The sequence below is a fragment of the Thalassophryne amazonica genome, chromosome 20, assembly GCF_902500255.1.
Source record: "Thalassophryne amazonica chromosome 20, fThaAma1.1, whole genome shotgun sequence".
NCBI classification, from domain to species: Eukaryota; Metazoa; Chordata; class Actinopteri; order Batrachoidiformes; family Batrachoididae; genus Thalassophryne; species Thalassophryne amazonica.
This window is the reverse complement of record NC_047122.1, coordinates 63,521,260-63,638,099: the sequence shown is the minus strand read 5'-3', so window position 1 is coordinate 63,638,099 and position 116,840 is coordinate 63,521,260. Positions and strand designations below refer to the sequence as shown.

General features: G+C 41.9%; 4 protein-coding genes and 2 long non-coding RNA genes across 10 annotated transcripts; 2 read left to right on the top strand and 4 right to left on the bottom strand.

Moving 5' to 3' along the window:
• Positions 1-528: 528 nt before the first annotated feature.
• LOC117501718 lies at positions 529-19,985 on the bottom strand. The gene is made up of 3 exons (XR_004558072.1): positions 19,816-19,985; positions 10,199-10,208; positions 529-609 (listed from the first exon to the last, which is right to left on the bottom strand). It is a non-coding gene; the product is annotated as an uncharacterized LOC117501718 (long non-coding RNA).
• Positions 15,865-16,588, top strand: LOC117501717. The gene is made up of 2 exons (XR_004558071.1): positions 15,865-15,933; positions 16,447-16,588. It is a non-coding gene; the product is annotated as an uncharacterized LOC117501717 (long non-coding RNA).
• A 12,629-nt stretch (positions 19,986-32,614) lies between the features above and the next one.
• Positions 32,615-55,174, bottom strand: LOC117501714 (transmembrane protein 54-like). Of its 2 annotated transcripts, XM_034160683.1 has the most exons (7): positions 55,041-55,174; positions 44,934-45,130; positions 43,997-44,056; positions 36,931-37,122; positions 34,406-34,552; positions 34,027-34,095; positions 32,615-33,361 (listed from the first exon to the last, which is right to left on the bottom strand). In XM_034160683.1, the coding sequence occupies exons 1-7, from the start codon at positions 55,051-55,053 to the stop codon at positions 33,059-33,061; spliced, it is 981 nt and encodes a 326-aa protein (XP_034016574.1). In that variant the 5' UTR covers positions 55,054-55,174; the 3' UTR covers positions 32,615-33,058. The 2 variants fall into 2 exon arrangements, with proteins under 2 accessions (XP_034016574.1, XP_034016575.1); XM_034160684.1 differs by lacking the exon at positions 43,997-44,056.
• Positions 55,175-60,743: 5,569 nt separating this feature from the next.
• LOC117501834 (gap junction beta-3 protein-like) lies at positions 60,744-62,386 on the bottom strand. Its single transcript, XM_034160796.1, has 2 exons — positions 62,288-62,386; positions 60,744-61,821 (listed from the first exon to the last, which is right to left on the bottom strand). Exon 2 carries the CDS (start codon positions 61,753-61,755, stop codon positions 61,024-61,026), a length of 732 nt encoding a protein of 243 aa, XP_034016687.1. The 5' UTR covers positions 61,756-61,821; positions 62,288-62,386; the 3' UTR covers positions 60,744-61,023.
• An 8,325-nt stretch (positions 62,387-70,711) lies between these two features.
• Positions 70,712-71,681, bottom strand: LOC117501775 (gap junction beta-3 protein-like). The gene is made up of 2 exons (XM_034160731.1): positions 71,113-71,681; positions 70,712-71,038 (listed from the first exon to the last, which is right to left on the bottom strand). Exons 1-2 carry the CDS (start codon positions 71,646-71,648, stop codon positions 70,753-70,755), a joined length of 822 nt encoding a protein of 273 aa, XP_034016622.1. The 5' UTR covers positions 71,649-71,681; the 3' UTR covers positions 70,712-70,752.
• Positions 71,682-76,820: 5,139 nt separating this feature from the next.
• On the top strand, positions 76,821-112,518 carry zgc:91944 (uncharacterized protein LOC436941 homolog). 4 transcript variants are annotated; one of them, XM_034160728.1, is made up of 11 exons: positions 76,821-77,009; positions 87,180-87,294; positions 93,709-94,138; positions 94,432-94,517; positions 98,532-98,642; positions 99,721-99,945; positions 100,879-101,035; positions 106,653-106,735; positions 107,500-107,595; positions 108,049-108,164; positions 110,358-112,518. In XM_034160728.1, the coding sequence occupies exons 2-11, from the start codon at positions 87,210-87,212 to the stop codon at positions 110,502-110,504; spliced, it is 1,536 nt and encodes a 511-aa protein (XP_034016619.1). In that variant the 5' UTR covers positions 76,821-77,009; positions 87,180-87,209; the 3' UTR covers positions 110,505-112,518. The 4 variants fall into 4 exon arrangements, with proteins under 4 accessions (XP_034016619.1, XP_034016618.1, XP_034016621.1 ...); XM_034160727.1 differs by having other exon boundaries at positions 76,822-77,009; positions 108,046-108,164; XM_034160730.1 differs by lacking the exon at positions 99,721-99,945 and having other exon boundaries at positions 76,822-77,009.
• Positions 112,519-116,840: the final 4,322 nt, after the last annotated feature.

Sequence of the window (116,840 nt, the reverse complement as noted above, 5' to 3'; positions counted from 1 at the left end):
TTGTACTCACCTTTGACAAGCATCATATGAAAGAAATCCCGTTTTCGGTATGCAGATTAAAAAGTCTTCAGAAATGGTCAAGGACTTTGGACTCAAAATTTTCATTTTTCATTCCCATTTGAGCCAAACACGGAACACATGCAGTAAATGTGTGTGTTCTGGAATTGCCCAGGCAAGGTAAAATTTGCAAAATGTCAATCTCTGGGGTCAAGGTCTTTGAAGGTCTTTTGGCTACTTTGACCAAGCTTGGTATGTGGCTGAAGGTCAACCCCAGTATTATCCTTAAATTGTTTGTTTGGGGTAAAGGACAAGGTCATTAGGATCAAAATTTTAATGTACACTCTTGATTTGTACCAAACTTGGCACACATATCTAAGTGCGTTCTGGTCACGGGGCTCAAGGTCATGTTTGTTAGTTGGGTTAATCTTCCCAGGTCTTTTGGCTGATTTCCACCAAACTAGGTATGTGGCTGAAGGTCAACCCCAGAATTATCCTTAAATGGTTTGTTTTGGTAAACAACATTGAGATCAAGTCATTGGGATCAAAGCTCAAAATTTAAATGTTCACTCCTGATTTGGACCAAACTTGAAGCACATATCTATGTGGGTTCTGGTCATGGGGCTCATGGTCATGTTTATTTGTTGGGTTAATCTTCCCAGGTCTTTTGGCTGATTTCCACCAAACTTGATATGTGGATGAAGGTCAACCCATAAAAATGGCCTCTTAATGGTTCATTTTGACAAAGATCAACCCGGTTTGTACCAAACTTTTGTGAATGGATTCTGGATTCACCCTCACAAGGTGATATTTGGGTGAATGTCCAGGTCACTGGGGTCAAATGTCAGGTTTCCAAAGTGGAAATGTAGCTGAAACAAGGGGACCACATCCTGACTGATGCCATATTTATCCTATCTTCTACAGCCCTTAGCGTCTATGACCCTGTTACCCAAAAATATCACATTTTTTTTTAACTTTAAAAGCACATGGTGCTGCTACTATTTATGTGCTCATGTATTTTGAGATTACAGACACCATAACCAACATTACATTTCTGCAGGGACCATTTACTCATCATTACATCTGCCACAAACAACCCGACGCACTCGGTAAAAATCTGTCTACTTGACAATATTACTTGAGGTGTTTGGTGCACTAACATGTTTAAAAGCTGAAGTGTTGGTGTTACAGTGGATTTTTTTTTATCTACTACTAATTAATTTCCAAATTTTTTTATTTCAGGATTTTTATTTTCAAACTCATTTATCGTCAAAGGTGAGTAGAGCCCCAGAGGCCTGATTGCCAAAGTTTTAGTATGACTTGGGTTGTTAAAAATAAATAATTAAATAAAAATGAATTTATTCTTTCAGAATTAGGGCAACAAACTAGATGCAGTGAAATTAAATGTCAGACTTTTAACAATTTAGCTGTTATTACAGATTAAAACCACAGCCTTGATGACTGAGTAAACATGTCGGGATAAAACTGTAATACTGTGTTTGTTTTAACATTAGTTGCAGGAATGTCACCGCCGATGTTGTCAGACCACTATCGCCACCTTGTGTTTGGGAGTGTGAGTTCAACACTTAATTCGGTTTGTGATGTTGCGTCTCACTGAGCATGCTAAATAAAGTTAAATTTTGTGAAGTGGAAAAGATGATACATGCATGACGTAACTTTGCCTGTGTTTAAAAACTTTCTGGCAGAGACGCTCGTCTTTCAGTGTGTAACATTGACGACAACCTGTTTTGCAATTTGATGGCAAAATTGAGCCCTGCCTCCAAACTGAGGACTATTTTAAAAACGTTGATGACTATTCATTCAGTCACACTTCATCGCTATTTTGCTCACCGTTTCTCCATTATTGTGTATGTAGAGTGTATTTGCATCCGGTAGAGTCTCGCCACAGCAAATTGGCACTAGAAGAGGAGAGAGATGATTCAAAAATGACCCTTTCATGAATGACATAAGGAAAAGAGTTCCCTTGCTCAGCATTAGGAGGGGGAAGCACGCAGGCAAGTGTGGGGGTGGCGAGCCGGGTAGCAACGGGGCTCGGTTGCGAGTATGGGGTACCGATCCTGTGTCTATACAACCAAAGTAGGAGCTGTTGGGTGTTGGGGTCTGCAAGGGTTGGCTCTTGTCACCAATCTTGTTTGTGATTTTCATCAGACTTCAAGGCTCAGTCAGGTACTGGAAGGTGTCCTGTTTGGTGATTCAGAACTGCATCTCTGCTTTTTGCGGATGATGAGGCCTCTGATGACCAGGTTTGACCTCTGATGACTCATGAGCAGGTCTGAAGCCAAATGTGAAGCAACTGGGATGAAGATCAGCACCTCCAAACCCGAGGACATGGTCATCATTCAGAAAGGGGTCAGCGGAAGCTACTGCCCCAAGTGGAGGAGTTCAAGTATCTTGAGGTCTTGTTCTCAAGTGAGGGCAAGCTGGCACATCAGATTGATAGACTGATTGGGGCTGTGTCTCAGGTCCTATAGACGCTGCCCTGGACAGTCATAGTGAAGAGGTGAGTTGGAAGGTGAGGCCCTAGTTTTCTCCATCACCCAATCATTGGGCTACACTCAAGGACAGGGTGAGAAATTGAAATATCTGGGTGGCACCGTGACTGAAGCCGCTGTTCCAGTCCATCAGAAGGACCTAGGTGGTTTAGGCTTCTGGTGAGAATGTCACCTTGCTGTCTCCCTCCGGGGGGGGGGGGGGGGGGTCTTTTAGGCATGTCCAACTGGGAGGAGACCCCAGGGAAGACACAGGATATGCTGGAGGGGATTACATCTCCCATTGGTTGAGGAAACAAGTAGGGATTCCCCGGGAGGAGTAGGAGGGCCTGACTGAGGATAGGTAAGTGTGGGTTGAGCTGCGAGCAGCAAGAGAATGAATAAATGAATGAATATTAAACATGCAAACGTGCTAAGTTTTATACATGCGGGATAATGTTAATAGCCCTGCAACAGACTGGTGTCCTGTCCAGGTTGGACCCCGCATCACGCCGCCTAGGACTGCTGGGATAGGCCCCAACCACCACCCCTCCATGACCCTTAATAAGCGGGTAAAGAAAATGGATGGATGGATAATGTTAATAACTTAATCATTTGCAGACTCAGTAACAAGTAGTTTAGTGGAGACTGAAGTTACAAACAAGCTCAACTTTTAAAATGTAAGTGCAGCTAATGTAGCAAAGCTCATGGCAGTGCTAAAGCTAACCATATTTAGTATTTGAAGCAAAGTAGAAAAGAAGTGTGTGCACCACTATGGGGCGATAAAGAGCTGGCGGGGATATTGTTGTGTAAGACTGCAAACAACAATGTCACACATCTTTAGAAATTAATGTATTTAAACAGATTACTATTTGAAGAAGCAACGTAAACATGAAAGCATTGTGTTTTGAATTCTGATGGAACTGTTTTTTCTCACTGTCTAGAGGTTTGAACAAAGTTGGGTGGTATTAAGGGTAGACATTGTGAATTTTATTCACTCCTGTATCTTGAAACTGGGTAATAACTTATTTGTTGTCAGTGTCGAGCTAACAATCATAAATATGAAAATATTACAAAGGTAACATAACCTGGTAATGAAATAGCTAAGTGGGTAGGAGCCTCCAAGGTCTCTACAGAGTTCTCCCAGCAGGCCACACACCTTGGCAAAAGTTGGGAAAGTTTTTTTGTGTGTGTGTGTGTGTGTGGTGTGTGGATTCTCAGCCACCACATCGTAGGCAAGCCAAGACAACTCAATGCCCCAATTTGGTGTCCAGCGTGATACCCTCCCTGTGATCTGCAGGAAAAACTGCATGCCAAAATGTGTGGAGCCTGAACCAGGCCATCCAGACCCAACTGCAAGGAGGTGCAACAAAGCCCGCAGTCCGTGTGAGCTCTGAAATTTGAATATGGCTAATGTTTGCCAAGCAGGATGTACACCCTGATCAGGAAAACCGTTAGTCAGAAGACCTAGTATAATAAATAAAATGGTAGGGTTTCAGTTGAAAAACCTTTGAATGTACAGGGGAAAAGTAGCCCAAATCCTAACTGAGCATCTGGCATTAGGAAGCACTCGTTTACCAATAGAAAAGTACAAACATGGAACAACTTGCCTGATCAGGTAGTGGACGCGAAGCTAAACTTATACAAAAATAGGTTGGGCAAACGTGAAGAATTAGAGGTGGGGGGATAATGGACTATGCAAATATATGACATTATAGTAACTACCCGTAAGAAGACATACAATGAACACAAACAAGGGAAATCCATTGGGTTGGCAAATGTGGTCCAAGGAATGCTACGAGCTAATGTACATCTGGTTACAAATTATAGAGCATTTGACAGGTTGATCTGGATATTGAGGTCAAAAGACCTGCGTCCGAAATCAACTTGGTATTAATACAACAACCAGATCTTTTGGATTTCTGAATTCAGAGATGGGCCATAAAATACCCTTCACCAAAGGCAGTTTATTTGTACTATCCACTACCAATATTCTAGCTACATCTTATACGGATCCATTTTAGTACAGTTTATACGTGTGGAGGGCCAAAGTTTTTGTGGCATGGTTTACGAGGGAACTTCCTATTAATACTAGGGTCTCTGAGTCCTAGTATTAAGGAGAGCATGTTGAAGTTGTTTTTCCATTTATGCCATGCTAATTGTTGCACTAAAGTAGGTTAAGTAATGCTACAAAAGTGAGACAATTAAAAAAAAGTGAATTATGGTGAATTACCATTATTTGTTGATTTTAAATTTAATAGATTTATAGACAACAGTACAATTCAAGGTGATTAATGTTGTATGTCAACAGAATCATGTTTTATTTGTGTAAACTGAACAAAACTGGATTTGGTTTGTTAGCTATTTGAAAGTATTACATTAATTTATGAACATTAAAATCAGTTTGGGGTCGTAATATACACCATCAAATATTAAAAAGAAGTTAGGACTAGTGGACTCCAGGACCAGCAGACCAGTGGACACTAGAACCATTGGATCCTAGGACCAGTGGACCAGTGGATCCTAGGACCAACACACCAGTGGACCCTAGGAACAGTGGACTTTAGGACCGGTGGACCCTAGAACCAGTGGACACTAGAACATGCAGATCCTAGGACCAGTGGACGCTCCCTGGTTTGCTAATGTTAGCTAAAGTAAAATGGTAGCAACTACCAACTCCGAGCTGTTTCCCTTCTTGCTTGTCAACATGTTGCTCTTATAGAAAAGGAATGAAACAGCGAATAGTGTTGTTTGACAAATGGCTCCAGGTTGGCACACGGATTAAGTGCCAGTTGTGCGATGGCGAGGGTGTTATTATCCTTCCTACTTGCGGGGAATGACTGTCATGCTGGTACACTTATTTTTAGCCGTCAGACACAAAATGCATCTCTTTAGGTTTATTATGGCAGACAATCATCTGAGGTGGAGAAAAAAACAAAAAGGACTGTTGTGTGCTGGGGTGTTTGGCTGGCTTGGTTTCTGTTTTTCCCACCAGGTGGTATGCATTCAGGACTGAGTGGCTGAACATTAGGACCTCACCCTGAACACCTGAGGCTTGTTTTCACATGCAGGTCATCAGGACTCACAGCTGTGGTGTATTCTGTCTTGATCAGAGATTGCTGCATTTAAACCTTGAATGCACAGTGTGTGATTGCCAGAGACTCGACCTTGTGAGCAGACGTGTGAGATCGACGTCAGGAGAACAATCTCACCATCACGGACGCAGAGACTGCTCCAGCTTTGACGCCACAGTCTGTGAAGGAGGATTGGGTGAGGTCTCACGCTCTTCAGCACACTTCCTGAGGTAATTTGGTTTTGGTGACTTTTATGAAAAAATGACAGTGGATTTGGTGTCCCTCACACCTTGTGTTAGTGAGCTGTCACGTTATGCTAATTGTCTAATCAGCTTCTGCTGCAGTGGAGATTTGAACTGAGTTGTTCCGTGCCTGCAGGGTGAGAGAGAAGTGATATATATTTAAGCCAGGAAGTGTTTGCTGATTATGTGCACCTTTGAGCTGTGTCTCTCTGGGTGGAGAGTGTTGGACTCACCTCATGTTTTCTTTTTTCACAGACTCGGTTTGTCGCGGCCACCTGGGGGGTGTTGGCGGGGTCCCTGGGTCCGAACTGCTGTGGCTCCGGACCGTTAGCGCTGCTGAGAGCGCGCCGTGTTTTCACCTCACCAGGCCGCGGACATTTTTGGTTGTTTATCACTGCACTTATTATGATTATTAAATTCTGTTATCTTTTGAACCGTGCTCTGCTTATTCGTGCTGGGTCCTGTCAAACGCTGAGTCGGTGCTCCGACCGCGTCCGACACATAACAGTAGTCTCTGGCCATTTAACAATGGACCAGCGGAAGCAGAGACGGTATTTTTGCCGGGAAGGCTGCAGCAGATGTTGGAGTTGATCCGGGATCAGTTGCGGGTGCTCTCCGCCCAGGTTGTGCGCGTTGGTGCGCGCATGGCGGAGTTTACAGCTTGGGTCGCGTCGCACCCCGCTGTTACGCCTGTAGCCCTGTCTCCTCCCGTGCAGCTGGCTCCGACGCCTGTTGTAGCAGCTCCGGTGGTATTTAGTTTGCACTTTAAGCTCTTTGGTATAACCTGCTGTCGTTTACAGCAGTGTGAATTGGTTTTTACTCTGTTACCACGGGGATTTTCTTATTTGGCACTTTGGCTCCCTCTGTTGGTGACAGAGTCACATTACCGTTCAGGTTCAAAGGATGGAAAACACAATGTTTTTCCATTCTTTGCACTTGACGATGTAGGCCAATGTTAGTTTTTTTATTGGTCTACTATCTGTTTCTTGTTTTAGTATAGGGTGTTTTTATCAGGGGTTAATTTGTTGTTTTTGTGGGTTTAAAGCACTGTCTGTGGTCTGGAGTTGAAAATGCAGGCTGTCTGGAGCATAGGTTGACCCAGGTGACTTTATGTTTGTCTGTTGGTCTTTCTTTTTTTTCTTTTGGTTTCACCTCCCAGGGTTTGATGGGACGGTCCTCTGGGGGGTGATGGGGGGGGTTTAGGGGTGTTTTTCGTTACTTCCCTGTTCCACCTCCGGCTTCAGCACGCCTTTGAGCCGTACGCCATCGGCGTAGCTGAGGTTTGGGACAGTGGAATATACCCGCAGCTGGTGGCTGGTTTAAAAGTCGGAGGGGTGGCGCCGTCTTGTGCCGTACGCCATTACCGCTGTTCCACTCCTCCCGGTTGACTTTTGGGTATAGTCATGGTTGGTGACACTGGACGTACTTCCAGTTTCCCCTGCGCTGAGGGGGGGGGTTGGGGTTGTTGTTTTGTTTTGTATGTTTTTTTTTTCTCCCAGTTTCCACCCTCAGGGTGTGACTGTGGTGTCCTCTGGGGGGGGGGGGGAGGACTGTGGGACCATCTAGCCATAGACGGCCAGGGCTGGGTCTATTGTTAGTCATGGGGGGGGTGTCTCCTGGGGTTTGATGGAACGGTCCTCTGGGAGGCGCTGGGAGCCCCCGTGGGTGACTTTGGATCCCAGAGGGACCTCTGCTGTGGTTATTACTCCTGGAGCTGGCGGGATGTCCTCTGGGGGGGGTTGGTCCTACATGTCGTCCAGGGGAGGGGGGGGGGTAGATTTTTTTTGCAAGCTTAAGTTTGGGTCGTGTTTGTTTTTCTTTTCTCCTCTTCCTGGGGTTTTCAGCCTATGGACAAACTGAAGACAGGAATCTGTTTGCAGCAAGAGTCGGATGACCTCATGGTGGACCAGGACCACCTTCGGCAGATCATCTCCAATCTGAAGAGGAAGCAAAGGAAGTCTGACCAGATGTGGGCCAAAGAGAAACGTATTGCTACTCTATGTGCAGAGGAGTATGATCGTGCCGAAGCGGAGGCCAGGGAGAAGGAGACAAAAGTGTTGACCCTGGCAAGAGTTAAAGACTCTTACAGACCTGAAAGATGAACTTGACGGATTTAATAAAGTGCTCAAGACCGAGACGGATGACTTCGGAAAGAGTTCATAGTGTGGAGAGGTCCGAGCGTGCCAGGAGCAGCGACTGGAGGGATGAAGATTCAGCTGGAGGATGTATAGGTAATGTTTCCTCCATGAAAAAAACTCCTGTAAAGTGGAATGTGCCGAAAAAGTCCTGATGTCCACATCTCCTGCCTTTTTGTGAAAGTCAGACGAGGTCCTGGATCGACAAAGCTTTAACGTTGGAAATGATCTGGTTGTTTGAGCGGGGTGTCAGCCTGTCGATCGGCTCTGGGAGCGCGCTGCACTCTCAGCAGTTGTGGGCCATCCTTAAAGCGGCAGTAGCACTCCTTAATTTGTATAATCCCCATAAAATCGTCCCTGAAAGCCATATTAATTTTCCGAACAGTGTCCACCTGGGTCTCTCACAGTTTCTGGAAAAAAGTGATGCAGCAAAGCTCCAAATCGTTCATACATTATTCGCAATAAAAATCTGATGAGAGGGGTGGACCAGAGCTCACACAAAGCCTGCTCACAGGTGAATGACGCAACCGACAGGCGTGCAAAAACTCACGCATGCGCACGAAGGTTCAAGCTTGTCTGATGCAATCACACATGATACAAATCCATATGGTTTTGAAAAAAATAAAAAGGTCCGATACTTTTCTCACAGACCTCGTATATATACTAGCTGAGTTACCCATTCTACGCACAGGTAATAGAGATTAATTTTAGCCATGTCATTGAATATTTGAAGTTTCATTGCATCGTGTGTATGTTGTCATCATTAATTTTCATAAAGCAATTTGTGACATTCATGAGACTCAAGTGAATGACGATGAAAAGGTGATAACGTGTCATATATCACTGCAGTGCTGTGGGATATATAATGATAATGTTCTTAGTGTCTCTGCAGATGTTTCACAGCTCTATTACATTTTATCCATTTAGCACTTGGGGTTTTACGACCTAGCGCCCCCTGCTTCTTGGGAGTCATATTGACAGTCTGCATGCTGTACACAGCAGGTACATTTTAAGTCAAAAATCGCACACCTTAACTCGCATGCAGTGCGCACTGACCGTTTGGATTCGAATTAATGTCCACCCTCACCAGGCGCTACTATATAAGTAAGTAAAGTGTGATGCTTGCTACATGACCTGAGTACCACGTGAACTGTGAAAATAACTGTGTGTGTGTGTGTGTGTGTGTGTGTGTGTGTGTGTGTGTGTGTGTGTGTGTTGTGTGGTGTGTGTGTGTGTGTGTATGTGTGTTCACTCACATACTCTTTCAACCTAAGGGCCTCAATGACGTCCAAACTTGCTATGATGACTGGGGGCACCAAGGGGTGTCGATTGCTTAATTACTGTGGCTGTGCCTAGTGAACACAAACCGTGCCACATACCTACATACATACATACAAACATAGATTGTCTTTTATATATATAGATATATATTACAGTACTGTGAAAACGTTTAGACATCCCAAAGTTATAATAAAAGTAATGTTTGATACCCCCTTCCCCCTTTTATATTGGCATGTCATCATTTCCAACAAAACTAAATATGTGAACTAATTTATTCCATAATAATAATAATATGTTTTCTTTGTAAGTGTACTGGTCAGTAGAATACCACACAGTTTTGAAATGATCATGCAATATTACAATGATTGTACAACACAATTACTCATACTTTAAGTCACGTTTTTCTTAAAATAGTTTTTGACATTCTGCAACTTATGCTCTGGTGCAACTTATATCGAAAAATCATACATAAATAGAATCCAGTTTTCATATTGATTGTCATTAAAGTTGAAATTCATCACACATTGCATTTATTTATGAATATTTATCAGTTGTTTTTTTTTTATCATTTTTAATGGGCATTTAATGGGCATCATTTGGGCAGCATGGTGGATTAGTGGTTAGAACTGTTGCCTCACAGTGAGAAGGTCATGGGTTTGATTCCCGCCTGTGGCCTTTCTGTGTGGAGTTTGCATGTTTCCCCGTGTTTCTGTCAGGGGGTGTGTTGATCTGCTTTTATTTCTTGGTTGTAGTCTGTTTTTATGTGTAGGCTGTCTTCTTTTTTGTTTATCTCCTTGTTGGATGCTTTTCTGTTTGGGTCTCTCTGTCTCTTTTACAGGTGGGCGTGTCTGTCTCTCTCTCTCCTGGTCACGCCCCCCTTTCCAGTGCTTTCCATGCTCACCTGTGTTCAGTTTGCAGCTCGTCGCTGGGGTGCATATATACTGCTCATTCTGCTTTGTTTCTTTGCCAGATTGATGCACCCTGTGCCTTCTTTCCAGCTCTCGTTCATGTTCATGTCCTGCCTGCCTCAAAGTGTTTTCGACCACCTGCCCATTTGTTCCGACCTGATGTTAATAATTCTGCTGCTGTTTTCTGGACTGTCTACCCGTGTACCGACCACTGCTTGTCACTCCACTAAAGTTTGTCAACCAGAGCTTGTTTGTGAGTCTTGCATTTGTGTCCAAACCAAACCTCCTGTCAGTTTCTATATGTGGCCCTGCGACAGACTGGCGTCCTGTCCAGGGTGTACCCCGCCTCACACTCTATGACTGGGATAGGCTCCAGCCCCCGCGATTCTTAATTGGACTAAACGGTTGAAGATGAGTGTGGTGTGTGTGTGTGTGTGTGTGTGTGTGGGTGTGTGGTGTGTGTGTGTGTGTGTGTGTGAGCTGTCATTTGTTCGTGTAATCATCATATCATGCTGTCTGATCTTGACGGGCACAGAAAGTTCACAGTTTGCTTGAGTGTTTTCTCAGCTTGCTGTAGTGATTCACTGGAGTCCAGATCAACGGATGGTCTTTGTCCTACGTAATCCTGCAGGAAACTTTACTTTGTGTGTGTGTGTGTGTGTGTGTGTGTGTGTGTGTGTGTGTGTGTGTGTGTGTGTGTGTGTGTGTGTGTGTGTGTGTGTGTGTGTGTGTGTGTGTGTGTGTGTGTGTCATGAAGATTAGTGCTCATTCATCTGTCAGATCTTGATCTCTGCACCAATGTGGACCACATGCCCGTAACTAGTTTTCAAGTCATTAGTCGGGGGGTCGGTACCACCTAGGCATGTGCGATAGGATACCGATACTGTTGTCCTACTCAAACTGATACTCACACTGTGAAGGACGTGTGCTCGTCCTCTGGAGGAAATCACACAGAACCCATAACATGAATGATACCAGATCGAGACATATCCAGTAACTTGGAAGTGTTCACGTGTCCACGCCAGTTATCATTTATTAATAATTATACCAACTATTTATGTTGGGTTTTCTCTAAAATGAAACATTAAAGAAAATTTACTCAATAAAATAATAAATTACAATAATAAAAAGTACACCACAAGAATGAACAAAATCCCCAAATAAAAAGCTGATAGTACAATAAAATAAATAAAATCTGAACTATACTTCTGTGTGATTTGTATTAATTTATGTCCCCTTTTTAAAAGGTATTTTTTGACAGGTACAACTTATACTCCTGATAATAAGGTATAAGGATGATTCAGTTTGTGGTGCAGCGTGGCAACCAAGCGGTTCGTGCTTACACCCAAACATCACGTAAAAAACACAAACTTTCCTTCATACTGCAGTGCAGTACCTGACACTTTACTGTTTGCATCCTCCGCGGACCTGCTGTCTTTTTTTTTTTCCCACTGCACACTGTGTTGCTTCTTGTGTTCAACAAGTTCTGACAAGAACTCAGCCTACGATTTGAATTTGTCATGGTCCAAAAGTTCCTCCGTGCAGTTGGGTCCTACCTTGTGAATAGCAGATTGAAAATTAGCCACAGGGAGGCTCTGCAAATAGAATCGTCCTCATTTATTTACAGGACTCGCTCGCTGCACCTCCCTGCACATCTCCTGTTCAACATTTATATAACCTCAGCAAAGAATCCATCAGCTTTTTCTTTGGTATAGTCCAGACCCCAGAGCTCTGTACGAGTTCGGATAAAGGTGCAGAATGGAAAGTCACTTCTGACCCGATAGCAGTCATGTGATCGATGAAATGGTTAAAAAAAATTTGATTTTTCCAGAGTGAGTTCTTTCCCAGTCATAGAAAGTCCAGTAAAAGGTGTTAATGATTTAATGTTGCCGTATGATGACAATAGGACTGTTGTTTCTCTGTCGGCTGCATGCTTCATGTGTGCACGGGCTGATCCATAGCTGCGCCACATACAGTATGTTGCTGCTCAGATCGTTTGATGTGGCTACAGCTTGAACTAAAATTAAAGTACAATGCAGATTGTTTTCTTTTCTGAAAATTTTCCATAAGAGTGAGAATAAACAGCAGTCTGTGTGCGGGGCAGCGGAATTTCTGTGCTCAAGTCAATTTGTACATGGCCAAGATCGATAAATTGCTCGATCATTGGCTGGATCATCACATCACTACTGATAATGTATGTCTATGCTTTGTCACAGAGTCGGGACATTTTTCCTGCTGTTTAAATATGTGTGTAGCCATTTTAGCCCTCCATTATGGAATATGGGGAGATACAGCGATCAACACGTCTGACCGAGTGCAGCTAAGATAGAGAGAGACAAGACAGAGAGAGAGAGAGCTTGGTGTGTGTGTGTGTGTGTGTGTGTGTGTGTGTGTTGGGTGTGTGTGTGTGTGTGTGTGTGTGGTGTGTGTGTGTGTGTGTGTGTGTGTGTGTGTGTGTGTGTGTGTGGTGTGTGGGTTTTCACTCCAACACAAACAGTGCATGATGAGAGAATCTGGTTCATTATCCTAAAACAGTCAATCAGAAAAACAGTTCTGCTGATGCAGGAGCATCACTGAAATATGTTGATTTTTCACCTGATTTTGTTCTAAAAGCAGCTGAAAGTGAACTTCATGTCAAGCAAGTGAGGGGCAGGAAGCTCGAGTCCAATAGCACCGTTCACTCACCAGTGTGGAGCGGACAAGCGTTACCTCCAAGCAGGGTGGGACGAAGTCACTGGCAAGTCATGAATCGGCAAGTCTCAAGTCATAATGACCACCAACTGTTTGCAAGCTGACGTGAGACTTGCCGATTCATGACTTGCCAGTCCCACCTCTGCCTCTGAGTCATGTCATATGTGACCTTTTGGCCACGCAGTTGACAGAAATCTGTGATAGTGACAGAAAATTTTAAACCCTGCATTCACACACTGATGACAGTTTGCTACTACGTTAGGCACACAGTTCACACTGGAAGCAATTTGATGATTAAGGGGCTTGATCACGGGCACTTTAGAGAGTTTCGTATCTGATTGAACATCATAATGAAGATCTGCTGATCACAGGCCTTTCTGACTCTTTAACCTCCAGGCCACCACCTACCCTGACTCCACTGACTGTATCATCCCAGTACACTGGAAGACTTTCCCTTTCCTCTCTGTAGAGGGAAAGGTGATGTCCTGGATTAACATGATTACAGGGACATTACGCTGCTCTCTGTGTCAGGAAAGGGACTTGCAAGTATCATTCATTCCTTTGTTTACACCCACTTACTCCAATCAAGGGTCATGGGGGGGGGGGGGGGGGGGGTGACTGGAGCTATCCCAGCAGTCACAGGGTGAGATGTGGACCAGATGTCAGTCTATCACAGGGCCAAATATAGACAGACAAACACATTCACGGTCAATTTAAAGTACGCATTTCATTTAACCCGCATGTTTTTGGATGTGGGAGGAAGCTGGAGCACCTGGATGGAACCCACATGAACATGAGGAGAACATGCAAACCCCACATACAGGAAGTGATCCCACAACATTCTTGCAGTGAGGCAGCAGTGCTAACCACTAATCCACCATGCCATCCTTAGCAAGTGTCATCTTCAACAGAAATCAGTCCCAGTTATGTACCATTCAGCAACTAGCACACTCCACCTTCACACCCAAGAAGTCAACCATCAGCTGCAACATAGCCGTGGGAAACCTCGTGATCGCAAGCGTGAATATCGCAGTACTTCTTAACATCTTACAGTGATTGATCTGTTGATCAAGCTGCTCTGTGCAATCTCCAATACATTGCTGAACATCATAGTTGGCTGTGTGGAGTGGGGATTGAATAGCTCAGTTCCTCCCAGTGAATTCTGGTGTTCATTGGTGATGAGTTCTGGGTGTTTGGTGAGGCCGGGGAGTCTGGTGCCTTTGTTGTGGGGAAACATTGACTGATCATGTGTTTGCAGATGATGCTTTGGTCTTTGTGGGATCAGTAGATGTCCTGAATACAGAATTTGAGAACTTGAGTGTCTGTATTTGCAGTTGTCGTGGACAAAGACGAAGATCCAGACTTTCAGTGGCCTCGTGGACTCAGTCATGAGACGTGTTCTGCATGTGGTGAAAGTGAGCGTCAAAATTGTTGAGCGATTAGCTTGTCTCGGCAGAGACACTCATGTCTCTGCGTCCTCGTATGTGGATCAGGTTTGCATGCCGTGATTTCGAGTTGCAGTTCTCCGTTCTGCCACTAGATGCCGTGCAGTTTACGCATGGTCAGAACTGCATACATGTCAACCCCTTTGAGGGTCCACCTGTATAACCAAGTGATAAAATCCATAAATCACACAAAATCCTTATAACCTCCTAAATCGCACCAAAATCTATTTTATTAAAGTACACACAACCGCATAGCGGTATCACATAACTGGGGTTTTGTCCATATATTAATAACTAACATCAGGGATCTCCATGGCTCTTTTATGGTGGAAGTCCTCCACAGTTAAATCATCTTACTCCACAGTAAAATTGCTTGCTGTCAATAAAATCAATGTCTACAAGTACATTGTAGGTATTTTGGTACAAACCTCAATATATTCCCGTAATATAGTGTCACACTGCTGTTCTATTTTACAGAAACAAGAACTCACAGAGTAACAGATCACTGCTCCTAACAATCTTTGTGCCTACCATGTAAGACTGCTCTGCCCTACGATTGGATATTGGAAAAACCATGTGACGGTGAACCAATTCCGATTGGACGCTCACATTGCGCACGTCATCACACAGCTTCTATGAGAGTACAAAGATGGTGGACGGCTGGCAAAAAGTCTGCGGAGTTAAGAAAAACAACAGTAAAAAAATAAATTTACAACAGAAAACCCTGAATATCCGTAAGACTTTATTTGTACATCCGTATGACTATGAAACTCGGAAAATCTGTATAATTTACGGACAGTCCGTATAGGTTGACATGTATGGAACTGTGCGTATAGTTACGCACATTTATAAATTCAAGCACAAGTTGGTGTGTTCCATACTTTGCATAGAAATGTTTGTAAGCACAAATCTGCATGTCCGGACAGTTGACGAATGAGGCTCCTGGTGCGTCCAGTGTTACTGTGTAGATGTTCAGCCTGATGCTAACCAATGACCTAAAGCAACGATTGGATGTCTTTGGTCGGTAGTCAAAGTGTAACCGCCTTGATAGAGGTGTAAAAATATGCCATAACACAGACAATGGGTTCTGATATCATTTTGTTTGTAAAGGCTACTGCCATGAAACTGATCTGGGGTCTGTTTTACCCCTATACTCCCAGTGGAGGAGACTTAATGGGTGCATATAAGACGACAGTAGACATGCCTGAGGCCAGCTGATACTCCAGGCTTCCCTTTGTTGACTGGCAGAGGTTAATTTAATGCCATCAGAGGACAAAAGGCAGCTGTATCAGTCAACAGATGAAGCTATATCAGATCAATACAGTGAGCTTTTCTCATAAGCGGTTATAAAAACCCTGCGTGGGTATTTGTGGTAGAACTGTGAGGGGTGCATCAGGAATAGCAAATGTCAGTGAGTCATGGGGTCTTTTAAGAGCATATTTATCAGCTTCTTCAAGGTAATGACTTTATTTTCGGTTTTTGTGCTTCGGTTCTTCCTGCTGAGACGCCTAATGAGTCCCTGCTGGTTGAATTCAATGCATCAGTTTCCCTTTCTGTCACTTTCAGGCCATCTACAAGATGGTGTCTTCGGTGATGAAGATGCCAGAGGATGAGTCCACGCGGAGAAGAGGACTGATAAGATTTTCAGACAAATGGACCTGAATAATGATGGTGAGTGGAGGAAACTGGGAAAAGCAGTGATGAATATAATGTGAAGTGAAAACGGAGAAAGAGGAAAAATGTTTTTCCTCTGATCGAAGAGCAGGTGGGCTGTGGCCCCCTGGTGGGCATTGGTGGTACTACAGGTGAGTCTTGAGAGGTCATTAAAAAATACATTTTCAAGTTTGTAAAAATTCGAATGCTCCAAAATAGTAATGATAACTAATAATGGAAGTAAAAAAAAAATGGCATGAGATTTAAATTGTGTTATTCTTCATTTATCCAACATAAACAGTATAATATTATAATCAGTGTTGCCAAAGTAACTTTGAAAAGTTACTTTATAGTCACTTTTTAGTTGCTTTATACAGTTACTCCATTAGCAGCTTTATGCAATGACTTTATTGGAAGCTGCTGACAACTTGCAACTAATTTTGTTGCTTTGATTTAATCAAAGGACTCTAAATATGATGTCATACTTCACCGATAATAATGGGATTTTTTTTTCTTCTCTTCTTCTTGTAGGTAAACTGTCTCTGGAGGAGTTCATCAAAGGTGCCAAAAGTGACCCCTCCATCGTTCGGCTACTGCAGTGTGACCCCAGCTCCGCCTCCCAGTTCTGAATCCTGCTACATGAGCCACGCCCCCTGCCCCGCCCTTACACCCCCCCCGCTTCTGAACCGGTCACTCACATAATGCATGATGGTTCTTGTCTCTCAGATCTTACTTTTCTGTTGTGTACAAGATGGAGGAAGAATTCTAAGAAAAGTTATTTGACTTTTTTTGTAATTATGAAATTGAAGTGAGATGAGATGTGTACAAATGACAGAAGAAAAAATATCTCTCTGTCTCAGATTTACACGGGCACAGTAGGTTTTTTTTGCGGGATTCCACTGTTTTTTGTCTGCTTTCTCCTCCGACTCACATGTATATCATGTATATAATGTATGTATATCATAAGATAAACTACATTTTTTTTCTTCGTTGTAGAGCGCACACTGCAGTGCTGAAAGGCAGTATTATGTAGCGTTGTTTCCTGGTCTGATGCCATTGGGTGGCAGAATGAGTGTGGGATAAGTAGGCGTGGTTTTTCCTTTGCAAAAGACAGAAATGTCTTCGGAGTATTTTTTAATTATATAAACTTTTTTATTTTAAATTTTTCAGTTTTACATGATTCTCATTTTGTATATAACATTTTCAACATCATTGATATTAACTTATTCATTTTTATGCTTTTGAGTTTGATGTGTTGTTTCCTTTAACCGTGTGTTTACAGTTTGATACTGTGACCATGCGAGAGAAAAACCACGGCACCGATTTCACGCTGACCTCTGGGACTGACAGAATTAGAGGAGTCTGAGCAGAATAAAGACACCTTGACACTTGCACAAATTTGATCCTCGCACTGGTACGCAATCTTGCATAAACTCATTGTAAACTGTTGCAAACTGTGCGAGGTCACTTGCGTAAACTAGTCGTGAACATTGCACAACCTTTTCACAAACACTGTGTGTCATTGCGCGCAGGGCCTTGCATAGTTTACACCGAGTTTACTCACTGGCACGCTGTGTGCCAATGAGTAAACGTGTCATAAAGTGTTGTAAACTGTGCGAGGCCATGCGCGCAGTGACACACAGTGTTTGCGAAAAGGTTGCGCAATGTTCATGACTAGTTTACGCAAGTGGCACGAAATATATGCGTGCCAGAAATTTTAACATTTAAAAAATTTTAAGTACCAACAAGTAAAATCATCGTAAACTGCGCGTGGCCCTGCGCACAATGACACACAGTGTTTGGGGAAAAGGCTGCGCAATGTTCATGACTAGTTTACGCAAGTGGCATGAAATTTATGCATGTCAGAAATTTTAAACATTTAAGAATTTTCTTTGTGCACTGGGACACAACCTCGCAAGATTGAGTACCAATGAGTAAAATCATCGTAAACTGCGCATTGCTCTGCGCACAATGACACACAGTGTTTGGGAAAAGGTTGCGCAATGTTCCTGACTAGTTTACGCAAGTGGCATGAAATTTATGCATGCCAGAAATTTTAAACATTTAAAAATTTTCTTTGTGCACTGGGACACAGTCTTGCAAGGTTGGGTACCAATGAGTAAAATCATCGTAGACTGTGCATGGTCCTGTGCGCAATGACACACAGTGTTTGCGAAAAGGTTGCACAATGTTCATGACGAGTTTACGCAAGTGGCATGAAATTTATGCGTGCCAGAAATTTTAAACATTTAAAATTTTTCTTTGTACACTGGGACACAGTCTTGCAATGTTGGGTACCAATGAGTAAAATCATCGTAAACTGTGCATGGCCCTGCGCGCAATGACGCACAGTGTTTGCGAAAGGTTGCGCAATGTTCTAACGAGTTTACGCAAGTGGCATGAAATTTATGGCATGCCAGGAAATTTTAAACATTTAAAAATTTTCTTTGCACACTGGGACACAGCCACGGAAGATTGCGTACCAATGAGTAAAATCATCGTAAACTGTGCATAAACTGCGTGTGGCCCTGTGCGCAATGACACACAGTGTTTGTGAATAGATTACACAATGTTCATGACTAGTTCACACAAGTGGCACGAAATTTATGCGTGCCAGAAATTTTTAATTTTTCAAAATTTTCTATGCACACTGGCAAGCAGCCTCACAAGTTTACATGCCAATGAGCAAAATTGTCGGAAACTGTGCGAGGCCCTGCGCGCAATGACCCACATTCACACGCAGTGTTTGCGAATAGGTTGCACAGTAATCTTCAGTTTACAATGAGTTTACTCATCTGTATGCATTCTTGTGCGCTGCTGCCGGGATTCAAATTCATGCAAGTGTCCAAGGTGGCTCCATAGCGCATTCGATCAACAGCACCAGTAGCACATATCGTTTTAGCCGTCGTGTGGTTTCAAATACGGCTGTGCAGTCTGAATCAGTTATCTGCGTGTGCACGGTGTATATGCACTGTGTGCTTGAGGCTAACCTTTGCAGTATTACTACATTGTGTTGTTACTTAATTTGTATTGTAAAGCTCGCTATCGACGGGCTGCAAGCTAAGAAAAGTTGTATCCCGTCACCGTAACTGCATGATCGTACAAAACCGAACCCACGACGACAGTCAGGCACAGCTTACGCGTTTGTAGCTCCGCAGCTACTCAGCACGGCACCGGCACAAACTGGTACTACATATGCATCGTCGTCAAATGCTTCCCCTGTTTTTCTGCTGTGACTTTCTGAGACTCACTAAGAGGGCTTGTTCATCTCTCTAGCTGTTAGAACCTCCTGGATCGTCTGCTTCCACAGCAGCAGCATGATGGGATACGTTTCACCAAACAGGAGCCAGTGCACAACTTTGTTCAAGTAGCGTGTTTCGTGTTTCTGTCGTTATATTTTGCATGCATATTTAATGAACTTCTCAGTGTGTATCGGAAATAACTTCTAAGGGGCAAGTTCACATTGTCACAGCCTCGGTAATATTAAAACCTTGTTGCAGTTCTGAGTGTTGTACTCACCTTTGACAAGCATCATATGAAAGAAATCCCGTTTTCGGTATGCAGATTAAAAAGTCTTCAGAAATGGTCAAGGACTTTGGACTCAAAATTTTCATTTTTCATTCCCATTTGAGCCAAACACGGACACATGCAGTAAATTGTGTTGTGTCTGGAATTGCCCAGGCAAGGTAAAATTTGCAAAATGTCAATCTCTGGGTCAAGGTCTTTGAAGGTCTTTTGGCTACTTTGACCAAGCTTGGTATGTGGCTGAAGGGTCAACCCCAGTATTATCCTTAAATTGTTTGTTGGGGTAAAGGACAAGGTCATTAGGATCAAAATTTTAATGTACACTCTTGATTTGTACCAAAACTTGGCACACATATCTAAGTGCGTTCTGGTCACGGGGCTCAAGGTCATGTTTGTTAGTTGGGTTAAATCTTCCCAGGTCTTTTGGCTGATTTCCACCAAACTAGGTTATGTGGCTGAAGGTCAACCCCAGAATTATCCTTAAATGGTTTGTTTTGGTAAACACATTGAGATCAAGTCATGGGATCAAAGCTCAAAATTTAAATGTTCACTCACTGATTTGGACCAAACTTGAAGCACATATCTATGTGGGTTCTGGTCATGGGGGCTCATGGTCATGTTTATTTGTTGGGTTAATCTTCCCAGGTCTTTTGGCTGATTTCCACCAAACTTGATATGTGGATGAAGGTCAACCCATAAAAATGGCCCTCTTAATGGTTTCATTTTGACAAAGATCAACCCGGTTTGTACCAAACTTTTGTGAATGGATTCTGGATTCACCCTCACAAGGTGATATTTTGGGTGAATGTCCAGGTCACTGGGGTCAAATGTCAGGTTTCCAAAGTGGAAATATGTAGCTGAAACAGGGGACCACATCCTGACTGATGCCATATTTATCCTATCTTCTACAGCCCTTAGCGTCTATGACCCTGTTACCCAAAAATATCACATTTTTTTTTAACTTTAAAAGCACATGGTGCTGCTACTATTTATGTGCTCATGTATTTTGAGATTACAGACACCATAACCAACATTACATTTCTGCAGGGACCATTTACTCATCATTACATCTGCCACAAACAACCCGACGCACTCGGTAAAAATCTGTCTACTTGACAATATTACTTGAGGTGTTTGGTTGCACTAACATGTTTAAAAGCTGAAGTGTTGGTGTTACAGTGGATTTGTTTTTATCTACTACTAATTAATTTCCAATTTTTTTATTTCAGATTTTTATTTCAACTCATTTATCGTCAAAGGTGAGTAGAGCCCCAGAGGCCTGATTGCCAAAGTTTTAGTATGACTTGGGTTGTTAAAAATAATAATTAAATAAAAAGGAATTTATTCTTTCAGAATTAGGGCAACAAACTAGATGCAGTGAAATTAAATGTCAGACTTTTAACAATTAGCTGTTATTACAGATTAAAACCACAGCCTTGATGACTGAGTAAACATGTCGGATAAAACTGTAATACTGTGTTTGTTTTAACATTAGTTGCAGGAATGTCACCGCCGATGTTGTCAGACCACTATCGCCACCTTGTGTTTGGGAGTGTGAGTTCAACACTTAATTCGGTTTGTGATGTTGCGTCTCACTGAGCATGCTAAATAAAAGTTAAATTTTGTGAAGTGGAAAAGATGATACATGCATGACGTAACTTTGCCTGTGTTTAAAAAACTTTCTGGCAGAGACGCTCGTCTTTCAGTGTGTAACATTGACGACAACCTGTTTTGCAATTTGATGGCAAATTGAGCCCTGCCTCCAAACTGAGGACTATTTTAAAAACGTTGATGACTATTCATTCAGTCACACTTCATCGCTATTTTGCTCACCGTTTCTCCATTATTGTGTATGTAGAGTGTATTTGCATCCGGTAGAGTCTCGCCACAGCAAATTGGCACTAGAAGAGGAGAGAGATGATTCAAAAATGACCCTTTCATGAATGACATAAGGAAAAGAGTTCCCTTGCTCAGCATTAGGAGGGGGAAGCACGCAGGCAAGTGTGGGGGTGGCGAGCCGGTAGCAACGGGGCTCGGTTGCGAGTATGGGGTTACCGATCCTGTGTCTATACAACCAAGTAGGAGCTGTTGGGTGTTGGGGTCTGCAAGGGTTGGCTCTTGTCACCAATCTTGTTTGTGATTTTCATCAGACTTCAAGGCTCAGTCAGGTACTGGAAGGTGTCCTGTTTGGTGATTCAGAACTGCATCTCTGCTTTTTGCGGATGATGAGGCCTCTGATGACCAGGTTTGACCTCTGATGACTCATGAGCAGGTCTGAAGCCAATGTGAAGCAACTGGGATGAGATCAGCACTCCAAACCGAGGACATGGTCATCATTCAGAAAGGGGTCAGCGGAAGCTACTGCCCCAAGTGGAGGCGTTCAAGTATCTTGAGGTCTTGTCTCAAGTGAGGGCAAGCTGGCACATCAGATTGATATAGACTGATTGGGGCTGTGTCTCAGGTCTATAGCCGCTGCCCTGGACAGTCATAGTGCAGAGTTGAGTTGGAAGGTGAGGCCCTAGTTTTCCCATCACCCAATCATTGGGCTACACTCAAGGACAGGGTGAGAAATGAAATATCTGGGTGCACCGTGACTGAAGCCGCTGTTCCAGTCCATCAGAAGGACCTAGGTGGTTTATGGCTTTTGTGAGAATGTCACCTTGCTGTCTCCCTCCGGGGGGGGGGGGGGTCTTTAGGCATGTCCAACTGGGAGGACGACCCCAGGGAAGAAACAGGATATGCTGGAGGGGATTACATCTCCCATTGGTTGAGGAACAAGTAGGGATTCCCCGGGAGGAGTAGGAGGGCCTGACTGAGGATAGGTAAGTGTGGGTTGAGCTGCGAGCAGCAGAGAATGAATAAATGAATGAATATTAAACATGCAAACGTGCTAAGTTTTTATACATGCAGGGATAATGTTAATAGCCCTGCAACAGACTGGTGTCCTGTCCAGGTTTGGACCCCGCATCACGCCATAGGACTGCTGGGATAGGCCCCAACACCACCCCCTCCATGACCCTTAATAAGCGGGTAAAGAAAATGGATGGATGGATAATGTTAATAACTTAATCATTTGCAGACTCAGTAACAAGTAGTTTAGTGGAGACTGAAGTTACAAACAAGCTCAACTTTAAAATGTAAGTGCAGCTAATGTAGCAAAGCTCATGGCAGTGCTAAAGCTAACCATATTTAGTATTTGAAGCAAAGTAGAAAGAAGTGTGTAGCACCACTATGGGGCGATAAAGAGCTGGCGGGGATATTGTTGTGTAAGACTGCAAAACAACAATGTCAACACATCTTTAGAAATTAATGTATTTAAACAGATTACTACTTTGAAGAAGCAACGTAAACATGAAAGCATTGTGTTTGAATTCTGATGAACTGTTTTCTTCAATGTCTAGAGGTTGAACAAAGTTAGGGTGGTATTAAGGGTAGACATTGTGAATTTTTATTTCACTCTGTATCTTGAAAACTGGTAATAACTTATTTTGTTGTCAGGTGTCGAGCTAACAATCCTAAATATGAAATATTACAAAGGTAACATAACTGGTAATGAAATAGCTAAGTGGGTAGGAGCCTCCAAGGTCTCTACAGAGTTCTCCCCAGCAGGCACACACCTTGGCAAAAGTTGGGAAAAGTTTTTTTGTGTGTGTGTGTGTGTGTGTGTGTGTGGATTCTCAGCCACCACATCGTAGGCAAGCCCAAGACAACTCAATGCCCAATTTGGTGTCCAGCGTGATACCTCCCTGTGATCTGCAGGAAAACTGCATGCCAAAATGTGTGGAGCCTGAACCAGGCCATCCAGACCCAACTGCAAGGAGGTGCAACAAAGCCCGCAGTCCGTGTGAGCTCTTGAAAATTTGAATATGGCTAATGTTTGCCAAGCAGGATGTACACCCTGATCAGGAAACCAGTTAGTCAGAAGACCTAGTATAATAAATAAAATTGTAGGGTTTCAGTTGAAAAACCTTTGAATGTAACAGGGGAAAAGTAGCCCAAATCCTAACGAGCATCTGGACATTAGGAAGCACTCGTTTTACCAATAGAAAAGTACAACATGGAACAACTTGCCTGATCAGGTAGTGGAACGCAGAAAGCTTAAACTTATACAAAAATAGGTTGGGCAAACGTGAAGAATTAGAGGGTGGGGGGATAAGGACTATGCAATATATGAACATTATAGTAACTACCCGTAAGAAGACATACAATGAACACAAACAAGGGAAATCCATTGGGTTGGCAAATGTGGTCCAAGGAATGCTACGAGCTATGTACATTGGTTACCAAATTATAGAGCATTTGACAGGTTGATCTGGATATGAGGTCAAAAGACCTGCGTCCAGAAATCAACTTGGTATTAATACAACAACCAGATCTTTTGGATTTCTGAATTCAGAGATGGGCCATAAATACCCATTCACCAAAGGCAGTTTATTTGTACTATCCACTACCAATAATTCTAGCTACATCCTTATACGGATCCATTTTAGTAACAGTTTATACTTGTGGAGGGCAAAGTTTTTGTGGCATGGTTTACGAGGGAAACTTCCTATTAATACTAGGGTCTCTGAGTCCTAGTATTAAGGAGAGCATGTTGAAGTTGTTTTTCCATTTATGCCATGCTAATTGTTGCACTAAAGTAGGTTAAGTAATGCTACAAAAGTGAGACAATTAAAAAAAAGTGAATTATGGTGAATTACCATTATTTGTTGATTTTAAATTTAATAGATTTATAGACAACAGTACAATTCAAGGTGATTAATGTTGTATGTCAACAGAATCATGTTTTATTTGTGTAAACTGAACAAAACTGGATTTGGTTTGTTAGCTATTTGAAGTATTACATTAATTTATGAACATTAAAATCAGTTTGGGGTCGTAATATACACCATCAAATATTAAAAGAAGTTAGGACTAGTGGACTCCAGGACCAGCAGACCAGTGGACCACTAGAACCATTGGATCCTAGGACCAGTGGACCAGTGGATCCTAGACCAACACACCAGTGGACCCTAGGAACAGTGGACTTTAGGACGGTGGACCCTAGAACCAGTGGACACTAGAACATGCAGATCCTAGGACCAGTGGACGCTCCCTGGTTTGCTAATGTTAGCTAAAGTCAAATGGTAGCAACTACCAATCTCCGAGCTGTTTCCCTTCTTGCCTTGTCAACTGTTGCTCTTATAGAAAAGGAATGAACAGCGAATAGTGTTGTTTGACAAATGGCTCCAGGTTGGCACACGGATTAAGTGCCAGTTGTGCGATGGCGAGGGTGTTATTATCCTTCCTACTGCGGGGAATGACTGTCATGCTGGTACACTTATTTTTAGCCGTCAGACACAAAATGCATCTCTTAGGTTATTATGGCAGACAATCATCTGAGGTGGAGAAAAAAACAAAAGGACTGTTGTGTGCTGGGGTGTTTGGCTGGCTTGGTTTCTGTTTTTTCCCACCAGGTGGTATGCATTCAGGACTGAGTGGCTGAACATTAGGACCTCACCCTGAACACCCTGAGGCTTGTTTTCACATGCAGGTCATCAGGACTCACAGCTGTGGTGTATTCTGTCTTGATCAGAGATTGCTGCATTTAAACCTTGAATGCACAGTGTGTGATTGCCAGAGACTCGACCTTGTGAGCAGACGTGTGAGATCGACGTCAGGAGAACATCTCACCATCACGGACGCAGAGACTGCTCCAGCTTTGACGCCACAGTCTGTGAAGGGAGGATTGGGTGAGGTCTCACGCTCTTCAGCACACTTCCTGAGGTAATTTGGTTTTGGTGACTTTATGAAAAAATGACAGTGGATTTGGTGTCCCTCACACCTTGTGTTAGTGAGCTGTCACGTTTATGCTAATTGTCTAATCAGCTTCTGCTGCAGTGGAGATTTGAACTGAGTGTTCCGTGCCTGCAGGGTGAGAAGTGATATATATATTTAAGCCAGGAAGTGTTTTGCCTGATTATGTGCACCTTTGAGCTGTGTCTCTCTGGGTGGAGAGTGTTGGACTCACCTCATGTTTTCTTTTTTTCACAGACTCGGTTTGTCGCGGCCACCTGGGGGGTGTTGGCGGGGTCCCTGGGTCCGAACTGCTGTGGCTCCGGACGTTAGCGCTGCTGAGAGCGCGCGTGTTTTTCACCTCACCAGGCCGCGGACATTTTTGGTTGTTTATCACTGCACTTATTATGATTATTAAATTCTGTTATCTTTTGAACCGTGCTCTGCTTATTTCGTGCTGGGTCCTGTCAAACGCTGAGTCGGTGCTCCGACCGCGTCCGACACATAACAGTAGTCTCTGGCCATTTAACAATGGACCAGCGGAAGCAGAGACGGTATTTTTGCCGGGAAGGCTGCAGCAGATGTTGGAGTTGATCCGGGATCAGTTGCGGGTGCTCTCCGCCCAGGTTGTGCGCGTTGGTGCGCGCATGGCGGAGTTTACAGCTTGGGTCGCGTCGCACCCCGCTGTTACGCCTGTAGCCCTGTCTCCTCCCCTGCAGCTGGCTCCGACGCCTGTTGTAGCAGCTCCGGTGGTATTTAGTTTGCACTTTAAGCTCTTTGGTATAACCTGCTGTCGTTTACAGCAGTGTGAATTGGTTTTTACTCTGTTACCACGGGGATTTTCTTATTTGGCACTTTGGCTCCCTCTGTTGGTGACAGAGTCACATTACCGTTCAGGTTCAAAGGATGGAAAACACAATGTTTTTCCATCTTTGCACTTGACGATGTAGGCCAATGTTAGTTTTTTATTGGTCTACTATCTGTTTTCTTGTTTAGTATAGGTGTTTTTATCAGGGGTTAATTTGTTGTTTTGTGGGTTTTAAAGCACTGTCTGTGGTCTGGAGTTGAAAATGCAGGCTGTCGGAGCATAGGTTGACCCAGGTGACTTTATGTTTGTCTGTTGGTCTTTCTTTTTTTTCTTTGGTTTCACCTCCCAGGGTTTGATGGGACGTTCCTCTGGGGGGTGATGGGGGGGTTTAGGGGTGTTTTTCGTTACTTCCCTGTTCCACCTCCGGCTTCAGCACGCCTTTGAGCCGTACGCCATCGGCGTAGCTGAGGTTTGGGACAGTGGAATATACCCGCAGCTGGTGGCTGGTTTAAAAGTCGGAGGGGTGGCGCCGTCTGTGCCGTAAGCCATTACCGCTGTTCCACTCTCCGGTTGACTTTTGGGTATAGTCATGGTGGTGACACTGGACGTACTTCCAGTTTCCCCTGCGCTGAGGGGTGGGGTTGGGGTTGTTGTTTTGTTTTGTATGTTTTTTTTTTCTCCCAGTTTCCACCCTCAGGGTGTGACTGTGGTGTCCTCTGGGGGGGGGGGGGATGACTGTGGGACCATCTAGCCATAGACGGCCAGGGCTGGGTCTATGTTAGTCATGGGGGGGGTGTCTCCTGGGGTTGATGGAACGGTCCTCTGGAGGCGCTGGAGCCCCCGTGGGTGACTTTGGATCCCAGAGGACCTCTGCTGTGGTTATTACTCCTGGAGCTGGCGGGATGTCCTCTGGGGGGGTGTTGGTCCCTACATGTCGTCCAGGGGAGGGGGGGGGGAGATTTTTTTTTGCAAGCTTAAGTTTGGGTCGTGTTTGTTTTTTCTTTTCTCCTCTTCCTGGGGTTTTCAGCCTATGGACAAACTGGATAAGACAGGAATCTGTTTGCAGCAAGAGTCGGATGACCTCATGGTGGACCAGGACCACCTTCGGCAGATCATCTCCAATCTGAAGAGGAAGCAAAGGAAGTCTGACCAGATGTGGGCCAAAGAGAACGTATTGCTACTCTATGTGCAGAGGAGTATGATCGTGCCGAAGCGGAGGCCAGGGAGAAGGAGACAAAAGGTTGACCCTGGCAAGAGTTAAAGACTCTACAGACCTGAAGATGAACTTGACGGATTTAATAAAGTGCTCAAGACCGAGACGGATGACTTCGGAAGAGTTCATAGTGTGGAGAGGTCCGAGCGTGCCATGGAGCAGCGACTGGAGGGATGAAGATCAGCTGGAGGATGTATAGGTAATGTTTCCAGGCCCACTCTGCCAAGAAGAAACGGAGCTGGATCTGGGGGGCTTGAAGGCCATCTTGAAGACGCTACTGAAAATCACGATAATGTCTTATAGCACTTGAAGAAACTGACAGGCCCGAATGAAAGACCAGATGAGAGGACTGGAAGAGCTGTGAAGGTTCGGGGATGAAGCAGTTAATGATGCTAAAGACAGTGATAAGAAGCTTAAAGCCATGGAGGGAGACATGTTACACATCCAGGAGGAGCCTGTCTACTGCAGACAGGCTCAAGGAGTGAAAGGATGAGATCTATAGTCTCAACACAGAGTTCCCTGTTGGCAGAGAAGAGGCGGCTGGAGGCTCGTATCATCCAGCTGAAGGAGAAACTACAACCCCTGGCAAAAATTATGGAATCACCGGCCTCAGAGGATGTTCATTCAGTTGTTTAATTTTGTAGAAAAAAAGCAGATCACAGACATGACACAAAACTAAAGTCATTTCAAATGGCAACTTTCTGGCTTTAAGAAATCAAGAAAAAAAGATTGTGGCAGTCAGTAACGGTTACTTTCTTAGACCAAGCAGAGGAAAAAAATATGGAATCACTCAATTCTGAGGAAAAATTATGGAATCACCCTGTAAATTTTCATCCCCCAAATTAACACCTGCATCAAATCAGATCTGCTCATTGACATTGACCTTATGCCATGAAATTGACCCTATGTGTCTTTTTGCAAGGAATGTTTTTGCCCTATGGCAAGATGCATTATCATCTTGAAAAATGATTTCATCATCCCCAAACATCCTTTCAATTGTCCAAAATATCAACATAAACTTGTGCATTTATTGATGATGTAATGACAGCCATCTCCCCAGTGCCTTTACCTGACATGCAGCCCCATATCATCAATGACTGTGGAAATTTACATGTTCTCTTCAGGCAGTCATCTTTATAAATCTCATTGGAAAGGCACCAAACAAAAGTTCCAGCATCATCACCTTGCCCAATGCAGATTCGAGATTCATCACTGAATATGACTTTCATCCAGTCATCCACAGTCCACGATTGCTTTTCCTTAGCCCATTGTAACCTTGTTTTTTTCTGTTTAGGTGTTAATGATGCCTTTCGTTTAGCTTTTCTGTATGTAAATCCATTTCCTTTAGGCAGTTTCTTACAGTTCGGTCACAGACGTTGACTCCAGTTTCCTCCCATTCGTTCCTCATTTGTTTTGTTGTACATTTTTTCGATTTTTTGAGACATATTGCTTTAAGTTTTCTGTCTTGACGCTTTGATGTCTTCCTTGGTCTACCAGTATGTTTTCCTTAACAACCTTCCCATGTTGTTTGTATTTGGTCCAGAGTTTAGACACAGCTGACTGTGAACAACCAACATCTTTTGCAACATTGCGTGATGATTTACCCTCTTTTAAGAGTTTGATAATCCTCTCCTTTGTTTCAATTGACATCTCTCGTGTTGGAGCCATGATTCATGTCAGTCCACTTGGTGCAACAGCTCTCCAAGGTGTGTTCACTCCTTTTTAGATGCAGACTAACGAGCAGATCTGATATGATGCAGGTGTTAGTTTTGGGGATGAAAATTTACAGGGTGATTCCATATTTTTTTTCCTCTGCTTGGTCTAAAAAAGTAACCGTTACTGACTGTCACAATCTTTTTTTTTCTGATTTCTTATAGTGTTTCTTAAAGCCAGAAAGTTGCCATTTGAAATGACTTTAGTTTTGTGTCATGTCTGTGATCTGCTTTTTTTCTACAAAATTAAACAACTGAATGAACATCCTCCGAGGCCGGTGATTCCATAATTTTTGCCAGGGGAGGTAGAAGAGGAGAAGCTCAACGTTGAGAGGGTCAATGACCGCATGATGAAATTCATATGAGGTTGAGCAGCTGACGACGGAGCTGTCTTCAGAGCGCAGTAACGCTCGGCTCTTGGAGACAGGCTTTCTCAGCTGGATCGTCAGCACACAGAGCTGAGGCTGAAGCTGCAGGAGGTGTTTTTTTTTGCTCCCAGCCATGGTCCCTGGAGGGGGGTGTTTTTCCTAGCCCAGGTTTGTGTGGTCGCCAGGGGGCTTCCCATGAGGGTGGGGTACTGTTGTGTGCTGGGGTGCTTGGTTTCTGTTTTTCCCACCAGGTGGTATGTATTCAGGACTGAGTGGCTGAGCATTAGGACCTCACCCTGAACACCTGAGGCTTGTTTTCACGTGCAGGTCATCAGGACTCACAGCTGTGTATCTGTCTTGATCAGAGATTGCTGCATGTAAACCTTGAATGCACAGTGTGTGATTGCCAGAGACCCGACCTTGTGAGCAGACGTGTGAGCTTGACGTCAGGAGAACAATCTCACCATTACGGACGCAGAGACCGCTCCAGGTTTGACGCCACAGTCTGTGAAGGAGGATTGGGTGAGGTCTCACGCTCTTCAGCACACTTCCTGAGGTAATTTGGTTTTGGTGACTTTTATGAAGTAATGACAGTGGATTTGGTGTCCCTCACACCTTGTGTTATTGAGCTATCACGTTATGCTAATTGTCTAATCAGCTGCTGCTGCAGTGGAGATTTGAACTGAGTTGTTCCGTGCCTGCAGGGTGAGAAGGTGATATATATTTAAGCCAGGAAGTGTTTGCTGATTGTGTGCACCTTTTGAGCTGTGTCTCTCTGGGTGGAGAGTGTTGGACTCACCTCATGTTTTCTTTTTTCACAGACTCGGTTTGTCGCGGCCACCTGGGGGGTGTCGGCGGGGTCCCTGGGTCCGAACTGCTGTGGCACCGGACCATTTGCGCTGCTGAGAGCGCGCTGTGTTTTCACCTCTCCAGACCGCGGACATTTTTGGTTGTTTATCACTGCACTTATTATGATTATTAAATTCTGTTATCTTTTGAACCGTGCTCTGCTTATTTCGTGCTGGGTCCTGTCAAACGTTGGGTCGGTGCTCCGACCGCGTCCGACACATAACACGGACTTCAGATTGAATTCCTGAACTCATAATGACCATTTGTGTGTGTAGGTCATGTGACCGCAGACAGGTGCTTGTTTCTGACGCGGGTACGAGCTTGTTACTGTTTTAGTTTTCGGTGTCTGGTTGCTGCTCAGTATTTCAGTGCATCACAAACTGAACCACTGTGATGGTGGCAAAACAAACTGCCAGGTGATGAACCTGCACCAGAGGAGCTTCCTGTAACGTCACTGCCCTCTGTTGGTAGGATGAGGAACAACAGCCGCTTCCCTGATCACTTTAATCCTGTTTTCACTGCCTCCAACCAACTGATAAATTTGTGTTGGATGAATAGATCCTTTCTTTCTCTACTCTCTCTCTCTTCCTTTTCTATTGCATGAAAACCTCACCTGAGGATGTCATGGTTGTTCTGTTGTACCTCAAATTGATCAAATATAATTGTTTCAAATCCTAAAGGTGTAGGAGTGTCTGTGCATGTTTTTCCTTCCTCTCTTTGTGATTCTTACTGCAGTCGAAATTATTATTTCTAACTCCTGTTTGTTTGATGGTTGAAGGAAAAACTAACGGAGCCCATCAGTACAAACTTTACTGAAGAGGTGATTAGATTTGGGGGCCGATGTTGAATTTAACACAGAACACGTCATGTAACATTTTTGTAACTGAAGTGGAACTTCATGACAGGACTTGTTCAATTATGCATTTTCGGAAAAAAAAAAAAAGAAAAACCATGAGTGGGAAAGCACAGAGAAAAACTGGCTACAATATTGTTTTGAACAGTGGTCTTGTCCACCCTCCACACACACACACACACACACAAAATGGCACTCATACACATTAGGGGGCAAACTAGGCGCCGATCTAAAGCGGTCAAAAAAATTAACCTAACGTAGGCGTGTCGATACCTGCACTTCTTCCAACGGGCACTTGAGGCTGGCTCCAAAAGTGAGTCAATCCTCAGAATCCCATGTTAAAATGTCTCACAGTAGAAATATTTACAGCCTGGTACAAAAAAAATGTTTGGTTTGTAGCTAGTTTCCTCATTCTGGATGACTGTGTGTGTGTGTTTTTATGTAATTCATCCTTTTAAGATATTTTAAGCCATAAAGCTGTGAATAATTACATCCACCAAGGATGTAATAAAATCATCTGTGTTTATTTATGTCTGTTAGCAGGATTAACATCAAAACTACTGCACGGATTTTGATGAAATTTTCACCACAGATACATATTAGGCCACAGAAGAGTCCGTTAAATTTTGGAGGTGATCCAGATCCAGTTTGATCAAGTTTCACTTTATATAGGATTTGACGGGTTACATCCCCCACCCAAAAAAAAAAAAAAAAAAAAAAAAAAAAAATTACGGATTCTCACCAAATTTTTATCACAGATAGATATTCGGCCATGGAAGACTCCATTAAGTTATGGAGGTGATCTGGATCTAGATTCTGGATTTGGATCACCGGAAATTTGTTTTCTCTTTGTAAGACCCAAATGTACCAAGATTTAAAAAAAAACCTTAGATTTAGATGATCTTGTTTTAAGGTTTAGTTTCTTATTTTAAGTGTACGACATGCTTATTTCTAGATTTAATCTTAACTCCAAGATCATTTTTATGTTTTTAGATGCCGCTTTTTTTTCTTTTTTGCAGTGAGATCAATGAAAGTTTCTTGTTACTGACCTTATTTCACCACTAGTCTACCTCTGGAGTATAAACCTCTTAACACTTTGAGAAACATTTTTTTAGTTAGAATATGATCATTTAAAATGGGATATTTTGCCAGTATACTCACAAACCACAAGGGGTCGCTGACAGACCACTCTGAGAAAGGCTGCTGTCTGTACACCTACAGACAGACCTCAGGACACGGGAGGATGGAACAAAACTCCTACTGGAGTCGATCTGTTTAACACATGATTTTTTTTATATTCCATGGCTGGATTTTGAAAGGGAATGTCCTCATTCTGATTTGTCATCTGTAATACGTTAATGCAGCACGCTGCTAGAACCACGGAGCAGGACATTTACATTTCATCGAGGGGAGGAGATTATGTTTCTCTCTACATGTCAGAGGCCCTCAGACAGCACGAGTGCCTGTTTGTACCGTCACGCCTGTTGACACGTCGAACCCACAACCAGTCATTCCTGTCAGGTCACTCCCGACAGCGCCGCATCGTCAGGGAAATGTCAGAGTACAGCCAAAAAACACACACACACACACACACGGTAAAAAGCAATTATTACTTTATTCCTCTGGACATTAAATTCAAATAAAGCACCGTGCTGCATTTTCTTGACCTACTAGCAGGATAAAGTCAAATCCCATGTCTCAGTCAGGTCCAAAAACCCGACTGTTCATTCTCAAGGAGAGAAAAAAAACAAAAAAAAAACAGATTGAAGGTTGAGGTCACACCCATGTACACTCAGATGTGACTGAAGACCGGCTGCGTGTCGTCTCCTCAGTAAGATCTAGTGTTTTCCTGCGTGTCCTGAAAGCAACCTGAAGAATAATACACGAAGTCAAGTCACGTGCCAAAGACAGCATCTCTCTCTTAGTCGTAACAGTTCTGAGGTCAGAGGTCAGAGTTTTTGAAGTACAGACTCAAACAAAGCAACAGCATTCTTGAAATCCGAGTGTTGCTGCGAGAAATAATGTGAACAGTGCAGTGGGTTAAACCCAGAAGCTGGACCTCTCCAGTGCGCCCCTCTCCAGGAGCTGGTGCTGCTCTCGGGCCCCTCGCTGGTCGCCAGCCCGGGGCTCTGACCTTCCTCTGTCTGACCTTTGCCTGTGCGGCGGGCGGTGAGGCTGCCTCTCAGGAGGAGGGAGACTTCTGTGCTGGCGATGGAGTTGCCGAGGAGGAGGAGGAGCAGCGGGAGGAAGAGAAGATTGAGGAGGAGGGGAGTGAAGCGGCCGTCTCTCGGGCTCAATGTAGCTGGAGGGAGCGGCTCGCTCCGTCGGCCTCGCCGTGTTAATCTGGCAACACACACACACAGACGGCATCGTGATGACTCGCTGTCAACACTACAGAAGCAGCCATCACATTTTAGGCCCCCTAGAAGCTTCATGAAAAAATGACTTAAAGCTACAGTGTGTAGGATTTAGTGCCATCTAGCTGTGAGGTCACATTACGACAAGGAGGATAATCGTGATTCTGACGTAGATCAATTCCACGTTTTCAGTCTACACTCATGAAAATACATCGAATCACCGCTGCAGGAAGTTACAGATCAATGATCAGGCGGTTATGAAGGCTGGATTCAATTTCTGCTAATAAACACTCCTAAAATCTACACACAGCAGCTTTATCATCGAACCTGCAGCAGCACAAACCTTTTATTACAGCATCCTGGGGTTGTCATAAACACGCGGTGTGAAACTTGTGCCAAATACCAATGCAGATCTGGCTGTATCCACTGTGGTGACCCCGAATTAAAAAAAAAAACGGGAGCAGCCGAATGCACAATAATCACAAATAGTGTTGTCATAAACCATTCTAAATTAACTGTCATTAATATGCAATCATACACATCAAAGAACCCTAAAATCTAACCAGTTCATCTGCTACCTTGTGGGTATCTATGGTGTAAGTATCAAGTGCCCACCCCATATTGAGCTGTCATGTTCACAGGGGGATTTACCTTGTTAAAATGTAGAGATGTCTGTTGTCTGTGCTGTGAATACCTACTTATGGTGTCAGCATCAAGTCTCTATCAAAAAAAAAAAAAAAAAAATGCATCATGAAGAGGGCAAAAAAAAACAAACAAAAATATATAAGTCACACTTACTTAATGCTAATGATAAGGCATGTTCAGAAAAGGAGAAAAAAATGCTTCATCGTCATTAATATGCAAATATCGGCATCAAACAACCCCAAATTCTAATCAATTCAATTCATTCCAATAGGTTACCTATGGTGTAAGTATGAAGTGTCTACCATGTATTATTAATAAGTTAGTGGTTGAATAATATGTACACAAACAAACACACAACACAAGTGTGTAAAATTCTGCCTCTCACCGCTTTGATGTAATTTCTGAGTCGTTTCCTGCGTTGACAGCAAAGCAGGCCGAGGAATGACATGCAGACAGAGAAGCAGCGGGCGCAAAACACCAGCTGGACGATGCAGGTCACGATAAGTGGCACCCACAGGATCAGGGTGGTGCTCTGTGGAGGGAGGGAGGCCGTTAGTGTCATCCAATCAGCTGGAGTGCACACAAGATGATTCAGCAGCTCCAAACAAACGGGAACTCAGCAGGTACCGACGTGACAACGAAGACCTTTTCTCCAACTGAAAAAACCTGCTTGTGAACAGCCTGGAGCCCACAGGCTTACATACATCCAGATTCATATCCTGATAGGCAAGAACTGATTCAATTTTCAAGGTCAAAGGTCAAAGTCGGGAAAAATCCCTATCTTTTAAAATTGAATTTAAAAAAAAAAAAAATCATAACTCGGCCAAAAAAAAAAAAAAAAAACAATTTTCTTTCATATTTGAGAGTGGTATGTAGGATAGTATCTGACAAAGTTTGATCCACATCTGATCCAGATTACAGATTTTGTGGCCATTTAAATATAACATTGAAAACCCCTTTTAATGTATATTTTACAATATATCTTAATCAAACCTGCCCCAATCACTCTCATATTTGAACGTGAGGTGCAGACTGGCACTGACTATCACCTGACAAAGTTTGATCCCGATCTGACCTGGATTGTAGATTTTATCGACATTTGAATTTAATATTGAAAAGCCCATTTGATGCCCACTTCACAGTATATCTCAATCAAAAGTGCTGACTTGCATTCTGCAAAGTGGAGAAAAAAAAGGGACATTCCCACATCTTGCAAAACTGACTCAACAGTACCTTCAGATTGTGAGATGACACGAATTAAACGTGTGCGTGTGTCTCACTAATGCATCCACACAAAAACCAGAATAACAAATCATTTGTAATTATGTGCTCTTCAAGAATTTCCTTCTGAAATCAGCCTCGGGGGGTCGTGGAAGTCTGTTTTCAAGAGGTGGTGAAAATATTTCCCCCTTCAATAGCAATAGTTTCTAAAAAAAAAAAAAAAAAGAGATCTGAACAGCGCGCTCACATGACGCCAGTCTTGTGCTCTGCGCCACATTATTTTCAGAGCAGGATGGTTGGTAACATTTCTTCTGATTTGCCTCTGTTACTAAACATTGCACAGTCAGTGGTATTGGACGCGGAATCGCCCCTGTCAACTTTAACTTTTGACCCCTGTACAAACTGAAATTGACCTTTGTCACTGTTCTTAGGTTTTTACCCCATAACTCCAGAACAATCAGTCACAGATAGTCCAAACTATACCTTTTTGGAATCTTTATGATCAGACACATAATGTGGTATCATTTTAAATATGATTGGAGCATCTTTTAATTTTGACCTCTGTCATTCAATTGAAAATTCAAGTAGCCAATCGGTTTTTTCAAAAGAGTAATTTCTAAGGAGTATTTGTGCCAAATGTTCTTAGATGACTCTTAAAGGTGGAGAAGATATGTGCTTCCTGGACATGAAGTGGAAGTTTATTCCTCAGGAGAGAGAGGAGCCTGAAGGCTTTTTCTCCCACTCTACTTTTTGAAAAGTCCAGGAACCGCAAACCAACCTGCACTCTGGGAGCAAAGAGCTCCGGGGAACCTTTGAAGAAGAGGAGCGATGGAGCCTGAACATGAAGGGCTGCTGGACTTTACAGTGATGCAGTGTGATCTCCTGTTCCTCGCTCCCAGCAAACCACAGCAGGCTGCATTGTGCATCAACTGGAGAATATTTTGGGAGTTACTGGGACAAACGGATAATAAAGTATTACAAAAATAAAAGGGAGAGAGTTCAACTCTCATCTTCCATGTTCGACATCGATTCAAGCAAAACCTTTGTGATTCAGTGATTCCTTATTGTGACAAAAGTGATAAAGTGAACTTAGTGTTTTAACTGAACGGGTATAAATGCACTTCAGCAGTCATTTGGGAGAAATGCAGGTTTGAAACACGTGAAATTCTACATGGAGACATGCAGCATCTAAGTCTCTCGTGTTTAAATGTGCAAACATGCTTCACTGCTCCAGTGAACAATCTGCACAGTTCCCTCATGAACTTAATGTTATGTAAGACGATGCTGGCCGACCTCACGGCCAATATCCACAGTGCCCGTCGCGCTAAAATGGCAGCATCACACGCTGACGTGTGGATGCAGCGGTGAGGATGAGCCGGCCTGACAGCCCGTCTGCAGCGCACTGAAGCGACACCGACCCTCAAGTGGACCGAGAGGGTCAGGTCAGAACTCCTGCCACCGGCCCACGAGTGGGACTAACTGACAGGAAGGCCTTCTCCCACTCACACACACACACACACACACACACACACACACACACACACACACACACACACACACACACACACACACACACACACACCAAAATCTGCTCCGCTAACAGTCAGCCGTTCAAACAGCCAGCTGCTCCACAAAGCTCTGAGTTCACGCTGCGATCGCACCATCTGTCAGACGCATGAATCCACTTACGTAGATGCGGGTGGGGTCAAAAGGACACTCGTTAGTGACGCTGGAGTAACCGATGGCGTCAGGAAAGCGGCAGTGAGTCAGGAGGCTCCGCCCACTGTGAATGATGGCCCTCACCACAGACACGAACAATCCGATGACCGAAGCCGCCGCCATGGCCGCAGCCACGAAACTGAGGGTGAAGACTGACCGCGTCTGTGGAAGAAATGCACAAAACCAGGAGTCAGAGACAGAAAACTGACGCTCTGAAGTTTGACTGCTTTGAGGTGAACAGCAGGAGAGAAAGTATTACAGTGACGTATCTGGAAACAATTTCTTTAGTTATTATTAAAGGAGTTTAGTTCAGGGACGACCCGGAACAAACGGGAGCAGCCACAAGGCAAACAGCACGGCATCGTTCAGTAAACCGGTCTATATTTGTTTTTCAGCCAGTCTCAAAAACCGAGTGAGCATGCAAGAAGGAGTTTTAAAAAAAAAAAAGCATGTAGTTTGTACAGTCACAAGCTTACAGGATTTTTACAAAAGTATCCTCCAATGACCTTGACCTTTGACATTTTGACCCCAAAGACAAAAACGCTTTTTGGGGTCAATACACTTAACACACATACCACGTTTGGTAACAACTGGACAAGTTGTTTCTCACTTTGGTTAGTATCTCACAGAGCGGCGAATGCTGACGAACATTGCAATTCTTTGGATTCGCCAACTTTTTGGTGAAAATCAAGAATTACTATCCTGCTGCAGAACAGAAGGGAAAAAAGAGAAAGAAAAGAAGAAAGGATGAAGAAAAGGGGCACCGTTTGGGTCAGAGAGTGGTTGCAAACCAAAGAGAACCTTGACACGCGATACAACTGTTTTACAAACGTTTGCAACGTTGTACACAAAAACAAATTCACTAAGAAATTTTGAACATGTTCAAAACTTTTTTGCGACAATAAATACTGTTTGCGACAAGATAATACTATTTGCAACCCTAAAAACTGTTTGTAAACTGTTTTGCAACCTTTTACGAACCCTGGCGAAACACAACATTCATCAGCACAAGCACTTGGCGACAGTGGGAAGGAAAAACTCCCTTTTAACAGGAAGAAACCTCCAGCAGAACCAGGCTCAGGGAGGGGCAGTCTTCTGCTGGGACTGGTTGGGGCTGAGGGAGAGAACCAGGAAAAAGACATGCTGTGGAGGGGAGCAGAGATCAATCACTAATGATTAAATGCAGAGTGGTGCATACAGAGCAAAAAGAGAAAGAAACACTCAGTGCATCATGGGAACCCCCCAGCAGTCTAAGTCTATAGCAGCATAACTAAGGGATGGTTCAGGGTCACCTGATCTAGCCCTAACTATAAGCTTTAGCAAAAAGGAACATTTTAAGCTTAATCTTAAAAGTAGAGAGGGTGTCTGTCTCCCTGATCCGAATTGGGAGCTGGTTCCACAGGAGAGGAGCCTGAAAGCTGAAGGCTCTGCCTCCCATTCTACTCTTACAAACCCTAGGAACTACAAGTAAGCCTGCAGTCTGAGAGCGAAGCGCTCTATTGGGGTGATATGGTACTATGAGGTCCCTAAGATAAGATGGGACCTGATTATTCAAAACCTTATAAGTAAGAAGAATAATTTTAAATTCTATTCTAGAATTAACAGGAAGCCAATGAGGCTTTTCAGGGAACTTTTAGGACAACCTGATAATAATGAATTACAATAGTCCAGCCTAGAGGAAATAAATGCATGAATTAGTTTTTCAGCATCACTCTGAGACAAGACCTTTCTAATTTTAGAGATATTGCACAAATGCAAAAAAGCAGTCCTACATATTTGTTTAATATGCGCATTGAATGACATATCCTGATCAAAAATGACTCCAAGATTTCTCACAGCATTACTAGAGGCCAGGGTAATGCCATCCAGAGTAAGGATCTGGTTAGACACCATGTTTCTAAGATTTGTGGGGCCAAGTACAATAACTTCAGTTTTATCTGAGTTTAAAAGCAGGAAATTAGAGGTCATCCATGTCTTTATGTCTGTAAGACAATCCTGCAGTTTAGCTAATTGGTGTGTGTCCTCTGGCTTCATGGATAGATAAAGCTGGGTATCATCTGCGTAACAATGAAAATGTAAGCAATGCCGTCTAATAATACTGCCTAAGGGAAACATGTATAAAGTGAATAAAATTGGTCCTAGCACAGAACCTTGTGGAACTCCAAAATTAACCTTAGTCTGTGAAGAAGATTCCTCATTTACATGAACAAATTGTAATCTATTAGATAAATATGATTCAAACCACCGCAGCACAGTGCCTTTAATACCTATGGCATGCTCTAATCTCTGTAATAAAATTTTATGGTCAACAGTATCAAAAGCAGCACTGAGGTCTAACAGAACAAGCACAGAGATGTATCCACGCTATTTCCTCTCCAACGTACGGGTTATCTGCTTTAAGCTGCGAGATTGTGAGTTATACCACCGAGTCAGGCACTTCTGATTTAAGGCTCTCTTTTTCAGAGGAGCTACAGCATCCAAAGTTGTCTTCAATGAGGATGTAAAACTATTGACGAGATACTCTATCTCACTTACAGAGTTTAGGTAGCTACTCTGCACTGTGTTGGTATATGGCATTAGAGAACATAAAGAAGGAATCATATCCTTAAACCTAGTTACAGCGCTTTCTGAAAGACTTCTAGTGTAATGAAACTTATTCCCCACTGCTGGGTAGTCCATCAGAGTAAATGTAAATGTTATTAAGAAATGATCAGACAGAAGGGAGTTTTCAGGGAATACTGTTAAGTCTTCAATTTCCATACCATAAGTCAGAACAAGATCTAAGATATGATTAAAGTGGTGGTTGGACTCATTTACATTTTGAGCAAAGCCAATTGAGTCTAATAATAGATTAAATGCAGTGTTGAGGCTGTCATTCTCAGCATCTGTGTGGATGTTAAAATCGCCCACTATAATTATCTTATTTGAGCTAAGCACTAAGTCAGACAAAAGGTCTGAAAATTCACAGAGAAACTCACAGTACCGACCAGGTGGACGATAGATGATAACAAATAAAACTGGTTTTTGGGACTTCCAATTTGGATGGACAAGACTAAGAGTCAAGCTTTCAAATGAATTAAAGCTCTGTCTAGGTTTTTGATTAATTAATAAGCTGGAATGGAAGATTGCTGCTAATCCTCCGCCCCGGCCCGTGCTACGAGCATTCTGACAGTTAGTGTGACTCGGGGGTGTTGACTCATTTAAACTAACATATTCATCCTGCTGTAACCAGGTTTCTGTAAGGCAGAATAAATCAATATGTTGATCAATTATTATATCATTTACTAACAGAGACTTAGAAGAGAGAGACTTAATGTTTAATAGACCACATTTAATTGTTTTAGTCTGTGGTGCAGTTGAAGGTGCTATATTATTTTTTCTTTTTGAATTTTTATGCTTAAATAGATTTTTACTGGTTATTGGTGGTCTGGGAGCAGGCACCGTCTCTACGGGGATGGGGTAATGAGGGGATGGCAGGGGGAGAGAAGCTGCAGAGAGGTGTGTAAGACTACAACTCTGCTTCCTGGTCCCAACCCTGGATAGTCACGGTTTGGAGGATTTAAGAAAATTGGCCAGATTTCTAGAAATGAGAGCTGCTCCATCCAAAGTGGGATGGATGCCGTCTCTCCTAACAAGACCAGGTTTTCCCCAGAAGCTTTGCCAATTATCTATGAAGCCCACCTCATTTTTTGGACACCACTCAGACAGCCAGCAATTCAAGGAGAACATGCGGCTAAACATGTCACTCCCGGTCCGATTGGGGAGGGGCCCAGAGAAAACTACAGAGTCCGACATTGTTTTTGCAAAGTTACACACCGATTCAATGTTAATTTCAGTGACCTCCGATTGGCGTAACCGGGTGTCATTACTGCCGACGTGAATTATAATCTTACCAAATTTACGCTTAGCCTTAGCCAGCAGTTTCAAATTTCCTTCAATGTCGCCTACTCTGGGACCCGGAAGACAATTGACTATGGTTCCTGGTGTTGCTAACTTCACATTTCTCAAAACAGAGTCGCCAATAACCAGAGTTTGATCCTCGGTAGGTGTGTCGCCGAGTGGGGAAAAACAGTTAGAAATGTGAACGGGTTGACGGTGTACACGGGCCTTCTGTTTAGGGCTACGCTTCTTCCTCACAGTCACCCAGTCGGCCTGCTTTCCCGACTGCTCGGGATCTGCTGGAAGGGAACTAACGGCGGCTAAGCTACCTTGGTCCGCACCGACTACAGGGGCCTGGCTAGATGTAGAATTTTCCACGGTGTGAAGCCGAGTCTCCAATTCGCCCAGCCTGGCCTCCAAAGCTACGAATAAGCTACACTTATTACAAGTACCATTACTGCTAAAGGAGGCCGAGGAATAACTAAACATTTCACACCCAGAGCAGAAAAGTGCAGGAGAGACAGGAGAAGCCGCCATGCTAAACCGGCTAAGAGCTAGTAGCTGTGCTAAGCTAGCGGATTCCTAAAAACACACAAAGTGAATAATGTGTAAATAATTCAGAGGTGATTCAGCAGAGGGAGTGCTTTAGTTAAGGCATGTGAAGATTACACTGTGAAACAAATCGTTATCTATTTAACTAGATCAATCTAACTGCGCAGATTAAACAGCTAACAGATACAGAAAAACACCGCTGTGCTCCGGAACAGGAAGTGATACAATACTGCAGTGAGAGCCAACCACCAGTAGAGGCAAGAAAGCTTGCTTGCCTCTACCACAAAAACATAGTTTAGTATATACGTATACTGTATTCCCGTTTGTACAATAATAGTAATTTTGCAGAGATACTGTTATTACATCATGAACAGTGTTGAAAAACTAATCATTTAATGAGTTTACAGAAGGTGAGACATTTACAGCGAGACACAGGAAAATGTCCCAGCTTTCAGGAGAGTCATTATGAGGAAGAACTGAGGTGTTAAATTGAAACTCGATAAGAGCATTAAAAAAAAAAAAAAAAAGAAATATTATAATTAGACTGAGATTGACAGTTGTAGTCGTTCAGTGATAAATGACCATGTTGGCATGAAACGGGGCGTGTTGGGGTTAGTTTGTGGCTGCCGAGTCAAACATGAGCGCTGCACGTCAGCGGCACCCTGCCCAGTCGCTGTTTTAAGTGACTAACAAAGGCGACGGGGAGTGGTTTATCCTGGCAGGTTTGGCCATGGCGCCTCATCAGTCCCGTTTGAGCAGCCTAACAGCCGACTGAATAAACAGAGTCTCCGCCGCATTAGTGGTCAAACGTGCAGCCGAAGGGGGCGGTCCTTAATGTCCCTGAATGAACAGCTGAGAAACCACATGTGAGGAAAGAAAGATGTTTTTGGGTAGAAGTAACAGTGCTCGAATCAAAACTTCAATTTAGCAAACAACGTATGTTAAATCAATTAAAAGACTGATTTTATTTCCATGCAAGGTACTTTTTAAAAAATAGTTTCAAAACAGATTTCAGGATTTTGTTTTGTTTTTCACCATGTTAAATCAATAGTAGTTCAATAGTTGACAGACATCAAGATTAATGTCTCTTTAAATAGCTCGGATGTCTTCAAAAGATTCCAGAAATTCATGGAATTCCTTGTGGAAGCTTCCAAATAATAACTGGTATATTTATGCATTAATTCGGGAACCTTTGGCTGTATTTAAGGGCCCACCTGAAGAAGCAGGACCTTTTCGCATTTAACAAAAAGACATAAGTCGTATCCAGGCCCTGAAGCCCGAGGATGAGAATCTCCAACTCCACCTGGACGGGACTGCCGGGTCAACTTAAACAATGCAGATGGAGTATCTTGTCCAAGGACTCAGACAGGTACAATACCAGGAATCAACCCCAGTGCCCCACTTGTGCTTAAGAGCAAACACCTAAAGAACATAAAAATCTAAAGAATTAGGCCATCCAGCGTAATTTTGGATCTCCACAAGTCAGGTTGTACTTGAGGAGCCACTTCAAAAATATTGTTGAGCAGTGGATAAGACTTGGGTTCGAATCTCACTCAAGCTACCTGTCTGAGTTCTTGGGCTAGACACTTCATCTGGACCGTCTCAGTCCACCCGGGTGCAAATGGGCACTGGCCTTGTCTGAGGAAGTAACCCATGTCAGACAGGCGTCCCGTCCGGGGGGGCCTCCACACTACAGAATCCAGAGATAAGCACCGGTACCAGCGGGTATGTAGGACGTACTTCTTCTATCATTTATTACACAAAAATATCAGAAGCTGGGGATCAGAGAGACTTTACATCATAAAGGAAAGAGCCCCAGAATAACACAAAGGAATCAAACTTTAGCTCTAAAATTCTGAAAAAAAAAAAAAACACATTGGAAGCATCAAATAAAAATGTGACATTATAAAAGTCTGTTAACCAAAGAGGAAGCCATCAAACTAAAATCAGAAAAAAAAAGAAAAAAAAAAATCAGGAAAAAAGGTTAAAACATCAGTACGATCACAAAGGCCAAAAAGTCTTTGATGTTTGCATCTCCAAGGTTTAATCGTTATTTCCACAACTGTGTGGTTAAAACAGTTTCAAATAATTAAAAATAATTTTTAAAAATATCATAGTATCTAATAGTTATAAATAAGTATTTATAAAATGTGTCTTGCATATATATGTACATACATAAATAGAAATGCCTAAAATGTATTCATTTTTTTCACATTTAAAAACACTTTTACATCAATATTTCTTTTAGGTGTTCCTGTGCAATTTACAAGAAACTTGCAATTTTTTTTGTTTTTCTTCTAACTTGAAGATAGATGGATTGATAGAAAATGCAAAAACTGTTGCCGGTGATCATTTAATAATAAATGATTCTTAGAAAAATATAACTGACAACTGAAGAAATTCTGTAGTTTTATTACTTAAAAATGCATTCTTAAAAAGGTGTTAAGGGGACACACTTTAGCTGTTTATGATAACTGACAGAGGAGCTTTTTGCAATTATTAAATGTGAATAAAACTTCTGCACACCACCTGTGGATCTGTTTATTTCATAAAAGAAGAACAATAATAATAAAAACCTTCATTAGTAACAACAAGTGATACTAACCAGGTTTTTGCTCTTCTTGTTCTTAGACAGGACAACAGCCAGAATGCCAACAACAATGGCCTGCAGGAATGACAGAGAAGATACCAGAATATTCATGTGACTATATTTGCATCTACTGTCTCTTTGAATATTCAGCAAAACAGGATTAAATAACCTAACAAACCCTCACAAAAGTTGCACACAATTAAAACAACAGGAAGTCCAGGGCAGATTTGTGGGGAAACCAAAATGTTATTTTCTGACCTCAACAGCCAAATCAAAACTGACGGCACTGAGCAAGATGCATTCGTCAGTTCTGGCTATGGCCAAACATGTTTAAAATCTAATTAAAAATTTTTCACAGAAGGCAAGCCAAGCCCCTCTTCTACAGTCTACCTGTTACTACTTCATGGACAGGAACACAGCACAGGAGGACAGCAAGGTTAAGGTAAGGCTAAGCCATCTTAAAAAGCTTATTTACAGTTAGTGAGGTAAATATCTACACATGCAGCTCCATGCTGAAGCGGTCTGCAAAACTGGACACTTTCAGTCACATTTTCACCACAAAACATTTACGTTTTTGCTGACTCCCAACAACATTAATTAGCTGGTTAACTTCTGCTTGTTAATGCTGTGTTTGCATTTTTAATAATGCACAAATTAATTTTGTAGAGAGTGAAAAAATGACCCTGGCTCTCTAAAAAGAGAGCCACAACAACACCTCTTACCATGTGTGACATTTCCAAGTCAATCAGAATTATATTTTTTGAAAGCAACACATGCTGGCACATAAAAGATCTACAAATGATCACAGGAGCTTCTTCTTGGTCTTTAGAGGTGAAGCAAAAGTAAAACTACTTCATGTGCAATATCAAAATGGAAAGACCATGGTAATCCATGTCTTCCATGAGATATCATTATATTCCCTCTAACATTTTGTCTGTGCAGATGTGCTTACCACCAGGCCGGAGCTGAGGGCAATCACATTGGAGATGGCGTACTCCATGGCCTGGGCCTGCTTGTGAAGGTTGATGTGTCTCAACACCACACCATGGACCAGCGCTCCCAACAAGAAGTTGACATGGCCAACGAGGACAATGCTCAGACCCATCTTCATCAGAACTTTGGGTTCCTCCAGGCTGTCACAACACAATCCTGAGGAGGGCAGGAACAAAGAGAAAACTTCTAAATGCTTTGAAAACTAGAGCACAAACCTCCGCCAACACTAGTTTCCAATTCCACAAATTTTACCTTTGAAAAAATTTTCAAGGTCAAAGTCCTGTTAGAAATGGCTTTTCATAAGCTAAAATATCATACAAAATATATGATCAAAGGGGCTTTTCAATGTTAAAAATAAAACATCCTCTAAATCCACAATAAGGATCAAATGTGGATCAAACTTAGTCTGTTCATTGAGAGTGTCAGTTTGCACCTCACTTTCATATATGAGAGTGATTAGGACACATTTGATTAAGATATAATGTAAAATATACATGAAATGGTGTTTTCAATGTTAAATTTAAATGGGCACAAAATCTGTAATCTGGATCAGATCCACATCAAACTTTGTCAGTTGATAAAGGATAGGATCCTACATAAGTCTCTCAAATATGAAAGAAATTTGATCTTTTTTTACAGAGTTATGAATTTTTTTTAAATTCATTCATTGTTAAAAGATAAGGATTTTTCCAATATTCTAAGATTTCTCCTGACTTTGACCTATGACTTTAAAAATTAAGCCAGTTATTGCCTTTCAGCATATGAATCCTCTGTAAAAATTTCATAATGATAAATGAAAAATTGTGGGTTCCAGGATGTTTTCAAACAAAAACAAACAATCCAACCAACCTTCATTGGCAGAGGTAAATATGTAGAGCTCTACGGCATGAAAGGATACACTTACATCATTCAATTTTTGCATTTTTTGATTGTCTTTAACTGTTAAGTGAACTTCATCCTTTAACAATCTCTGAAATTATTTATTTACATGCTGAAAAATCTATTTCATGAGGAGAATCCGTCTCCTCTTCCAGCTTCTGAAGCTGTGCATGGCACCGCCGGTTGAAAGTTTCTGTTTTTACCACTCTCAGGCACGACAATTCTCCATCAAACCACAGATATCAGAGTTTGGCCAAGACTGTTGTTGTGCTTAGCAACACTATCGTATTGGACAACCCTGTTAGATTTTAAATCAATCTGCAAGGCTGAAACAATCATCTACCGTGAAATGAAACGGCTGCACATAGATTCTATCATGACAGGTGCACAGAACTTGTTCACGCTCAGATTTTGGCATGAAACATGGAGGAGATAAAGCAAAAAAAAAAAAAAAAGAACAAAGGCTGAGTTTGTGAGATGGACAAAAATGGTGAAAAGCCATTTCAAGCGAACCTGGATGGAAAGATGGTTAAATAACTGGTGCACGGTCACGAATGGAACAATTTTGATGGAAGGTCGACATTCCAGGAGATGTTCCGTGCACATTGTGTGCACATTTATTCAGCTATGTGTCACTTGAATTCAAACACTGGCAGTGTACTGCCAAACCAAAAAAAAAAAAAAGCACCTGGACCTCTTGGATTTGGGATTTTTGTGCATTGTTGCAGTGTACCTTTGATTTTTGACATATAGTCTATTATTTGAGTTTATTTTGTTTCGCAATTTGATTATTGAGAAAGCCCTATATAACACACACGCACACATACTATATATTAAAAATGGAGCATTTAACTAGTTCAAACGTGATCACTTGTGTGAACAGAGAACAGATGAGGAGGATCACCGGCATTTTGGCCATATGGCCCATTTTTCATTCATTCATCTTTCATCTCGCAACCGGGGCTGGTAAAATATTACACACACACACACACATATATTATATTATATATATATATATATATATATATCTATATATATATATACACATATATACATATATTTGTGTGTGTATCTACTTTTTTCTAAAAAGTAATGATTTTAATTTTTTCGATTTAAATAGACTTTTTTCATTTTTATTTATTTCACTCTTCTAAATGAGATGATACAAATCATATCATTCATTATAACCTTTATTGACATGTTAAAACATAAAGGTGCACATACAACATATACAAGTACCATTAATTAATGGCACTGATATCATATTTAGGTGATGTTTTAAGTACTGATTTCTTAAAAAAATCATTTTATGTTTTTTTTTTATAATTATTATTATTTACAGCAATTTCAATCATGATTTAAATCAGCTGATTTAAATCATACCAGCCCTGTCGGCAACACAGGTGCCTGAGTGTTGAGGACCTCAGTAGGTGGAGAAGGCAAGGGGACGTCCACATTTCACCTGGCTGCAGCAAAGATGGTTATTATAGAGATGTGGGAATGGGCCAGTTGTCTGCCTGGATGGTTGCCATCCAGGACCCAATGCAGTTCTGTGTTGACATGGATATAGCAGTGTAGCACCAGCGCATGCCCTCAGACTTGACTTGTAAGAACAGTATTGGGTACTTTCATGAGAAAGGCTGCAAAATTGACCATGGGAGTGGATAAAAGGCATTTCCAAATCTGGACCATATTTTCATTCAGAAAACTATTACAAATTATCAGCAGACAGCACAGTAGTCAGCAAGCACACATACTAGTACAGGTACTATTATTTTCTGTTAAAATCCTGTCTTTGCACATGGAGGCCTGGGACAAATGGTGACTTTTGATTTAACTTCCACTTGTTTTACTCCAGGATTAAATGTCCTTTCCTGAATGTTTGTGTAACAACACAAGATGTATTTTTTTTTGTTTGTTTGTTTTTTACAATCTTGCACATGAAAATACCTTATAGAAAGTCCAAAAGTATGAATTTGCTCTACGGCATGGATTTCTATCCTTATTCCATGCTAACCGGGACAATAGACCTTATTTTTGTGTCTAGAAAAGCTGTGCACTGTGCTTTTAGACAACTCCAGTGTTTGAAACCTCCAACCAGGAGCAAGTTCCACCGACTGTTTTCTTTGGCTTCTCTAGTTTTTGCTTACAGATGTCACATCCATTTGTTGAGTTGACAAACTCGTGAGCGAGAGAAAACACAGCAGTTTTCGAGGGAGGTGCTGTATGAACATTGTCATTGAAAACAAAGCCGTGAATCAGACAAACCAAACATTAGTTTGTGATTGTTTCACCAGTTCCTGGTGGAGCAGTGCCCAAGCAGAGCCTGGAAGGGTCATTGTGAGCCCACTGAAGTTGGGTGTGGAGGCTTTTCTGGCTGCTCACTGTGTAAAAGGTCTACACACTACATGGCGACACAGCCGGGAAAAAAAAAGGTAGAGACATCAAGTACGCTAGAGGCTGCAGACACATTCTCCAGATGGCTGTGGATTACAAGGCACGAGAAGTGGGTCAATACTGGTTGGACACAAATCAGGGTCTGATCAAATCCAGATGGGTCGCCTGACTGATGGTGTATGATGGTGAAAAACCCGAAACACCTGACCATCCAAAGAAACATGATGTGAAGGAGGGGGGGATAAATAGAATGTATGCATAGGATCAGGTCTCTTCTTTGATAAATCATTATTAACACTCTGTGCAGGTCTGTTCCTGCAACACTGTAACCGAAGAGCAGCTATTTATTTAGTGATTTTGTTTTCTGAGTGTTGCACTGTGTATTTTGATTGTGTGAAAACAATTTGCCTTTTCAATCGTATTGTAGTTGCACCAGTTTTTTTTCTATTTATGACATTTTTGCACAGTAACTATTATGAAATACCCCTGCATTATGTGAATATATATATATATATATATATATATATATATATATATACACACACACACACACACACACGAGGTCTGTTAGAAAAGTATCCGACCTTTTTATTTTTTTCAAAAACCTGATGGATTTGAATCACGTGTGATTACATCAGACATGCTTGAACCTTCGTGCGCATGCGTGATTTTTTTCACGCCTGTCGGTTGCGTCATTTCCTGGTAAGCAGCCTTTGTGTGAGGATGGGTGGAGTCTCTCTTGTCGTTCTTTCCTTGCAAGGAAAATGGCGGAACGACTGGAGCAGCGCCGCATCAAATTTTGCCAGAAACTGGGCGACAGCCAGGTGGAAACCATTCGGATTATTCAGACGGCTTTCAGTGACGATCCTATGGGCATCACACAGATTAAGGAGATGTACGAGGTCTATTAGAAAAGTATCCGACCTTATTATTTTTTTCAAAAACCATATGGATTTGAATCACGTGTGATTACATCAGACATGCTTGAACCCTCGTGGGCATGCAAGAGTTTTTTCACGCCTGTCGGTTACATCATTCGCCTGTGGGCAGTCTTTGAGTGAGGAGTCGCCCACCCTCTCGTCGATGTTTCATTGTTTAGGAATGGCTCAGAGACTGCTGCTTTGTTTGATCAAAATTTTTTCAAAACTGTAAGGCACAACTGAGTGGACACCATTCAATAAATTCAGCTGGTTTTCGGTAAAAATTTTAACGGCTGATGAGAGATTTTGGTCTGTAACTGTCGCTTTAAGGACGGCCCACGGCGCCTGATGGCGATCTGCACTTCGAGGCGGCAGCGTCTCGCCGTTTCAAGTTGAAAACTTCCACATTTCAGGCTCTGTTGACTCAGGAAGTCGTCAGATAACAGAGAACTTTCAGAAGAAGTCGGCATGAGGAGTTTATTCGGACATTCCATTGTTAACGGACATTTTGTAATGAAAGAACTTTCGGGCAGAGTCGCATGTCGGGCCGGACCCGACCGCGGGGGGTCGCGACAGGAAAAACACCTCCGTTGGAAACCTTAACGGGCAAGTTGGAACATGCCCAAGCTGTTAAACAATTTCTCAGTTACTCACTTGTTGAAAGCCATCAAAAGCCGCCTGAATTTTACAAATGGTTTTCAACACGGAGGTGTTTTTCCTGTCGCGGCGCACACAGATTCGCCGAGTCGTCACAGAAACGACTCGGCGAATTTGCGCGCACGTCTTTCATTAAAAAATGTCCTTAAACAGTGGAATGTCTGCATAAAGTCCTCATGCCATCCTCTTCTGAATCTTCTCTGTTCTCTCACGACATCCTGGGTGAATTAAGCCTTAAATTAGGATGTTTTCAGGTCGAAACAGGCCGACGACGGCGCCTGGAAGCGCTGCGCGACATCCCACTCCGTGGGAAGTCCTTACACTGACAGAAACACCCCATAATCTCTCATCACCCGTTAAACTTTTCACCGAAAACCAGCTTAATTTCTCGAATAGTGTCCACTCGGATATTCCTCACAGATCCAGAAAAATTTTTGATAAAGCAACGCGCGCCGTCTGGAGCAGCGTGTGAAACAAAGGAATTCAGCCGAGAGGGCGGGACCACATCTCACTCAAGGCCTGCCTACAAGGAAATGACGTCACCGACACGCGTGAAAAAACTCACGCATGCGCACGAGGGTTCAAGCATGATTGGTGGAATCGCACGTCATTCAAATCCATATAGTTAAAAAAATAAATAAAAGGGTTGGTTTATTGTCTAATAGACCTCGTACAACCAGTTTAAAGACGGCCGCGCAACGGCGGAGAGTGAGCCATGCTCCGGTCGGCCATCAACATGCTGAAATGACCAGATCATTTCCAAAGTGAACGCTGTGTTGATGCGTGACCGTTGTGTGACTATCCGAGAAATTGTGGAAGAGGTGGACTTCAGCACTTTTTCGGCACATTCCACTGTGACAGAAGATTTGGCCATGAAAAGAGTTGCAGCGAAATTCATGCTGCTGGCTTCGGCATGAAGCTGATGGCGCGAAGAGCTGGGCATGTCACAACATGTCCTGTGAGACTTCAACACGGTGGCGCTTTTGTTCCACCATCAGCTTCATGCCGAAGCCATCGGCATGAATTTCGCTGCAACTCTTTTTATGGCCAAATCTTCTTTCACAGTGGAATGTGCCGAAAAAGTGCTGATGTCCACCTCTTCCACAATTTCTCAGATAGTCACACGACGGTCCCCCATCTCCACAGCGTTCACTTTGGAAATGATCTGGTCATTTCAGCATGTTGATGGCCGACCAGAGCATGGCTCGCTCTCCACCGTTGTGCGGCCGTCTTTAAACCGGTTGTACCACTCCTTAATTTGTGTGTTGCCCATAAGATCGTCACCGAAAGCCGTCTGAATCATCCGAATGGTTTCCACTTGGCTGTCGCCCAGTTTCTGGCAAAAATTGATGCAGTCGCGCTGCTCCAGTCGTTCCGCCATTTTCCTTGCAAAGACAAAACGACAAGAGACTCCACCCATCCTCACACAAAGGCTGCTTACAAGCAAATGACGCAACCGACAGGCGTGAAAAAAATCACACATGCGCATGAAGGTTTAAGGTTGGCTCATGCAAGCACACGTGATTCAAATCCATCAGGTTTTTGAAAAAAATAAAAAGGTCCGATACTTTTCTAACAGACCTTGTATATCTAATATGTTTCTCATATATTTTATAAATGTTATGGAGAAATAAATATTTCTAAATCTAAAAATTCTGTTTTTGAAACCCGATGACGCATTTATATCTTACAGATGTTAGCATGCATGCCCCATGTACACACACCACACGAGGTTCAAGGTAACTTCCGGTAAATTCAAAACCTCATGGATGCGCACACACGCGTCCCTGTGCTGATGGCATTAAAAGGAAAATAAAATATTCGTTATGGAATTCCCTCAGGAAAATATGTTCTCTTTGTTAAAATGAGCTGTGATTTTACAACACATTATTTAAAAAAAACCTACATTATAATGCTTCAATTTCAGCAGTTTTGTGAAATTTCAAAGGCAGTACAGTTTTTTTTTTTTTTTAAAGAAAAGAAAAGCATTAACTGTTATAATTGGCAAGAAAATATAGTGGTGCAGCTTAGCTAAAATTTCCATAAAAATTGTTCATGGAATTTGGCAGACATATTCTAAATAATGTTTATTTTCAGATATGGAGCCATCCTGGAGCTGACCTCTAATGACCTACAGGGGTCAATAAATAATTACACAGGGGCCAAAATTTAAAAATGCTCAAATCATGTTGAAAACTATACCACCTTATTTGTCTGTTCATAACGATTCCAAAAAGGTATAGTTTGGACTATCTATGACTGAATGTTCTGGAGTTATGGGGTAAAAACTGGTGACAAAAATGGTGACAAAGATCAGTTTCAGTTTGTACAGGAGTCAGAACTTAAAGTTGCTCCAATTTTGGTAAAAAATGATGCAAATTATTGGTTGAGCTAACAGCATTTTAAAAAGGAATAGTTTGCACCATCTGTCATGCTTAGTTGTCATGTTACGGGTTAACAGAATCCAATGGATGTCAATCAATCAATCAATTTTTTTTTTTTTATATAGCGCCAAATCACAACAAACAGTTGCCCCAAGGCGCTTTATATTGTAAGGCAAGGCCATACAATAATGATGTAAAACCCCAACGGTCAAGACGACCCCCTGTGAGCAAGCACTTGGCTACAGTGGGAAGGAAAAACTCCCTTTTAACAGGAAGAAACCTCCAGCAGAACCAGGCTCAGGGAGGGGCAGTCTTCTGCTGGGACTGGTTGGGGCTGAGGGAGAGAACCAGGAAAAAGACATGCTGTGGAGGGGAGCAGAGATCGATCACTAATGATTAAATGCAGAGTGGTGCATACAGAGCAAAAAGAGAAAGAAACAGTGCATCATGGGAACCCCCCAGCAGTCTACGTCTATAGCAGCATAACTAAGGGATGGTTCAGGGTCACCTGATCCAGCCCTAACTATAAGCTTTAGCAAAAAGGAAAGTTTTAAGCCTAATCTTAAAAGTAGAGAGGGTGTCTGTCTCCCTGATCTGAATTGGGAGCTGGTTCCACAGGAGAGGAGCCTGAAAGCTGAAGGCTCTGCCTCCCATTCTACTCTTACAAACCCTAGGAACTACAAGTAAGCCTGCAGTCTGAGAGCGAAGCGCTCTATTGGGGTGATATGGTACTACGAGGTCCCTAAGATAAGATGGGACCTGATTATTCAAAACCTTATAAGTAAGAAGAAGAATTTTAAATTCTATTCTAGAATTAACAGGAAGCCAATGAAGAGAGGCCAATATGGGTGAGATATGCTCTCTCCTTCTAGTCCCCGTCAGCACTCTAGCTGCAGCATTTTGAATTAACTGAAGGCTTTTTAGGGAACTTTTAGGACAACCTGATAATAATGAATTACAATAGTCCAGCCTAGAGGAAATAAATGCATGAATTAGTTTTTCAGCATCACTCTGAGACAAGACCTTTCTGATTTTAGAGATATTGCGTAAATGCAAAAAAGCAGTCCTACATATTTGTTTAATATGCGCTTTGAATGACATATCCTGATCAAAAATGACTCCAAGATTTCTCACAGTATTACTAGAGGTCAGGGTAATGCCATCCACAGTAAGGATCTGGTTAGACACCATGTTTCTAAGATTTGTGGGGCCAAGTACAATAACTTCAGTTTTATCTGAGTTTAAAAGCAGGAAATTAGAGGTCATCCATGTCTTTATGTCTGTAAGACAATCCTGCAGTTTAGCTAATTGGTGTGTGTCGTCTGGCTTCATGGATAGATAAAGCTGGGTATCATCTGCGTAACAATGAAAATTTAAGCAATACCGTCTAATAATACTGCCTAAGGGAAGCATATATAAAGTGAATAAAATTGGTCCTAGCACAGAACCTTGTGGAACTCCATAATTAACTTTAGTCTGTGAAGAAGATTCCCCATTTACATGAACAAATTGTAATCTATTAGACAAATATGATTCAAACCACCGCAGCGCAGTGCCTTTAATACCTATGGTATGCTCTAATCTCTGTAATAAAATTTTATGGTCAACAGTATCAAAAGCAGCACTGAGGTCTAACAGAACAAGCACAGAGATGAGTCCACTGTCCGAGGCCATAAGAAGATCATTTGTAACCTTCACTAATGCTGTTTCTGTACTATGATGAATTCTAAAACCTGACTGAAACTCTTCAAATAGACCATTCCTCTGCAGATGATCAGTTAGCTGTTTTACAACTACCCTTTCAAGAATTTTTGAGAGAAAAGGAAGGTCGACCTTGTTTGACCTTTATTTTGGAGACCAAGCATTCAACACAGTCAAAACTATTCCATTTATTAGTCCCATTACGTCAGCCAATAATTTGCATCACTTTTTACCAAAATTGGAGCAACTTTAACTTTTGACCCCTGTACAAACTGAAACTGATCTTTGACACAATTTTTGCCATTTTTACCCCATAACTCCAGAATATTCAGTCATAGATAGTCCAAACTATACCTTCTTGGAATCATTATGATCAGATAAATAATGTGGTGTAGCTTTCAACATGACTGGAGCATTTTTAAATTTTGATCCCTGTGTAATTCTTCATTGACCCCTGCACTTCGTTAGAGGTCAGCTCCAGCATGGCTCCATATCTGAAAATAAACATTAGTTTATTTAGAGTATGTCTGCCAAATTCCATGCTTTTATAATAAAATAAACAACCGTTTTGCTATGCCGCCCACTAATATGCATCTGTGCCAAAGAAGTGCCACACCCCTTTTTTTAAGTTTCTACAAAGAAACCTATTTGGAGTACGACTGTCATCTTTCAGATTGTTAACATTGAGCTCATAATCTACAAATTATATGGGAAACAGAGCAAATCTGAGACCATGAACTGGGAAGATTTTACTGAAATAGATAAACCTTTTTCAATGTATGTTAACAACATAACAAATGCAACGGCTGTTGACTAAACCATGGGCCTCATCCAGCCCCCAGGGCACGAGTTTCTGATCATGATTTTAGACTTATCTTTTTTAAGTTGTGATAAATTACTTTTAGTTGTTTCATTCAGATCACTAAAGAGAAATCTTAGTTTAGTGTGTGGAATGTGTCGTTTGGGCAGACAGTTGTAGTTTTAGAAGCTTTTCTCATCACCTGCTGTGTGAACACTCACTCACTCACACACACACGCGCGCACACACACACACCACACCCAAACAAACACACACACCTGCCAACAATGTACACACATTTAATAGAAGTCCACACGCCTCCTGATTACCTTTACTGGTCATGTCCGTTAGGTTACCATTCGTTCAGATAGACGAGGAGTCTGTGTCCACTTTGACCTCACTTCTCAGTAAAAGCGCGGCAGCCGCGGACTGACAGCAACACACACACACACACACACACACACACACACACACACACACAAACCTCTGCTCAGACATTTCAAAATAAAATCAATCAAAATAACACACACGCACATACGTTTTTAATCATTATCAAAACACAGGTAATATGATTAGATTTTCGATCTGTATTCAGAAATGAAGTTGATTAAACTGTCATGCTTATTTTTTTAAAAGCCAAATTAAAAAAAAAAAAAAAAACAGTAGACAAAACTGAAAAGCATACATTAAAAAAAACAGCGTTGAGTTCATGTGGATGAAATAACTTTTGTTAAATTAAAATGCATGTGCACACATTTCAACAGTTTCCTGTATTACACCTCATATATTTAGGCTTTTACTTTGAAATGAACCTCCCCACCTCTCCTGCAGATGGCTCCACCCAAAAAGGTAAAACGCTAATCTGCTACATGTGTCGAGCAAATATAAACATTTACATATGAAATCTTTATATATAGCTTTAAAAAATAAAATCATACATTTTTTAATCAGCAGGACAAGAATTTTGAGACTTTTTTTATTCAGTTTAGTGTGCCATTAAAAAAATTCATCCCAGTATTATTAAATTCTAATTGTGCAGTATATATATTTAAAATAATAATAATAAAATTCTCCACTGTTTGTCAGTTTTCTTTATCCACTTATATAGACAACAAAAAACTATAATTTATCACATGGTAGCACGCATTCTGTCACATACTCAACATAAAAAGTCCCACATATATTCAGTATTGTTGGAAATATAAAAGAGCAGTTCCATTGAATTAACACAAATTATGCATAATCACAAAATATTTAATTCTGGCAAAATGTATACAATATTGGCAGACTTCACATGCTTCATATATATTGTAACAGATCTTTAGTGCCACCAAGAGGACAGACAGCTGCATTAAAGCAAAAGAAGCCTGTTGAAAAATGCCAGATTTGATTTATTTTATTTATTTATTTTTCAACCAAATATGTCCAAATATTTCATTTATTTTATTTATAATATTTATTTAACAATATTTTGTTGTTTGGTGGATAAGATCACAACGGGCAATTTATAAAGCACAGTTGCTAAAATAAAACATCAGAGGGCGCAGAACGCTACAGGGGTAGAAATTTCAATTTCAATTTATTTTCATTTATATAGCGCCAAATCACAAAAAAAATTAAAGAAAACATTATGAAGTTACATTAAAACCAGGGGCGGCTCCAGGGTTTTATACGAGGGCTGTCAATATAGGTCCTTTTTATTTTTTTCAAAAACTATATGGATTTCATTCATATGTTTTTACGTCAGACATGCTTGAACCCTCGTGTGCATGCGTGAGTTTTTCCACGCCTGTCGGTGACGTCATTCGCCTGCCTGTGAGCACTCCGCGGTGCGGCGGCACAGGAAAAACACCTCCGTGTTGATTACATTTCTAAAATCCAGGCGGCTTTTGATGGCTTTCAGTGGAGTGAGTATATGAGAAATTGTTTAACAGCTGGACATGTTCCAACTTGTCCTTAAGGCTTCCAACAGAGGTGTTTTTCTTGTGGCGGAGCGTCGCAGCGGCTGCGAGCCAACGCTGCAATCCGCCCGCACGTCTTTCATTAAAAAAATCTCCTTTAACAGTGGAATATCCGGATAAAATGCTGAAACCGACTTCTTCTGAAACTTCTCTGTTCTCTCACGACGTCCTGGATCAATAGAGCCTGAAATGTGGAGGTTTTCAGCTTGCAACAGGCTGATGACGGCGCCTGAGAGCGCTGCGCGACGTCTCGCACCGTGGGAAGTCCTTAAAGCGACAGTATCACCTCAAAATCTCTCATCAGCCATTAAAATTTTCACCGAAAACCAGCTTAATTTTTCAAACCGTGTCCACTTCGATGTGTCTCACAGGTTTAGAAAAAATTTTGATCAAACAAAGCGCCAGTCTCTCAGCAACTTCTCAGACAAAGGAATTCCGACGAGGGGCTGGACGACTCCTCCCACAAGGAGTGCTCACAGGCGAATGACGTCACCGACAGGCGTGGAAAAACTCACGCATGTGCACAAGGGTTCAAGCATGTCTGACGTAAAAACATATGAATGAAATCCATATAGTTTTTGAAAAAATAAAAAGGACCGTTACTTTATTGACAGACCTCGTAGATGGCTGGTGGGTGGGACAAAATCTAAATATACTTCACATAAACAATCACAAGATACAAGACTGCATGTTTTGCAGTATTTTCTTCATGTTCACAAAAACAAATGTGTAGCCGCACATGTAAAATGGAACTGTGATGCTAATAAAGATCAGGTCCAGTTTGCTTGTGTCGTTAAGTTTGTGGCACACTTTATAAAACAAATGGTCAGACAAGGAATGCAGACAAGAACCTCTTCCTTCACAATTAAAGAATGAGGGAATTTTTAACTTTTCTACGCTTATGCGGCAGGAGCATGTATTGGTATTGTTTTCAGTCCTGTGTGTCAGTCTGTCCATGTGTGAACAAAATAACTCAACACTTTGTATCTAATTTGTACCCAACTTGGTACAATGATTGAAGGTCAGCCAAGGATAAAGCAGTGTGATTTTAAGAAAAATCTGTTAAAATTTAAGGTTGCAAGCCAAAGTCAATTTGGTTCCAGTGCTTATATATCAGACATGATGATAATGGTTCAGAATAATTGGTTAAAGATAACACCTATGATTATTAAACACTAATATGATGTCATATATCACCTGTTTAGTGGTCACATGAACTTTTGCCCTGGATTAGATTAAAACTGTTTGGAGGCTCCATGGATTAAACATGCTGCATGGGTTTTGTGTTGATCAAATGTCAAGGCCACACAGAATCAGATATTTTGGTATCACTAAATCACAAAGGATTCATTTGCATGAACCGTTATCACATGCAAGGTGCACACTGAAGTCCATGAAACAAAAGACAATGATTTGCCCAACATTTTGGATGGGCACATACAGAAGGATGGACAGTCACATTCCAGGAGCTGCGCAGAATTAAAGGGCACAGGACAGACTGATGTGTCTACAGTATCATACGATATTTTACAAAACATTTGTCTGTTTCCCTTCTCTTTTCAGATCCTTTGACAGATTTCCACCGAATGTAATACGAGGAATAGGGCACCGCAGTCTCGTTTGACCCCTGAGTGATATTGCGGGATTTGACCACTTATGGGGACCTCCACTCCATGCGCAATATACGAGGTCTGTTAGAAAAATATCAGACCTTATTTTTTTTTTTAAAAAACCTGATGGATTTGAATCATGTGTGCTTGCATGAGCCAACCTTGAACCTTTGTGTGCATGCGTGATTTTTTTCACGCCTGTCGGTTGCGTCATTTGCCTGTGAGCAGGCTTTGTGTGAGCACTGGTCCTCCCCCCTCGTTGGATTTTCATTGCAAGGAAAGGATCAAATTTTTCCAGAAACTGTGAGAGACAGCCAGGTGGAAACCATTGGGAAGATTCAGACGGCTTTCAGTGACGATCCTATGGGAATCACATAGATTAAGGAGTGTTACAACCAGTTTAAAGATGGCGCACAATGGCGGAGGCCATCAACAGGCTGAAACGACCAGATCATTTCCAAATAGAACGCTGTGTTGATCCGGGACGTCGTCTGACTACCAGAGAAATTGCAGAAGAGGTGGACATCAGCACTTTTTCAGCACATTCCACTGTGAAAGAAGATTTTGTAACGAAAGACAGGTGGAGGGTTTGTGCGTCTGGATGGAGCCACTAATGGCGCAGAACAAAAAGCACCTCCGTGTTGGTCTCACAGGACATGTTGTGACATGTCCAGCTCTTACACAATTTCTCGGATACTCACTCGACTGAAAAGCCACCGAAAGCCATCTGAATCTTCCGAATGGTTTCTACCTGGTTGTCTCTCACAGTTTCTGGAAAAATTTGATTCAGCGCTGCTCCAATCGTTCAGACATTTTCCTCGCAATGAAAATCAGACAAGGGGGGTGGACCAGTGCTCACTCAAAGCCTGCTCAAAGACGAATGACGCAACCGACAGGCGTGAAAAAAATCACGCATGCGCACAAAGGTTCAAGGTTGGCTCCTGGAAGCACACGTGATTCAAATCCATCAGGTTTTTGAAAAAAAAAATAAGGTCTGATACTTTTCTAACAGACCTCGTATACACAGCATAACTTCCCACAGAAAAATAAGTAAGTAAGTAAGTAAGCTTTATTTATAAAGCGCCTTTCACAGACCAGGGTCACAAAGCGCTGCAGATGGCATACAAAAATAATCTAAAAATAACATACGAAAACAATAAAATACAATATTAGGCTAAAAAGCTAACTTAAAGAAATGCGTCTTTAGTTGCCTTCTAAAAGTATCTATACAATCCAGAGAACGAAGGGCACAGGGACGCTCATTCCAGAGGCTAGGCGCCACCGCTTTAAAAGATCTGTCCCCGCGAGTTTTAAAACGGGTCCGAGGAACCATCAACAGGTTCTGATTGGACGACCTGAGGCTCCTGGAGGAAGCATAAGGCTGGATCAGGTCCCTGATGTACTCCAGTGCCTGTCCATGCAGAGCTCTAAAAGTCAATACCAGGATTTTGTAATGAATCCTGTAGGAGAGGCAGCCAATGCAAAGTATTAAGAATAGGAGTAATATGGTCCCTCCTGCAGGTGCGGGTAAGCAGGCGCGCAGCAGAATTTTGCACAACCTGCAGGCGGGCCAACTCCTTCTTATTCAGACAGATGAAGAGACTGTTACAATAATCCAAACGTGATGAGACGAACGCATGAACAATCATCTCAAGCTCTTTTAAAGTCACCATCTTACGGAGCTTAGAGATGTTCCGAATTTGGAAAAAACAGTTCTTAACCAGGTAATTTGTGTGCTGCTCCAAAGACATTCCTCCATTCAAAATGACACCCAGGTTACGCAGGCTGCTTTTGACCGTACAGCTTAGGCTACCGAGATGCTGCTTAATTGGTAAAATGGTGTACTGTTCTGTTTTCGGCTGCAATCACCGAAGCGGTCGAGAAAACCTTTGTTTTTTTCAGTTCCCAGTGGAGAAGGGAAGACAAAGCAAGTGGGAGACATCATGTCAGTAAGTGTTAGCCTACACAGCTAACCAGAGTAGTTCCATTCTCTCACTTACAAAACTGCCTCAACATGTTTGTACTCCGAGTTATAAACAAACCACAACACATGTCCACTTTCCCACCACGTCGTCCTTTTTTCTTTGCATTTTCACTTTGTTTGCATGTAATTTGTCCAAAAAACATCAAAAATGCCATGTTTTGTCCTCTGTATTTAGAGAAATTACATCATATAGGTCATATTTTACCCCTTTAGCACCCGCCCTCAAACAAGACTGTGGTGCCCATTTACCTCTAGAGGAATTGTTCTGGCAAAGGTCCAGGTCCCTCAGGTTAAAAGTCAAAATTTAAGTTTTTCCACTTTCATTTGTACCACATTTGGTACATATGTGGAGGTGAGTTCTAGAGTTGCCAAGCAAGGTCAAATTTGCCAAAAGTTAATCAGTGGGGTCGTGTCTGTCTGCCTGTTTGTTGGCCTAATCCTGCCAAGGTCCTTTTGCTTATGTCCACCAAACTTGACAAGTCAATGAAGGCTGGAACTCAAGTTGCTCTGAAAGAATTAAGTTTGGGGAAAGGTCAAGGACAAAGATTTTCAATCCGATTCAGATCAGATATAACACATAATTAGGTGGATTCCAGATTTTCCCTGGCAACATCAGCCAGAGGTCAATCATTTTTATGAACGTCAAGGGGTACTTTTACCTAGAAGACCTCAAAACAGAATACTCATAAAAAAGAACTGCCCACGAAAGAATAACATCACCTCTTAAGAACATAAAATGTAGCTGTAACATTTGGACCTATGATGCATGTGAAGATTTGCAAGAATCACAGTCTTTGTTGGTGCGGACCTTTCTAGAAGTGGTATAGGCAGTGCGTCGTAGTCTCAGATTTACCACCCGGGTAGCAATCAAATAGAAGATCTCACAGATGTTGAGCACCACACACAAAACGGACGCTCCCACCATGAAGTAGCTGAAAATGGTCTTCTCTGTGGGTCGAGCAATGTAGCAATCCACCAAATTGGGGCAGGGGCTGACATCGCACTGGACTTTCCTGGGCAGCCTGAAGCTGTCGTAGATGTAGTGAAGCGCGTACAGAAACGTGATCTCGAAAGCCGTCTTGATGAATAGGCTCATCAGGTAAGTCCACCATAGGCCCCCGTGCTTTTGGCCGGGGTTGTCGTATAACCGAGTGTGCTCGCCGTGCTTGGCTCGATACTTGCGCTCTCGATCTTCTCTGTAGGCCACGTGCAGCACCACCATGAAGGAAGGGCAAGTGACGAAGATCAGCTGCAGAGCCCAAAGGCGGATGTGGGAGATGGGGAAGAAGTAATCATAGCAGATGTTGGTGCAACCCGGCTGACGGGTGTTGCAGTCAAAGTGCCCCTGGTCGTCGCTCCACACCCGCTCAGCGGCGACCACGAAGACCAGCACACGAAACACAAAGACCACAGACAGCCAGATGCGTCCAAAGGCGGTGGAGTATTTGTTGACTCCGCTGAGTAGACCCTGAAGAAACTTCCAATCCATGTGTTTTGCTTTGATTCACGTTGGCCTTCAGAAGACTGCAGGAGATACGCTTTAGATACTGGAGCGCTACGGGGTGACAAGAAGAGTGGAGGCAAGTCATAGTAAAGGCAAGCCGAGGTTTTACAAAAGAATCATCTTTGATTTTAGTGCTGTTGTATCATGTACTTGACTTTGCACTTCATAGATTTTCTGCTCTTTCCTGACAACCCTCCCAACACACACACACACAATTCCCACAGATAAAAGTATGTTTTCTTACAAAGTTTGGCTCTTTAAAGAAAGGCACCTTTCGAGGTTTGATGAAATGGCACCTCGTTCAACATGTAAACTATTCCTGAATGCAGAACAATAGTTGCTTTCAGCCTCAACCTTGATGCCTTAAATCCTACAATCTGCTCAAAGTTATACCTCAGCTTAGGTTTACGTTCTTCACCGTTAAGGTTTTTTCTCTTTTCTCATCCACACCGCGGAATTCTGAGCTTAAATTTTTTGTTCCATTTAAAACATTAGGATCAAGAAGTATTCAGCCTACCTGGACGGGGTTTACATTCCGACCCATGTATGAGGAAACGCAGGCATAAATTCGAGAGGTGGATTTCAGAAACTGTTCTTCCGCTGCTGCGGTTCTTTGACTTTTGAGTGGACAGAAGAATTTTGTTCGCTGTAATCTGGAGGTGTGGCCACAGCTGGCCTCAAGCCAGGATTTTGTTTGGAACTCCAACACATATCAAATCCGTTTCAGTCATACAGTCACCATTATTCACTGGCCGATCTAGGAGGTGCCTTGCAACTCACCTCCCATCTTTCCGAGCCACTGACCAAAGGTGAGATAAAATATGGGAAAGGTCTTGCAGTGTTTAAAATGAATACTGTGTATTAAAAATGATGACTGGAGAGTCAACATTTAGCTTCCCAGGTTCCTCAGAATGCAGGAAAAAGGCAAGAAATTTTTTAAACATTTCTGGGTTGGGGAGCAGGCCTCCTTAGTAGGGTCACAACCCCCCTTTCACCTGAAGCTAGATTTTCCTCTGCAATTTTTTAAATTTTACTCCCAGTTAATGAATTACAGATATTGCAAAAACAACACACGCACACACATAAGTGTTGCTCCGCATCTGAGTCTCCCTATGTAGCCATTCGTTTGACCCAAACTCACTCCAGTCGTACCCAAGGATCCTCAGAAGAATCCTCGTACCAAAGATATCTACTGTAATCACTGGTTAGTGTCCAGATCTATATCAACATCATTAAACTCTTCTGCCTTATAACTTCAAAAAGTACTGGTTCAAAAAACTTATTATGGGTTCATTTAATGCACACCGTTGTACATAAATACTCTAAAATTGACATTGAAAACAGGACAACATCCCGACGTCTTTATTTAATTATTTGTAAATTTATTTGTACGATCTTGGCGTGGGCTGTGCATTCCTTCAGCATCCTGTGGCATCCTCCCCAGTTTTCTGGCTGTACAAGGGATGCACTCCATGCCTGTGTAACGGGGGTTTGAACTAATGGGTCAGAGGATTGGTGTGACTTTGTTGTTTTCCGTGTTTTGGGCTGGACGGCTTATTTCTACAGGCCACTCAAATACACAGGTAAACCCCAGTAACCCACGCAAGTTGGGGTCCACAAAATTGACCCGCAACTTAGCTGAAAGTGCGAGTAAATGAAGATGACCAAAAGTTAAAACCAGCTTACAAGGGGATGTCAAAAAGTTTTAAGCCTTGCACATTTTTCCCAGTTGGATATTCCAATGCATCACACCTGATCTATATCATGCCTTAGCTACTTATTTCAGGTAGGATCATATTGGTCACTTCAATTGTTGAGTCATAACACTGTGTGGAAGAGACATACTCTCCAGCTTTAGTCATGGCATTCTGCTTCACCAGGACAACACACCAGTCCACACCAGCCAGGTTGCCATGGACGCTGTGCTCGAGTGTGGCTATGAACTTCTTCCTCACCCACCCTATTCTCCAGACCTAGCCCCTAGCGACTTCCACCACTTTCCTAGGCTGGAAAAATACTTTCGGGGCCAGAGATTTGAGGATGATGATGAGCTGAGTGTTGCAGTGGAGGGCTTGTTAGGGGACCAAGATGTTGAATTCTACCGATCGGGTATCAATGACTGGCAAACTAGATGGAACAAGCGTATGGAGTTGGAAGGGGACTATGTTGAAACAAAAACATTATAAATCCAAATATCTTGCTCTTTCTGTTTGAGGCTCAAAACGTTTTGATATCCCCTTGTACCTTGCCATATTACAAAAGTTTCGACCATTTGAAGAGTGATTCCTTTCTGGGTGGTGATCATTTATTCATTTGGAGTGGAGTCGAGATCTTTTTCCTTATCAGGCTGCTGCTGTTCAGCGATGAGGGCTTCATCCCTGCGGACGATTCCCGACAATTCAAAGTTTTTCATTTATGGAGACAAAGTGGACACTATGACAATGAAAGAATGATCTGATTAGGTTCAGATTGGGCAACCATCCCTGGTTCTCAAGACCAGGCACCTAAGTGGCTCTACTCTACTCTTTTCTACTCTCCTATTTTACTCTTCCTTTTCAGATATTTAGACATACCTTTATATATTAGCATAGTTCTGCCTTAGAATTGGAATATAATATATAAGATATGCCTTACTGAATTTTCATGTGCCTGCCCCTCACACCCGAGGTCTGCGCCCGCGCCTGAGGCCCACTCCTACCCCTCCCAAAAATGGTCAAATTTGACGAAAATGTTGACTTTTCTACAGTAGTCTAAATTTGTGATCCACAAATGGACTGCAAGTTAACAGGGCTCACCTGTACGTCACAGCACGTCATGATGAAAGCTGGCTTTGGGTGAACTTTGATGACAAGCAGTGGTGCCAAGCAAAGTGGCTCGGCACTGGGCTTGCCATCGAAAATAATGGGTTTTTGAGCAATGCATGCCACTTTGTGTAAATGGCCTTTACGTTGCAGGACCTTCCAAATGGGTGACAAAACCATGACTTATACTCTGGAAAATATGGTACATGTATGCAAGGAAAGTTGTGTTGGAGTAAAGGTGACTAATCAGCACTTTCAACAGCAGGTGATTGGTATCAGATCCAAGGTACAACCCCTGGCAAAAATTATGGAATCACCAGCCTCGGAGGATGTTCATTCAGTTGTTTAATTTTGTAAAAAAAAAAGCAGATCACAGACATGACACAAAACTAAAGTCATTTCAAATGGCAACTTTCTGGCTTTAAGAAACACTATAAGAAATCAGGAAAAAAGATTGTGGCAGTCAGTAACGGTTACTTTTTTAGACCAAGCAGAGGGAAAAAAAATATGGAATCACTCAGTTCTGAGGAAAAAATTATGGAATCATGAAAAACAAAAGAACGCTCCAACACATCACTAGTATTTTGTTGCACCCCCTCTGACTTTTATAACAGCTTGCAGTCTCTGACGCATGGACTTAATGAGTGACAAACAGTACTCTTCATCAATCTGGCTCCAACTTTCTCTGATTGCTGTTGCCAGATCAGCTTTGCAGGTTGGAGCCTTGTCATGGACCATTTTCTTCAACTTCCACCAAAGATTTTCAATTGGATTAAGATCCAGACTATTTGCAGGCCATGACATTGACCCTATGTGTCTTTTTGCATGGCAAGATGCATTATCATCTTGAAAAATTATTTCATCATCCCCAAACATCCTTTCAATTGTCCAAAATATCAACATAAACTTGTGCATTTATTGATGATGTAATGACAGCCATCTCCCCAGTGCCTTTACCTGACATGCAGCCCCATATCATCAATGACTGTGGAAATTTACATGTTCTCTTCAGGCAGTCATCTTTATAAATCTCATTGGAAAGGCACCAAACAAAAGTTCCAGCATCATCACCTTGCCCAATGCAGATTCGAGATTCATCACTGAATATGACTTTCATCCAGTCATCCACAGTCCACAACTGCTTTTCCTTAGCCGATTGTAACCTTGTTTTTTCTGTTTAGGTGTTAATGATGGCTTTCGTTTAGCTTTTCTGTATGTAAATCCCATTTCCTTTAGGCGGTTTCTTACAGTTTGGTCACAGACGTTGACTCCAGTTTCCTCACATTCGTTCCTCATTTGTTTTGTTGTGCATTTTCGATTTTTGAGACATATTGCTTTAAGTTTTCTGTCTTGACGCTTTGATGTCTTCCTTGGTCTACCAGTATGTTTGCCTTTAACAACCTTCCTATGTTGTTTGTATTTGGTCCAGAGTTTAGACACAGCTGACTGTGAACAACCAACATCTTTTGCAACATTGCGTGATGATTTACCCTCTTTTAAGAGTTTGATAATCCTCTCCTTTGTTTCAATTGACATCTCTCGTGTTGGAGCCAAGATTCATGTCAGTCCACTTGGTGCAACAGCTCTCCAAGGTGTGATCACTCCTTTTTAGATGCAGACTAACAAGCAGATCTGATTTGATGCAGGTGTTAGTTTTGGGGATGAAAATTTACAGGGTGATTCCATAATTTATTCCTCAGAATTGAGTGAGTCCATATTTTTTTCCCTCTGCTTGGTCTAATAAAGTAACCGTTACTGACTGCCACAATTATTTTTCCTGATTTCTTATAGTGTTTCTTAAAGCCAGAAAGTTGCCATTTGAAATTACTTTAGTTTTGTGTCATGTCTGTGATCTGCTTTTTTTCTACTAAATTAAACAACTGAATGAACATACTCCGAGGCTGGTGATTCCATAATTTTTGCCAGGGGTTGTAGGAGCAATTTGGAGCTGTGTGTCCTTTGTGTTGCCCTTGAATAATCAGCATTAAACACAGCCACCACCTCCCCTTTTATTTGCACTCACTTTTGAGTAAACGGCACAAACATTCTCCTGAGATATGGGGTGCCATTATTTCATAATCAGATACAGCAGTTTGCTTGTTCATTTCTGTGTAACAGTCACACCCTTATGATACCACTGTATTTCATACGTCAATGAGCCGTTGTTCTTTATATCAGTGTCCTTACACAGGAATGCAGGATGTAGATCATTGTCATAAAGTGCTCTGGCACTTATGTCAGCTTTTGTCAATAATACCACTCCTGACTTCCTTTTGGGATGGAACATTTTGTATTCAGGATTGTTTGGTCGCATCAATTTGTGGCATTTGGTTTTTCTTTAAAACATTTTTTTGGAGATTTATGCCTCTGAAGATCTGCTGGTTCTGTTTGTTGTAACCTGCGCTGTATGTCAGAGTCTTATTCTTCACATATTCATTTAATGATCGCAGTTGGTGTACTTTGAATTCAAAAATAAAAAAATACAGAGCAGGTAGCACAGTGGAACTGGCGTTGGGCTACCAATGGGCAAACTTGATTCATAGATTGGTATATGTAGACTTTTCTTATTAACAAACATAATCCCACATGGAGGAGTGCATCCCTGTCTGGCAGATCTAATTAAACCTTACGTACCTACGTACCGACCTGCGCTCTGCATTAGCAAGATGTGCAGGATTACTGTGTGTTCCAAAGGTAAAGAAGAAGTCAGCAGGTCACAGAGCTTTTTCTTACTGTGCACCTTTTTGGCGGTATAGTCTGCCCACTGAGATAAAACAGTCTAATTCTGTGGAGTTATACGAATCCAGATTCAAGACTCATGTTATAATTAATATAGGCTATAGTTGTATTGATTCATTCTTTCCCTCCAACCTCAATTTTTGCCATGAATGGTAGTGAAAGATTCATCAAATTCTGAGGAATGTTGGAGAAAAATAGGACAATTTTGCCATCAAACATGACTTGAACATGTGAGCACTTTGTTATTTTGCTGTTGTGCGATGGTGTTCCTGTCAACTTTTCATTCTGGTGGTTTGATTTCTGCTTTTAGTGCAGCAGATAACTGAAACAATCGTGCAAATGGTAGCACCAAGGTTGGCACAAATACTCCTTAGACATTGCTCTTTTGAACAAACCGACTGGCCACTTGAATTTTCAGTAGGTGGCCAGGTAGGGGTCAATTGAAGAATTACACAGGGGTCAAAATTAAAAATGTTGAAATCATTTTGAAAACTACACCATGTTATTTGTGTGATCATAAAGAGTTCAAAAAGGTATAGATTGGGCTATCTATGACTGAATGATTAGGAGTTATGGGGTAAAAACAGGAAAAATGGTGACAAAGGTCACTTTCAGTTTGTACAGGGGTCAAAGTTAAAGTTGCTCCAATTTTGGTAAAAAAAATGATGCAAATTATTAGTTAAGGTAACAGGGTTTTAAAAAGGAATAGTTTGCACCATGTATCATGCTTAGTTATCATGTTACAGGGTAACATATGTCACATGTCATAGAATCCAATGGACGTTGACCTTGTTTGACCTTTACTTTGGAGACCAAACATTCAACACAATCAAAACTATTCCATTTATTAATCCTATTACCTCAACCAATAATTTGTATCACTTTTTACCAAAATTAGAGCAACTTTAACTTTTGACCCCTGTACAAACTGACACTGACCTTTGTCACCATTTTTGCTGTTTTTAGCCCATAACTCCTTATCGTTCAGGCATAGATAGTCAAAACTATACCTTTTTGGAATCTTTACGATCAGAAAAATAATGTGGTATAGTTTTCAAAATGATTTCAGCATTTTTAATTTCGACCCCTGTGTAATTCTTCAATTGACCCCTACCTGGCCCCCTATTGAAAATTCAAGTGGCCAGTCAGTTTGTTCAAAAGAGTAATGTCTAAGGAGTATTTGTGCCAACTTTGGTGCTTGTATCACCATTTGCACGATTTTGCTCTAAATATTCTCTTAGCCGCTGCACTATTTGTTCTTTGTCTGAGGTCAAGTTGCTGATGATGAAGCAGAGCGCTGATGACCTGCACCTGAGCGCTGGGCTTCATAGATCCTTTTCTTCATCTGTCAGCCAACCAGCTGATCTTACGAGATCCTTCAATGTCTTGGGCATGTGAGAGCTATAGGAAAATGTGGAAATCCCAACTGTGCTGAGTTCTTCTGGAAGACTCTACAGGATAAATTCAGGACAATATTCCGTGACACTTGGAGTGAGTGAGTATGGAAAATGAAAGAATCAATAGTCAAAAGCCAAAGTCAAGGAAAACATGATCTGAAAAGCAACCTTTTTATTTATCTCAACAACCACTAAGCCTTGATGGATGACCTAAATAATATATTGATCAGCAAAATATTTGTGATTGGTATGTGAAGTCAGATAGAAGTCATATGATGAAGTCAAGTCATACATAGTAAAAAAAAAAAAAACATTATGGATATATGTATATTTACTTGTACATTTATATCATGGTGTAAAGTAAGTGCTCCCTTGTTTGCACTCGGGGTCGCCACAGCAAATCCAAGGTGGATCTGCATGTTGAATTGGCACAGGTTTGATGCCAGATGCCCTTCCTGACGCAACTCCACATTACATGGAGAAATGTGGCAGGGGTGGGATTTGAACCCGGAACCTTCTGCACTGAAACCAAGCGCATTAACCACTTGGCCACCACCCCTACATGGTGTACAGAGGGTGCAGAGTATGAATCGCCCCGCTGATGTCTTTCATTGTTATTTGTTTAATATGTTATTGCTATGTATGTATGACTATAGCAGATGGTCACCCCACTGAATCTGGTCTGCTTGCCTGCACTGAATAAAATGGAGTAAAATTTAAAAAAAAAAAGAGCTTGTAACAATTTCCATACAGAAATTCTAAGTGAATTTAACTTGGTATATTCTCTTGGTTTTGTAAGCAAATGTTGCTCACTTATCTTTTTGTAAAATCTGTTTCAAAATTCTTCCAAATCTAATGAAGGAAAACTTTCACATGGTGGTTTCTCACCACTGTTGCCATTGTGCTTGCTCAGGGGTGGGTTGGGTTGGACCTTATTCATGTATAGTGCTTAAGAAAAACTTATGTTGGTATTTAGAGTTGTATAAATAAATTTAATTGAACTGATTCCTGATTGTGCTACATGTCTCTGTTGTTGGACAAGAGGCTCCATCTGCATTGTCCCAGTCCACCCAGCTCTAAAAAGGGTACCAGCCTTAGCTGGGGAAGAAAACTGATGGACTGGCGTCCCATCCAAGGAGGACAGTTTGTGATTCAAATTATAATTTGGGGGACTGAGCGGTGTTTCTCATAACAGTTTTGCTTTGGTGTGGTCATTATGACATACCTATTTTCTTAGACATTGTGGATTAGCTCTACCTAACATCCTCAAGCTACCGATCAATTTCAATTTCTAAATTGAATTGAAATTGAAAAGTTAACGCTGTTAGCATCCAAAATTAAATCCCATGATAATTCCATGTGATGCAAATGGAGGCGCACATATGTCTTAGATGATCCATTCTTCTGCCCACACCCTTTCGATCACAGAGGTTCACTGTTAAATTGTCCTATTTATGAGTTTGTTATTGTTGAGTCTGTGTGCCGAATAAATTCATTCATTCATTCAAAATTAACCACACAACAAGCCAGATTATTACAGATATTTGTAATAAAATGCTCAAAAAAGATGGGAATTCACAATAGATGTAGCCTGAGCTTCTGGCCAACTGCAGCATCAACACACACACACACACACACACACAAACACACAGCTTTAACATACAAGCTGTCACTCAAAGTGGCCACACCCCTAATGTGTCAGGAGAACTGGACTTTGTTGCATAATGAACACGTCAATGATGATGTCTGAAGGACAAATTGCATCACATCACTGGCTTTGATCTTAAGTGAACTTTGATTGAACATCTTTTTCATTTCTTCAGCTTGCTTCAGCAGTAGACGCAACAGTACATTGAAAGATGACAAAAATGACAGTATTTACAGAATCAATATAATATGGTCACTGCATTTCATTTTTATCTTTTGCATTATGCTTTCTAACAAACGTCTATTTCTCCTAGTATCAGATAGTTTCATTGGCAGTTGAACGTTGAGCTGAAAAAGTTGAACTTTGTTCTTTTCTCTTAAACTCATCCTGACGTCTCTCAGGAGACGGCGGTAGTGTACGGTGGGGCCGAACTCTCTCTGGCTGTTTCTTCACCTCCACTTTCACCGACCATCTTGGCTTTGTCTTTGCAAGCTGAGTTATCGTTCCCATTCAAAGGGTATCTGTCCATGAGGTTGAAGTGGTCTTTGGCGGGCTGAGGTCTTCCTCTGCAGCACTCCCAGAATCTCTTCCCACACAGATAGAGCATCTCACAAAGAGTGAGAGAGATGCACACAAAGCTGGTTGCCACCATGAAAACTGTGAATATTCTCTTCTCCGTGGGCCTGAGGAGCGAGACTGGAATTAGTGTTTGATAGAATAACAGGCAGAGTGGTAGAGAGTGGACATGCGGTGTTACCTGGCGATGTAGCAGTCCACCACGTTGGGACAAGGATCTTCTCTGCATTTCACCAGCGGAGGAAAGAAAGCGGCCTCATAGATATAGAACAGCAGTAAGACAAACACAACTTCCACCATGATCTTGAACATCAGGCTGAAGAAGTAGGTCCACCAAAGACCACCTCGTTTCTTGCCGGTGTAATCGTAGAGAGGAATGCAGTTTTCACCGTGCTTCAACCGGTGTTTGCGCTCCCGCTCTTCTCTGTAGGACACATGGAGAGTTACCAGGAAGGATGGGCAGGTGACAAAGATCAGCTGGAGAGCCCAGAGCCGGGTGTAGGAGATGGGATAGAAATAATCGTAGCAGACGTTGTGGCAACCGGGTTGGCGGGTGTTGCAATCAAAATCCTTCTGCTCGTCACCCCAAACCTTCTCACAGGCCACCAGGAAGACCAGTAGCCTGAAAATGAAAACAATAGCGAGCCAAATGCGACCGAACGCCGTCGAGTATTTGTTCACTCCACTGAGGAGGCCCTCAAAGAAGGCCCAGTTCATTTTTAGAAGATGGTAGACTGTGCCACCTCAAAAAAGAAGCCCCAGAACACCCCAAAGGATGCGGTAGGCAGGTCTACTGAGAACCAGGACACGTTGAACTGAGACAACAAGCACAGCGACTCTTTAATATAGTACTTATTACTGCTGCCTTCTTGGCACAGGTCTACAGGGGAGGGAAGAACAGGGAACAAAGCAAACAGACTCATGCTCCAACTGCAGCCACTGGTCCAACTACTGATAGCAACCACCAAGAGTACACAGCAAGCAAGCAAGAAACGGAGATAGACTGATAATTCAGACATGAACCCATTACATACTGAAAGGATTTTGATTTTGGAAAAATCTGTGCAAACTCAACATGATGTCTAATGTTCATAGCTTTTTTAATACCCCTTTGTGTGTGTGTTGTATTTTAACCTCCGCCCAAGAAGTTGGGCAGAGGTTATGTTTTTTTCCCCATGTTTGTTTGTCTGTTTGTGAACAGCCTGGAGCCCACAATTTTTCATATATTGATATTACATTTTTCCTGAAGATTCATATCCTGATAGGCAAGAACTGATTCAATTTTCTAGGTTAAAGATCAAAGTCAAGAAAAATCACTAACTTTAAAACTGAAGTAATTTTTAAAAACTCATACTTCTGTCAAAAAAAAAAAAAACTTATTTCTTTCATATTTGGGAGCGTTATGTAGGATGGAATCCTTTATTGACTGACATTGTTTGATCTGGATCTGATATGATTACAGATTTTGAGGCCATTTAAATTTAACATCGAAAACCCCATTTAATGTATATTTTACATTATATCTTAATCAAATGTGTCCCAATCACTCTCATATTTGAAAGTGATGTGCAGACTGACACTCACTATCACCTGACAAAGTTTGATCTGGACCTGATCCAGACTGTGGATTTTGTGGACATTTGAATCTAACATTGAAAAGCCCATTTGGTGAATATTCTGCATTATATCTTTAATCAAAAGTGTGTCACTCTCTCTCATTTTTCTATTATGGATTTACCTACACCACAAAAATTGGATGGAGGTTCCAGTTTTATGCCTGTTTGTCTTCCAGTTATCAATCGGAAACCAAGTGCCAAAAAGCAACGACAAATTGTGCACAGCAAAGATGGTAGAGAAGCTTGAATCTTCGACTGGACTGGGTTGTTTGACGCGCGGACGTTATGCTTAATCACAGAAGCTTCCTCAGCTAAACTGGTAATGTCCTTGTGTCAAGCAACCCAGTCCAGTTGAAGATTCAAGCTTCTCTACTGTGGAAACCACCTGGACAACTGAGAGACTACACAGAAACAAGCAAAGATGAAAAAAAAACTGACAACACGACAAAAAAACTTTGATTGAAGTGCATGAACTAAATACATCCTCCTGACATTTGATCACATCTAATTTATTTTATGAAAAGACACTTCTAACAGGACTTTGACTTTGAAAATTTTTTCCAAGGTAAAATTTTGTGGAATTGGAAACTAGTGTTGGTGAATGTTTGTGCTCTACTCATACAAGCGGCGCTCTAGTTTTATGTATTACTTTCTTTTTGTGTGATGTTAACCTGAACCATCATTGAAATCCAAACCTAAGCTCAGTCACAGCCAACTCCCCCTGCCCACTCAAAAGTTGCCCCACTCAGGGAAGCGACTTACACATCACGATATTCAGTGACTGTGAATGTGTTGTGAAGACATCGAATAAAGACATTAAGAATTCTAATCCTCTTGACCAACACATCTTTGTGCTGTGAAAAAACCCAACAACTAATGAATCGACAGTATGGTTCAAGTTCAGCATCATGAAACCCAGTGATTCAGTACCTGTGGAAACTAATCTGAGATCTGAGAGTCACTGGGTGTGACATCACATTTGAGTCTTATCTGTTTATTTTAATGGCTAATCCAAAGAATTTAATCAATGCATCACCTACAGGAACACCTGATATTTATCCTAAACCCACCATTTCACATGTAAGTCATTTGTATTTTTACAAGCTCTTACCTTTTTCACAGTAAATATTTATATCACAGTATTACATAAATCTGTAATGAGGATGTCAAGGCAAATAAATAAATAAATAAATAAATAAATCCAATGTGATTCGGGATATTCGATGCGAGTATGCCGAATCAGTTTTTATGTACATTTTACAGTTCAAATTTTTTGGGTTTCAAGTTGATTGTCCTGAAAGTTAGGTAGTTGTTTGACTAAGGAAAGTTTAGACCTGAAACAGACTGTTTTAGACTTCTGTGTCATACCATATCGGGACTCTACTTTCCAAATCACTTTTTTTTTTACTAGTTTGACAGGTCCTATGACATATTTAAACCCAAACTGTATATGAAACAAATACTGCATTATCATCTATGGCTACAAAATGGCACCATCTACGTACATACTCCTGCTTACTGATCACAATGATGTACTGTAATTTACACTCCGGACCAGAAGGTGGCAGTAATGCACCACTAAACTGGATGTCAACTCCCATAAAATGCAAAGAAGATGATGGTGCTCATTATCATGATGATGGATCTGAATGAATGGGTTGGCACAGACTTTACACCGAGTGCCCTCTGTTGGCCATTTTTGGCTGATGAAAACATCACAGAGCTCAATACAAATACATGAAATTTGATGACTTTCAAAGGGGTCAGACTTGTCAATAAAGTCAATTTAATGTACAATGGTTCATTTCAGGTCAGCTTGGTGTATAAATCTCATCGTTCCAGGCAATGACAGCTATCAGGTGGCTGTTAGAAGCAAGTTAGAGACAAAACCAAACCAGATGATTTCAACAGACTATCAATTCAGCCCGATTTTGTTTTCATTGGGCGGCCAGTCGCGGAAGTGCAAATTCTTGCCTTCGGATTTGCCATTTCGCCGGAAGTGATGTGTACTCATGCCAACCCATAGGATGATCTGAGTCTTGGGGAACAAGTTAACTTAATAAATCATGCTCCCAAACTGAAAGGTGACACTTTTTAATTTAGAGAAGTAATAACTTTCATATTACTTGGCAGTCCACTTGTTTGGACTTTGTAGGTTAGTCAGAAGCGCAAGAAGGGGGACAGCTAAGCTAAGGTAAGGCTGGCTATAATGTTTTAAAAATGAACAGGATTTTTAAAATGTTGAATAGTAAGGTAAATGTGCACTCATTTACCTCTAAACAGACTTTTTTTTTTCTGTTTAGTGATGACAAGAAGCAGATTATGATAACCTCATACAATAACATTAATTAGCCCATTAGCTTCTGCTCCTTAACACATTGTACTGACTCTCTGGTCATTTACTGGGATTACTGACTTGATGTTTCCTTCATGGACACTGTTGTCAGACAGACAGTCTTCCTGTGTACCAACATTTTGCCTGTGTCCTCGAATCTCCATGTGGTGTGTTTCCAGATGGACAGCATTAGTGTACAGACTGCTGTCTTGTAGGTTGGAATTTCCCAGTTCTGCCCCCTGGAGTTTTAATTCCATCTCATCAACAAATTCACAATCCAACATGGCTGCTCCCAGCAGCAACATTTGTGAAAGTTGTAGTTTTAATTTCCAGTTTAATAAATCATGTACACAGTACTGTCCTTCCGCTGTCGTGGACATGTTGCTGTGGTATTGTTATACAGGAAATACTGTGTATTGTGTTGTTTATCAAATGTTGGCTAAACCATTAGCTGTTGCAAACAATGACTGGTTACACTGCACTGAGCATTAAATTTAAACACCAGTGTAATTTCTGCTCCAGCCTGTCTTCCATGAGGTCTCTTTGGTGGGCTGAATTGTTTGTTGTAGTACTGTATACTCCAAAATATTGGAGTCAACCAGAGTATTTTCTGACTTGTGGTGTTGTGCGGAAAATGGAACGCATTTAAGCCAGGTGTGATGGATGACTTTTGACTTCCGAGGTAAATGGTACACAGCATAAAACCTGCTTGAACTGCACACCTGTGGTGTTCTCTGTTCAGGGGCCTAAGGGGTCACTGTCACTGTTACAAATAATGAAATCACTGTTGAAATTATAGCATGTATGCCACTAATGAGATGACTGAAACAATTCAAGACTTGATACACAGCTTGCTGCGAGTTTTATAAATTTCATGTTGTAATGCGATAAAGTTTGAATGTAGTAATAATGTCAAAGTTAGAATTCTTTCTTCTTAGTCCTCTGGCACTTGGTGGTTTAACATTGCCCTCCATCCTGTTCTACCCTGTACCAGTTGTTGAGTTCAGTCCAGCATGATGTTACATGCAGGGATTTTTGGGCCCCATGTAAAGAAATCTTACTGGGCCGCCTGCATATTATTTTGTCAGTATTATAATTGCCATTAGGGGCCCCCTAGGCTCCTGTCAATCATGGGCCCCTAGACTCCTTCTTATTCTCCCCTTTTTGGCACCCCTGGTTACATGTCCTGATGTCCCAGGATATGACATGTACAGGTGGGGGGCAAGGGGCCCTCTTGGCATTTTCAATGGTCCTGGGGGCCTGATCCCACTAAGACCAGGAACTATGTAACTTTATCAAGGTATGCCAACTTATTCCCACGTGGTGCCTGCCTGGTCCTAGTATGTGGGAGATAACTTTTTTTTTTTTTTTTTTTTTGGGGGGGGGGGGGGGGATAAAAATTAAAATTAAATTAAAAATTGCATGAAAACATATCTCAAAGACTACTTTTAGTATAATTGAACAGTGCCTTATTGCCATTGTACATATACATACATTGTCAATAACATGTCATAACAAAATAACTACAGTAATTCTTTTAATTTATATAATAATAGTAATAATAATAATGTCATTTCACCCTCATCGATATTAAATGTAAAAGCGTCGTGTATATATACATACAGATGTTAACATACATCAGGTGGTGCTGCGTCAAAGCAGCCAAATTTTGTCACAATAACGGAAGTTGTTTTTCAACAAATTCAATCTTTTTCACTTAACTGTTGAAAATTAGTCTGCACTGTTGTGCAAAAATACTACATTTATGTGCAGGAATATTAATTAAATTTTTTTATTTCAAAAAACGCTTTTGTTAAAATGACACTTTGTACTCTGAGTCGGTCAAAGAAAAAACGCGATATCTTTATTGTCAGATTCAAATGCGGAAAACGTCGGGATAATTACCACTAGCTTTACAGTGGTGTCGGGTGAGGGGTCATAAATTCAGACATACTCTGCATACAGTATTTCTCCTGCTGCGCCGCAGAGAGATATGGGCCAACATCGTTAGTTAGCGGTCAGCTCCGGAGCGAGAAGGAATGCTTTAGTGTCTACGGACACTTTCCGCGCAGTTGTCACTGTGTCCTCCGCACGTCAGCTGGCTGCAGTCCGTCTCTACATCAGGAGGTAAGAGACAGCTGCTAGCTTAGCTTAGCGTCACTTAGCCTGTGAGCTAAGTCGTTAGCAGTTAGCTTGTTTCTGTTTCACGGAGCCAAAGTTAGTTCGCACTCCTGCAGAATCACAGAAATATCAGCCACGGCAGCACATCTGGAATACTGTCAATCTAACATCTAAACAACTGAGCTTTCGGTCGGTAATTAGCCGAAGCCGAGCGTAGTAGTTATCCACTGTCAATACTGCAAAATTAAAGTATTGTATCCGGTAACTTTTCAAAATATAATCTTTGTTCGCGGAATCAGATGTTTGTTTACAGTTGTGTTTTTTAAAAAAAAAAATTGCATTCTTGATTCAAGTCTGTATTAACAATGGACTTAAATAAATTTAGATCTGTTTTCCCCCATTTGCGAAATGTCAGTTAAGTTTATTTTTTGACTCAATTTTTAAAACATGGTTTTAGTGCAGTGCTTGTGCAACAAAAATGGGGAGGTGGGTTACTTGGTCCTGGTCAACAAGGAAAACCTCGCTAAATGCGTCATCTTGTATGGTTCAAATGTAAAAGTGTATAAAACGTTGACGTACCAGATCAGAAAAGCATCTTTGTTTAGCCTGTGTAATGTCCTCTAGACCTTGTCTACCACCTGCTAGATGTGGTGCCTGGCTTTATGAGAGTTTTAAACATCTTAGGTTGCAACCAAAGAGATAAATGTGAGATGAAATATATACAACAGAACAGGAATATGAAGCTGGAATTAAAGGATGTGTGGAATGTGGATGAGGTTGATAATTTCCGTCATGACTGAAAATTTACAGCAAACTCAAAACACTGTTCTGAAACCTTTAGTATATATTTGTAGGAATAAGCGAGCTCAGCATCACCAGTACACATGCGCGGCGCATGCTTCCGGTCGGCGGCTGTCGGGACAAACAAAGTCATGTGCGCAGCTGTCAGTACTTGAGCCAGTACACATATCATCTGACTTCACTCTAAACACACAGGTTTGTGGGACATTGTATGGTTGGTGCTTCCTCATCACAAATGGGCAGGCATCTACTAGGTCACCCACTCTATAGAGCTCTACAGTGGGCATTTACCGCACACAGTAGTGAAGCGATATTACGTTGATTACTCGTCCACCATCAAGCACGTGCATTTGTTTGTCGGATGCCTTACCAACAGCCCCCACGCGCCCGAGATGCTGAAAATGCTTATTATAGGACGGACTGTTCCATTCAACAAGGTGAAGCAGGGTTGAATGGAACAGTCCATCTTTCAAAAAATGTAATTTTAATTAACCTTTATTTAACCAGGTTAGTCCCATTGAGATCGAGATCTCTTTTGCAAGAGAGACCTGGACAATTCTTGAAGTGAAAATATTCTTTCCATTGCACAAATGGAGAAATAATCATTTGTTTTATAAAGGGGTAAAGTGACTAATTAGAAGTACTCACATTACTGTAATTAAGTAGGTTTAGTTTGTTTTAGGATACTTGTACTATTATTCTTTCTGCTGCTCCCATTAGGGGGCACCACAGCAGGTCAACAGTTTCCATATCACCCTGTCCTCTGCATCTTCGTCTGTCACATCATTATTCTGTCCTCCTTCGCCACATCCACAAACGTCTCCTTTGGCCTCCTTCTTCTCCTGCCTGGTAGCTCCATCCTCAGGATCCTTCTCTCTCTTCTGCACATGTCCAAACCATCGCAATCTCACCTCTGATTTTGCCTCCAAACCGTCTGTAATGAGCTGTCCCTCTGATATGTTCATTCTTAATCCTGTCCATCCTCATTACTCCCAAAGAGAATCTCACTCATCTTCAGCTCTGCCACCTGTATTTTTGTTAGTGCCACCATCTCTAAGCATAGCTGGTCTCACTACTGTCTTGTAAACTTTCCACTCTTGCAGATTTTCTTAAGTCACAAATCACTCCTGCCACCTTTCTCTACCCACTCCACCCTGGCTGCACTCTTTTCTTCACCTCTCTACCACACTCTCCATTACTTTGGACAGTTCACCCCAAGTATTTCAATTCAGCTACTTTCACCACTTCTACTCCTTGTAACTGCACTGGGCTCCCTCTCATTCACACACATGTACTCAGTCTTGCTCGTACTGACTTTCATTCCCCTTTTCTCCAGAGCATATTTCCACCTCTTCAGGCTAGACTCAGCCTGCTCTGTACTCTCACTACAGATTGAAATATCATCTGCAAACATCATAGGCCATGGGGACTTCTGTCTGATCTCGTCCATCAACCTATCCATCACCATTGCGAACAAAAGAGGACTCGGAGTTGATCCTTGATGTAATCCCACCTCCACTTTGGATGTATCTGTCATTCTTATTGCACATCTCACCACTGTCACACTGTCCTGTGTCCTGCGCCATCCACACATACTTCTTATGCTCCAAACTTTCTCATGCAATACCGCAGCTATTCTCTGGGCAGTCTCTCATAATCAGTAAAACATTTATTTGTATAGCCCTTTACAGCAGCCAGATGGTATCGAAAGTGCTTTACAGTAAAATCAAAGATCAAGAATTTACAAAAATAAAACAATCATGCCATAGAGTTAAAAGGGGGCATGAAAACAAAACATGTCAGAGTACCATTACCTATTAAAAGTCAGTTTAAATAAATAGTGATGGCAATTTCGAAGCCCCATGAACCAATGAGCCACTGCAACACAACTGGCTGAAAATCGACACACTGCTTCGACGCGTTTGATACAGTTTGAAGGGTGACATCTGCTGGATTGCTTTGAGAATTACCTTGAGCGAGTGCCCTGACAAATGTTGCATTAATTCATGACTGATGTGATTTGTTCTTGAAAAATAATAATAATAAAAAAGTCATATCTATTATTGTCTTCTTAATGTAATAAATAGTCCCTACAGATGCACACATAATGGTTATGACAGCTTTTATTGTAGACTATATGTAGATTTGTGTTATCATTCCTCAAACTATATTTGGATAAAATGTGATGGGAAAAGTGAGAAAGACATGCTTCTGCAACTTGTGCTTATGTTGCTGTAAATTAGAATAGAGGGGATAGGAGACGTTGATTGTGCAATTTTTATTCAAAAAAAGAATAATTTCAACGGTGCTGGACTTTAATCGGCTCCTCTTCTGCCTCACCACCTCTCCAGCTTTGGAGAAGACCCGCTCACAAGGCACTGATGTTGTTGGCATTGACAAATATTTTTTTGCCATTCTCTTTAAATTGGGATAGACTGCGACTCCTGTCGCCCAGTATTTGAGCCGGTCTTCTCCTCTGGAGGTAGACATATGTTGGGTCAAACCTTTGTAGTAAAGCCCCGAAGGCTTTGCTCTCCACTGTTTTCTCTCACACACACTCACCTTTCTCACACCTTTCACTTCAACAAAATCACAGCTCTTCAGTCACTCAGCTCAGTCTCTGATCTGCCTATAATATATAGTTGAACCTATAACCTATGTTGATGTACTATGTGAATAAATGTTGTATATGAATGGATACCTATGTGTATGTATCTAACTATACTAAATTAACTTTAAAAACTAGACCTAAATATAAACTAATGCTTTCCTTTGCTCCGATTCACGTGGTAATTGGCAATAACAGTGTCGCTAGCAATCTCCTCCTCTCAAAAACCCACGGTTTGAGCTGCGATACAGATCTCATTTAAATACTCGGCGGGTCGTATTGAAATGCCCGGATTATTTGAATTTTCCGCGAAGCTCGACACGTGGTGTGACGTAACAAGGCCTCGCTCGCAGTGGTCATGTGATGGGGGCGTGCTCGAAACGCTGCTCACTGACACTTCTGGTTCAAAAAGCTCGATGCAGTGTCGAGCAGACTGACTCGAGTTTAACATCACTATAAATAAATAAGCATTGACCTTTGATTTAAAAAGTGCAAGGTCAGAAGTGCATTAACACAGGAGGTACAGTGCATTCAGAAAGTATTCAAAGTGCATCACTTATGTTATTGTGTTATGTTACAACCTTATTCCAAAATGGATGAATTTCTTTTTTTTTTCCCCTCAAAATTCTACACACAACACCCCATAATGATGATGTGAAAAAAGTGTTGTTGTTGTTTTTTTTAGATTTTTGCAAAATTATTAACAAAAAGAGAAATCACATGTACATAAGTATTCACAGCCTTTGCCATGAAGCTCAAAATTGAGCTCAGGTGCATCCTGTTTTCACTGATCGTACTTGAGATGTTTCCGCAGCTTAATTGGAGTCCACCCAGGGTAAATTCAGTTGATTGGACATGATTTGGAAAGACACACCTGTCTACATATAAGGTCCCACAGTTGACAGTCAGAGCACAAACCAAGCATGAAGTCAAAGGAATTGTCTGTAGACCTCCATCATAGGATTGTCCCGAGGCACAAATCTGTGGAAGGGTACAGAAACATTTCTGCTGCTTTTGAAGGTTCCAATGAGCACATTGGCCTCCATCGTATGGAAATGAAAGAAGTTTGGATCCACCAGGACTCTTTGGGGACCGGGGGGAAGAGCCTCAGTCAAGGAGGTGACCAAGAACCTGATGGTCACTGTCAGAGCTCCAGCATTCCTCTGTGGAGAGAGGAGAATCTTCCAGAAAGACAACCATCTCTGCAACAATCCACCAATCAGGCCTGTATGGTAGAGAGGCCAGACGGAAGCCACTCCTTTGTATATGGCACATAACAGCCCACCTGGAGTTTGCGAAAAGGCACCTGAAGGACTCTCAGACCATGAGAAACAAAATTCTGTGGTCTGATGAGACAAAGATTGAACTCTTTGGCATGAATGCCAGGCGTCATGTTTGGAGGAAACCAGGCACCATCCCTGCAGTGAAGCATGGTGGTGGCAGTATCATGCTGTGGGGATGTTTTTCAGCAGCGGGAACTGGGAGACTAGTCAGGATTGAGGGAAAGATGAATGCAGTAATGTACAGAGACATCCTGGATGAAAAGCGCTGTTGACCTCAGACTGGGGTGACGGTTCATCTTTCAGCAGGACAGTGACCCATCCAACCTGATGGAGCTTGAGAGGTGCTGCAAAGAGGAATGGACCAAACTGCCCAAAAATAGGTGCACCAAGCTTGTAGCATCATATTCAAGAAGACTTGAGGCTGTAATTGCTGCCAAAGATGCATCAACACAGTATTGAGCAACGGCTGTGAATACTTATGTACATGTGATTTCTTAGGGTTTTTTGTTTTGTTTTTAATAATTTTGCAAACATTAAACAAAAAAACTTTCTTCATGTTGTCATGTTATGAGGTGTGAGTAGAAATTTGAGGGAAAAGTATCAAAGGGGTGACTGACTGTCTCATTTACTGAGAAAGGGCTTTACTGTAGCCAGAATGTAGCTGGGGGGGCTTGCTTTGACAACAGAGTTTCTGTTGATCGAACCTCAAACACCTGTCAAATATCACTCCCAAATTCTTGAGAGCTGCTTTTAAATAATCAGCCAGAACACCAAAGCTTTCTCTCAGTCGACAAACACACATTGCAACTCCTTCTGGCCTTCTCTTTTCTTCTCTGTCAGCACTCTCAGAGCAAACATTGCCTCTGTAGTGCTCTTGCTTGGCACAAAACCATACTGCTCCTCAAAGATTTTCACCTGTTTTCTATGCCTAGCTTTGTCTAGGGCCTACTTTTTCCCATAACGTCATGCTGTGGCTGATCAGCTTTATGCCTCTATAATTACTGCAGCTCTGCACGTCACCCTTGTTCTTAAAAATAGGAACCAGTACACTTCTTCTTCTAATATTTATATATCATGGCGGCGCATGCATACGCTGCGGCTTCTCTCTCTCCCGAGACCACAGGAGTTTTCCTTGTTTTTGTTTGTCTTTGGCGTCATCTTCACTGGGTCGTGTCTCACACCATCTGAGGCATACATACAGCCGTGAGTTTCTACTCAGGAACTTGTCATTTATCTCCAATCTACACCCAGCGGTCACGGAAACGCTATGGAGCTATGGTCTGCTATGGAGGCCCAGACTACCACCGACCCCCACCCCTACACCTCGCCCAGAGTGGAGGCGCCACAAGCGGCGTGAGAGGAAACAGAAGAGGGGGAAGCGCGGAGGCATCCGAGCGAGGTTAGCAGCTAGCCCACATAAGCCAGCGATCCCCACCATCGTGCTGGCTAACGTTCGCTCCCTGGACAACAAACTGGACCACATACGGCTCCTGAGGAATACCCAGACGAGTGTGAGAGACTGTTGTGTTTTTGTGTTCACGGAAACTTGGCTGAACAACAACGTAGCGGACCACGCCATTCAGCTCGAGCGGCTAACTTGCTACCGGGCGGACAGAGCCCTCATCGAAGGAGGTAAAACGCGAGGGGGGGGGCTCTGTGTTTACATCAATGACGCTTGGTGTCGGGACGCTGCGGTGGTTACTAAACTCTGCTTGCCGCTTGTGGAGCTTATGATCGTGAAGTGTCGGCCATTCTACCTACCGAGGGAATTCAGTGCTGTAATGATAGCTGCGGTGTACATTCCCCCTAGCTCCAACAATAACACCAGGAAGGAGGCACTGAACGAACTGCACCACCACATTAGTGAGCAGCAGACAGCCCACCCAGATGCCTTCCTCATCTTGGCTGGGGATTTCAATCAGGCTAACCCCAAGACAGTGTTTCCCAAACTACAACAACACATAGACTTTCCAACTCGGGGCAACAACGCTCTGGACCATGTTTACACCTTCCAGAGAGGAGCCTACAAAGCTTTCCCCCTTCCCCACCTTGGCGCCTCTGACCACATCATCATCATGCTGCTGCCTGCTTACAGACCACGGGTGAAAGTAGTTAAACCAGTTCGGAAGGAGGCCAGAGGGAGCTGTAGAGGCACTCCAGGATTGCTTCAACACCACAGACTGGGCGGTGTTCAAGCAAGCTGCCTTACACAACTCCACCACCATCGACCTCCAGGAGTACACAGACTCGGTTACAGCGTATATCTCCAAATGTGTGGACGATGTAACAGTCTTAAAGACCATCACCATCCGAGCCAACCAGAAGCCGTGGCTGACAGGTGAAGTCTACAGGCTTTTGAAGGCCCGGAATGTGGCCTTCAAAGCGAGAGATCAAGTTGGCCTGAGGACAGCTAGAGCCAACCTGTCACGCGGCATCAGGATGGCGAAGAAGGAGTACTTCAGGAGAATAGCCCACCGCTTCAGCGACAGCAGGGACGCACGCAGCATGTGGCAAGGACTGCAGTCTTTGACCGACTGCAAGCCACCGCCACAGACCTGCGGCAACTCCACCTCCCTGCTGAATGACCTTAATAACTTCTTCGCCCGCTTTGAGGCCCTTAACACCACACCGGCGCACAAGTCCCCCCCCCCCCGGGTGACCAGGTGATCACACTGACTGCAGACAGTGTGAGGAGAACATTCAGCAGGATCAATGCCCGGAAAGCATCTGGTCCTGACATCATTGCTGGCCGCGTACTGAGGGATTGCGCGGGGGAACTCGCAGATGTCTTTTCGGACATCTTTAACACCTCGTTGCGCCAGTCGGTCGTTCCCACGTGCCTCAAAGCCACCATCATCATCCCGGTGCCGAAGAAGTCCACGCCATCCAGCTTCAACGACTACCGCCCTGTCGCACTCACCCCCATCATCATGAAGTGCTTCGAACGGTTAGTCATGAAACACATCAAGTCTGCACTCCCCCCCTCCCTAGACCCCTTTCAGTTTGCATACCGGTCCAACCGCTCAACAGAGGATGCCATCAGTGCTGTCCTCCATCCAGTCCTCACACACTTGGACAATAAAGACTCATATGTTAGGATGCTGTTCATTGATTTCAGTTCAGCATTCAACACCATCATCCCTCAGCAGCTGGTCATCAAACTCGACCAACTGAGTCTGAACACCTCACTGTGCAACTGGCTGCTGGACTTCCTGACCGGGAGACCTCAGGCAGTGCGGGTCGGCAGCAACACATCCCACACCATCACTCTGAACACGGGGCCCCCCAGGGGTGTGTGCTGAGCCCCCTCCTCTTCACACTGCTGACCCACGACTGCACACCGCTTCACAGCTCAAACCTCATCGTCAAGTTTGCGGATGACACAACCGTGGTGGGTCTCATCAGGAACAACGACGAGACCCACTACAGGAGCGAGATCAGCCGGCTGACCATGTGGTGCGAGAACAACAATCTCCTTTTGAATGTGGAGAAGACGAAGGAGATTGTTGTGGACTTCAGGAGAGTGCACACCCAACACTCCCCTCTGACCATCGATGGTGCTGCTGTGGAGAGGGTGAGCAGCACCAAGTTCCTGGGTGTGCATGTGTCGGAGGATCTCTCCTGGACCACTAACACCGCATCACTGGCCAAGAGGGCTCATCAACGCCTCTACTTTCTCCGCAAACTTCGAAGAGCCGGAGCAACACCACACATCATGTGCATGTTCTACAGGGGTACGATCGAGAGTGTCCTGTCATGCTGCATCACGGTGTGGTACGGCGACTGCACAGCGACTTGCCGTAGGTCCCTTCAACGCATCGTGAGAGCAGCGGAGAAGATCACGGGCACCTCTCTCCCACCCCTCCAAGAACTGTACAACACCCACCTCACCCGGAAAGCCACTAGGATCGTAAGTGACCCCACTCATCCATTACGTAGTCTCTTCAGCCTGCTGCCGTCGGGGAGGAGACTGCGCAGTCTCCAGGCCAAGACCAGCCGGCTGAGAGACAGCTTTTTCCACCAGGCTGTCAGGACACTCAACTCCCTCCCTGCTTTGCCCCCTTTCCCCCTGCTGCCCTCCACTCACACATAAACACAAACTGGACTGTTTTACTTTCCACTCCCGCCAATTCCCTAACCTCCCTAACCTAAGCTGCTGTGAAGATATTGCACTTTATACATACAATACTCTCTGCACAATGATCAACAACTGTATATATTCTTGCTCTGGTCATGGAATTTGCACATATCCATTACTGCTGAATGTTGTCCTGCCACTTTGCACTACAAGTATTTGTTTGTTTACATTTACTTTTTGTACAATTTTGTTACAATTACACTATTACAACTTTTTTTTTTTTTTTTACAGCTGTTCGATCTCTACACTTGATATTTATACTTTGTTATTATATTTCTTAAATACCTTCTTTTGTGAGGTCAGGGAGTCCAGAGATCAGGTATTTCAGTTCTCAATATGTCTGTGATGTATTGTAGAAATGACAATAAAGTTGACTTGACTTGACTTCTCCACTCCTCAGGTATACTCTCACTTTCCAAAATTTTATTGAACAAACTGTTTAGAAACTCCACTGCCATCTCTCTAAAATATTTCCATGCCGCCACTGATAAACACAAATAAATCATTGCCACGCAACATGCAATCCAGCATTTACTGCAGTATATTACTTAAAGGGACTTGAGAGTGATTCTAGAAGGATTTGTGCCTTCATGTTTAATTGCACAAATAAAACCCTTTGACAATTGAATTGGTCAATAAATAGGCTTAATTAAAATAGATTTTCTATAAATATGCCAATTGTATGCAAATTCTTTCAGCTTCTACCTTTTTCCTTGCGGTCACCACAACAGATCTGACATGGATTTGGTACAAGTTTTAAGGCGGATGCCGTTTCTGACTCAACTCCAGATTAGATGGAGGATGGGCAGGATGCGTGCACTGCTTGGCCACCATACTGCCAAATATGCCAACTATATGTACGTTAATAAATACCTAAATACATTCTGACATTCATTTCGAGTACATCACAAAAAATAACTAACTATATGTGAATTTGCCAACTACTTTAACAGTAAAGATTTTATCAGTGGTTCCATTATTCCATTTTATTTATGTCCTGCAGTGAGCTGTTAATTTTAACTTCTGTTCTAATTATTTACGACACATTTGTCAACACTGAGAAAACCTTCTTTATTTTTCTTTTTTTGTCCAGACAGATCCCTTCCACCAAAAGTAGCATGCTTTTATTGTGAAGGTGTCATTGCAGTGCTTTGAGTTTGTGTTTGATTCATACTGTCTGACGTCATGCAACATTTCATGAAGCTGCTATGTGCTCAGGGGGGGCAGCGTTAGCTTAGCCAGCTGTGTCTGCTACAGAGTCGCCTGCTGTTGTAGGTCTGCCAGCATGCAAAGCAAGACGGCTTAACCACAATGCACTGCAGCAAGTGTCCCATCTGACTCCTCAGGGGTGTAGCCGAGCTGATCTCCACTGAGCCATGCGACAGTGGTGTGTCCCCGCTGCCACTCCACGCACCGAGCCACTCCCCTCAGGTCGCCTGTCTGTGTCCCCCCCTCTATCAGGTACAGTAATCTCACTGATGTTTTAGCTTTTCCACACAGAGCCGGGTTGTTGTGCACTTCAAGTCATTTTGTTCAGCTTAACAGTCACCCTGAATGTTGGTGTGGCCGAGCTATCATTACTGTAAAAACGAGGAGAAAAAGAAACCTCAGACTAATTCAGATATGAGTGTACTGATACGAGCCAGTCTGAGGAGACGTGATGTTAGGTTCTGTACATCAGGGTGACGAATGAAAATCCACCCTGGACAGATGAAGCAAGGTGAACCCCAAACGTCTGTGCCAAGTGATTGAACTGGTGCCAAAATGTTGAATGACCCAAGGGTTTTTCAGAGGAGAATGCAGTCTTCCCTCCCCCCCGTCTTCATTTTTACAAGTTATTCTTGCATTTGCACTGTTTTTGTTAATGTTTTTAAATTCAAAGGCTCGTGATGAGTTTAAAAAAAATCTGCTTTTAGATGTCTTTGTGTTCGCGTTTTCATCTATTAATAATCCTCATTTTTTTGTGGGTTCTGAAAATGTCTGCAGCATGATCTCAGTTCAAGGTGTGCAAAAGTTTGAGTGGAGATAAATATAGCGGTATATGTTTTGGTAACACTTTGAAGTCATTTTGTGTTTATTTAGTGTGGAAGTGACATCTGTGACAACACAGAATATAACACTCAGGATACAATCTCTCAGTTTCATGGTTACAAGAGCTATATAACAATAGATGTTTTTCTAGGATGTAGAAATAAGTCATATATAGGCCCTGAGGTCTGTCTCTGGATTCTGTAGCATGAAGTGGAGTGAAGTATCAATGTCCGGAAAGTAGAAGCCAGTCCTCCATGTGAAAATTCTTTTTCACCCAGAAAATGTTCAAAATATGGCAAGATTTCACATTATTGCTGATCAGTTCTTTCTTTTGACTTTGGATATGGCCGTGAACATATCTTTGTACTTTTTGTAGGCTTGTTTGACCCATTCCAGTCAACCCAAAACAAAATTAAGCCAGTTCAACAGGAAATCTGGTTGGGACTGTATTGTTTGGTATGTGTCAGTATAATAAAAAAAAAAAAAATCTTTTTTTAAACCAATATGGGATTTTCAGGTTCTTTTGTGAGTTTTGAGCATGATTAAAACCACCAAATCATTGTATCATGTCGACTAACCTGGGATGCAGGTAAACTTTAGGAGTTTGTCTGCATATTCAACATTAAGACATTGTGAGAACATTATTTAAGGTACTGTTACCAGATGTTTCAGTATCAACCAGTACAAACATGGATATCATTATCAATGCATGACAGCAAGCAGATAATGTTAGTGCAGAAGTTCTTCTTTCACATTTATTGACAGTTGACAGTCCAGTGGTGCGTCACTGCCACCAACTGTCAAACGTACCACCCTCTAACCCTTCTGCTGGGGTTGGGTTGAGCTCAGCTTCTCACAGCTGCAAAACATATAACAGACCAATGCTAATGTGTGATTTTAGGGTTTACATTTGTTTATGACCATTCTGCTTTACTTACTATGCCAGCAAAAAAATGTTACTGGAATAAAGGTTTGCAAAACTAAATTTAGCAGAAGCTAATTGGTCCACTGATGGTTTTGAAGTTAGTTGAAAAGCTAATCCGCTAACAAAAAAGTTAGTTTTGCTAATTAGCAGTTAGCGGAACTTTGCCCATCACCTGTAATACCTCAGCGGCGGCTGGTTGTAAAGCCCCACACTATAGAATGAGCACCCAATAAAAATCTTACTGGGGAGCACCTTTTTTTCTTTTTTTTTTCCCCAAAGGTAGACTTAACACACAGACAGTCCACTCTTTGTCCATCACAAGTGTAGGAATATCAGCGATAACACCTTCTTATGAAGAGCAAACACTGCAACTTTTGTGCAGATGTTTAGTCGTTTGTAAAACCTGCTTCAGCACAGCATTCTACCAACAGTGACTCACTCCATTAAATTATTCCAAGCCTTAGTTCACCAGGTTATTCCAAAGCCTTGGCACGTTTGATCAGATTGCACGTCAGATGTTGGGTTTTTTCCCTGCAGTTAATGGGAGCAGTACATGGTAGTTGACTCTGGACTGGTAGCCTTACTGTCACTTCGACCTGATGACACACTACTATGACGTGGAAAGCCTTTCTTCCTCTTGTTGCTGTTATCCTCATCCTAATTCCATCACAACCCATTTCCATTCCCACTACCAACAGTGCAAACCATACAAATATGCATAACTTTCCAGACAAGAAAGTTCATGAAGAGTTCCATCAGCCAAACTCCTCCTGGCTTATTGTAGAAGTTAGCAAAATGCTAGCACCATCTTCTTCTTGCAACTGTACTGGCGGCTGTCAAACCGTTTAGTGCATTACCCCCCACCCAGTGAACGGGGTGTGTACCAGCAGACTGACTGAGAAAGCAACAAAAGGAAAGGTCCTGCATTGAAAATGTTTAAGCAAAACTACAAAAGGGTTAGTATGAAAATATACTTAAAATACAAAAAGTAAAGTACTCATTATATAGAAGGGGCCATTTCAGAATAATGTATTACTGAATTATATTTAAGATTTTTTGCACATTTATATAATGTTATGGCATCTCTTACTTGAGTAGGTTCAGTTTCTGTTGATCTGAAACCAATAAGTAGGATCTCAAAATGTCCTGGGTGAGGTCCCTTAGATCCTCCATTGGCTCTCCATACAGTGGGTTGTGATGGACCGAAGGGCTACAGCACACAGGTATCCCAGCTTAGACAAACAGAGCAGACATTAGTAAGAAGCTTTATCATTTTAACATCAATTTATTATCTGTTAACTATTCTCACCAGCAGGAGAGTCCTTTATTCAGCTAATGCTACCCAAAATTAGAGTTTGATGAGACTGAGTCCTTCCCCATGAGTGGTGTGAATAATTAAGGTGAGAGATGAGCCACGAATGCGTTACTGCTAATTACAAATTAGCGAGAACAGATGTGTGTTCAGTCAAGATTTAAAGGACTGAGTACAATTGGGCTGTCTTATCTCAGCGGACAGGCTGTTCTACAGAAAAGGAGCACATTAAGGAACAGCTCTGTGGCCTCCGGATTACTTTATTATGTTTAAAAAACACTGTAACCCTGCATTCTTAGGGCGCAGGAAGATGTATATTTACAAGATCTATTAGATGAGAGGTGGTTTGACCAGTCACAGCTTCATATGGTCACAACAGAATCTTAAAACCTGATCTGACATGATTTATTGAGGGTCGGCTAAAATTTGGGTACTATGGTCAAGTTTTCTTTGAATGGTTAGAGCTGGAGTAGCAGCATTTAAAGATTCCTGCCACTCATGTGGCATCATTACAGTAATTAAATCTTGAAACAAAAGCATGAACCAGCGTCTCTGCATCAGCCATGGACAGAATAAGTTGAATTTTTCTTCTGCAAAGAGAAAAAGACATTCATGGTAATCTCTTTAATAGAGGGACGGCGTAACTAACCTGTTTATTTTGTCATAAAAGGATCAAAATTAGCACAGACATTCTAAATTAACTGTTTTTTTCCCCAGATGTTGAGGCATCCTGGAGCTGACCTCTAATGACCTACAGGGGTCAAAATTTAAAAATGTTCCAGTCATATTGAAAGATATGCCATATTATTTTTCTGATCATAAAGATTCCAAAAAGGTATAGTTTGGAATATATGACTGTTACGACATAAAAACAGCAAAAATGGTGAGAAAAGGTCAATTTCAGTTTGTACAGGGGTCAAAAAGTTAAAGCTGCTCCCAGTTTTAGTGGTGCAAATTATTAGTTGAGCTAATGGGATTAATAAATTGAATAGTTTGGATGTGTTGAATGTTTGACCTTTACTTTGGAGACCAATGTTCATTGGATGCTGTGATGTATAACATATGTTACCCCGTGACATGATAACTAAGCATGACAGATGATGCAAGGTATTTTTTAAACCCTATTAATTCAACCAATAATTTGCAAAATCATTTACCCAAATTAGAACAACTTTAACATTTGATCCCTGTATAAACTGAAATTGACCTTTTCTCACCATTTTTGCTGTTTTTATGTCGTAACAGTCATATATTCCAAACTATATAAACCATTTTGCTGTTTTTATCCCATAAATCCATAACATTCAGCCATAGATAGTCCAAACTATACCTTTTTGGAGGCTTTATGATCAGACAAATATGGTATGACTGAAACATTTTTAAATTTTGACCCCTGTGTAATTCTTCATTAATCCCTGTCAGTCATTAGAGGTCAGCTCCAGGATGCCTCAACATCTGGAAAAAAAAAGCTAATTTAGAATGTGTGCCAAATTTGTCAAAATGAACAATTATTATGGAACTTTTAGCTAAGCTAAAATGTAACGTATTTTGTGGAGTATAAGTCGCATTTTTTTTTTTGTAGTTTGGAGACCTCGTGACTTATACTCCGCTGCGACTTATACCAGAAAAGTCACAAGTTTGTTATTAATAATAGCAATTATAATGACACTTTAAATAAAACATTCCCAAGAATCAAAGTATACTCAACAAAAATATAAACGCAACACTTTTGGTTTTGCTCCCATTTTGTATGAAATGAACTCAAAGATCTAAAACTTTTTCCACATACACAATATCACCATTTCCCTCAAATATTGTTCACAAACCAGTCTAAATCTGTGATAGTGAGCACTTCTCCTTTGCTGAGATAATCCATCCCACCTCACAGGTGTGCCATATCAAGATGCTGATTAGACACCATGATTAGTGCACAGGTGTGCCTTAGACTGCCCACAATAAAAGGCCACTCTGAAAGGTGCAGTTTTGTTTTATTGGGGGGGGGATACCAGTCAGTATCTGGTGTGACCACCATTTGCCTCATGCAGTGCAACACATCTCCTTCGCATCATCCATGAAGAGAACACCTCTCCAACGTGCCAAACACCAGCGAATGTGAGCATTTGCCCACTCAAGTCGGTTACAACGACGAACTGGAGTCAGGTCGAGACCCCGATGAGGACGACGAGCATGCAGATGAGCTTCCCTGAGACGGTTTCTGACAGTTTGTGCAGAAATTCTTTGGTTATGCAAACCGAATGTTTCAGCAGCTGTCCTAGTGGCTGGTCTCAGACGATCTTGAAGGTGAACATGCTGGATGTGGAGGTCCTGGGCTGGTGTGGTTACACATGGTCTGCGGTTGTGAGGCTGGTTGGATGTACTGCCAAATTCTCTGAAACGCCTTTGGAGACGGCTTATGGTAGAGAAATGAACATTCAATACACGAGCAACAGCTCTGGTTGACATTCCTGCTGTCAGCATGCCAACTGCATGCTCCCTCAAATCTTGCGACATCTGTGGCATTGTGCTGTGTGATAAAACTGCACCTTTCAGAGTGGCCTTTTATTGTGGGCAGTCTAAGGCACACCTGTGCACTAATCATGGTGTCTAATCAGCATCTTGATATGGCACACCTGTGAGGTGGGATGGATTATCTCAGCAAAGGAGAAGTGCTCACTATCACAGATTTAGACTGGTTTGTGAACAATATTTGAGAGAAATGGTGATATTGTGTATGTGGAAAAAGTTTTAGATCTTTGAGTTCATCTCATACAAAATGGGAGCAAAACCAAAAGTGTTGCATTTATATTTTTGTTGAGTGTACTAAAAAAATAAACTCCAATAATAAAAGAATAAATACCAGTAATGGAAAAAACACTGCAACAATGCACAAAAATCCCAAATTAAAGAACTCATAAAACAAAAAGGTGTGACTTGGAGTGGTCTTTGGAAAAGACAGTAAGTCAAAAGCACAGTGGGGGTCAGAGTCTAAGATTTTTAGCTTTATTTCTCTGATGACCTGCACATGCATCTTATGAGAATGTCAACAGATCATACTGGTTTCTGTGTCACAGATGGCATGATCATGTCAGTATTTGTTGAGCAGGTAGTGATGATTTAAACTTGATAAATGACTGATGAGAGGTGGCTGATGGAAGCGAGGGTGGATTTTGAGTGTTTTTTTTTTTCCCGGTGCAGTGAGTGGGTCCCTGCTTAAACTGACTGAAGCTGAATTTATTCAAAAACTTCTAGAAAGGTTTTAGAGGGTATCTGAAAAGCTACTTAACATGGATGTTGAAATCCGAAGCAGTTAAGGTCTTGTCATTGTGAATCACCCAATCTGAAATAAAGTCATTGAACGCATCTGAGAATTTGAAGGATGGGCAATGGGGCCTGGGAGCCTGTAGAATATGATACAGCATGACACAAGTCCATTAATCTAATTATGACTGCTCATCTCAGAATTGGTCGCTTGACCAAACTTGAGCAATGCCAAGAAACAAGTTCCGGAGTGGCGTGTCATTGGACCAGTTTTGCTGTCTGTACCTGCTTATGTTTTATTGCCATTATCATTCAACTTGACAATGCTTAACGGTGTTTGTGTATTTAGATGCCAGAATGGAGTGCTGTGAGGTGGAGCCACGGTACACCATCGAGCAGATTGACCTCCTGCAGCGCTTACGTCTCTCAGGCATGACCAAACCTCAGATTATCCACGCCCTGGAATCCCTGGAGAGACTTGACCCGGACCACCGCCCCTCACACTGTGATTCTCATCCCACTCCGTCTAACAACACTCCGACCACAGTCGCTCCAGCTCCATCCTCCTCGTCTTCTTCCTCCTCATCCTCACTGTCCCTCGCCTCTGCCACCACACAGACGTCTGGCCTGGACGGTGCCGCGCTGTCCCCCAGTAACAGCTACGAGGCCTCACCTCCACCGCTCTTCCCTCCAAGCGTGGCGGTTCAGCGGTCGTTCAGCTATGACATGATGGGAGAAGAAGAGTGGGACCTGGAGGAGAAGGTGGAGGAGTACATGAGGTGAGCGAGAAAGGATGGGCAGACAGAGGGTAATCAAAGACCTGAAGACAAATGAGTGGTGTTTGAAAAGAGATGGAAGACAAAAAGTAGCAGAAACAATTATGACATTATGACGTGACAACAGCTGTCCACCAGACCTTTAGTCTTATTCTTCAGAAAACCTATTTACGTGAGGTCAGGTGTGGAAGGATGCTGAAAACGTGAGCCCTCAGTCAACAGTGTTAAAGGAATGAGTCTCTTTAAGGCCTGTGTCATGGTTTTGACGTCATGCTCGTCTGTTTCTGCCTTCACAGGAGAGACAGCAACCTTGTGAAAGAAGAAATCAAAACCTTCCTGAATAATCGCAGGATCTCTCAGGCAATCGTGGGTCAAGTTACAGGTAGTTTTCTGTTTTTAAGTCACTTCTACTCATTAAACACCAACGAGGATTATACTCAGATTATGAATGATACAGCATTCTTAATAAACCTTGAATAATATCAAATTTAGTTTTAGTAATAAAACAGTTATGCTAGACCAGTGAGTGCATGAACTGTATTTCCTGTCGTATTTCCTACGACATGTTGGCTGCTGCCAATGCTGGAGCTGGAAGTCGCCTTGTAAAATCCAGAAATGTTGTACGTTGTTCATGTAACATTATCTACTTGGGCTATGTTCAGGAAACATCCTACTACTAGGAGTCTTTTTTTTTATTTATTTTTTTAAATTTACCATAAGAGTTACTACTAAGGGTAGTATCTCACTGGGCTGTGACTGTTAGTGAGTAGTTGGAAACACAAATTTGTGAGAAATGCGCAGATTAGTGATAAGTTTCACTTGGAATGACACTGACCTGTATTTGCAGTTTTGTTGTGCTGCCAGGGGTCCCAGGGCATTTTTTGTGTCTGTCACGCACAGACGGTCAGATTCTCATTTTGTCTCCATCCAGTCACAGTTTAGCTTCACGGGTTGCCAACCCCTCACAAAGTTGTCACTTTTCTGTCTCAAGGAAAATAACAGAGTGCCATTCTCCTATGATCACCCATGATCCAAAAAAGGTGCAAAAATGGGATGAAACTGCATAATCCAGCTTGCATGCTAACAGGCTGGTTTATAAAGTGCAGACCTGGCAATCTGCCCAAAAATGAAAGAAAGGAGCTGGGCCCTTGGGCAAAAACCGCGACAAACTTGGGCAAAAACCACAACAAACGCTGCTTCAGCTTCACATTTTTACCCCGATGAAGCACAACCACAGAAGTTTCAAGCCGTAATCACTGCGAATACTCAGTTTAAAGATGTTCAAACATGACTGAAGCTGTCAAATTTTTGAACAGTTGAAAAAGGAGATCAAGATCTCAAATGTGTTGCCGTTGATGACGACTGTTACTACTACTTATGTATAGCAAGTTTGATTAAGACAGACAAAGATGGATCAAGAAGTTACTACAATGGTTCAAAACTTGCCACAGTTTGCTGTTCGGGAATAGGCATATGATTCTGATGGACTGAAAAATATGGACCCAGTTCTCAGCTAGAACAGGTTCCCAACTCCCATCCTGAATAAAAGCTGAAATATAGTATCAGAAATATAAGAACAGCCTGTCAGACTGCAGTTGTTGGCTGGCATGTCAAAAGTGGATGCATGCCCGGATGTCCGTTTTTGCATTTTAAAAACAAAATATTTTTTGATATCAGCAGTGAAGAAAGCTCTGGAAAAAAGGCACCAAAGGGACTGTGAAAGGTGAACTTCCAAAACTAACGAAAATATTGTTGTTGTTGTCCTTCCGTGTGTTCGGGGTCGCCACAGCGGATAAAACCAGATCCGCATTGGTATTTGGCACAAGTTTTACACCGGATGCCCTTCCTGACGCAACTCCAGTTTTACCTGGAGAAACACACACAGCCCCTGGTGTTCTGAAGCGGTCTCCCATCCAAGTACTAACCAGGCCCCACACTGCTTAGCTTTTGAGATCTGACAGGATCAGGCTGACACAGAGCAGACTGACTGCAAAAACTAAGGAAAATGTTAATTTAAAAAAAAAAAATCAAAGTTAGGTCACTGGGGTCAGCTGTGCTGACGCTTATCACAGGATATCAGAAATAAGACACAGAAGGTCTTTTGTGAGAATGGAGATGAACAGCTCTCTTTATTCCTCAACCCACCATTGCGTAATCCTGACCTTTCACAATAAAAGCCCTTGACACGCACTGCTGGTACCACAGGGCACTTAAATTAACTTAGAACATTTTTCTGAGAGCCACCTTAATAAATTAGTTTTAAAGTAACACCGTCAATTATATGGAAGTGGTTTGGATTTCTTAAAAATAATGAACCACACATTAAAGGTTAAATTTTAAACTTGTCGTATACACATTAATTTATTATCTTATATTTCAGTTATTACTGCATTCCGTTTCACTCTTTTTATATCGTATTTGTTTATTGGCTTTTAACTAACTTTATTGGTATTGCTTATGCTAATTGTTTAAATTTGAACTGTTTCTTGTTGTGGTGGTGCCCACAGCAGCTTTCCACCCAGCTCGCCGTGTTGGAACCTGATTCTGTGAAGTATCTTCAATCAATCAATCAATTTTATTTATATAGCGCCAAATCACAACAAACAGTTGCCCCAAGGCGCTTTATATTGTAAGGCAAGGCCATACAATAATTACGTAAAAACCCCAACAGTCAAAACGACCCCCTGTGAGCAAGCACTTGGCGAGTTAGTTGTGATTTGATGTAAATATAATTACACTCAACAAAAATATAAACGCAACACTTTTGGTTTTGCTCCCATTTTGTATGAGATGAACTCAAAGATCTAAAACTTTTTCCACATACACAATATCACCATTTCCCTCAAATATTGTTCACAAACCAGTCTAAATCTGTGATAGTGAGCACTTCTCCTTTGCTGAGATAATCCATCCCACCTCACAGGTGTGCCATATCAAGATGCTGATTAGACACCATGATTAGTGCACAGGTGTGCCTTAGACTGTCCACAATAAAAGGCCACTCTGAAAGGTGCAGTTTTGTTTTATTGGGGGGGGGGTACCAGTCAGTATCTGGTGTGACCACCATTTGCCTCATGCAGTGCAACACATCTCCTTCGCATAGAGTTGATCAGGTTGTCAATTGTGGTCTGTGGAATGTTGGTCCACTCCTCTTCAATGGCTGTGCGAAGTTGCTGGATATTGGCAGGAACTGGTACACGCTGTCGTATACGCCGGTCCAGAGCATCCCAAACATGCTCAATGGGTGACATGTCTGGTGAGTATGCCGGCCATGCAAGAACTGGGACATTTTCAGCTTCCAAGAATTGTGTACAGATCCTTGCAACATGGGGCCGTGCATTATCCTGCTGCAACATGAGGTGATGTTCTTGGATGTATGGCACAACAATGGGCCTCAGGATCTCATCACGGTATCTCTGTGCATTCAAAATGCCATCAATAAAATGCACCTGTGTTCTTTGTCCATAACAGACGCCTGCCCGTACCATAACCCCACCGCCACCATGGGCCACTCGATCCACAACATTGACATCAGAAAACCGCTCACCCACACGACGCCACACACGCTGTCTGCCATCTGCCCTGAACAGTGTGAACCGGGATTCATCCGTGAAGAGAACACCTCTCCAACGTGCCAAATGCCAGTGAATGTGAGCATTTGCCCACTCAAGTCGGTTATGACGACGAACTGGAGTCAGGTCGAGACCCCGATGAGGACGACGAGCATGCAGATGAGCTTCCCTGAGACGGTTTCTGACAGTTTGTGCAGAAATTCTTTGGTTATGCAAACCGATTGTTTCAGCAGCTGTCCGAGTGGCTGGACTCAGACGATTTTGGAGGTGAACATGCTGGATATGGAGGTCCTGGGCTGGTGTGGTTACACGTGGTCTGCGGTTGTGAGGCTGGTTGGATGTACTGCCAAATTCTCTGAAACACCTTTGGAGACGGCTTATGGCAGAGAAATGAACATTCAATACACGAACAACAGCTCTGGTTGACATTCCTGCTGTCAGCATGCCAATTGCACCCTCCCTCAAATCTTGCGACATCTGTGGCATTGTGCTGTGTGATAAAACTGCACCTTTCAGAGTGGCCTTTTATTGTGGGCAGTCTAAGGCACACCTGTGCACTAATCATGGTGTCTAATCAGCATCTTGATATGGCACACCTGTGAGGTGGGATGGATTATCTCAGCAAAGGAGAAGTGCTCACTATCACAGATTTAGACTGGTTTGTGAACAATATTTGAGGGAAATGGTGATATTGTGTATGTGGAAAAAGTTTTAGATCTTTGAGTTCATCTCATACAAAATGGGAGCAAAACCAAAAGTGTTGCGTTTATATTTTTGTTGAGTGGCAAAATCTTGAAACACCATGACTTTCCTTTTCCATGCAGGCATCAGTCAGAGTTACATCTCCCAGTGGTTGCTGCAGCAGGGCCTGGAGATGAGCGACTCCAAGCGCAGAGCTTTCTACCGCTGGTACCTGCTGGAGAGGAACAACCCAGGTGAGGAATCTGTGAATACAGGAACCGTGTTCCAGAAACGCTGCAGAGACGCACTACTACGGTGTAGCGAAGTGGGATTATTGGTCACCACAGGGGATAAAGACGTGTAAACCACTGCATGCTAACTGTCCTTTCCATCCATCAGTTTTGCTTTAGCGCGTCTATGTGTTTTGCATGATTATTACACACGCCGCCCACACTGCTAAACCCATCCTGGTCTTTAGGAGCTCTGAGGTCAATGAAGGACGAGAGTTGAGACAAAATGATGAAGGTAGCTCTGTCATTGGAGATGCTAATCAATAATGTTAAGGCTTCTGGTTGGAAATGAAACTGATGTGAACACCATTTGTATAGCTTTGTATTGACCTCTCTGACCTCGTAGACGGGGATGGGGCTACTTTAAAAAGGCAGCATGTTTGTCAGCTGTTAACATGATGTCAAATATGTGCTTTAGTGGTGAGCCTTTTTAGTTTTTGTTCATTGGGGATCAGGAAGCATGCATTCATGCTGACATCTGATATTGTTACCTTTCACATTATCGGTTCTGTGAGATAAACAAACCTGCCGGTGGTCCATCGACTGGCCCCCGTCACCCCTCCCTCCCCCATGATAAGCCCCTACGGTTTTTTTGTTTGTTTGTTTTTTATTTCCCATGTTCCAAGTTTTGGAACATGTCTGTAGTTCTCAGCCCTCATGCTGGAGGTACTCTGGTGCTGGTTTTCATTCCTACATGGCTAACAGTCTATTAACAGTGATACTAACAGTTATCATTTTCCTCTGCAACATTTCCAATCCACGGTGGCCACAGTGCTTACAGTGTCCCGCCCTTTAGTCCTGCCCATCAAATACTCTTTGACAATTGGCAGCAGTGCTGTTGGTTGAATTAAATTCTTGGATATTTGATTGTAAATTGTAAGGCTGGTGTCCAGGAGTGTGCAAGTTGAGAAACAGATGTGCATTTCTATTAAGCATGGAGCCACTGCAGCTCTCAATCTCCGGTTGTAACTTCCGAAACGAGCTTCTATAACCTCACCGACGGCTGTGGCCTGCCTGACTGTTGGTTTTGTCCTAATTGAAGGGCTGAGGTGGAGTGAAAGCCAGCACAGCGTGAGTCCCTTGCCCAGGGCCAGGGGAGGGGACAGAGACGGGACAGTAGCAGGGGCAAGTGCCAGCATTACCAACAGTCTCCCCAACCCCAATACCAGCCTTCACCCCAACCCAGTGTGGAGCAGGCAGAGAGAGCTGCTGATGCATTTGCTGCCATGGTACACTGCTGCCGCTGCAGCCGCCCAAGCCCAACCAGGTAAAACCGCACCCTGCCCTGGCTTCAACCACCTGAAGTTTAAGACGTCACCGCATCAGCTAGCTTGCATGCTTATCAGTCCATTGTCATGCCGTCGTCCTGGGATGCATTGAAATAGTTGCTAATGACTTTTTATCCCCTGCTAGCCAAAGGAGGATTATGTTGTGGCGATTTCCATCCGTCTGTCTGTCCGTCCATCCCAAACAGGGTATAAGCATTCTGAAATCAACGCCTCTCACATTTTTAGGAGGAATTTCGTGAAACGTGGTACAAGCCCTTGCTATAGGTTGGTAATACGCATATTATCATATTGTTTGAGCTGGGCCTATTTTACCAGAGTTACGACCGTTGATTAACAAATCTACACTCCCATCAGTTTCATGAGTGGGTGGCTAGAGACTAAACAATAGCTCTAATTAGCAACTATTGTGCTGTAGTTAGCACAATATTGTTTAGTCACTAGCCTATAGCAGTCTGCCTCTCAGTAGGAGGGGTCTGGTTAGGTTTAAAACTCCAGCTTTTGTTGGCTTCTGTTTTATTCTTCTCTACAAGAGTCAGACAGAAGTCAGACTTCCAGAGCAAGAATTTTAGCTGAGGAAGCTTCTGCGATTTTAAGCGAAACGTCCGCGTGTCAAGCAACCCAGTCCAGTCGAAGATTCAAGCTTCTCTACTAAAGCCCTTGATTAACAAATCTAGACGCTGCCACTTTCATGAGTTGGTGTCTGCATTCTGAAATCAACTATCACATACCTTGAAATGTTATCAGAATGTAGCAAACACTTGTACCAAAGACCCGTTGTGCTCTTGGAGCACTCTTGCCTCAATAGCAGTTGAGGAAGTGGGTCCCAATGCTGCAGTCTCGACTGTGATCCAGAAAGTCACCAGTCCAACCATTTGTTAGTTATGGAAATTCTCATCTGGTCTTCTCCTCAGGTGCCACCTTATCTATGCGTTCTTTGGTGAAGGAGGAGCCTGACTGGAGGACGGGGATCATAACTGGTGACAGAGTGGGGATGATGGGCGGGCCTCTGAGGCTTCGTCGAGGTAGCAGGTTCACCTGGAGGAAGGAGTGTCAGTCGATTATGGAGAGGTATTTTAACAGTTTTCTGAAATAATGTCAGTCTTTAAAATTCACTTTCATGAAATATAATAAAAAAGCAAGTTGCACAAAGTGAAAATACAAATGGACCCGATTTGGAGAGCTAGCTAGCTTCGACGATTTACGGTGAGTGCATTCTTTTGTAATTCTGATTGTAAAATGATTTGAGGTGATGGTTTTCTGCTCACTGTCTGACTTCTTAAATCTGGACCACGTTCAGTCTTTTATTGTGCACACAAAACAAAACCGCATGAGCGCTCACATTTTCCAGATTATTCGTTAGTGCAGAATGATTATGTCGACGCCTGTGCCACCAGTTATCTGCTATAAACAAAATCCAATACTACTGACTGTGATGTTTAATTTTATACCATCCATCCCTTCCAGGAATCATGAAAGTTTAGTAAGGTATGTCTTCTATAATATATTCCAGTTCTAAAGTAGAACTATACTAGTGTATACTAAGGTATATCTAAAAAAGGAAGAGTAGAATAGAGTAGAGCCACTTAGGTGCCTGGTCTTGAAAACCAGGGATGGTTCATCACCATCATCATCATGTTCATCACCCTGCAAAAAAAAAAGAAAAAAAAAAAAAGTTGATGTTTAGGAAAAGATGTTTAGGAATCATCTTGTCTGTCTGTTTCTCCTGAGGACTTTCAGCGCACCTCCTTCTAAGCAGTTTGGTGAATGTGAATCATTCTTCACACAGTTGCAGCACATCATTTGAAAATGTACATGAATGAAGATGAGTTTTGTCTGATGTCTTCAAAATGAGATAATCAGACTTTGTTTTGTTTTCATATTTCTCAATTACTGTAGAGGTTGACCAGTTTAAGTATTCATCACTAAATATCGACTACTGTTGATATATAATAATATAATACATGCAAGCAGCTACTATTGCTGAGCACGATTCTCTGAGCTTGATCACAAATCTTTATTTTAACATGTTTTTGGCCCTGGTAGCTGGAGTGACTTCAGTGAGTAACCTTCTTCATAGTTTGGTTTTCTGCTGACGTACTCAAGTTTGTTGTGCTGCAAAATGCAAACTTTGGCAGAAAACCTGAGTGTCACATTCCTTCGGATGACTTTGAACAGTGCGCTGTGGGAATAACAGTCAGCGTCAGTGTCATGCTTTATTTTTAAATACAGGTGGGGGTTTTTTTATCATCGCTTCCTGCTCATAAATTTGTCCAAAAAGCTTCTTTTCAGTCCATTAGAAGCTGTCTAAGAAACAAGAGAAGGCTTACTTGTCCACCTCCCAACAGCCGTGTGCTGTTATTGATTTGTCTGTTACACGGTTACTGTAAGTACTGGATGCAGTCGCGGCACTTTCTGTAATAAACACCGCGCAGGTCCTCAGACAACATCATCCACAACGGCCCCAGATTATGCAACTCTGCTGCAGTGCTGATCGCTGTGGGCTGGTGTGGAGTGAAGGACGACACGGCAGAGGTTAAGATGGTGTGTGTGAGTGTGAGAGAGTGATTGAAGGGTATATGGAAACATGGACAATGAGGGCGCTGGAGGAAATCAATTCCTCTGTTTTGAAATGTGAGATCAGAATTAGAAGACCATTACAAAGGAAGACAGTGCAGAAGATTGACAAAATAATTGTACATATTTGTGATAAAAGCATGAATTTTGCCACACATTCTAAATTGACTAAAGTTTATTTTCAGACATGGAGACATCCTGGGTCTGACCTCTAATGACCTACAGGGCTCAATGAAGAATTACACAGGAGTCAAAAGTTAAAGTTGCTCCAATTTTGGTTTTTGATTGATAGGGTTTTAAAAAAGGACTAATTTGCACCATCTGTCATCTATAAAAAGCCAAGTGGCTTCTGTGTATGTGTGTATGCGTGAATGTGTAAGTATGACTTTGATCACGGAGAAACTGGGGAGAGCTGACCTTTGCTGTTTGGTGTGTTTATTTTGGGTCAAGGATCAACACCGTGAAAATGGAAAGTTGATAGGATTAATACTTTTGGAGAAATTAGGGATATTGCTTAACAACAGTGATATCACCATGAATCAGTCCCTGGTATCCAGACAAGCTCTGAAGAAAGGAAATATATCAACCTTGCCAGTTGTAAAATATGACATCAACTAAATGTGCCAAATAATAAATACAATTATTCACAAAACGTTCTCATTTTGATTTCCAGCACTTTCAGTTAAAATAATTATAGAAACTTTGCTTAATTTATTACCACTCTTGAAAAATGTCAGCTACCTATTTTATAAATACAACCCAATCTGGAGCCTGTGGATCCCCACGGACAAGGCACTCATGCTTCCTTATCACGTTACGGGGTAACATTATGTTATAGAATCCAATGGGTATCAACCTTGCTGGTCCTTTTAATGTGAAGACCAAACATTCAACACAGTCAAAACCATTTCATTTATTAATCCTATTACCTTAGCCAATAATTTGCATCAAATTATATGTGTGTATATATATATGTGTATATATATATATATATATATATATATATATATATATATATATATATATATATATATATATATATATATATATATATATATATATATACTCAACAAAGATATAAACGCAACACTTTTGGTTTTGCTCCCATTTTGTATGAGATGAACTCAAAGATCTAAAACTTTTTCCACATACACAATATCACCATTTCCCTCAAATATTGTTCACAAACCAGTCTAAATCTGTGATAGTGAGCACTTCTCCTTTGCTGAGATAATCCATCCCACCTCACAGGTGTGCCATATCAAGATGCTGATTAGACACCATGATTAGTGCACAGGTGTGCCTTAGACTGTCCACAATAATATGTATACATATATGTATATATATATATATATATATATATATATATATATATATATGTATACATACATATATATATATATAATTTATACGAGGTCTGTTAGAAAAGTATCCGACCTTTTAATTTTTTTCACAAACCATATGGATTTGAATCACGGGTGATTGCATCAGACAAGCTTGAACCTTCATGCGCATGCGTGAGTTTTTTCACGCCTGTCGGTTGCGTCATTTGCCTGTGAGCAGGCTTTGTGTGAGCACTGGTCCACCCTCTCGTCGTTTTTTTATTGCGAATAAATGTCTGAACGATTTGGAGCTTTGCTGAATCAATTTTTTTTCAAGAAATTGTGAGAGACCTCCAGGTGGACACCGTTCGGAAAATTAATATGGTTTTCAGGGACGATTTTATGAGGATTATACAGATTAAGGAGTGTTACTGCCGCTTTAAGGATGGCCCACAACTGTTGAGAGCGCGGCGCGCTCCCAGCGCCAACCGACAAGCTCAGACCCCGCTGAAACAACCAGATCATTTCCAATGTGAAGGCTTTGTTGATCCGGGACCTCGTCTGACTTTCACAAAAAGGCAGAAGTCGTGGACATCAGCACTTTTTCGGCACATTCCACTGTTACAGGAGTTTTTTTTTCATGGAAAGAAAAGCGGAGGGACGCGCCACGGAGCCGTTCATTACGCGGGACAAAACCACCTCGGTGTTGGTCTCACAGGACGGCTTTCAGGTGGATTTCAGATGGATTCCGGTTGCTTTTCAGTCGTGTGATTATCCGATTGTGATTGTGCATGAGCTGGACATGCCAGAACATGTCCTGGAAGGCTTCATCACGGCGTTGCTTTGCGCCATGCAGCTCCACCGCAACGTGCGGAACTCCTCCGCACATCTGTCTTAATGTGCTGATGTCCACGTCTTTTCACAATTCCTGTGCTAGTCAGACGACATACCGGATCAAGACAGCGTCCAGTTTAGAAATGAATGGCACATTCCACTGTTACAGCAGTTTTTGTCATGGAAAGAGGAGCAGAATTCCGCACGTCGCGGTGGAGCTGCATGGCGCAAAGCAACGCCGTGATGAAGCCTTCCAGGACATGTTCTGGCATGTCCAGCTCATGCACAATCACAATCGGATAATCACACGACTGAAAAGCAACCAGAATCCATCTGAAATCCACCTGAAAGCCGTCCTGTGAGACCAACACGGAGGTGGTTTTGTGCCGCGTAATGAACGGCTCCGTGGTGCGCCCCTCCGCTTTTCTTTCCATGAAAAAAAACTCCTGTAACAGTGGAATGTGCCGAAAAAGTGCTGATGTCCACGACTTCTGCCTTTTTGTGAAAGTCAGACAAGGTCCCGGATCAACAAAGCCTTCACGTTGGAAATGATCTGGTTGTTTCAGCGGGGTCTGAGCCTGTCGATCGGCGCTGGGAGCGTGCCACGCTCTCAGCAGTTGTGGGCCGTACTTAAAGCGGCAGTAACACTCCTTAATCTGTATAAGGGTGATTCTTTAACTACGGGCACTATTGGCCTTGTAAATGTAATTTCCACCACACCATTGCCTTACAATATAAAGCGCCTTGGGGCAACTGTTTGTTGTGATTTGGCGCTATATATATTTATCTCCATATAAACTACCCAAACAATCTTTCATACAAACTGTTTAAAGGGACATTACAGTGTTGTGGTGGAAATTACAGCAATAGTGTGGGACAACTACATTTTGTTTAAAAAAAATCACAACAGTTGTATGACATTGAATACCCCAATTATGTTTTGATTATTTTACTGATATTTTATTCAGAGATGTTTTAAAACATTAGAAAAAACATTTCTTTACCATTCATTTTTATCATTGAAGATCAAAAGTCTGGGTGTGGGACAAGCACAAAACGGCAATATTTGCATATAATGATGCTGAAAAAAGGTGAAAAAGTCATCATAGACTACTAGAACAAATTTCTTAACACACTTTCATTGTAAAGATAACTATAAAAGTGTGAAATTTCCCCTTTTTCTGTTTTTCATACAATATGATTAAAGGACATAATAAGTGCCCGTAGTCTAAGAATCACACATAATCCCTATAAAATCGTCCCTGAAAGCCATATTAATTTTCCGAACGGTGTCCACCTGGAGGTCTCTCACAGTTTCTGGAAAAAAATTGATGCAGCAAAGCTCCAAATCGTTCATTTATTTGCAATAAAAAAATGACGAGGGGGTGGACCAGTGCTCACACAAAGCCTGCTCACAGGCGAATGACGCAACTGACAGGCGTGAAAAAACTCACGCATGCGCACGAAGGTTCAAGCTTGTCTGATGCAATCACACGTGATTCAAATCCATATGGTTTTTGAAAAAAATAAAAAGGTCGGATACTTTTCTAACAGACCTCGTGTGTGTGTATATATATATATATATATATATATATATATATATATATATATAATCAAAGATAAGAAAAGTGGAGTGCTTAATGTTTACCTGGGCTGTATTTTATATTTGCTGTGCAGATGTCACATTTTTAGCCTGAGGAGCAGATTTAATTTGTCAGTGTTGGAATGACAGAAATGACTGTTTATTGCAGCCATTCATTTCAATGATGATGTTGAAATGATGTTCTGATGTTCTTTCACTGTATTAATGTGGTTCTTACTCTTTTTTCCTGTTCAGCACAAAGACTAAAGGTTGATGAGGTGTAAAATTATGAAGTAACTCTCACTGCTGAGACTGGTGTCATTGTCTAAGAAATGTGGAGCCTTTCCAATATTCTGGATGTTATTACTTGCAGTTTCTTCATGGAGAACCAGTACCCGGATGAAGCAAAGCGAGAAGAGATTGCCAATGCTTGCAACTCTGTCATCCAAAAGCCAGGTATGAGACCCTCCTTTACTGCTGTTATTACTTAAATAAATAGTACTAGAGATGTATGATTTGATGCAAAAGTCATTTTGTGTTATTGGTCTTGTTATTCTATTTTTCTTGTGAAAGCTCAGTGAGCAAAAGCATTGCAAAGTGTTAATCTGAGTCTGGAGTTCTTCAATATTAGCATTTATTTAGCAAGTCAAAGTAAAAAAAACAACAAAAAAAAAACAGTATTGCTGTGGGATGGAATTACACTTTGCATGAGTGCATATGAATTGAAAGACGTAATGTCACGATGATGTCAGCATATGTCATTATGTAGAAGTACATGATCCCAAAACCACATTTTCCTCAGAAGTCCTATATGTAGAAGAGCCGGAACGATGATCTAGAGTTGAGGGTGAGCCAGTTTACCTAGTCAATATGCTTCAAATTACATTTATTAGTTTTAGTTAGACGTGCAGTCGAAATGGATGAAAGTCTTACATGCAGTTAAAACAGATAAATCTTTAAAATGTGCCTAAATGTTTGAGGGGTTTTTTTCCTCCCTCCCAGTGCACACAGTCATAAACAGCATGACATTCTCATAGTAACATTCCTATTTATAGCATTCTGAACCCTCAGTCACGCTGTCATTTTCCAGGTGACCTCTTTCAGGGATTAGGGAGGACACTGGGATTGAGCCTGTGGTTTTATTTATTTAAGTACTGTTCACCTTCCTGACAAACGAGCTTATTATTTTTTATTTTTTGTTTGTTTGCTTCATCCTCCAGGTTGCAAGTTGTCAGAGTTTGAGCGTGTGACAGCGTTAAAGGTGTATAATTGGTTTGCTAATCGTCGGAAGGAGATGAAGAGAAGAGCCAATATAGGTAACTACATGCCAACATCAGTATGTGGTGTTCTGGGGCAGAGATTGTGTTTGTTTGTGGATGTGGATGTGCACCTAGAACGTTTACACCCCCAACAGTAACAACCCTGTTTGTCCGACCATCCAAGAATCATGTCAGTGCATCACCTTCTAAATTGAGTTGGGTGTTGTTTTGTGGTACCATTAGTACACACATACTTGCTAAAACCGTGCTGGTGCCTGAACCAGTACTTTAGATGATGGCAGTAGAGGAACTGGTGCCATACTGGAACTAGGTTTCAGTGCCCAACTCTGTCCCTAAACCAGTTGATGGGTGTCACAGTGGTCACCCAGTTTGTTTGTTTTTCTTCAATTTTGAATCGATCATATTTGTCAGTTCTTAAGCTTGCTAACAGATCCGTTTTTAATTCTTTCCTTGACTTACCTTTGCTTTTTTGCCAAACACTACCAGAAGCTGCCATTTTGGAAAGCCATGGAATTGAGGTGCCAAGTCCGAGCTGCCACTCAAACGGTGAAGAGGGAGAGATGCAGGAGTTTAATGAGCAGATGAGTCATCGTTACTCTGAGCAGGTGAGTTTAGAGATCCTTTCACACAGACTATTTAAGAGGAGGAGTCCACCTGCTGTGGGTACGGGAGCTGTTCTGTTCGATTGTAGGCGGGTTTGAGTTTGTTGGACACTTTGGACAAGCGTTATTTAGTAATGCTGCAACATAAACCAGTTGTTCTATTATTTATGAGAATGAGAGGGAGACTGAAAACCATTAGAAGTTCTTTAAGGTGGTTAAAAAAAATGGACCAAAGGAGGAAAAATTCATTTTGTGCAGATTCACCCAGTTTTGTGTTGGAAAAGCAGGAAGGCTGTGCCGGTGGTTGCCATCACCAAATTTCTGGCACAATTTGACCTTTTCTTCTTGGTAGAATTGATGGAGTTCAATTAAATTTGTTGCTGACATTTAAGCATGATGGTCTTGGAATCTGCATTTGTTTGGAAACTGCTCCAAGAGCCATTCTTGACTTGTGTAGGGCTACAGTCCTGTTTCTCAAAGATGCACGGAGCTTTTTGGATGTTTCCAGCTCTATGGTGTGATCCATCCAGTCAGTGCTCTCAAACAAACTTTTTTATTTTTTTGGCGAAGAGAAGCTGCAGTCAGTCTCGATTACTCTTTTTTTTTATTATTATTATTTATTTAACCAGGTTAGTCCCATTGAGATTGAGATCTCTTTTACAAGGGAGACCTGAGAAGTTATAAAGTTTCCAATTCACCGAACCTGCATGTCTTTGGATGTGGGAGGAAGCTGGAGCGTTGTTGTTTTCAGAAAAGTCAAAATCAATAAAATTTTATGGACCATCTTTTTCAGACAAACATATATTGTACCATCATTCTGCCCCAGACGTTCCTGTGCCCATGATGTAAACGTCTTACCACAACTGTGGCTTGTTAAAGATGATCAGAGAAGCTCTTGATTGATAGTGTCAAGTGCTACTATAGATTATATTCTGCCAACACCTTTCAGACTTTAAGGGTTGGATGCAGTGAGCCTGGGTCAGTAGCAGCTTGTTTGGCCACACAACCGGTTTCCATGAAGTGAAGAAAAGGTATTGATCTAAGGACCATAATTATGGAGTTAATTGTATTTGGCTGTCTTGAGGATGGAGATGACCAGGGTGAACAGGAAGCTCGTAGCAGGACTCTTGGACTTGTGTTTCAGCCTCATCATGGTAGCATAATTATTCTGTATTTGAATCTGTTTGCCTATTACTAGGGGAGCTATGACCACTGCCTTTGCACCCCCCAGGACTAAACCAAACCAACTTTTTTAGGTTCCTTAGATGACCCCAAAACACAATCAGGATGTTCCCAAAAATCTAAACTGGCCTCAAGCCAGTTATCCAAATGGCCGCCAAAATAGGGTTTTTCACTAAAACACCTATAAACAACTTAAATATCAGAGAGATTCAATGATAAGGGTCTATTGGTGGCCATTTTGAATCTTAAACCCATGAATGAATTTAGTTTAGGCACAAATGAGTTTGCTGTGACCTGCAATGGTCCTCCCAGTTTGCTGTGGCCTGCAATGGTCCTCCCATTGAATCTCTGTGATGTTAAACTTGTTTCTATGTTGTTTAAAGGTGTTTTAGTGAAAACACAATCAGGATGTTCCCAAAAATAAAAACTGGCCTCAAGCCAGTTATCCAAGATGGCCACCAAAATAGGGGTTTTCACTAAAACACCTTTAAACAACATATAAACAAGTTTAATATCACAGAGATTCAATGGGAAGACCATTGCAGGTCACAGCAAACTCATTTGTGCCTAAATTCATTCATGGGTTTAAGATTCAGAATGGCTGCCAATAGACTCTTATTATTGAATCTCTGTGATATTTAAGTTGTTTATATGTGTTTTAGTGAAAAACCCTATTTTGGTTGCCATCTTGGACGCCATCTTGGATAACTGGTTTGAAGCCAGTTTTTATTTTTGGGAACATCCTGATTGTGTTTTGGGGTCATCTAAGGAACCTAAAAAAGTTGGTTTGGTTTAGTCCGGGGGGGTGCAAAGGTAGTGGTCGTAGCTCGCCTAGTACATATGTATGTGGCCGTGTGTTAGACTGGAGGCCTGTCCAAGGTGTACCTCACCTCTGGCCCAATGATCTCTAGGATAGACTTCAGCCCCTGCACCCCCACCTTGCCTTTCCTCCAATGACTGGAATAAGTAGGTTCCGAAAGTGGATGGTTGGATTTTGGTTTCACCTTTTTGCAGGAGGAGACGTCTTCCCAGAGGACTGTTGACCAACAAGACACCTCTACGCTGGTTGTTGCACCAGTCACAGTCCACTCGAGCCTCAGCCCCCACGTCCTGGTGCAGAAAGATGAGGATACCAAAAGGGAGACCGCGGATGAAGAGTGAACAAAGCCTACCCTAGGACTTTTAAAGAAATGAATTTGGGGAAAATAGTGTCTCCTTCAATCATCTAGGGTCTTCTGGATCAATGGGAGCAAGCTGCTGAAGCTCGCTGAGGTGCCTCTTATAGAAGGAGGCCACACTGTATTTATCAACAGTAATCCTGCTTATATTAATGGCAATATTCAATTTATATATAGTATATATATATCTCAATATTTACTGCATTCCAAGATGCTATTAAAAATTCCTTAGAGGGAAAGTATGTAAAGGATACCTCACAGATTTAAAGCTAAGACAATTTTCTTTTTTTTTTATCTGCATATCTTCAGGCGTCATTGTCAGAGCGCGGTGGATTTATGGACTGTGCCGAGCCTGCAGGTCAGGTGTGTTTTTAGTGTGGGGCCATAATACAGGATCAAGGATCCACTTTGCAGTCAAAGGAATTCTGTTAGCGTGAATGGGTTTCTAAGACGAAAAAAAAAAAACCTCAGTCAGTCAGTTGATTAAATCAGCTGATTGGCCTCACGTCCGTAGAGCCCGAGGGACAACTGGCATCTCAGGTAATCCTCGAAACGGGCTACAGACGGTCAAGACTCACACCACATATTTGTGTTGCACCAGGTGCTTTTTTTAAATTATTATTCTAAATAACACCATTTTAAATGCTTAGCCAAAACAAGATGTTATTTATACCTTCTTATATTATCAGAACAATTCTACGTATTATTGGGTCTCTTTATCTTTGTTCAATGCTGCTGTCTGATAGTTTACCCACATTCAGTGTTTTGCGTTCAGTGAAGCTAATTAATCAAGTGTACTCAGATTTTTTTTTTTTTTTATCATTTCAAAGAACACTAAAAGAAATGTGATCGTAAATTTTATGGCATTGACCTACTTGCACCTTCCCTCATATTGGAATAAGCTGACATCTTAAAAATGGCCGATTTAGGGCCATTTGAATATAGCCTTCATAACCTTTATTAGCGTTACAACAGTGAATTGACGCTGCCGTATTGCGCCACCGTGTTCATACAGTAGCCCTAAAGGGACACACACAGTCTTGTACATTTTGCAGCGCAGTTGGAAAACTGAAGAAAATAAATTCCCTGATGGAATCAGTGGTTGCTCCTCCGATACACTGTCAGCTGCTTGCCAGTTTGAGAAGCCTTGTTTTTGTAAAAAAAAAAATAAAAAAAAAGCAAGAATATGAAGTGAAACAAAATTATGACTGGCAGTGGGAAAAATTGCAATCTGCAATCTCACCAGTAGATGTCACTAAATCCTACAAATTGTTGCTTTAAGTCCTTGGAAGTTTAACAGCGAAGCTGCACTTCAGAGTGGATCTTAGTAGAAAATCTGAGTCTGGAGTTGCGCAGAACCCAGGACCGGACTCTTTCACATGTCTTCAGAATACATTCTATAAATGTATATACGGCTATTTGTCAAACTTGAAATCAGAGTACCTTAGACTCTAACGTGTATTCCCTTATATCCACTGGCCCAAGGCCTCGGGAGAGACTCCCAAAATGTTCATAAAATGAACAAATGCTTTTTATTATTATTTTCTTTGCCCCCAGCAGGGGGCGACCATGTTACCTCCTAATGCCAAAGCTATGCCAAGATCAAGGCGAGCCTCAGCGTAAACTGTACAGGAACATTGACACGCTAACAAAACTACACATACACATATATACACAGGACAAAGCATTTATTTGTTTAGTACAACACTAGCCAACTCTAGCTTACCTCAGAATAATCGTGTCACAAGCACGTCACAGGCTAATTGCCGACACGGACAGCGGCCGTTCTTGTGACTGTTTATGATACAGACAGTGTTATGTAGCATTTATGACTGTGGGGTTTACCCTGTAGTATTATTATTATTATTATTATTATGGTCAAATCACTTCAGGCAGTTCTATTCGGCTTTGGACACAAAACCCCAAAGCTACTGTTCGGATTATTAAGCTCCTCTATCTGCTTTTCAACTAAATAATAATAAAATTGTAAACAACAACAGCAGTGGCGTGTGTTGTTTTGATTGATTTTACAGGTGAAGTATGTCAGATGCATGACTGGTTGTAGAAGATTTGTCTCAATCTACTGTTTACACTTGAGTATAGTTACATTTTCAGCATGTTTGTCTGTCTGTATTCGCTTGTTAGCATGATATCTGAAGAAGCAGTTGACCAATTTCATTCATATTTAGGCTGAGGGTGTGTTTAGATGATACCCCTACACCAGTCAATTAGGGATTAGTGGGGACATCTCCTGATGACTTGTTTTGTCGAGCACTTGGATAATCCTGCAGAGCAAACTTCTCCTGTAGCTGTGCACCAAATTTCTAACATGTTCCACCTTAAATGCAAATTCAAAGCAAATTTCTACAACACAATATAAATTTAAAATATCAAAGCCAAGATGATGGATTGCATATGTAACGGCACCCTTTGGGGTAACGCGCATAAATTATTAGTTTTATTGCCAGTTTTCTTCACACAAGTCGGGATGGATACATGTACATTTGCAAGTCACTGAATATGTCTGACTTAATTTGCATCAGCATTTATGAAATACAAACAGTATAGTACTGTATGGTAACTTTGTTTGGAGGAGGCAGTCCCAATAACTGACTGTGCAAAAAGGAGAAAAGTGATGAAAGCCACCAAGACAACCCAGAAGAGGTTATAGGCTTCTGTGGCTGTGATTGGAGAAATTGTGCACAGTGAACACATTTGCATCACCAGTCAGATTCATAGTGGAGTAAAGCAGAGAACAAAACCTCAAATGTAGGCTTCTGGCAAATTGTAGCTGAACTTTCAAATTTTCTTTGTAAGAAAACAAAAACACTCTCGCACACTGCCTCGCTTGCAACACAAATGTGAATTTAATCAAGCAATGTTTCGGCCAATGGCCATTGGTGGATGGTGTTGCAAGTGAGGCAGTGTGCAAGAGTCTTTTTGTTTTCTTGTTCAGCAGCCTTTGTGCCTTCTCTTATGCACCTGTTGTCAAGGCATGTGCAAAGTGATTTCCTTTTTTTAATTTTCTTTGTAAGAAAACCCTCCTCTACACCACTTCATAATGAAATTTCTCCAATCACAGCTACGGAAGGCTATAACTTTGTCAATGGTGGCTTTCCTCACTCTTCTTGCACAGCCATTTTTTGAGAACTGCCTCCTCCAGACACTGTTACCACACTGTGTTTCTTAAGGACTGATGCAAATTAAGTCCAAGACCTGACCAGTGACTTGGAAATGTACGTGTATCCATCTCATATCTTTATGTGTTATACCAAAGGGTGCCGTTACTTACGCAACCCATCATCTTGGCTTTGATATTTTTATTTAAGTTATACCACATTGTAGAGATTTGCTTTGAGTTTGAATTTACGGGGGATAATTTTTAGAAATTTTAATATCAAGAAGCCTGAATTACTTTTTGTATTTGAAATGGTACAAACAAATTTAAAAAGTGTAAAATCTCAAAGGGCTGAAGACTTTTTCAAGGCACTGTACGGCCTCGTTCAGTGGGAGGGGTTTCTTTACACAGTTTCAGGCGATAAGTGGCAGGATTCCCTTTGACCATTGACCTGCAGAAAAAGTAGGACAAAACGAGAATGCTGACCCTGATACTTAACGGATTTTTCTCCTGAATATCAGAAGCAACAGCCAAACTTCTACCTTTTCAGTTTGGGTGTCACTCGATTGTTGAACACATGATGGCAGCGTTGCTTCAGCGTGTTTTTGGAGTAACTGGGCCTCTGCAGCTTCATTCCACATTTATCTCAAACGAGGTGTTTAAGGAAAATAAAATGCACATTGAGTTTTTGTTAAGGCTTTTTCATTTTTCTGTCTTAATCACTGGCACAGTTATTTTTATATTGTTATTTGGACATAGACACCCACACGTGCACATGATTTTACATTTTTGTCTTTAAATAAAATACTATTTATGCAAAAATGCACACATTAAAAAAAAAAAAGCAGACTGCATCAATACTCAAACTTTAAAACATCTTCCTCAGTGCAACGTGATACATAGGGATTGAAATTGATAAGATTTTATTGATATCCATGCCATTATCAATTCTGCTTATCAGTCTTTTACTTATCGATCCTCATATTGAGGCCTGATCAATATTCTAGGTAGAAAAACGGTGGGCGAGCTTTCAGGATCACTGCAGCTGTTTGTTGTGTTGCTTGATTCAGTTTGGTGCCATGACATCAGGTCATCAAACATAAGCCGGAGCTGAGAGCATCTGAAGCCTACAGTTCCAATGGATTGAAAAAGTCTGTAACGGGTTCTGAACTGGAACAACTGGTTCCAGTTCAGAATTGGTTCAAAGTAAAGCAGTCACACAGTCCCTCAGTTTTGAGAGCAGCCTGTTTCAGACTGAAAACTAACACTTGCTGCCTTCATGCACTCCATGAGTGGACGGGTTTCTCCTTTACTCCCAGAAAACAAACTCTTTCTTCTTTCCACTCCACATGCTCTGCCATTCTGGCCTTTTTTTCAGTCCAAATCCACTAACTCGAGAGCTGATCCCTGGTGAAATGCCACGACCCCATGTCCTGAAGGCAATGTTGCAGACAGGCTGAACCAAGCTGGAAGGAGGACAAACTACAGGTTTCTCTCATCATTCTGAGGAACAGTCTAACCGACTACCAGAAGGCTGTGAAGGAGGCAAAATCTCTATTTATCTCATATTTGTAGCAGTTGTCTTTGTAGCAGATTATTTCAAACTCTGTTTTGATAGGTAATCCAACCATTGACCACTTTTAAAGGAACTGACTCAGTGATCTGTCATGATCTAAGTTTTTCAAGAAAGTCTTTATTTTTTTGAAAATAATGACAAGCTGTATAAAAGCAACCTTTTCTCATGAAAAGCCCATGAGGGTGAGCTGGTTGATTTATTTTTCTCTCTCGGTACTTTGATGTGTCCTTGACTCTCATTTGCAGTCACTCATGTTGAATATCTGCAGCTTTTTTGTTCAGACATTAGCCACTGAAACTGTCTTCGCAAATTTAATCTATATTTTAAGAATCTGTATGAAGCACTTTCAAATTCAAAAATGCAATCCATCAGCAAAGGAGATACATACAACCCCTGGCAAAAATTATGGAATCACCGGCCTCAGAGGATGTTCATTCAAGTTGTTTAATTTTGTAGAAAAAAAAGCAGATCACAGACATGACACAAAACTAAAGTCATTTCAAATGGCAACTTTCTGGCTTTAAGAAACACTATAAGAAATCCCGAAAAAAAATTGTGGCAGTCAGTAACGGTTACTTTTTTAGACCAAGCAGAGGAAAAAAATATGGAATCACTCAATTCTGAGGAAAAAAATTATGGAATGAAAAACAAAAGAACACTCCAACACATCACTAGTATTTTGTTGCACCACCTCTGGCTTTTATAACAGCTTGCAGTCTCTGAGGCATGGACTTAATGAGTGACAAACAGTACTCTTCATCAATCTGGCTCCAACTTTCTTTGATTGCTGTTGCCAGATCAGCTTTGCAAGTTGGAGCCTTGTCATGGACCATTTTCTTCAACTTCCACCAAAGATTTTCAACTGGATTAAGATCCAGACTACAACCCCTGGCAAAAATTATGGAATCACCGGCCTTGGAGGATGTTCATTCAGTTGTTTAATTTTGTAGAAAAAAGTAGATCACAGACATGACACAAAACTAAAGTCATTTCAAATGGCAACTTTCTGGCTTTAAGAAACACTATAAGAAATCAAGAAAAAAAGATTGTGGCAGTCAGTAATGGTTACTTTTTAGACCAAGCAGAGGGAAAAAATATGGACTCACTCAATTCTGAGGAATAAATTACACCAAGTGGACTGACATGAATCATGGCTCCAACATGAGAGATGTCAACTGAAACAAAAGAGAGGATTATCAAACTCTTAAAAGAGGGTAAATCATCAGGCAATGTTGCAAAAGATGTTGGTTGTTCACAGTCAGCTGTGTCTAAACTCTGGACCAAATACAAACAACATGGGAAGGTTGTTAAAGGCAAACATACTGGTAGACCAAGGAAGACATCAAAGCGTCAAGACAGAAAACTTAAAGCAATATGTCTCAAAAATCAAAAATGCACAACAAAACAAACGAGGAACGAATGGGAGGAAACTGGAGTCAACGTCTGTGACCGAACTGTAAGAAACTGCCTAAAGGAAATGGGATTTACATACAGAAAAGCTAAACGAAAGCCATCATTAACACCTAAACAGAAAAAAACAAGGTTACAATGGGCTAAAGAAAAGCAATCGTGGACTGTGGATGACTGGATGAAAGTCATATTCAGGGATGAATCTCGAATCTGCA

Coding starts and splice junctions, on each gene's coding strand:
- LOC117501714 (XM_034160683.1), bottom strand. Junction 44,057..44,933: donor CCCTCAGCTCCGGCCTGGTG/GTAAGCACATCT, acceptor TCATTCCTGCAG/GCCATTGTTGTTGGCATTCT. Junction 33,362..34,026: donor CATCTCTACATTTTAACAAG/GTAAATCCCCCT, acceptor GTGTGTTGCCAG/ATTAACACGGCGAGGCCGAC.
- LOC117501834 (XM_034160796.1), bottom strand. CDS start 61,755: ATGGATTGGAAGTTTCTTCAGGGTCTACTCAGCGGAGTCAACAAATAC.
- LOC117501775 (XM_034160731.1), bottom strand. CDS start 71,648: ATGAACTGGGCCTTCTTTGAGGGCCTCCTCAGTGGAGTGAACAAATAC. Junction 71,039..71,112: donor GTGGACTGCTACATCGCCAG/GTAACACCGCAT, acceptor CTCGCTCCTCAG/GCCCACGGAGAAGAGAATAT.
- zgc:91944 (XM_034160727.1), top strand. CDS start 87,210: ATGCGACAGTGGTGTGTCCCCGCTGCCACTCCACGCACCGAGCCACTC. Junction 106,736..107,499: donor CTCTGTCATCCAAAAGCCAG/GTATGAGACCCT, acceptor TTCATCCTCCAG/GTTGCAAGTTGTCAGAGTTT. Junction 107,596..108,045: donor GAAGAGAAGAGCCAATATAG/GTAACTACATGC, acceptor AAACACTACCAG/AAGCTGCCATTTTGGAAAGC.